This window comes from Salvelinus sp. IW2-2015, linkage group LG11 (assembly GCF_002910315.2).
Source record: "Salvelinus sp. IW2-2015 linkage group LG11, ASM291031v2, whole genome shotgun sequence".
NCBI classification, from domain to species: Eukaryota; Metazoa; Chordata; class Actinopteri; order Salmoniformes; family Salmonidae; genus Salvelinus; species Salvelinus sp. IW2-2015.
Genome location: NC_036851.1, coordinates 9,487,180 through 9,611,006, shown reverse-complemented (window position 1 = coordinate 9,611,006; position 123,827 = coordinate 9,487,180). Strand labels below are relative to the sequence as shown.

Sequence of the window (123,827 nt, the reverse complement as noted above, 5' to 3'; positions counted from 1 at the left end):
TGGCCACGCTGCTTGGTCCTTTGGTGGTGGGATCTTCTGTTACGCTCCTCGTTTGAATGAGGAGACCAAGGTGCAGCGTGGTAGGCGAACATCTTACTTTTATAAAATGAACACCGAAAAACAACAAAATACAAAACGAACGTAAAGTTCTGCAGGCTACACAGCAACTATAGAAAAACAAGATCCCACAAACTAAGGTGGAAAAAAGGCTGCCTAAGTATGATCCTCAATCAGAGACAACGATAGACAGCTGCCTCTGATTGGGAACCATACCAGGCCAACATAGATAATACAACATAGATTTCCCACCCTAGTCACACCCTGACCTAACCAAATAGAGAATAAAAAGGCTCTCTAAGATCAGGGCGTGACACAAATTGACCTTGAATGGTTGAATGTTAAGCCATGCCTTTTTGATCTGTTTTGCCTTGTAATCCCACCCAGTTTGGAAGCTTTTGATTAGGCCTCTAAAATTGCAAGTGATATAAAACACCAAATACTTATAAATATGCTGTAATTATACAAATACCTAGCAGCCAACCTGCTTGCACAGATCTCATATAATTACAGTAAAATACCAACATGATTACAGTAGCATTGACTTTCTTACAGTATAGCAGGCTAATTTTACAGTATTGTAAGGTCATTGCTCTGCATTTTCCAGTAATTTACAGGATGCTGGTGGCAGGTTACTGTGAACATTACATTAATGTAATTTGCACTAGACAGTTTTCTTTTTTTTAGGATTAAAGGAACTCTGACTTTCAACTTACTCTCGAAAGTTGTAATAATAGAATGCACAAGGTGCCATTTCCAAATTGGATAGTGCATCATCAGTTGTCCTCTTAGAGAGCTACAGTGCCTTCGGAAAGTATTCAGACCGCTTGACTTTTTCCACATTTTGTTACGTTACAGCCTTATTCTACAGTGGATTAAATGAGTTTTTCCCCTCATAAATCTACACACAATACACCATAATGACAAAGCAAAATCTGATTTTTAGACATTTTTGCACATTGTATTAAAAATGAAAAAAAAACGATACCTTATTTACACAAGTATCCAGACCCTTTGCTATGAGACTAGAAATTGAGCTCAGGTGCATCCTGTTTCCATTGATCATCGTTGAGATGTTTCTACAACTTCATTGGAGTCCACTTGTGGTAAAWWCTATTGATTGGACATGATTTGGAAAGGTGCACACCTGTCTATATAAGGTTCCACAGTTGACAGTGCATGTCAGAGCAAAAATCAAGCCATGAGGTCGAAGGAATTATCCGTAGAGCTCCGAGACAGGATTGTGTCGAGGCACAGATCTGGGGAAGGGTACCAAAACATTTCTGCAGCATTGAAGGTCCCCAAGAACACAGTGGCATCCATCATTCTTAAACGGAAGAAGTTTGGAACCACCAAGACTCTTCCTAGAGCTGGCCACGTGGCCAAATTGAGCAATAGGTGGAGAAGGTCCTTGGTCAGGGAGGTGACCAACAACCTGATGGTCCCTCTGACAGAGCTCCAGAGTTCTATTGTGGGGATGGGAGAACCTTCCAGAAGGACAACCATCTCTGCAGCACTCCACCAATCAGGCCTTTATGGTAGAGTGGGCAGACAGAAGCACATCCTCAGTAAAAGGCACATGACAGCCCTCTTGGAGTTTGCCAAAAGGCACCTAAATGACTCTGACCATGAGAAACAAGATTCTTTGGTCTGATGAAACCAAGATTGAACTATTTAGCATGAATGCCAAGCGTCATGTCTGGAGGAAACTTGACACCATCCCTGCGGTGATGCATGGTGGTGGCAGCATCATGCTGTGGGGATGTTTTTCAGCGGCAGGGACTGGGAGACTAGTCAGGTTTGAGGGAAAAATGAACGGAGCAAAGTACAGAGATCCTTGATGAAAACCTGCTCCAAAGCGCTCATGACCTCAGACTGGGGCGAAGGTTCACCTTCCAACAGGACTATGATCCTAAGTATACATTCAAGACAACGCAGGACTGGCTTCGGGACAAGTCTCTGAATGTCCTTCAATGGCACAGTCAGAGCCCAGACTTGAACCCGATCAAACATCTCTGGAGAGACCAGAAAATAGCTGTGCAGCGACACTCCCCATCCAACCTGAGAGTCCATTTTTTATTAAGGCTGTAACAAAATGTGGAAAAAGTCAAGGGGTCTGAATAATTTCTGAATGCACTGTTTAACTTGTCAGAAATGTCCAGATCAACTAACCCATGTCAGCTAATGTTTATTTGGATAGGTTTTTTTGGCCCATAGAATTTGTTGTAATGTTTGAGTCAGGTCTCCGGCCGCAAAACCTGAACCTATAGGGGAGGGTCTGGGTGGGCATTTCTCCGTGGTGGCGGCTCTGGCGAGGGACGTAGCGGGCCCCGGGCAGGAGGGAGACTCTGACAGCTCCGGGCAGGAGGGAGACTCTGGCAGCTCCGGGCAGGAGGGAGACTCTGGCAGCTCCGGGCAGGAGGGAGACTCTGGCAGCTCCGGGCAGGNCTCCGGGCAGGAGGGAGACTCTGGCAGCTCCGGGCAGGAGGGAGACTCTGGCAGCTCCGGGCAGGAGGGAGACTCTGGCAGCTCCGGGCAGGAGGCAGGCACAGGACTCACCGGGCTGGGGAGACACACAGGAGACCTGGCTCTGGGAGCAGGCACAGGACTCACCGGGCTTGGGAGACATCCAGGAGGCCTCTTCCTTGGCCGAGGCACCGGATACACTGGGTCGTGGAGGCGCACTGGCGGTCTCGAGCGCAGAGCTGGCCCCACCCATTCTGGCTGGATGCCAGCTTCCACCCGGCAAATGCGGGACGCTGGCACCGAGCACACCGGCCTGTGAATGCTCCGCCTCGACACCGTGAGCGTCACCCCATAGCACGGGGCCTGACCAGTCCCATGCTCGCCACGGTAAGCACGGGGAGTTGGCTCAGGTCTCCAACCTGACTCTGCCACACTCCCCGTGTGCCCCTCCTCAAAAATGTTTTGGAGCTGCCTCTCGGGCTTCAGTGACTGGGTCTTGTCCTCTACCATTCTCTCCTCCCCGGTCCAACTCTTCCTCCAGGTTGGCGCACGCTGCTTGGTCTTCTTGTGGTGGGTAATTCTGTCACGCTCGCTATCGCTATCCTCAAACTCCCGGTCATAAATTGACCAAGGCGCAACGTGCATGAAGTTCCACATCTTTTAATAAAGTGAAACCGAAACAATCAAAAAAACAGGTAAACAGCAAAGAACTTGACGCAACCGAGGTGCACACAAACACACACAGAAAATAATTACCCACAAAACACAGGTGGGAAAAGGCTACCTAAGTATGGTTCTCAATCAGAGACAACGATAGACAGCTGCCTCTGATTGAGAACCACACCCGGCCAAACACATAGAAATAAAAAATCATAGAACATAGAACATAGACTGCCCACCCAAATCACACCCTGACCAAACCAAAATAGAGACATAAAACGCTCTCTACGGTCAGGGCGTGACATATCCAGAGCGACTTACAGTCAGTGTATTAAACATAGGTAAACAAGAATATACCAGTCATAGCAAGTAAAAAATATTGTTACCATTACTGAGAACGTTTTAGTTAAGTGGGCTACTTAAGTATATAATTGTATTAGAAAATACAAAATACATGTATTCTAATTCTGTTACAAAATAGGCCAAGTGAATTGTAGTTCAGGCCAGTGAAATACAAATGACAAAATAGGTATTGAACGTATTGAAGTACATCAAATACATGTAACAGAAATACTGCCTGCCATTGGCACAAGCTACCTGCACTGTAAATCTGCAACAGTTTAACACTGTGCTTCCAGTAATGCACAATAAATCCTACATTTACATTTTAGTCATTTAGCACAGTGGCACAGTGAATGTGCAATTTCGAAATTAGATAGTGCATCATCAGTTCCTCTTGTCATGTTAGTCATTGCTTAACTTAGAAAGCTATTTATTACTTGTCAGAAATGTCCAGATCAACTAGCCCATGTCAGTTAATCTTTTTTAGGTAGTTTCTTTTTAGCCCATAGATAGTTGTCATTTTTTTGTCACTCAAATAAAACATGAATACACATTAGACATGGCGAAATATATAGAATTGCAAGAAAATTTGCTTCAATATGGCTGCAATCCCGCAATCCCGGATCGATATGACAACAGCCAGTGATAGTGCAGGGCGCCAAATTCAAACAACAGAAATCTCATAATTAAAATTCCTCAGACATTCATGTGTCTTATATCATTTTAAAGGTAATCTTGTTGTTAATCCCACCAAAGTGACCGATTTCAAATATGCTTTTCAGCGAAAGCACTACAAACGATTATGTTACATCACCACAAAACCACAATAAGCACAGCCATTTTTCCAGCGAAAGCTTTCACAAAAACCAGAAATAGAGATAAAATGGATCACTAACCTTTGATTATCTTCATCAGATGACACTCATAGGACTTCATGTTACACAATACATGCATGTTTTGTTTGATAAAGGTCATATTTATATAAAGAAATCTGAGTTTACATTGGCGTTAGATTCACTAGTTGCAAAAACATCAAGTGATTTTGCATAGCCACATCGTTTCAACAGAAATACTCATCATAAATGTAGATGATAATACAAGTTATACACATGGAATTATAGAYATACCTCTCCTTAATGCAACCRCTGTGTCAGATTTCAAAAAAACTTTACGGAAAARTAAACCATGCRATAATCTGAGACGGAGCTCAGAACAATAGCCAAATTAGCCGCCATGTTGGACTCAACAGAAACCAGAAAATACATGATAAATGTTTCCTTACCTTTGATRAACTTCATCAGAATGCAGTCCTAGGAATCCCAGGTCCACAATAAATGCTTGATTTGTTCGATAATGTCCGTTATTTATGTCCAATTAGCTACTTTSGWWTKSKYYWYCARWMRMCMWWWCCAAAGTCWSAAAGCGCSTCCACTATAACGTGACGAAATGTCCAAAAGTTCCATTACAGTCAGTAGAAACATGTCAAACGATGTACTGAATCAATCTTTAGAATGTTGTTAACATACATCTTGAATAACGTTCCAACCGGACAATTACATCGACTTCAATTGACCGATGGAACGGAGCTCACTCTCACGTGAACGCGCCAGTTCAATGCGTGGGCACCTCATGGAAGTGATTACTCATTCCTGTCTCCTTCGGCCCCCCTTCACATTAGAGTCATCAGACAAAGTTCTATTGACTGTTGACATCTAGTGGAAGCCGTAGGAAGTGAAAACCCATCCATATCTCTCTGTATTTTCAATGAGAGCTTGGTTGAAAATCTGGCACCCCCAGAAAATATCCAAACAGGAAGTGGAACTTCTCAGGTTTTTGCCTGCCATATGAGTTCTGTTATACTCACAGACATAATTCAAACAGTTTTAGAAACTTCAGAGTGTTTTCTATCCAATACTAATAATAATATGCATATATTGGCAACTATGACATAGGACCAGGCCGTTTACTCTGGGCCCATCTGTGCACCTTTCATCCAACCTACTCAATACTGCCCCTTCAGCCATAAGAAGTTAAAACTGCTCAATTCTATCCACCAACAAAAGGGGTGTGAACAGTTTGTGTCATGAACAGTGCTTGTGTCCATAGAAATAGACATGGTGCGTGTGCGCGCCTGCAGGGGTGGTACGGGATGTTCCCCAATGCTGGAAGGGGGGCCCCCCGAGTGAAAACGTATGGGAACCCCTGCTTTAGCAGATGCTCTTATCCAGAGTGACTTACAGTTAGTGAATTCATCTTAAGACCGCTAGCTGGGACAAGCACATATCACAGTCATAGTAAGTACATTTTTCCTMTATAAAGTAGCTATCAGCAATGTCAGAGCTAGTAAGGGGGGAAAGTAAAGTGTCAGTGTTAGTTCACATAATCTTTTTATGTATTTTTATTTGGGGGGGAGATGTGGTACGGGTGGGGTATTTAAGATTCTCATTGAAGAGGTAGAGTTTCAAATGTTATCGGAAGATGGGCATGGACTCTGCTATCCTAGCTTCAGGGGGAAGCTGGTTCCACCATTGGGGTGCCAAGACAGAGAAGAGCTTGGACTGGGCCGAGCGGGAGCTGCCCTCCCGTAGGAGTGGAAGAGTCAAAAGACCAGAAGGGATTGCTCGGTTTGGGGTGAAGGGTTTGAGCATAGCCTGAAGGTAGGGAGGGGCAGTTCCTCTTGCTGCTCCCTAGGCAAGTAGCATGGTCTTGTAGTGGATGTGAGCTTCAACTGGAAGTCAGTGGAGTGTGCAGAAGAGCATGGTGACATGGGAGAACTTTGGAAGGCTGAACACCAGGCAGTGTTCTRGATAAGTTGCAGGGGTTTGATGGCACAAGTGGGGAGCCCAGCCAAAAGCGAGTTGCAGTAGTCCAGAGTCCAGACGGGAGATGACAAGCGCCTGGAGTACGACCTGCGCAGCTTCCTGTGTCATATTTTACGGATGTTGTAGAGCATATGTCAAACTCATTCCATGGAGGGTTGAGTGTCTGCATGTTCTCTCCTCCCTTGTACTCGATTTGATGAATTAAGGTCACTAGTTAGTAAGGAACTCCCCTCACCTGGTTGTCTAGGTCTTATAACCAGCAGACACAGCCCTCCATGGAATGAGTTTGACACCTCTGTTGTAGAGCATGAACCTGCAGGAGGGAGTCACTGCTTTGATGTATGCAGAGAATGACAGCGTGTTGTCAAGGGTCAAACCAAGGTTCTTTACAATCTAGGAGGGGCACACCGTGGAGTTGTCAACCGTGATGGAAATACAGAATGTTGCTGTAGTCAGGTATTCCAGTAATATGATGTACATTTGTGTTGCAGTAAAGGTTCTGTAAATCTACAGTAATTTACTAGCTTCTGTGCTGCCAGTAATTTACTGTACATTTACAGTAATCTACTGTGCTGCCAGTAATTTACTGTACATTTACAGTGATCTGCTAGGAATTTACTGTAAAAAATTACAGGATTTTTTTTAAACAGTGTGGTCTTTGCTATACATGAGTAATACACTACTGTTAGATGCAGGCCTTTACAACTTTGTTAGAAACCCTTTACAAAAAAAGGCTTTAAGGAATGTCTTCATTCAGTAGAGTCTAAACAACAGCAGTATCCTGTGAAGGAGAGCAAAGCCAATTGAAACAAATGCAGCAGGCATATGCCTGAGGCAGAGGCTAATAGCAAAAGCAGTTAGTACTGGAGAGGGGATATTGTGATAAAATATGAAGCAAATGTGTGACTGCAGATGTGTGACTGGAGAGTGAAGACGCTGTGTGTTATCCCTGTGGTCAGGCTCTCTCCATCCTTATCAACACCAACACTGTAAGAGCTCTGCCTGGACAATTTATTTCACCTTGAGGAGCTCCTTAATATATCCTCAATATCACTGGTCAGGAACCTTCTGCTGTATCACTTGTAAGGTTCCCCATCAGGACCGACCAGGAACTTCTCAAAGTTCCAGGAGATGTCATTCCTGCAGACAAGGCTCCACATGATGAATTTTGAGTCGCCCATGAATACCATGGAGTCATCGCTGGGGAATGGCATCTTCTCCTTGAGCTACACAAACAGGGGGTGGGCCTCTTCCCCATTCACATCAGTRGGGATTTTGGCTCAAAGCCATTTCCTGGACCTATATACTACAGGAACCTGAGGATCTCATCGCTCTTACAATTCTCCTGTTTAGACAGAATCAAAATCATTAAATAGTCAATCAGTTTAAGCAATTATCTTAATTGAAGAATGTTAGCAAGACCAGAAAAACAACATTTTGTGTTTAATGAGTCCCAGAGGTATCACACAGACAGAGTTTAACAATGGTGCGTATCACCATGGAATGCGTAACCAATCTACAATGTTGCAACAACTTGGCCAAACTACCTTTGAACTCTGTCTGATAGTTGACCATGACTTGACCACTACATTTCAAATATGCAAAGAAAGCATGGTCTGCAATGTTTAAATCTAATTTCTTAACGATCATGAACAGACAAAATCATGTTTTTCATGAAATTGAATGATATATGTGTAACGCTCGTCGAAAGGAGTAGACCAAAGCGTGGAAAGTGTTCATGATTTTATTTATCAAAAAACACTCAAACAAAAATAACAAAGCGAAAGCGAACAGTTYKGTCAGGTACAGACACTAAACAGAAAAGAAGACCCCACAAAACCCAAAAGGAAAATGACAACTTATATATGATCCCCAATCAGGGACAACGATAGACAGCTGCCCCTGATTGGGAATCACCCACACCAACATAGAAATAAGGAAACTAGAATGCCCACCTTAGTCACACCCTGACCTAACCAAAAAAGAGAATAAAAACCTCTCTACGGCCAGGGCGTGACAATATGTATGAAACCAGATAAAAGTATGATCACCAAAGTATGAAAAATTACTTTTGCTTCTACATTGATAAAGTTGGATCATAAAGTTACTGGTTGCCTCCCCCATGTCAAATCCTTGGATTGACAAGGCGGGATTATTAAGGGGATAGGGTGACATTACCCTAACTCACTTTTTTAATACACCAATGGTAACATGACATTCTCTTATCTAATTTAAATAARTATYGCCTTGTAACCAACATCGGAGAAGATATGTTTGCGGAGGGGCGGGGTTTACATAACGAAATAGCTACTCTACTGGTGCCAAAATGTAGGGTGTCAGAAAATATAATAAAAAGTTTATACTATTCATCTACGGCAAAGATACTTATGTCTCCCCTTTCATCTGTGTCTGGTGTTAGCTATTTACTGGCTAGCTAGGTCTTCAGCTAGCATGGAACAAAAAGGGGGGGGACAGTGGCGGTTCTAGACCATTTCAACTGGGGGGGCAAGCTGGGGCCAGTTGTACTGTTAGAGGGGCCAGTTACATTAGACGTTATTGTTGTCATATTGTTTTCTTCACTGCATTGCAGGCATTAGCAGGCAAAAGACCATGTTCATAATCATCATCGTTGCCACTGTCTAATAACGGATGTAAAAAAGGAACGATAGCAAAAATTTGATCCGCATATGCCAAACAGGTGATGTATTAAAAAGATTGACATCATTGATGCAATTTCAATGTTACTTGAATTGCTTTCTGTATCACCAAAATAGCTTGATGATTTTACTGCAACACTTCATAGGTGTTTCAAAGAGCTGTCAGTCAAGGTGAGTTTATGAATATAAGCTCCCTGCCCACTCAGCCTGTCTTTTCAAACTTCCCGGTATTTAGCCATGACAGAAAAATGATTTCTATCCTCAAAAAATATTATGTGTGATATTTCAGTCACTCAAAAGGCTATTTTACATGGGAATTACAATGACTGACTGTTCAAGACCTTTTAAAGAAAAATAAAGTGAATGCCTACCTGATGGCCAAACCGGTTCCTGGGCAGCCCCAGAAACAAGAGCCCCTGTTCGGAATACTGCGAATGGAATACATTACATTACATGATGACCAAACGGGATCCTTGTGTCACCACCAGATGCTTTCATGACACATAGGTTATAATACCAAAACCAACTGTGGACCAACTATATTAATTTGGGGAGAGGTCAAAACACGTTAAACATTCATGGACATTTAGCTAGCTTGCCGTTGCTAGGTAATTTGTCCTGGGAGAGAAACATTGGGTTATTTTACCTGAAACGCATATAGTCCTTTTTTTTGGGATCTTTGTAGAATTTATATTGATTTTCAGTCACACAAAATCATGTGTTCTCTACTCTGACAATTAATCCACAGATAAAAAGGGAAACCTAGTTTCTTTTTTCTTTGATTAATCCCTCCTCATTCATTCTTCTTCTTCTGTGGAATTTTTATGGCGTTTGACAACCAACTTCAATGTGCAATAGTGTAGCCGACTGGAGTGTAGACCTCATTCGTCTTTCAATCACCCACGTGGGTATATACTCCTAAAAACCAATGATTAAATGGGAGAGGCGGGACTTGCAACGCATCACGTATCTAAAATAGAACCAAGTTCTATTTTAGCACCTGGCTACACAGAAGCCCGTTGACGGGTGCAAGCMGTTTGGATGAAATGATTGAATAACATGTAGGGTATCTAGCTACGTTTTTAAGAGAGAGCTTTGAAATTGGCACCTCTCCCCCCTGCAGGTTAATAATAATACTTTGAGTCCGGTGGTTTGAAAGAAACTGGCTCGTAAAGAACCCTACGGCAGCACAGAGGAAAGGAGGTGAAAAGCCCAGGCTTCAGCCAAATGGGTGGGGCGCCAGTCTTCTCTTCCACATCTGAAAGTGACCTTGTCAATCCCATTCAACAAATGGAAAGAGCCCTATTTGGCCTAATATCCTTGGATGTGAGAAGACTTRCCTTTGATCTGGCAGAGAGAATGGGAATTAAGCACAGGCTCAACAAAGGAAAGGGTTATGCAGGGGTGGATTGGTTCAGTGGCTTCATGAAGCACAACCCTCAACTGTCAGTAAAAGTATCGCAAGCAACCAGTCTTGTGAGGGCCGTGGGCTTTAATAAGCTTAAGGTTGACCAGTTTTTTTAAGGCCTGCAAGGATGTTTTAAACAGCGTCAGGAACGTCAGGCCAACGAAGATTTGGTACAAGGATGAGATGGGAATACAAAACGTCCAGAAACCGTTGCCTGTGGTGGCCACCAAGGGAGCAAAACAGGTTGCATGGATGAACAGTGCAGAGGGGCTTCATAGTCACAGTAATTTGTGCTATCAGTGCAGAGAGGCAATACGTACCGCCCCTCTTCATCTTCCTCCCGGAAGAGAATCAGCTGCTGGTTGGAGCACCTCCAAGGTCCGTTGGAAGGAGTGACTCAGGCTGGGTCGACAGTACCATCTTTGTCGACTGGCTCCACCACTTMGCCCACAGTGTTGGTTGCACCCCTGAGGAACCCCATATCCTCATCCTTGATGGGCACCACTCCCATAAGACCCTGGAGGCTGTTCTGACACAAGTGTCATCACTCTGCCACCCCACTGCAGCCACAAGATGCATCTGTTAGACCGTACCGTCTTCAACGGTCTGAAGGCCTTTTACAACAGGGCAGCAGATCAATGGATGATGACGCTTCCTGGGAAAAGGATAGGTATATACCAAATGGCTGGCCTCATCACAAAGGCCTATAACAAGGTGGCCAGTGTGGAGAGAGGAGTGGAGAGCTTCTGGGCAAGTGGGCTGTGGCCTTTGGAGAAGTACATCTTCACAGAGGCGGACTTCGTGGCCGCTGAGGTTATATAGGAGCCTGAACCCATTGCTGGGAAGAAAAAGTAATCTAAGGTAGCAGAAGTAGTATGTACGTGGTAGAACATGTTTATTGTACTAACACCGATTGTATTGTTTTTGTCGTTTTATTTTCAATGCAAAGAATCCATTCAACCACAGTGCAATACTGCCACCTCTACCGATGCGGCTACCAGCTCTACCGCCGCCATCTCTAGCTCTACCTCCACCGCCACCAGCTCTAACGCCAGAACCTCTACCTCCACCGCCACCAGCTCTAACGCCAGAACCTCTACCTCCACCACATCTACCTCCGCCACAACCTCCAMCCTGCAGCCTACCCTTGCTCCAAATGTTGGTAATAAAATAATCAGCACCCATTTTAGGGAACATATATTTGCATATAGTGATTAGAAGTGTTTATTGTACCAATACTCATGTGTTTTTGTTTGTTTGTTTGTTTTTGCTTAAACCAACAACCAACAGCTGCAGCAGTTCTATTGGAGTTGTGCCAAGGCTCCACGAGGCGAGGCCGAGGAAGAGGAAGAGGAAGGCAGAGTCTGCGGCTGTGCTGATAGCCTCACCTTACAAAAGGTTGCTGGAGGAAAAGGCTCGACAGAAGCATCAAAAAGAAGAAAGAAAGAGAGAGAGAGTAAGAAAATGAATCAAGTTCTTCAAAGAAAGGTTGCCTTAAAGAAGCTTGTTGCAACACAACAAGCCACATCAGTCACCAAAGGGGATGCAGAGTGTATTTTCTGYGAGGAGCTGTTTTCAGCCACAGGTGGGGACTGGATTAGGTGTGAGCAGTACAGGAGGTGGGCTCATGAGTTGTGCTGCAATTAAATGTTATATTCCAATGTTATTTTATGTTATTAGTGATATTCCATTCCAATATTATATTCCAATGAATATTTTTTTTGAATGAATTAAAAACAACTTTTGAAAACCTTTTGCCCCTGAATGTCATTTTAAAGACTGCAGAGATTTAAATTCTTGCATTATTCCAATAATATTTAGTGCAATTGTACATAATGGATTGTAAGAAAAAGAAACACCATAGAAAGGTTAAAGAAAATGTATGTGCAGGTGAGTTAAAAAGAGGGACATCAAATCTCCACATAGTGCAGATATTAATAGTGACATGTGTAACACCATTTCCCCCCATATTATATTTAAATATTTAAAATAAGACAACTAGACTTAAATGCGAAGTATTACTTACTAAAGAATTTCTAAATAAAACTGATTAAATGGATTTTAACACACCTATGCCATAATCGTCTACCCCCTGGGGGCCAGTTACCCCAAGGGCGGGTTACCACGGTACTTTAAAAAAAAGCCCCTTTTCTAAAAACAACATTTCATAAAATAACTAAAAAAGTTTAAACTGTCGCCATTTATTTCCATTCATAATTTATTAGCCTAAGCATGTCCTTCATCCACACACCAATTATTTTCCAAACATTGATTTTTTTGTGTCAGCAATTAGACATTGTTCTTAGGGGGGCAAGTTACTCCCTAGTACACTGTGTACATTTATTTTTGCAACGCTTGAGCGCGCAACGCCGGCGGTCTGGTCAGCATGTTATGAAGCTGTCTCACACCGAACTAGTCTACATGAGTTAGAATTTGCTGTCATCTAGTGGCAATCTCAGAGAGGTTTCTTTGCCCCCTGGCGCTGGATGAATTCTATCCAATCACAAAGAACCCTAATCAAATTTCTATGGTCCAATCTGTAAAAATCTATACCACACACACACACACACGATACAAACATAGACAGTTAACCGTTAGTGTTAATATAATCCATCTTCGTATATATAGAGAGAGACACTGTTTGTCCCCTTCTCGGAGTAAGATATTAAAATGTTCAGATAGCTAATTGACTGCAATTCTTTGTCTATCTAAAGGCCTATTCTTCTTAATGCTTAAAGTAGTCTGCCGCTGAAAAGATAACTCGGCTAATATATATCTTGTGAGAATGGTTGATTTGAGAATGAAACAGGTGTGCTGAGGTGGGCTATGAATGACGCAGATCACGTGACTCAGACGCGTGGCTTTTCTTCTGCCTCCCCCTGTTGCTCCTACAAATTGTAACAGGAAAGAGGAAGGATGAGGAAGGACTTCGAGAGCAAAATAGGGCAAACCAACAAGCCATCTATAAGCTATACATCACAATAGGAGCACCGGAACTGTGTGCCGGTCCGATTCATATTCGTCAGCTGGGCCTACTGTGAGTGGCTTTTACGTTTTCAGAAAAAAACCTTGAAGTGCGAGAAGTGGACACCTTGGTCATTGCATGGACCCCATGTCCGCTAACGGGATGTGACAATAAACAGCGAGACTGTCATCATAATTATGGGGTTTCCACGCACGGTCAATGTTAGCTAATTGAATTATAAACGTGGCAGCTCGTTATGGGGATGTGTCATAGTTTTAGATCTAGGATTATAGGACCCCACTCATCGATAACCTACAGCGGGCGAGCGGGTGCTAATGCTGGGCTAGATGGCGAGCCTGGGCAGCAGGACAATTGTTCCGACCTGGAGCTTCGGGATCAACGCAGAGTGGAGGAAAAAGCACGGATCAAAGCAGAGATAAAGAGAAGTCGGAACATAGATAAGAGCCTGAAAGCAGAGAAGAGAGAATACAAGCAGACCCATAGGCTTCTGCTATTGGGTAAGTTAACCTAATTTACAGCGTTGTCCTCTGCACTGCAGGCTATATTTGGCCATATATCCATAAGGGTCTCAGCTTGGTGATCATTTGCCAACAGGACAAGTAACCTATCAACTATGACTGCATAAGCTAGTTCTGTTTCAGTGGGGAGGGAGGGGGGTCCTCTGTAATGTAATATCAAGGTAGGCCTAGTCTATATGTTATTTGACCTATATATCAAGACAACTACTTTTTAATTCCCTTGGATATCAAACTGACTGTCTACATTGATACATTTTATTTAACCTTTATTTAACAAGTTGCCTATTCTACACACCACTGTGGGTGACGTTATTGATGTCCAAACAACACATTATTTTGAGGGACAGTGTGTATTAGAAAGTGACATCTACAGCCCTATTCGTCACTTGTTATTACAAACACATTACTTATTGTAGCCTATAGTTTATTTGGTGGATGAATTTAAAAAAAGACATGCTGCCTTGAGGGTAAATGAGAACAGGCTGATTCTCAAATGCTTGCTATTTCAGCAACGAGAACAAAACCACATCAATTTTGACCCACACACACACACACACACACACACACACACACACACACACACACACACACACACACACACACACACACACACACACACACACACAAACTAACAAAACATTTTCCATGACATGGAGGCAAGGGTTCTGCTATTGGGTAAGTTAACCTAATTCACTGTGCAGACCTCCATACTGTATTTGGCTATATCCATAAGAATCCATAAGAACAAGTAATCACTGCTTATGGCTTCTTATAACTGCTTATGTAAGTATTGTGTTTTTCCCCTCCAGGAGAAGCCCGTTTTTCCATCTCCACTTCAGTTTTTTCCTGGGGAAGGGGTTATTTTGCTTTGATCGAGTGAAGGAGAACAGGTTAAAAAAATGTAAACCCTTAAATTGAAAGAGTGTTTGCAAAGTAAGCCCTTGATATAGCCTAGTTATAAACGGTATCACACGGAGGTCCTTAGCTCTGTTGCCTTTATAGAAGCTGCACCTTTTTTCTAAGTTACACAAGGAAAGGAGGGCAGTTTGCAGAAACAAATGGAAGAACTGTGTGGGCTCTGTGACCAAAATACACTAGTCATGCGGGCTGTAGGTTTAAAAACAGACTGGACACGAGCAGAACAAGATGATAAGTATGCTTGTGAACGATGCTCTAGTAATCCAGCCAGGTGTGAGTTAGTTATAGGTTATTCATTGCATTCTCTTCATTGTACTCGTGATATTCTCCATCCTGTTAGCTAAGCCTCTCTTATGTGTCCTTAGGGGACCTCTGTTTGGAGTTTGAAATGTGTTTTTTTTAAAGTACAGGTATGATTGTGTGGAAAAAWTGCTAATTTGTAGAAAACAAAATAGGAATAGGATGATTATTAGGACTGTTCTGGAGCTTTCTCTTTGTATAAGAGTTGTTAGAGCTAAATTACAATTATGTGTTACGTTTAAATCAGTCCTCATGTAACACATCATAATTACAGTGCCTTCAGAAAGTATTCATACCCCTTGACTTCTTCTACATTTTGTTGCGTTACAGCCTGAATTCAAAATTGATTCACAGATTTTTACATTAATAGATCTACACACAATGATACCTCATAATGACAGTGAAAACATGTTTTTAGAAAATGTTGCTAATTTATAGAAAAATATAATACAGAAATAAATAATTTACATAACTATTCACACCCCTGAGTCAATACTTTGTAGAAGCACCTTTGGCGAGTATTACAGCCGTGAGTCTTTCTGGTTAACTTTCTAAAAGCTTTGCACACCTGGATCGTACAATATTTGCACATTTTATWAAAAAAATTATTMTTAAAGCTCTGTCAAGTTGATTGTTGCTCATTGCTTGACAGCCAAGTCTTGCCATAGATTTCAAGCCGTTTTCAGTCAAAACTGTAACTAGGCCAYTCACGAACATTCAATGTCGTCTTGGTAAACAACTTCAGCGTAAATTTGGCCTTKTGTTTTAGGTTATTGTTCTGCTGAAAGGTGAATTTGTCTCCCAGTGTCTGTTGGAAAGCAGACTGAACCAGGTTTTCCTCTAGGATTAAGGCCTGTGCTTATAGCTGTATTCTGTTTATTTTTATCCTAAGAAACTCCATAGTCCTTGCTGATGACAAGCATACCCATAACATGATGCAGCCACCACCATGCTTGGAAATATGAAGAATGGTCCTCAGTGAWGTGTTGTGTTGGATTTGCCCCAAACATAACGCTTTGTATTCAGGACAAAAAGTTCATTTCTTTGCCTGTTTTTGTTGCAGTATTACTTAAGTGCCTTGTTGCAAACAGAATGCATGTTTTGGAATATTTTGATTCTGTACAGGCTTCATTCTTTTCAGTCTGTAATTTAGGTTATTATTGTGAAGTAACTGCAMTGTTGTTGATCCAGCCTCAGTTTTCTCATATTACAACCATTAAACTCTGTAACTGTTTTAAAATCACCATTGGCCTCATGGTCATATCCCTGAACAGTTTCCTTCCTCTCCGGCAACTGAGTTAGGAAGGATGCCTGTATCTTTGTAGTGACTTGGTGTAATGATACACCATCCAATGTGTAATTAATAACTTCACCATGCTGAAAGGGTTATTCAGTGTCTGCTTGTTTTGTTATTACACAACTACCAATCGGTGCCCTTCTGTGCGAGCCATTTGAAAACCTCCCTGGTCTTTGTGGTTAAATCTGTGTTTGAAATTCACTACTTGATTGAGGGGACCTTACAGATAATTGTATGTATGGGGTACAGAAATKGGGTAGTCATTGAAAAATCATGTTAACCACGAATATTATACACATGAGTCTATGCAACTTATTATGCGATTTGTTAAGCACATTTTTACTCATGTTATAGTTATTTWAAAAAATGTCTACAAACAAAATTCCACTTTGACATTATGGGGTATTGTGTTTAGATCAGTGACACAAAATTGAAATTGTGTCAATTTTAAATTCAGGCCGTAACACAACAAAATGTGGAAAAAGTAAAGGGGTGTGAATACCTTCTGAAGGCACTGTACTATAATAAGTATCGTCCATTTTATAGGTCCAGTGACCTATTTAATAACAGAACACTTTTGATGTTATCAGTTCCACATTTTCATCTTTATTTTTAGACAGATTCTTTTTTTGGGGGGGACTCAAATCCAGTATGATTGTAGYTATATTCTGCCCTGTACTGGCAGGAGTTGGGCATTGCATTTGAATCTAGGCTACTGGAAAAAAATGTCATCCATTTAAAAAATATTATTGTACCACTTTCACACTCAGTTCATCCTATTTGACTATTCTATAAGTTCTGCTGCAAAATAATTGTGTACATGTTCAAGGGCTTAGTAATTTTCTTATTGGTGTGACTATTATATGGAGCCAGATACCTGCCAAAAGATTGAACGTACGTATTGTTAGGATCGTAAGAAAATCGATACGTAAATTGTTAGGATCGTAAGAAAAGCCATGTGTGAAACATGAACGTAAATGTGAAATGGCATCTGTGAACATACAAACACCATGTTACGATTACAGACTAACATTTAAGGCTTGAACAAATCTTGTGTTGCAATTCTGACGTACAATAATTCCTTTCAGAGTTTTGGCAGTTTCATCTCACCAACAAACAAAAAAGTACACCAAATGGCCTGTGAGGAGTGCTACCCGAACATGCATAACACAGTATAAAATAAAAACGGAAGTCAGGGAAACTGGAAAGAGGTATCCTGCACGTTTTCAAGTTAAGTCTCCATTWTCTATTACTCCTCAGTTGAGTTTACTTCACATTTAGGAAGCTAATGTAATGGATTTGTTTGCCAGAGCAAGTCTACATAGCACTAGCTGTATTATGCCTGCAACAGTGACGTTTCAGTCCGCACAGCATGGGCATATCTCTGGGTGACGTGGACGTCGCCATGCATGCACCTTATCAAAATATGACTAATTCAATATTGAACCATCCCATTCTCTAAGCTCTGCAATCATGACCAGTTGTATCTACCAGGAATAATGAATCATAACCAGTTGTATCTACCAGGAATAATGAATCATAACCAGTTGTATCTACCAGGAATAATGAAACAGAATAATACTAGATGTTTGGTGAATCTATGAATTATGAATGACCACTGGAGTCTTTGCCACTCAAAATATTTATTTTATAGAATATTTTTATATTTATTTCATCATTCAATCTGAAATGATCAAGGGAGAGGTTAAACGTAGGCTATGTCTGGCATAAGATTATGCCTTCTCTTTACAATAACTCTGTGTCAGTGGTTTTTAGGTAGTCTCCGTATAGGCTACTCCCAACTGCTGCCCAGTTGGAGGGCTTGTGATCTCACAGCAACATGCGCCTTCAGAAAAGCACCCCTCAGCCTCAGAAGATGTCCTTCTGGAGGCATGTAGTCATAAGGTCATTATACCCTAATGTAGGACTATCTGCCTACCAGCCAAATAAAGTGCAGAGCATGCATGATGCATGCAACTCGTCATTCCAACATATTTGAACATTTAATTCATCCTTCATTCAGTTCAGTCAGTTAGTATGTCATCCATTCAGTCATTTGTCTGAGTTGMAATAGGAACTAAATCAAAGAGAATAGAACAGTCGTATCCATTTGTTCATTGAAATCCATGTGTGTATTCAAAATGATGTAAATTCTCCAAAGTTCTTTGGACTATCACTTTAATAATTCAATGTTTTTTTAATTTTGGCCTATCCAAATAAAAAATAGGCCTTCAACTTGTAGGCTATCATGTTGGGTACTGGTGTCTTGTGGAATAATTTTAGAACTCTATTTGTGTTTTATAATTGTTTTTATTATAGGGCTCCCCTTAAAAAAATCCCTAGCTCACAGGCCTCTAAATACATTTTAAACAAAATAGTTGAAGCATGTGCAGTGGCTGATAGGGAAAACAGATCTGGCAATAAACATAGACTATAGATAGTCTTGACTATTTTGGACCCCTTTTCTATTTCCCTCAGGACAGGTTATAGCCAAGACTTAATCAATATTTTGTTTTGTCTCATTTATTGATATGGCTGTAGCTTCTGCGTGATGGGGTTATGCAATGCAAATGGCAATACAAGCCCACGTACAGAGTGGAATTCACTAATACAAGTCAAAATGCCTAATATAAGGCCTACAGTCTGTGCTCCCAAATACTGGAAAAAGTGTGATTCATTAGGTTACATGATCACCACAATAGCCCCACGCAGCTATAAAATAAATTCTGCAATTATATGGCCATTAAATAACACACAACAGCATGGCATATTTAGATAGCGGAATAGGCCTAGCGTAAATCATATTTACTTTCTATTTTGCAGCTCAGGTGGTTATTCTAGACACGGCTCTTCTGTGTCTTTATCATTCTCACACGTCATTTGCTGAAGGCCCAAGCCTATACTATGTCATCTACTGGTATAACGTCATTATTGAATGCACTTCTAAAACAAGCTCTAGACTTTTACTTTGGAAATTAAACCGGACGCTGCAAAGCAATTCTAATGTCTGGGCTAGAGTTGCTTGATTGACTAGCCAACTTCGACTAGCTAAGTTCAGTTCATGTCCTTTGCAGATGCCTCATTACTGACAAAGGTTTGGATGCATAAAAAAGATCTGTAACTGAGTAAAGGAAGACGTGAAGTAAGAATTTAACGTGTAAATGTTAATTCATAGTCATAACATAGTTTACAGATCTATTTAACGTTTACGTTTCATGTTTCACTCATGGCTTTTCTTACGATCCTAATAATTTACTCATGATGTTCTTACGATCCTAACGATACGTACAGTACCAGTCAAAAGTTTGGACACACCTACTCATTCCAGGTTTTTTATTCTTTATTTTACAATTTTCTACATTGTAGATTAATAGTAAAGACATCAAAACTATGAAATAACACATATGGAATCATTTGTTCATTAGACTGTCGTTTGGTCTGAYGAGTCCAAATTTGAGATTTTTGGTTCCAAACGCTGTGTCTTTGTGAGACACAGAGTAGGTGAACAAATTATCTCTGCATGTGTGGTTCCCACCGTCAGGCATGGAGGAGGTGTGATGGTGTGTGGGTGCTTTGCTGGTGACACTGTCAGTGATTTATTTAGAATTCAAGGCACACTTAACCAGCATTTCTACCACAGCATTCTGCAGCGATACGCCATCCAATCTGGTTTGGGTTTAGCGGGACTGTCATTTGTTTTTCAATAGGACAATGACCCAACACACCTCCCGGCTGTGTAAGGGCTATTTACCAAGAAGGAGAGTGATGGAGTGCTGCATCAGATGACATGGCCTCCACAAGCACCCGACCTTAACCCAAGTGAGATGGTTTGGAATCAGTTGGACCGCAAAGTGAAGGAAAAGCAGCCAACAAGTGCTCAGCATATGTGGGAACTCTGTCAAGATGCTTCATGATTAACTACTCATGGTGTGATTCTATTAACATACAGAAACTCAACTCCTTTTGTTCATCCGACCTAGAATACCTCATAATCAAATGCCGACCATATTACCTCCCAAGATAATTATCTTCGGTCATTGTCACAGCTGTGTATATTCCCCCTCAAGCCGATACCATGACAGCCCTCAAGGAACTACACTGGACTTTATGCAAACTGGAAACCACATCCTGAGGCCGCATTTATTGTAGCTGGGGATTTTAACAAGGCAAATTTTAGGAAAACGCTACCGAAGTTCTATCAACACATTGACTGTAGTTTAGGGAAAACACTAGATTAGGGAAAACAGATCATTGCTTTTCGCCTTTTCGAAATGCCTACAAGGCCCTCCCCTGCCATCCCTTCGGGAAATCAGATCATGGCTATTCAACGTTGGTCTGACCAATCGGAATCCATGCTTGAAGATTGTTTTTCATCACGCGGACTGGGATATGATCCGGGTAGCCTCTGAGAATAACATTGACGCTTACACAGACACAGTGACCGAGTTCATCAGGAACTGTTTTGGGGATGATGTTCCCACAGTGACTTTTAAAATCTAACCAAACCAGAAACCGTGGATAGATGGCAGCATTTGTGTACAACTGAAAGTGCGAACCACCGTATTTAACCATACAAACAGGCAAAACATCAGTACAGAGACAAAATGGAGTCGCATTTCAACAGCTCAGACATGAGATGTATGTGGCAGGGTCTACAGACAATCATAGATTACAAAGGGAAAGGGAAAAACCAGCCACGTCGCAGACACCGACGTCTTGCTCCCAGACAAGCTAAACACCTTCCTCGCCTGCTTTGAGGATAACACAGTGCCACCAATGTGGCCCACTCTCAAGGACTGTGGGCTCTCATTTTCCGTGGCCGACGCAAGGCTGCCGGCCCAGACGGCATCCCTAGCCGCGTCCTCCAAACATGCACAGACGAGCTGGCTGGAGTGTTTACGGACATATTAAATCTCTCCCTATCCCATTCCGCTGTCCACACTTGCTTCAAGATGTCCACCATTGTTCCTGTACCCAAGAAACAAAGGTAACTGAACTAAATTACTATCGCCCCGTAGCACTCACTTCTGTCATCATGAAGTGCTTTGAGGCTAGTTACGGATCAAATCACCTTGAGGAATACTTTCGTCAGATTGCTATTCATTGACTATAGCTCAGCCTTCAACACCATAGTAGCCTCCAAGCTCATCATTAAGCTCGGGGCCCTGGGTCTGAACCCTGCCCATGCAACTGGATCCTGGACTTCCTGACGGGCCGCCCCCAGGTGGTGAAGGTAGGAAACAACACCTCCACTTCACTGATCCTCAACACAGGGGGCCCACAAGGGTGCATGCTCAGCCCCCTCCTGTACTCACTGTTTACCCATTACTGCGTGGCCACGCCCTCCTCCAACTCAATCATTAAGTTTGCAGATGACACAACAGTAGTAGGCCTGATTACCAACAATGACGAGACAGCCTACAGGAAGGAGGTGAGGGCCCTGGTGGAGTAGTGCCAGGAAAATAACCTTTCCCTCAACGTCAACAAAACAAAGGAGATGATCGTGAACTTCAGGAAACAGCAGAGGGAGCACACCCCTATCCACATTGACAGGACCCCAGTGGAGGAGGTGGAAAGCTTCATGTTCCTCGGCGTACACATCACTGACAATCTGAATTGGTCCACCCACACAGACAGTGGGGTGAAGAAGGCGCAACAGCGCCTCTTCAACCTCAGGAGGCTGAAGAAATCTGTCTTGGCCCCTAATACCCTCAGAAACTTTTACAGATGCACAATTGAGAGCATTCTAACTGGCGTTATCACCGCCTGGTATGGCAACTGCACCGCCCGCAACCGCAGGGCTCTCCAGAGGGTGGTAAGGTCTGCCCAACGCATTACCAGGGGGCACACTGCCTGCCCTCCAGGACACCTACAGCACCTGATGTCACAGGACGGCCAAAAAGATCATCAAGGACATCAACCACCCGAGCCACGGCCTGTTCACCCCGCTATCATCCAGAAGGCGAGGTCAGTACAGGTGCATCAAAGCTGGGACAGAGAGATAGAAGCTGTTTTTCAATCTTAAGGCCATCAGACTGTTAAATAGCCATCACTAGCCGGCTACCATCCGGCTACTCAACCCTGCACCTTAGAGGCTACTGCCCTATATACATAGACATGGAATCACTGGCCACTTTAATAATGGAACACTAGTCACTTTAATAATGTTTACATACTGCTTTACTTATTTCATATGTATATACTGTATTTAATTCTACTGTATTTAGTCAATGCCACTCGAACATTGATCATCCTAATATTTATATATTTCTTAATTCCATTCTTTACTTTTAGATTTGTGTATTTTTGTGAATCGTTAGATACTACTGCACTGTTGGAGCTTGGAACACAAGCATTTCGCTATACCTGCAATAACATCTTCTAAAAATGTATACGTGACCAATACATTTGATTTGATTTAAAGACTGTTGGAAAAACATTCCAGGTGAAGCTGGTTGAGAGAATGCCAAGAGTGTGCAAAGCTCTCATCAAGGCAAAGGGTGGCTACTTTAAAGAATCTAAAATATATTTGGATTTGTTTAACACTTTTTTGGTCACTACATTAKTCCATATGTGTTATTTCATCATTTTGATGTCTTCACTATTATTATGCAATGTAGAAAATAGTAAAAATAAAGAAAAACCCAACTTTTGACTGGTACTGTACGTTCAACCTTTTGGCAGGTATCTGGCTMCAAACTATCACCATGAACACAAATAATTTGTACACAATACATAAATTGCCCCTTATTATAAGGGAAAATTCCATTAGAGGAACAGGGGGATCAAGGAAGGCACACAGGAATTCCAAACAGCACGGGAATTCTCACTGATGGGTGCAACAAATATAGCCTCTTCAAGGCACACCTCTAAATATGTTAATGAGCCAGAGATTCTTTCTCTGCCCACATCTTCCCACAATGCACCATAATTCACAGTATGCTGCTGTAAATATACAGCAAAAAATACTTTACTGTAAAAATGCTGTAATTTGCCATTGAGACCCCATGATGCATTGCTCTTTACAGTACTGTATTGTAATATAGAGTTACAGTAGCTTACTGTAAAAGTATTGCTGTGAATTTACAGCAATTTGTTACTGTAAAGATGAAATAAGTTATGATGAACTTCACAGGGTCGTGAAAGTGCACAGTGATGAGCTTGATTCTCCTTTCCAATAAATATCAGGGGTCTTATTCTGGTGACATGATGATCGATGCTTGACTGCCGTTTGACAAATACAAATATTCTCGCTCCTATCTAGAATAATCTCATCATGTAGACTAGCCTCCCTGGACTGTATCTGTGAGCTGTTGGCTAGAGTGCATGTGCCAAGACCAGAGTAAGCACATTTGCTATTTAACAAAACCGTTTTTGTGACAAAACTATTGGTAGAGTTGAAAATGTGATGGAAACATTTTGAACTCTCAATTTTTTATTCAGGAGATGAAAACTTAAGCAAAAAAGTACATTTTGGGTGCACTCATTTGCATATTTGCTTTATGTGGATTTGAGAATATTTGCATGAAAATTTGTCGCCAATTGGATGGAAACCTAGCTTGTGTAACAATATTTCCCAAATTTCACCTTCGTGAAATAGCAGAGCATAAGCGACATAAGCAGTCGCTTAGGGACCCCGGCCGCAAAATGTGTAGAATTGTAGAAAATGTGCTTTAAAACCACAACATCTTCTCTTTGCCCCATGGCAAAATGCATCAAATTCCAGTAAATTTACTTTGAAACTGTATTTTTTTTTTCACCGTCAAGACGGGGACCACTAAAATGTTTTACCTGCGAGGTGGGGGGTCCCCAAACCAAATCTGGCTTAGGGCCCCTAAAAAGCTAGGGCCAGCCCTGTGAAATAGAGATGAGGATGGGATGGTTAAAGGAAATATACCAGTCTATATGATGACACGGCTAACCTCTACGGGATCGGTATAATGCATGTTTTTTCTTTGTATTATTTTTACCAGATCTAATGTGTTATATTCTCCTACATTCATTTCACATGTCCACCAACTTCAACGTGTTTCCTTTCAAATGTTATCAAGAATATGCATATCCTTGCTTCAGGTCCTGAGCTATAGGCAGTTAGATTTGAGGATGTCATTTTAGGCACAAATTGAAAAAAGCGTTGGATCCTTAAGGGATTTTAAAGGAAATATATAGGCCTATATGTTTTTATTTACTCTCAAAACAGTGGGATAGTCATCTGACCATATTAGCAGGAGTGCCCAGTTGAAAAAAAAAAGATGTCAGAAACACTTGCGGAAGAATTTGAGCTCTAATATTAGTCTGCCATCATTGTTGACAACACACAGGACAATAGTTTACGCAAATTATAATTGGGCATAAATCAATTCACCGAAGACCAAGTAATTGTTAGGTTAGGCCTTCATGTTAGAGGACTTGCATAGACTTATGGTGATTCAGAAACAGACTCCGTCTTTACACCACATAGGCCTACTCATACAGTCAAGTGTAGATACATCTGTTGTTAAATGCAGTAGGAAATCCACATTTTTGCAAGCACATTAAGGAAGACTGGTATGAGGGCCGGGCTGATAATATTTCACATATTGGGAAAATTGCAAAACCCAGTGAAGCAATAAATTAGTAAGCCTATATCTGGCTAGAAATGCAATGTGTTTAATTTGTGTTTATCACTCATCTACATATTAATCCACAAAATTAATTTATATCAAGATATACATACATTATTTATAAAGGTGTTTATAAGTAGGTTATTATTCATTTATAGCAGGTTTATAATAATTGAATAAACATTTGTAACACTGGTTGAGATTGTGCATGTATTTGGTGCTTGCAGAGTAGTGAGTAGTTTCAACCAGTTTTATAACTGTTTATTACAGATGTATAAACCACTCTTTAAGTTAAAAGTTAAAATAACTCTTTACAAATCCTTTTGTATTTTCAAATAATTTTTATGATAGGTCTATCATAATTCCATAGCCACCAAAATATTCAGATGTTTAGAGAGGGAATAAATAAGTCTAGAGTGAATAGAAAGATCCAGCAAGTATTTATACATTGTATCAATTTTATAATGATTACAATGTATCTGTTGTGCTACAGTAGCCTACTTGCTTGGTATGGTCCATAGACATTAAAACCAGGGTATGGATGATCATTTCTTCAGAGGGCGCCTTTTTCTCTTCGGAATCGCAACTTCATGACGTTTTGGGCAATCATGTGATTACACTCTGGTCGTTCCCAGGGTTCAGTGAGAGCTGTTTGCCCCACCCCATCTCTTCAACGCGATATATCTCAATGTACAATTCTCAGAGAAAATGGAAAAAAATACTACAAAATACTTAAAAGAAACGAATCTATTCACATTTATTCAAGAGCAGATCTGGCCTTTACATATAAAAAAAGAACTGCTATCGTTCTATAAATGATTAGGCTATATATTGCAGTATGTTCATATTATACACATATGGCCAGCCAGCCCATCTACCATACGAATTCAAAAGGGCTATAAAGCTTAGACTGACAGCATGCTCTACCCGCGAGAAACGGGAACATAACGGAGGATTTTYATAAATATACCTGAATCGGGGAAATTGTATTTATTGCATAAAAGAAGCCCTATTGGAGTCATTGTTTGCCCAGAAAAGCTTACCGATGTGAGGAGAAATACAATTTACAGCGGCAAAGAAAAAGACCGAGAGAAAGGCCTTTTTGATCTGGACAAACCCCAAAAGCAACCAACATCTGTGACGAGGAGGGAAAATAAATTAATATCATTGACTAAAACAGGATATAGTTGACACGGTTACGTTTTGTCCTGGATTTAAAATACATTCGGATGAAGAAGGAAGGGTTGGCGTAATGATCCACATACCGTCATTTTAGTGGAAATATTAATTTAGTAATTTTTTTATCCTCCTGTCTGCTCGGCCCGTCTCGCTGGGGTTGAGGACGGATTGCAAAATAAAAAGGGAAATACGCTTTGATGGAACAGCAAATGTTTTGAATGTCAGTAGTCAGAATTCTACCAGTGAAACCGATGATGGGTTCAAGAGGAGACATTTGCTAGAATTCAGTGTGGACTTCAGCTCCACTGCAAGACGTCGTGGGAATCCCGACTCGAGAGACCATTTATGTACATTGTAGCGCTGAAGAATCATATTCACATTGAAATTAATATTGATGTCTTCATTGTGGATTGACAGTAAAAACCTTATAGGAATCAACCGTCTGAGAGGGCGGTCCGGGTATCTTCATTAGCACCACCACTCCGTTCTCCCTGAATGATCTATTGTAGCCTATAGATAATTAACATTAATATGTGATATAGGCTGCGTCTGTGGAGGCCTTGATCATCTACAGGTTACAGTGGTTTTATTCTGCAACTGGCAATATAAATGTCACCCATTTTGAGCAAGGTGCTTTTCTCCTGGGCCAATTTAGGAATCTAGAATTTTTGTATTATTATTAATCCCCCCCTTCCCCCGAACCTTTTTATTGGGTTTTTGGGAAGATGGGTTGTCTGGGCAATAGTAAGACCGAAGACCAACATAATGAGGAGAAAGCACAGAGGGAAGCAAACAAAAAGATAGAGAAACAGCTTCAAAAAGACAAACAGATATACCGAGCAACTCACCGGCTCCTACTATTAGGTATGTTTCTGACATGTTTAAGTTATTGGTAAATTGTTCCCAGCCTTAGTTATTGTGGCATTTGAGGGTGGCAAACGTCTGACATTGTAAATTACCAATTTTTTTATTATTTTTTAAATTTTTATGTAGGCCTATGTTCCTCCTAGGTAGGCCATTGCACAAAGACCATTACATTTGTTTTATTGGAATGGGTTTTACCTTTGGTTGTGCTGACATTTTCAATAGGAGTTTCTGTTCTTGGAACAGGCCTACCACTGTCAACACTTGTGTCCTGTCATTTTAAGCACTCTGCACAGCTGGACACGAAAAGCCAGCAACACCATTGCACCCCTATTTGCAACAGTGTTTATTTTTCCAGAGCAAAATTGTTGCATGCGATTCTACCCGACTAGGGGAATTATTGCTTGTGGTGTCGGCCTAGCAATGTGTGTCTCTAGGACTGATTTCCCGAAGAGATTAGCCTATAAATAATAGGCATCAGGATTGTGCCGTTTTCATCATCACACACTACATTCTCCTTGAATTGCTTTTAATCGTAATTGTTGTGAATACCAGTACTGACTTAGTTGACACAAGGCCTAGGGTGACGCATTGCATCAAGTTGCTCCTACCTATGTAAAAACACTGTAAATACTCAAGTAACACATTGTATTATCATGTTACAGTACACAGTAATTGCTTTATAATTGTATAGTAATGGAGTTGTTCCTATTACACAAGTACAGTATAACTATTGTGTGGGTTATAATGTTTGGAAGTGACAGCTACAATGCTGTGTTCTTTCACATAGACAGATGGTTAGTGTTTTCTTGACTTATAACTCTAGAAAACTTGATCAATCATGTAATACCAAAATATGACCTCCAAACTAACAGTTTTTCTTTAATTGGGTTGATTTGGTAGGGCCCTCATCATCATTGGCATACAGAAAAAATGGAATCATTAGGCCTAATAACAATGCAAACTTTGATTCCTCCAAACATTGATTCCTGTCTGAAGTGACAATGACTAGGAACAACATTTTTTTTCTAAACCCATCAAAAACAACATTATTCACGCACTGCAAGAATTAACTTTTGGATACATGAACTCAACAAAACAATGTTCCCCGTATGAAACAAAAATACAATTTCAAAGCTGCATACTTATTCAAATGCACTTTTATTTGTTGCTGCACAGTAATAGGGACCTAGGTATTTAAGACCCACAAAATCTGTAAAAAGGGGCTCAGGCCCAAGTTAGGATGTGGTCTGTTTTCCTTTCATTTAGCAAGTAGCATGTTGTTAGCACGAAGGAGCAGCGTTTGTTYTCTCTGTTCCATTATGGGTGGCGAATGACTGTTCCGAATATCCCCGAATATTCCCAGCATTCCATGCCCCGTGGTTAGTGGACAGTCATCACTAGGGCCAGGAGTTTCTCCTGACCATGTGGTCTGGCCAGGAACAACTCTGGACCCTTAGTTGTAGGTTGTAACATGGTTGGAGACTGAAGTGATGTGTGATTTACATGCCTAGAATTTACCTCAATAGAATTGATATTGCCCTAAAGAGACCACTGTCAAGTGAGGTGTTTTTTAAACCTACATCTTCCTCTTTTCTCTGTTTGCAGGTGCTGGTGAATCTGGGAAGAGCACGATAGTCAAACAGATGCGAATATTGCATGTGAATGGCTTCAATGCAGAGTAAGTATTGTTTTTCCCAATTTCATAAATCTTTGCAGAACCGTGTCAAGCACATATTATTTAGTCGGAGCCACTTGAAAGCCATAGGGGTCTTACTCCAGTTATATTACACAGATTTGAACTCTAAATTGGTAACCAATGTCCTAGGATTCTCAGGTTGATTATTCGCTCCGGGCTACAAATGCATTTTGTTTTGTGACTAACTTTTTGTTTCGGGTTTACAGGTACAAAAGCAATCAAAGAAATGCATACAAAGATAACCCAAACCCACAATTGCGTCACATCCCAGAAACGATATGATTGTTTGTCGCCAGAGAGACTAGGTGTTAGTTATGCCTACAGGTGAAACTCTGCTTGAGTTAATTGATCATATTTACAACGTTTATTGCTCTAAGAATTGCCAATTTTATAAACCGTTTTTAAACAACAAGTGGTTGGTAAGCTCCAAAAAATACAACAGGTCCTTGAAGTTGTTTTTGAATAGTTTGAAATCACATGCATAGCTTACTCCTGCTCCGTTCGTGCTATTGCGTCTTTTATAGCAAATTATGAAGTTTTTGGTTTCACTCATTTCTTTTCATAGTCACTATAGCATGTGCTATAGTACGCCGACATCAATACTGTAGAACCTTAAGAGAAACTGAACTTTAGACACTGAAAACCTAAGAAAAACTGTAATTTGCCTCAGGCTTTTGTTTCCCCCAACAATATGAGTTCATGCAGGCTTCATTTCTGTGGATTCTCACTGCTCATGTACAAAATGATTCTGATCATTCCAGAACTATAATAATCAACGGTGTTTCCGCTGCAAAAATATGGAACATGAAAAAAATGAAAAAATTGTGACATGAGGTGGTTTCTGTGAGAAATACAGGCAGGGGGTGGGTAGTGCAACCCTAGGTGGTGTTTACCCCAAGTTACCCTAATATTATATTCACTGTGTTTATGCAAGTTTTTTGCTACATAAAATTCATCAATACAATGTTAACTAGTTAAAAGATCACATTTGGTATCTAGCTAATGATTAGCTCAATAAGGTAAATGCAGATAAGCAACCCAATGTTCCAGCCTATTTATTTATAGTCACTATACTGCTATCAGTTGGGCTTAGGGTTGGGCGATGTCAACCTTTGTCCTATCGTGATTATGTACCCATAAAACATTGTGATATACATAGATATCGCACCCTATTGCCCCCCCCCCCCAAAAAAAGAATACAATTAAAATAAAGACAGCTAAAAAGGACCACTAGCATGAGCTCACATGCTATGGGAAGGACGAGAGGAATCATTCTATTTTGGAGTAGCCTATCCCTGATGTCGATTAAGGCAGCCCTCAGCACTTCTCTGATTCAGAGGGGTTGGGTTAAATGCAAAAGACACATTTCAGTTGAATGCACTCAGTTGTACAACTGAGTAGGTATCCCCCTTTCCCCTTCCTTTTTTAGTAGCCGATTGGAGATGTATGTCTGTGTGTGTCTACGCGCAAGACGGCCTCGTTGGCTGTGCGTCGTGTGATGGGTTGTAAATCATCCAGGACCCGGCTGCAGAGCAGGCTACTCTGCTGTCCCCAGAACTGGATAATTATTCAATGATTGTTATTAAGCCTAGGCTTCTATACATTGCTAATAATAGGCTATGGAAATAGGCCTACTCTACACATCGTTTCTCTCATAAGCTTTGCTGTGATAGAGACTCGACTATAGACTCTGACTTTCAGAATTGTTCCAGTTACACACTTTACTAGAGTAGCCTATTTGGAAAATACTATTCATAACTTTAACTTGTCTTAATGCTTTTGATAGGCTATTTTAATGAGTAGGATTTGGCTTTTGTCCGTTTGGTTCTCAACAGYAAGGAGGAGGGACGCATGCATCATTCCTCTTGTAATAGACTAAGCTTTGCTCAACTGTAAGGCTTGTTCAAACTACTCGTTCCATTTTTCTATCTTGCGATTCTTTGTTCTACTTCTCTCATTATTACCTTAGGCCTATCATGTTTTTAGGTTATTCAAAAACAACTTTACTTTCTGAGAACTCTGTTAGATAAATCAATTTTTTGATCATGAAGTAGAGCGGCGGGAGAAAGCCAGCATGTATAAAAACTCGAGTCATATTCTTATCAAATGGAGAGAAAATACTAAATTAGTCTTTTAAAATAATTACACACCGGAGTGTCCGCTCTAAAAAATTCAATAGGCTTCAGCTATATGGCCCATATTATCTGGCAGGACATTTTGTATTTTCTCTTTGGTGAAAATCTTAGCTCTGTCTACATTGTTCTCTTGCATTCTGTTTATTGTTTAGGTGAAATAGGTTATGCAGGCTATAGCAAAGGAATAGGCCCTGCTGTGGGCTGCCTGGTCAGTGCTTTAATGCGGGGTTCCAGTCAAGTTGAAAAACAGCRCCTTCAGAATGTATTAACACCTCTTGACTTTTTCCACATTTTGTTGTGTTACAACCTGAATTGAAAATTGATTAAATTGCGATTTTATGTCACTGGCCTACATACAATACCCCATCATGTCAAAACTGAATTTTTACAAATTTAATTAAAAAAATTAAACTTGAAATGTCTTGAGTCAATAAATATTCAACCCCTTTGTTATGGCAAGCCTAAATAAGTGCAGGAGTAAAAATAAGTTGCATGGACTCACTCTGTGTGCAGTAATAGGGTTTGATTTTTKAATGACTACCTCATCTCTGTACAACACACATACAATTACTGTATCTGTAAGGTCCCTCAGTCGAGCAGTGAGTTTCAAACACAGATTCAACCACAAAGACCAGGGAGGTTTTCTAATGCCTTGCAAAGAAGGGCACCTATTGGGAGTTAAAAGAAAAGTTTAAAAAAACAGACATTGAATATCCATTTCAGCATGGTGAAGTTATAAATTACACTTTGGATGGTGTATCAATACACCCAGTCACTACAAAGATACAGGGGGCCTTCCTAACTCAGTTGCCAGAGAGGAAGAAAACCGCTCAGGGAGTTCACCATAAGGCCAATGGTGACTTCAAAACAGTTACAGAGTTTAATGGCAGTGATAGGAGAAAACTGAGGATGGCTCAACATTGTAATTACTCCACAATAACAACCTAAATGACAGTGAAAAGAAGGAAGACTGTACAGAATACAAATATTCCAAATCATGCATCCTTATTGCAACAAGGCACTTAAGTAATACTGCAAAAAATATGGCAAAGAAATTCACTTTATGTTTGAGGAAAATCCAACATAATACATCACTGAGTACCAGTCTTCATATTTTCAAGCATGGTGGTGGCTGCATCATGTTATGGGTATGCTTGTCATCGGCAAGGACTAGGGATTTTTCTTTGATAAAAAGAAACAGAATAGAGCTAAACATAGGCAAAATCTTAGAGGAAATGCAGTGTGCAACAGACACTGGGAGACAAGTTCACCTTTCAGCAGGAAAATAACCAAATATGTGCTTACCAAGACGACATTGAATGTTCCTAAGTGGCCTAGTTACAATTTTGACTTACATCGGCTTGAAAATCTATGGCAAGACATGAAAATGGCTGTGTAGCAATGGTCAACAACCAACTTGACAGAGCTTGAAGAATTAAAAAATAAATAATGTGCAATAATTATTGTTCAATCCAGGTGTACAAAGCTCTTAGAGACTTACCCAGAAAGACTAAGGGCAGTAATCACTTCCAAAGGTGATTCTAACATGTATTGACACAGGGGTGTGAATACTTATGTAAGTAATATTTCTGTATGTCATTTTCTAAAAACATGTTTTCACTTTGTCCTTATGGGGTATTGGTGTATCGATTTAATCCATTTTGAATTCCATTAATCGATTTTGAATCATCTTCGATATCCAATACTATCGTAATATTGCCCAACCCTAGTTGATAATGCTTATTGCTAATAGCATACCTTAAAGTATGGACCATGCATAGTCTATATGCATGGTCCAATATGTTAGAATCATTTAAACAAATCATTTTACCAGTATGTTATTGGGCTCATTTCTGGAGGTGGAAATTATATTTTAGATGGTGTCAGCGTCATTTTATTTTCATTAATTTTGGAGTAGAATGTCCTTTTAAAAAGTCACCAGAAGTGAGTTTCTCAGTCCTTTCTACACATATACGTCAAAAGGCCTTGGCTCTTACTGATGATGGAAAAAATTATATTATTTTTGACAATATGTCGTATCGTTTTTGACTATCGCAGTATTATTTTTGCATGTTACCTGTACCTGCACCAAAACTCCAGTATTTGTCCTTCATAGCTTGTTCTCCATCTTCTTTTTAAATAGGTAGCCATTTTTTCCCCAGCACTTTTATTTTCACGACTGATCAAAACTTGTTCTCACGGCTCTCTCTTGTCCCTCTGCGGCAGGCATATGATGAGCAATATGTTTGGAATATCAAATCGCAATACAATCACAGTATCTAATCGCAACACATATAGAATCGCGATACATCGTATCGGCACCTAGGATAACATCGTATCTTGAGGCACCTGGGAATTCACAGCCCTATTGGCTTCCACATATGGCTAAATAAGATCAGATCAACTTCATTGTCCAAGGGAGAAATTTGTCTCGTGTATATACACGCACCACTRCTCACACATTAAATGCATATCATATAATACAGATCACCTAATACAAAGCGCAATTTCAAAACATGTACTGTAGTGGGTAAACATTACACACCGACACACTTGCAGACACACATTTGTTCACACACAGATCAGTCAGTCAGTCCATAGCAGGGACCTTTATACAGATTGTCTTGATGGTCAATTCAGGACAGATGTTGTGTGTTTAGTGTTCCACAGCCGTGCACCCCGGTGTAACCTATTGATACATACTTGCTTCGGTTCAGGGTTGTTGCCTCTGCTTGCCCTTCAGACCAGAATGTTGTTCCTACCTACTGAAAGGGGGACAGGCAGTGCCAGTCAGTGCTAGGTGCTGGAGAGCAGGATGAGGAGGACAGAAGGAGATGGAGGTGGGGAGTGACAGAATAATAGGGAGAGGGGATAAGAATGGAGGAGCAGATAGAGGAGAAGAGTGGTATGACAGAGGTGAGAAGAGATTGGTATGGCATTTTTTTTTTTTTTTTACGGTTGTTTTCGGGGTAATCGTGTGAGGAATGTGGTGGAGTCTCCTCTCAGTCATACAGTACACTACTCTTACTTTCCCGCGGCAACTCCTAAATTCTTACAACCCAGCTACACAGAGACTGATGAAATGCACGAAGAATGCGCTATGTATCTGTCTATCTATCCAAATTACGTTGTCTCTCCGTCATCCATCAACGCTTGAGCCCCAAAGCAAAACCGTTGGCTCAATTTTTGATGGATATGAAATCTGTGTGGTTGGGCCCCTTTTTTAGGGTTTGCAGACTTCAGCCATGAGTAAAGATTGCCAATCTGCCATTCTGCTTTTCAGTGTGTTACTACACCTTTATGTTGGTTTTGATTCTATTTGGTCACTGACTTTGTAATTTTCATGCTTCTCAGGGAGAAAAAACAGAAAATTCAAGACATAAAAAATAATATAAAGGAAGCTATTGAGGTAAGTAATTGGTACTGTTTTCTGCTGTTTTCCTCCCTCTTATATGAGTAGTCAGTACTAGTAGCCCAGTAGAGGAAATCCTTCAAATGTTTTGATGTATCGATTTTGAAAATAATATTAACGTTTTTCTCAGTATTTTTTATATTTTTTAAGCAATGTCTTTCTATTTTTCCTTCATTTCAGACTATAGTGACAGCCATGAATACACTCACACCCCCAGTCCAGTTAGCCAACCCAGCACACCAGTTCCGAATCGAATACATCCTGAACCTAGTAAATCAGAAGGATTTTGAGTTTACATCGGTAAGTATTTTTCGATTTTAAAGAAATCACACACTATCCCTGTCATGTTGGCATGTTTCGGAGGGTTTTCTCTGACGGTGCACGTCAGGTAGCCACCCTCTGGAGACTGCAGTAAAAGAGGTGGTCCAATGAACCACACTCACTCGATGAGTAACTTTGACTGAAACCTGTAGATTTGTGTCTTTAGCTCCGTGGGCTAGAACAGTCTGGTTTGAACAAATCGGATACTGTTGTCTTATGCAGAGTTCATGTCCCAAAGGATTATCTCCATCTCAAAGTTTTCAACTGTTGAAACTATGAATATTAGTCAAACTGGCTACCAACTTGATGTAGGTCGACGTTTTTGAAATTCAAAAAGGAAGGACTCTAAGATTAGGCAGGATATAATAGGCCCACAGTCAGTGAATGGAGGAATGGGTAAATATGTGAAAATACTGGATTATAAATTGTGCCTTCCTGTGTTATACTTACGCTAAAATGTTTATTATATTCTACCGAGCCATTTGCTTCATGTTCTTATTCTTATCTTTTGCTATTTCTTATTGTTGTCACATTGTCGAGAGGGAACCTGCAAGTAAGCATTTCGTTGGACAATGTATGCCACGTGTAATTCCGTACATACGATTAATAAAACTTGAAACTTGGGCCAATAACTTCCTAGTGGAACATCACATCAGTCATGGTAGCTACTACAGTATGGTGTCGGTCTGTCTGTCTGTCTGTTTTGTGGTGTCAGTAATTAGCAGGTGTACTCTCCTTGGGATGCTCACAATTGAATGAGGCTCTCACCTGAGAGATGCATGGCCTGTGCCTGTTAACACTGATTGTGTTCAACAACACTAAATGGGTCTGATGGGAGTTCCCCTCTGAAACACCAGGAACCTCAGGGATTCCCTCCAAACTGTATGTTCCCAGGGCAGACAGGCGTGCAGACCGGCAGGGTTGGCAGGCAGACAGGCAGGGTAAGCATGCAGGCAGGCAGGCAGACAGCCAGGCAAGCAAGGCAGGTAAAGATGTTCAATGCAAGTAAGCCAGAAATTCCGAACCAGATTAAATGTAATTTCTAAAGTGATGTATGACCAATATGTAATAAAGTTTTCTGATTCTGAATCAGAAGATACAACTAGGGCTGGCACGATTACCGTATAACCGTGTAACCGATGGTTATGGATGAAGTAAAATAACTGTCATAACCGTTTAAAAAAACATATATACTCAGTGTACAAAACATTAGGAACAGCTGCTCTTTCCATGACATAGACTGACCWAGTGAAAGCTATGATTCCTTATGGATGTCACTTGTTGAATCCACTTCAATCAGTGTAGATGAAGGAGAGGAGACAGGTTAAAGAAGGATTTTTAAGCCTTGAGACAATTGAGACATGGATTGTGTATGTGTGCCATTCAGAGGGTGAATGGGCAAGATAGAAGATTTAAGTGCYTTTGAATGTGGTATGTTAATAGGTGCCAGACGCATCGGTTTGAGTGTGTCAAGAACTGCAACGCTGCTGGGTTTTTAACGCTCAACTTTTCCCCGTGTGTATCAAGAATGGTTCACCACCCAAAGGACATCCAGCCAACTTGACACAACTATGGGAATATATCCCTGTGGAACGCAGGAGAGTCCATGCCCTGATGATATATACGTTATTTTGGGGGGAGAGAACAGCTGACTGAAGATGGGATGGCATGSCATTCATGCGGTTGAGTCCGTTTCCGCGATAACATGGACTCTTAACAACGTGATGAAACATTGTTGCCCCTTGCTGAAATAAGCAAGGTGTTATAGCAAACAATGAATAAAATGGGCTTAGAACATCTAACCCTGGCAATTTGAATGGTCAACTGTTTTGTTTTTAATGGTAAACTCTTAGAAGCGGTAAAGAGGTCAATCGAACTCGACCAAAACAATGGAATTACAATGGAAACACGTGGGGTAGGGCCGTGGGGGAAAGATCATGAGTCTCCTCATTGCCCCCCAGCAAAAATAAGTCTACATTTAGGCTGTTGTTTATATGTGTATRATGYTTGTATGGATGTCAACCCTAACACAAGCAGATGTTCATGTCATCGTTACCAATCAACTGCTTTACACTTTTTAAAAAACGACTTTGGCTGTCATCRCCAATTTCTGTACGCTAGCTATGCTAACCAGCGTATATGAACGAGAGTTAGCGTTTAGCAGTCACTTCTTCTAAACCTGACTACTACATGCCAAATATATCCAAATCAGACTTAAGTAAGGACATTGTTGGCCTGTTACAATAGAAAAATCTTGACGGATTTGACGAATATCCACTTTGTTGGATCAGATTTGTTGAATGTGCGCCATTCTGGGCAATGGAATGTCTGCGTTCCATTGAATCTTTTAACGCATCTGTGGGTTCACTCGCAATGGCTGCCTGGTATTGTGATGCAATCATTTCCACGGTAATATAGAATGTTCATTCAAATGATGTTAACTGATGTGGCTCATGCAATGGAATGTCGTTTTTGTAATGTCAGTTGAGTTGAATCAACAAATCACAGCACATATTGATGGGTGCCATTCCTGCTTTTACTTCCTGCTTTTACTTCCTGCTTTGCTCCTATGGGTAGCCTACATTCGCAATGGCCGCCAGTCCACCCATTAGGCCATCATTGACTTGAACGCCATCATTGATTTCTATGGCAGCACATAGCCAGGAGTGGAGGAAAGGAGAAGGGTTATGACAGAGAGAAGGGTTATGACAGAGACGGTTGGCCAATTACCGTCATCCAAAATTCCATGACCATCACAGCCCTAGGTTAGAGTTTGCCCTGATGCTTTCTATAGGTTTGGAGATATTTTATATGGTCTGTTGCTGTGCCAAGGGAAACTCTGTCAATATGGTGGATTGGAATGTATGTGGCTATTGACTACTTCTCTGAAGCATCGAATGCATTACATTAATGTGGGTTTGTGTGTGTTYTGGGCAGAGAAGACTATCTGATAGGCCTCTGCCTCCTTCCTCTCCCCCTCCCTCCCATCTCCTGGCCCTAGGCTAGGGCCTACCAGGAACCAGTCTGACTGGTTCGCTCTGCTTGGGCTTCTGACAGGGAACAGGGAGACTGACGGGGGGAGGGAACACTGTAGAGAAGGAGAGGGCTGCTGAGCTTAGCTGATATCCTGAATATACTGTATCCTTACCATTGTACAGCCCCCAACCCTTAAAGAGTTTGGCTTATTCTATGTAACGGCCTTGCGTCTCAGTGAAATTCTGTCCGTGTCTCAGTGAACTTTCTGAACCTCTATGTTAATTTTCCTCGTATGTCTCCTCTCCTCGCTGTCTGTCTGTCCTCAGCTATGTAGCTGATGGGATACCTTGTGAATAGGGACAGGAGTTTTAGCCTACCTGGTTAGCCTATGTGGTTAGGTGAAACACCTGGCCCTGCTTCTGAATCACTAGCATTCAAATGCTCGTTGACTTACCACAAAACTGAATGTCAGGATTGCAGTGTGTTCAGAGTGAGACTGACAGATAATAACATTTATGTTTTGTTTGCATGTTGGTAGTTATATCAATTGTCATGTAGGCCTTTGTCTTACTATTGTCAAATCAAATCAAATTGTATTAGTCACATGTGCCGAATACAACAGGTGTAGACCTTACAGTGAAATCCTTACTTACGAGCCCCTAACCAACAATGCAGTTTAAAAAAAAATACGGATAAGAATAAGAAATAAAAGTAACTAAAGAGCAGCAGTAAAATAACAATAGTGAGACTATATATAGGGGGGTACCGGTACAGAGTCAAAGTGCAGGGCACCGGTTAGTTGAGGTAATATGTACATGTAGGTAGAGTTATTAAAGTGACTATGCATAGATGATAACAACAGAGAGTAGCAGCGGTGTAAAAGTGGGGGGAAATGCAAATAGTCTGGGTAGCCATTTGATTAGGTGTTCAGGAGTCTTATGGCTTGGGGGTAGAAGCTGTTTAGAAGCCTTTTGGACCTAGACTTACTTGGTGCTCCGGTACCGCTTGCCGTGCGGTAGCAGAGAAAACAGTCTATGACTAGGGTGGCTGGAGTTCTTGACAATTTTTAGGGCCTTCCTCTGACACCGCCTGGTATAGAGGTCCTGGATGGCAGGAAGCTTGGCCCCAGTGATGTACTGGCCGTTCGCATTACCCTCTGTAGTGCCTTGCGGTCGGAGGCCGAGCAGTTGCCATACCAGGCAGTGATGCAACCTGTCAGGATGCTCTTGATGGTGCAGCTGTAGAACCTTATGAGGAAGCCTAGTTGGGAATTCTTAGAGAATCCTTATCGTTTGAGAAGGGAAAGTTATGTTTGCTGTCCCTCATTGTTCCTGTGTAGGCTCCTTGATTTGAAGAATGTTTGGTTGCCTCTGTATCTCGTGTCCTGCGCCCACTCTGTCCTCCACTCACCAATGTCAACATGGCAGCATCTCCCCGAGGGGATGGGTACAGCTGTAGGTTCAATGAGACCACTAAAAGGAATACACATGCAATACCCTCCCCAAATATGTTATTTTACAGACTAAAAAAAGCATTCTGATTGGTTGAATTAATGTTGAATTCCAAATCGACTCCTAGCCTCCATGTTAGCCCAGGGATGGCCAACCCTCCTGGGCAGCTCCTGTAGGATTTTGTTTCAGTCTAACTTAAACACATATGTTCATACTAATGATCTCGACCTCAGGATTAGCTGGCGAGTTGTGCTATAATAGGACTAGAGCAAAAGCCCGGATAGGTTAGATTTAAGCAATCATTGATGAATCTTTTCTTCTGATAGGCTAGGTGAAATGTTCACCGTATTGCTCAACAATCCAATTTCAGATCTCGATGAGGGTCTAGCGGGCAGGGCCTAGGCGTACACTTTGGCTATTGCCTGAATGAAATGAATACCTGCAATGGAAGCTAAAAAGGGTCTTCTCTAATCTGAGCAACCGGTTCTCTTCTCTAGCCATGGACTGTCCTGATCCAGTTCTCTGTGTTGTGTTGTTCTGCAGGAGTTCTATGAGCATGCAAAGAACCTATGGCAAGACGAGGGGGTGAAGGCCTGCTTCGAGAGATCCAATGAGTACCAGCTGATCGACTGTGCACAGTAGTAAGTACCCAGTCGTTGTCCCTCTGCGTAACGTGCTGTGTAACACATTCTTTGACGCTTACTCGGAATTCATATCATCAATTCAAGACTCGGACTTGAGTACAGGTTTAGTATGCACATTTTTTTTCCGTTTTTTTCTCCATTTGCAAACTTATTTTATTTGTCCAGCTGACAATGGCAACCCCAATGCACAGTATGGCGGTTGTTGAGATTGTGTCTTACAGTAGTGTGGGTATTTATTTGTGTAGCTGTTGATTTGTGCACTTACAGGACAGGTTCATTGTGGCTGTGTTGGGAGAGGTTTTTACAGTAGAGTTTCCCCTTTCCTTCCTCCTCGGCTCCTAGCTTGTCATTTCTGGAATTCTTTGTTATCCGTCCTTTGATCTCTGTCGGGCCTGCCTCTGTTGTAAGTCATGCACTGGTCACACGAACCCAGAGTTCTTGGAAGGCAGATGCTCTTGGCGCTTTGCAGCAGATGTGATTCTGGTTAGGGACGGGTAATATATCGAATTCATTTGAGTCTTTCTAATGTATGTTTCAGCACAATGTTCCAAATGCTTGTATCGCAAGAATCAAGGTTTTACTTTCCCCCCCATTTTTAGTAGTGTTTGTCTTTTTTGGTCTCGTCTCCTTCGCTTCTTCTGTGCTATGTGCACTTGTGCAACTTCCCACTCGCACACAGACCCCAAGCCCCTCCCCCCTGCCACTCACAACAACAAAGAGACTAAATATCACKTCTTCCTCTCTGACAGCAAGCAGTTTCAACTCGCTATTTGCATTTGAGGTTTGGTCCAACATAATCGGTCACATCGACACGAAACACATTGAGACATTATTTCATTAATGGAGGAGAACTTAACCTTTGTAACGATACCCTTTTTATGTCTCAACTCCCAAAATGTAGAACAGCGCAGACCCTAGTAAGACGGGAGTATCAGTGAAAATGATTGTGGAAAATTAATGCTCAGTTTCTGCCGCACGCAGCATTACAGTACCAGGTAGAGCTAGCAGCATTACAGTACCAGGTAGAGCTAGCAGCATTACAGTACCAGGTAGAGCTAGCAGCATTTTTTGCCACATACTGTTATGTGCTAGCTGTCTAGTCTGTGTTTTATAAATGCGCAAATAGCATAAAAATAGGTATTTATATAAGGAGTTGGCAACTCGTTCTCATTCTGAGAAATGAGCATCATCTTATCCAGGTATGCCACTTGATTTCAACATCTAAACAAAGTGAACAGGCTAGGTTGTTCCATCAGTTGGAGACAGTCGAGAGGGTGCATTCCTTAATTAACAGTTYAACTGTTCTACCTTGTCAACCAGCAAATAGCTCCAAGTTGGCTAGACTTTAAATATAAAAGATTAGCCCGGCTACACGCTAGCCTTGGGCTTGTGCTTGAGAGATTCTTTTTGAGGCCTGTGTTCATTTTCTATAATGCCTGCTACCAGAAGTTAGTCATTATTAGTGGATGTGCGTTGTGCACGGTTCTGGTTACATTTGTAACACWATTTTTTATCTTCATGGACAGTCTTGAAAGGCAGATCAGTGATTATTGCAAAAAAAGCAGGTTAAACTATTTTTTTATAATGTAATTATTAGAGGGTCTTATGGTTGAAGGCTTGTATTTAGCCAAGGTGTAATTTTTCAAACTCTGAATTCATTTGATTATTCCCGACTGTTTGAAATGCAGTCTATTGACCTTTTTAATTGTTCAACCAAGCTTATTTAGAAAAACGTAAAACTAAATAGAGATATACAGTGCCTTCGGAAAGTATTCAGACCCCTTGACTTTTTCTACATTTTGTTAGGTTACAGCCTTATTCTAAAATTTTATTCAATTGGTTTTTTTTTCCCCATCATCAATCTACACACAATACCCCATAATGACAAAGCAAAAACTGGTTTGTAGAAATTGTTGCGTTGTCTTGGCTGTGTGCATAGGGTTGTTGTCCTGTTGGAAGGTGAACCTTCATCCCTGTCTGAGGTTCTGAGCACTCTGGAGCAGGTTTTCATAAAGGATCTATCTGTACTTTGCTCCACTCATCTTTGCCTTGATCCTGACTAGTCTCCCAGTCCCTGCCGCTGAAAAACATCCCCACAGCATGATGCTGCCACCATGCTTCACCGTATGGATGGTGCCAGGTTTCCTTCAGACGTGACGCTTGGCATTCAGGCCAGAGAGTTCAATCTTGGTTTCATCAGACCAGATAATCTTGTTTCTCATGGTCTGAGAGTCTTTAGGTGCCTTTTGGCAAACTCCAAGCGGGCTGTCATGTGCCTTTTACTGAGGAGGGCTTCCGTTTGGCCACTCTACCATAAAGGCCTAAATTGTGGAGGGCTGCAGAGATGGTTGTCCTTCTGGAAGGTTCTCCCTTCTCCACAGAGGAACTCTAGAGCTCTGTCAGAGTGACCATCAGGTTTTTGGTCACCACTCTGACCAAGGTCCTTCTCCCCCGATTGCTCAGTTTGGCCAGGCGAGGCGAGCTCTAGGAAGAGTCTTGGTGGTTCCAAACTTATTCCATTTAAGAATGATGGAGGCCACTGTGTTCTTGGGGACCTTCAATGTTGCAGAACATTTTTGGTACCCTTCCCCAGATCTGTGCCTCGACACAATCCTGTCTCGGAGTTCTACAGACAATTCCTTTGACCTTATGGCTTGGTTTTTGCTCTGACATACACTGTCAACTGTGGAACCTTATATAGACAGGTGTGTGCCTGAGCTAAATTTCGAGTCTCATAGCAAAGGGTCTGAATACTTATGTAAATAAGGTATTTCTGTTTTTTATTTAAGACATTTTTCTTAACCTATTTTCGCTTTGTCATTATGGGGAATTGTGTGTAGATTGATGAGGAAATAGTTTTATTTAATCAATTTTAGAATAAGGCTGTATCGTAACAAAATGTAGAAAAAGTCAAAGGTCTGAATACTTTCCGAAGACACTGTATATCRTGAATCGCCCGTAAGTTTGAAAAAAATCGAGATATGATTTTTAGGTCATGTCGCCCAGCCCTAATTCTGGTTTGTTATTCTGTGCACCGGGATGAGACCCGCTCCTGGACCGTCAAACACAGGGAGGCAGACAGTTTCGTGCAGGCTAAATGGAGACGTACAGAGAGAGGTCTTTCCTGAATTGCGGGGTATGTATGTCAGCCCTCTCCTCCAGTCTCCCACACCCAGAAGCTCAGCAGCCCAGCCTGTGTTGTGGATCAGATGCTGGGCTGGGTGGCCAGACCGGAAGTGCTCCCCTCCCCCCGCTGTATGCTTATGTAAACGGAGCAGCCGAGAAAGAGAGAGGGAGAGCTATTTTTAACTCGAGCTAGCTGCAGAAGGAGAAAGAATGAGCGTGTGTGCGTGTGTGTGTGTGTGTGTGTGTTGGGGAAAGAGAGACAACTTTAGCATCATTGATGAAGGTGTTGGCATGAAATGAAAATCTCTGTCTGAGTTGGTGAGGGAATGTCAAGGCTCTCCCGCTGTAGTGTTCCCCGCTCTCTGTGGGTGTGATAAGAACTCGGCTGAGGATGTTGAAATGGCAATGCGGCCAGGCCTCAGTCAGATGGAGGCAGGCGCATGGAACACCTTCTTTTCTGTTATCGCCAGATTGTTCGGTTTTGATGTCTTCTTGGGTCTTTCTGTCACATATGTGGTTGTCTGTGTTGTTTTTAATCACGGATGTTTTGTATCTCAATCATCTTAGCAATACCAGAAAGTGAATTATTCTTAGTTTACAGTGCCACATTTTGATTGTCCAAAAACACTGAAATATACTCCACTCTGTATTTATTTCACAGCACMCATGGGATTGCATCGCGTGCCACATGTATCTGCATCATTTCATTTTATACCACATATATGATCACCCTCCTCTTATGTCAGTCACACGTCTAGAAGTATTGAAATGGCAGTTACAAGTGTTCCTTATTTGTGTTGTCAAAATGGGGTCATAGTGTATTTCTGTAACTGAGCGCCACATTTTAATTCCTCAACAATAGTGATAAAACATGCTACGTTGCAGATTCTGGAGAGAGAACTCTTACCGGATCCCGTTATGAATTGGGGGTCAATTTGGGGCGTGCCTTGAAAAGTTCAAATAGGAACATAAAGACGATACGGTAGTACAGATAGGAAACCAAACAGAGACCCAAAGTAAAATGTCAACCAATTTTGTTCTGTGGTTTAGACCAACTGACCCTAACCCTAACCTGCATAAATCTCAGTCCTACATGAATGTCACAAAAAAAGGGTGTTTGAAATAAATGTCAATTTAAAGAAAGTGGCTCTATCCATTAGGAGTTTTGCAGTCTTGTTTGATAATTAATCTCTCAAAATGCATTTTCAATTGTTCGCTTTGGCCTAATTCTGTGTTCCATACCAAAATTGGTCAACGAGTCCTCGTTTTGCATTTGTAGCTCAGCTTTCCTGATAAGGTTTGCAYCTAAACTCGCTAGATAATTGGGTGAACAAGACTGGGAAGTGAAGTTGCAATGCCGCAGAGGAGAGAGGTTGTTGAGCTGTTCCCCTCAGGCTGCTGTGGAGAGCTTTCTGTGGAAATGCCGAGGAAATGGAGCTGTGTGGAGCAGCCTAGCCGCTGTCGTATGTATCAGCTGAGCTATAGACCATTCAGTCTGGCCTGTCAATGCTCTCCACTTTTGACGCTACTATGATGTGGCGTAGCTTTCCCTCAAAGCCACACTATCTTTACTCTCTAAACACTTCTCTTGGTAAACTCTTCCCTCCCGTTCTCTCCGTCTCCAGTTTGCAGTAGTGTCTTTGCAGGGACAGAAAATGGCTGGGACTGAGTCACTGAGTCATCACATGAGGGTGGGAGGGAAGGAGAGAGGGTGGGAGGGAAGGATTGAGGGAGGGAGGGAGGGAGGGAGGGAGGGAGGGAAGACGAGAGGGAGGGAGGCAGGGAGGGAGGGAAGGAGAGGGAGAAAGGTTTCACTGGAAACAGGGTTTGAGGAGAGTGTAGGAACGCTTTTCAAACTGAAAGCCCTGATTTTGTGTGTTTGTGTGTCCGTGTGGGTGCCCACACTGCACAAAGCATATATCAAATCATCCTTGAGTTATTTATCAAGCGGACTGCATTTCCAGCGTGAGAATAGGTAAACAGTTGTTGGTTCCAGCTGTATGGCTGTAACACTGTAGTGCGTCTCACAACTTCCCTAGTCTGCGTACGTAGCTACATTGTTGAGATCTCAAGCCAGTTGTGATTTCTGGAATGCTCTCCTGTTTAGAGCCTGTGTTGCCCCTTTCCTTCCAGCATTCTGTTCTTCACAGCCCTTTTTGGGGGAGGGCTCGCCCCCTCCCTTTGCTGGCCTCTCTCCACCTTTCCCTCCCCCCTCTTCTCTCCCTGCATTTCTTTCTCTCTCTCTCCTCCTCCTCTTTTCTTTCTATGTCTGTCTCTCCCTCTCTCTGGCCCCACTCCAGTCACAGAAGATTTGGAGCTGATAGTCTATTTATAGCTCTGGTGGTTCTATCACCATGACAACCAAGCTTGAGGCCAGGGCGCCAGGGAGCTATTTTTGGAGCAGCTCTGTAATGTCAGACACAGCCTTCTCTCTCTTTTCTCTCCTTCTATCCCTCTCTATTCTGTGTCAGAGCGACTTCTGGATGTGTAGTGTAGCGTACCCAGTAAGCTAAATTATGTTGAAAAGACTTTTCCAGACGTTGACGTCAGGTGCATTTTAGGTGCTGAATGAAAGATGAAAAGACGTATTTTCCTGGACATCGAAAATACATATTTTCCAGACGTTGAAAATGCGTATTTTCCAAATGTGGAAAAAACATATTTTGGGGGGATTAACGGTACATTCTCAATGAACTAAGCATTAAGTCACAATAATAATTTTGCCAGCCTCAAACCCCTGTAAATCTAAGCCAGCGTTTCCCAAACTAGGTGTTGCTCTGGTTGCCGCTAGATCTAAATAGACTATAAACAGAGTGGTATCTGTTTTATTCCTACAAATTGAACTGTTTAAGCTACAAAACATTATGACCCCATCACTGAAAGATAAGACTCGCAGGAACACATGTGTTTTCTGTTTCCCTCTACAATKTTCACAAGCCTCTTTAGAACAGAGTGGACCAGACCAGGTACCACATCAGAATGAGGGGGGAAAGAACACCATCAATGATGATGGGKTTTTTTCTGCACATAAAATCATCCAACGTGATTGTCTGATGATCTTCTAGACCTCTCAATACCTTTCTGATGCATTTCAGTCACTTCAAACCATACTTCCTTCAGACTGAAGTACTGTCAAACTGATTTGTAACAGACTATCATAAACCTAGTCTAAACTATAAACCAAGTCTCTAAAGCCCTTGGTTTGCGATATCTAGTAAGCTAACATGTGGAAATGTTTTAAGATGGTCATGGATCTTTTAGCTATTTGATTTAGAATTTTTAGTACTTCTGTAGGTCTAACAATTTTTTTTAAAGTATTTGATAATATATTGAATTCGGCGTTTAGTGGCATGCAGCATGTTGGAAGGGCTAGCTGTGACTTGTAGTGCACCATGGCGTGGGCGGTTTGGATGCAGGCCAAAATGAATTGACAACCAGATTGAAATGTGTCATGCGCCGAGGGCATATCAAAGTTCCAGAGTGGGATCTCTGCTAGTTTAAAAGATCTCTGCTAGTTTAAAAGTTAAGACCCATTATATACAGAGAAATTGGCATAGTAGGCAGTGTAACCAATCACAGCCAAACTTTGAAGCCTGATGAACACTACGATCTACAGGCTTCCGGTACATTTTTTTCCAAGTCGTAGGAAATCTGCGCCAACCTGGAGCAAAACGTAACGCCGCAGCCCGTAAAGCGTAAGCACACACTCGATTTACCGTTCATCGCTCCCGGGCATTATCACCAAGTGTGAGCCGTGCTCATAGCAGATACGAGACATGTCCCGCTATCAGCTACTCAGAACTATAAAGGCTGACCCAGTAAAACAACACACTTCACCGCACCTATCTGTGTGACAATAAAAAATAAAWAAATAAAAAATTCAGAAATGTTTAGTTTTCAGTCTTTTTCACCGTCTCCACACACACACAAAACGTAACACAAACATTACATCTGAAGTTTTAACAGATGTGTATTTCCATCTCTGTCATATGAAACTGCTGGCATTAGACCAGTGTCTTCCCGCTACTTCCATTTTGGAATATTTGTGTGTATTACCATTTGCGCATTGCTGCGCTTATAATGTGAAGAAATAATAGTTGATCAACATTTTAAGTTAAACGTTCAGATCTGTTCCATCAGTCTCGTTGTGTTTACAGGCTATTTTTAGACCGCAGGAGGAGTATCCTACGACGCAAGCTAGATCTACTCTGGGTTTTCTAAAGCTAACCAGCTTCAGTTAGMTTCACATTCCAGCTCAGGCTTCGTATGTACTAGGGCGGTGGATATTGCTCGTCCTTCATTGAGACGATCAAAATGAAATCAAAACAAAAGAAAAGTTATCTTGCAAATTCAACAGGCTATGGTGTGAAATAGGCTTTTGGAAGTGCGATCTTTATTTTGTTACTTACTGTTAATGTCGTCTTTGGTGTGCTTATCGAAGCACAACCACAAGCACCTTTTTTCCCACTTTATGAAGTCATACAGAAGTGTTACTGTGTGTGAAATTTAAAATGCATTCTCTCATTAATAAATGTGTAAAGTGATATGTTGTAACCTATTTTTAACACAAGAAAATGTGATTAATCATATATTTAATCAGTCATCTTCCTCAAATAAAAGGGGATGATGACCAATCTTTTCAAGAGGGAGGGAATCTGATTTCATTGGYCCTCAACTTGTAGCTCAGTCATTTCGTTCAGGGTGAGTGGAGGTAGCCGTGAGTTAGCCTGCCCAGGAGCAGGTTCTGAAGGATTCGTTGCCATAGAAATGTACCTGGCTAAAAGGCACACTTTCGTGGTACCGGTTATCCCCCGAAATGAACTCAGAGTTGACCAAATTTACCTCGCTAACGCCTCAAACCCGCTTCGTAGGATACCCCTCATGTCCACAGGGCGTCAGTTCATGTAGACTACGTGCATCGTGACATCACGTCTCGTGTGAATWAAWWTTTTTTACCCCCTTTTTCGTGGTATCCAAATGGTAGTTACAGTCTTGTCTCTTCACTGCAACTCCCGTACGGACTCKGGAGAGGCGAAGGTCGAGAGCCGTGCGTCCTCTGAAACGCAACCCAACCAAGCCGCACTGCTTCTTGACACAATGCCCACTTAACCGGGAAGCCAGCCGCACCAATGTGTCGGAGGAAACACCGTACACCTTGCAATGGTGTCAGCGTGCACTGCGCCCAGCCCGCCACAGGAGTCGCTAGTGTGCGATGGGACAAGGACATCCCTGCCGGCCAAACCCTCTCCTAACCCAGACGACGCTGGGACAATTCTGCGCCGTCCAGTCATGGCCGGCTGGACTCGAACCCAAAATCTCTAGTGGCACAGCTAGCACTGCGATGCAGTGCCTTAGACCACTGCGCCACTCAGGAGGTGTGAATTCTTATGTGGATTATAATAAAGTGACACATCTGTAGGGGGTAGATATTTATCAATTGTTTTATCATATGTTCAAAGCAAGCAATAGACAGAATACATTATTGGTGGTCTCAGTGCCTGTGCGGTTACAGCTGCTGGCCCCGTCACAAACAGAGTTTATATGGGATCAAATCCGGCCCACTGCCCTTTGACTCCCCCTCCCCCACTGTTCGATCTCTTCAATACAAGCTCAAAAATTGGGACTGCCTCACTCCTTAAAAAGTACCTTTAAGAAATAATAATAGGCTTGTATAATATAATGATAATACAGTAAGTATAATGATCTAGGCCTAATAATATGCCATTTAGCAGTGGGAGGATTTTAACATTAACACATGGGTGCAGAAAAGTGCCAGATTCTGGAATGATAATGACCAAATCATTGTCGCATGATTAAAGAGACAGGGTTGGCGCAAATTGCAGGAGAGGGGATGGTGAAATCAGCTGATCAATCAGCTGTCAATCAACTGATGGCCGAAATCAGCTCATCAACTCAGCCAAGGAAACACAAACAGTAGTCTATTATTGGTTTTCGCATCTTTTAGTATGTGACAAGGATAGGCTAACGGGTAGCCTACAGAATGTAGCCTATTGGAATATAATCAAATAACAAGGGGCCTCCATCGATGGCGCTAGATTATCACCAGCTGATGTCTTGTTAAACCATCAATACGCGCTAAATTCACCCGCACGGCTTATCTCAATTGCAACCATTATTGGTCACCTCATTACCACTTCCTTCAAAAGATGATGTCGGTGTTACCTTAGTCCTGCTTGCAACCAAAGTCTTTCAAGATATGTTTGCCCACTTGTTGATATTATCATCGGAACAACTTAGTCCATTTTGAACAGACTAAGGCCTTTTTAAAAATCTATTTGACATACATTCTGTACAATAAAGTATTTCCTTGTTTACCATGGCAATCTATTGTGGCAATTTACTCAACACTTTGTATGAATGGAAACTAATGTTGGTGTAGCCTACTGTTATTATTTGATTTGTTTTCTATTTGTTATCCATTAATTACAACTGTCTTTAAAAGACACGTGTCTAGGCCTCCCGAGTGGCGCAGCGGTCAAAGGCACTACAGACCCGGGTTCGATCCCAGACTGTGTCACAGCTGGCCGTGACTGGGAGACCCGTAAGGCGGCGCACAATTGGCCCAGTGTCGTCTGGGTAAGGGGAGGGTTTGCCCGGCCGGGATTTCCTTGTCCCATCGCACTCTAGTGACTCCTTGTGGTGGGCCGGGCACCTGCAAGCTGACTTCTGTCGCCAGCTGGACGGTGTTTCCTCCGACACATTGGTGCGGCTGGCTTCCTGGTTAAGCGAGCAGTGTGTCAAGAAGCAGTGCGTTTTGGCAGGGTTGTGTTTCAGAGGACGCATGGTTCTCGACCTTCGCCTCTCCCGAGTCCGTAGGGGAGTTGTAGCGATGGGACAAGACCAATTGGATATCACGAAATTGGGGAGAAAAAAAGGGGTAGAAGTACAAAAAAATAAAGTTTCTGGTATGGTMATTTCTTATAAAGATTGGGGGTAAAATATCCCTAGATTGTCCATATTTGTAATGTGTAATGAAATCAAGTAATTGGGTTGGGGGATTGCCTTATTTGTCCCAGAAGGAAATGGGATGGAATCGAACCCACGCCGATACTGAAGGCCTATATGTGCGCGCTGAAGGCAATGGCCCTAACCACTAGACCTCCACAGTCCATAATTGAACTAAATTGACAGTTCATTTGTAACCTTAGGTTTGCTAGAAACYGTCAGATGTCCTCTTTTTTTGATAATATATACTGTAGATCTGAAAATCATGGGCTTTCACATGCCATTGCGTTCCATTTCGTAGGCTACCTCACTATTCTCAATTTCATCTTGTCTTTACATCTTGTCTTTACATTATAGGCCTATTATGTGCAATTGGTTTTGATAGGCTACAGTAGGCTATAGTTTAGGTGTAGTAAAGATCTAACATCTGTAGGGAAAAACTTCAACTTAACCTGACTAACAGGTTGTTACATCAATATAATTTCAACATAATCATCAGAACAATGTGTACGTTGAAATTGCGTTGGAAATTCCACATAGAAACCTAACAAATAGTTTTCATCCTATATTCATCTATTGGGAGGTTGAAGTTAAGTTGAATTTCATATCTGATTTGACATTGTTTCAGTGTTGATCGTAAAATGGTTGTTTTGAATCAACGTCTTTGTTTCGACATCATGCCATCTTGAGAGGTACATTGAAATAAAATGTGAAGCCAAAGTCCAACAATTCCTGCCTGAACAGTGGCTCCTACTGGTTAAGGAGGGGAAATGTACTTCAGTGAGAACAAGTCTACCATCTAGATGCCTACCTCTATGTACCCTAGCAACACGCATGCCCCGCCCACCTGAGGATCTGTCTTTTCCAGCCATCTATTTCCTGTGTTTGAGGGGTGCAGAATCCACCTGTCACTTCAATCTCGCTGGATTGATWGCTTTCTTTTTACTCCTGCGAMYSTTTCATGCTCTTGCTAGTGCCTGTTGTTTTTCCCCGTTAGCGTTAAGACTGCAAACATGTTTGTAATGACCTGTCAAACACACCCCGGTAATGGCTGTGGGAGACATTGGGCTCAATGGGAGACATTGGATTTCTGTTGAATCTATAAGAASGCTAAAGCTTAGTCTGGGTTTTAACACACCGTCTCGACACTTACATCACGAGAAAGAGAAGAAAGATCACTTTATTCTGATGTTTTTTTGGCGGGGGTGGGATTGAAGAAGCAATCATTTAGAACACTTGAAATGTTTACAAATGAGATTTGTAAAATGAACACTTGAATTATAGTGGTATTATGTCTGATCTCGCAAACAATGTACAGTATGTTTAGATAGGTGTAATCTAGAGCCAAGTGTGTTGAAATTTGTATCCTGCTATTGACACACTTATGCAAGAGAACATGACAAAAACTGTGATTAATGAGGCAGTCTAGACAGTGCAGGTGAGTGCTGGTAGGGTAGACGGAGCAGGTGAGTACTGGTAGGGTAGACGGAGCAGGTGAGTGCTGGTAGGGTAGACAGAGAAGGTGAGTGCTGGTAGGGTAGACAGAGCAGGTGAGTGCTGGTAGGGTAGACAGAGCAGGTGAGTGCTGGTAGGGTAGACAGTGCAGGTGAGTACTGGTAGGGTAGACAGTGCAGGTGAGTGCTGGTAGGGTAGACAGAGCAGGTGAGTGCTGGTAGGGTAGACAGAGCAGGTGAGTGCTGGTAGGGTAGACAGAGAAGGTGAGTGCTGGTAGGGTAGACAGAGCAGGTGAGTGCTGGTAGGGTAGACAGAGCAAGTGTTTGGTGGTTGCAGCTCTGGTCCTTCCCTTTATGTTAATTTATTCATATGCAAATCCACCCATTGTATTTATGCAAATTATTGAAAAGAATACCTGATATAGTAAGAAAATATATATTTGAGTGCAATCTAAGAAAGAAAAAAGTGACATTTTACAATAAATTGAATACCTGAATCCCCACCAAAATCTCCCAAATGTTTTGTCCGTGCCAGTAAACTGTTTTATGGGCTATAATTCGGTCAATATCTGTTGTATTATAAAAATTCTAAAMGTTTGGAGAATCTTCATCCATTGTCCAACTGTTGCATTTATAAGAATTGTTTTTAAAAGCTTTTAACAATTTTTGTGACTGTTGCTAATGTACCCTGTTTAGCTTTGGAAACAAGCTGCGTTCGATTCAGCTGAGCTATCATGTCAATACATTTACACATTGATCAGCTTCCATACTTATTTGTGTAGACTACCTAAATAACATTGACATCTGACTTGCCCCAAAGGACACCATCATTTCAATGTGAAGCTAGGTATACCATCATTCGTCCATGGTTGATTGGATCTTTTGAAGTTTAAAAGTAGTTACCAATTAGCCCTATAAGTAGGATACCAAATTCATGATATTAATAATAAACTTTTACGTTTTGATATAGTCCTTTATAAGACAAACCTTTGAATGAGTAGGTGTGTCCAAACTTTTGATTGGTACTATCTATCTATCTATATATATATATATATAATGTATGTACAGTGCCTTCAGACCCATTGACTTTTCCCAAATTTTCTTAGGTTACAGTCGTATTCTAAAATGGATTAAATATACTTTTTTTCATTGCAATCTACACACACTACCCCATAATGACAAAGTGAAAAAAGAGGTTGACATTTTTGCTAATTCATGTAAATAAGTTTTTATTTATTTGCTTTTATTTGAGACTCAAAATTGAACTAAGGTGCATCCTGTTTCCATTGATCATCCTTGATGTTTCTACAACTTGATTGGAGTCCACCTGTGGTAAATTCAATTGATTGGGCATGATTTGGAAAGGCACACACCTGTCTATATAAGGTCCCACAGTTGTCAGTGCATATCAGAGCAAAAACCAAGCCATGAGGTTGAAGGAATTGCCCATAGAGTTCCGAGWCAGGATTGTGTCAAAGGCACAGATCTGGGGAAGGGTTCCAAAACATTTATGCAGCATTGAAGGTCCCCAAGAACACAGTGGCCTCCATCATTCTTAAATGGAAGAAGTTTGGAACCACCAAGACTATTCCTAGAGCTGGCCGCCCAGGCCGGAACTGARCAATCGGGGGGAGAAGGGCCTTGGTCAGGGAGGTGACCAAGAACCCGATGGTCACTCTGACAGAGCTCCAGACTTCCTCTGTGGAGATGGGAGAGCCTTCCAGAAGGACAACCATCTCTGCAGCACTCCACCAATCAGGCCTTTATTGTAGAGTGGCCAGGAGGAAGCCATTCCTCAGTAAAATGTACATGACAGCCCGCTTGGAGTTTGCCAAAAGGCACCTAAAGACTCTCAGACCATGAGAAACAAGATTCTCTGGTCTGGTGATTGAACTCTTTGGCCTGAATGCCAGGCGTCACATCTGGAGGAAACCTGGCACCATCCCTACGGTGAAGCATGGTGGTGGCAGCATCATGCTGTGGGGATGTTTTTCAGCGGCAGGGACTGGGAGACTAGTCAGGATCGAGACGACAAAGATGAACGGAGCAAAGTACAGAGAGATCCTTGATGAAAACCTGCTGCAGAGCACTCAGGACCTCAGACTTAGGCAAAGGTTCACCTTCCAACAGGACAACAAAGCACACAGCCAAGATAATGCAGGAGTGGCTTTGGGACAAGTCTCTGAATGTCATTGAGTTGCCCAGCCAGAGCCCGGACTTGAACCCGATCGAACATCTCTGGAGAGACCTGAAAATAGCTGTGCAGGGACGTTCCCCATCCAACCTGACAGAGCTTGAGATGATCTGCAAAGAAGCATGGGAGAAACTCCCCAAATACATGTGTGCCAAGCTTGTARCGTCATACCCAAGACTCGAGGCTGTAATCGCTGCCAAATGTGCTTCAACAAACTACTGAGAAAATGGTCTAAATACTTATGTAGATGTGATATAAGTTTGTTTTTTAAATATATTTGGGGGAAAAAATTTGAGTTTGCTTTGTCATTATGGGGTGTTGTGTGTAGGTTGGTGAGTAAAAAAATAACAATTTCATCATTTTTAGAATAAGGCTGTAACCTAACAAACTGTGGAAAAAGTCGAGGGGTCTGAATACTTTCCGAATGCACTGTATAAAGACGACATCCTTGAAATACTTTTGAGTTCACCAAACTAGTTATAGAAAATATACAAATAATATTCAGGACAAACGTCCATCTGCCACCAATATAACTACACCAGGTTAGTGTATCTACTTGTAGCAGTGTGGGCTGAACTGTTACTGGGGCAACACTATTATTCAGTCTGACTACTGGGGAGGGTTATTATTGGACGAGCTCTATTAATAGGGAGAAATTCTATAATTGAGATGTGTATTTGGACTGGATCTGTGGACACATCAGAGCAGTTGTGGTATGAGACCAGCCTCACCACTCAGTCCCAAGAGGGAGGTGGTAGCTTGCTGGTTCTGCATGCGTGTGGGGATGTGTGTGTCTGTGTGGAGAGAGTGAGCGTGTGTGTGTGTGTGTGTGTGTGTGTGTGTGTGTGTGTGCCTGCCTGTCTGTCTGTCTGTCTGTCTGCACAACCTCCTCCTTCCTCTCTCTCTCTGTGTGTGACCTGCAGCCCTCCTGTCATATTTCACCCTAGTGTGTCACATTCCTGGTTATCTCAGGGGAGGGGGGGTTACGTACCTCTGGCCTGAGAGGCAGGCAGGCAGAACACTGATTCTCCATGGTGGGGTACTGGACGTGAGGTGGGTTACCAGGCCTCCCTATTCCAAAAACAAGTCTCCCTGGAGATCTTCAATAATGCCCTGAATCATTGCACTTCACTGTGGAAATGAGCTGTTTTCCATTTATTTCACACAGCAATCATTGCGTTTGATTAGGACGACACAACACACAAGGCCGCTCTGATGTATAGCATATGTCCATGGTGTGAGGTTAGGCTTGTCACACCATTCTAGCAAGACCCTTTGCCCAATTGACTGGACCAATGACGACAGTCCACACCAAGGGTCCACATGTAGAAAAAAGGGAGGGCCTCTTCCTCTTAGGATGGAGGGGTGGATCCGATTGGCCTCTGCTGGCTGACGACAAGTCACATCAGTCAGTCGTCTATAGACCATTAGCTCTCTAAATTCAGCATAAACATGTTTCATGGTTGAACTGTGTGAATCTAACATTTAAAGTMTTCCCCTCCCCCTCACTATTACTACTACAGCAGCTCCATTGACTACAGTGTCTGACAGAGCAAACGCCTGGTGACTCACACTGCAAGCCTCTGTGATCTTGCTGTGGAGGAAAAATTGACACTCCCTCTGCTGGTCGTTTGTGGAAGTGTTCTCCATCTTTTTTGCTTTACTGGTTGGGGACTGTAACCTCCCTCGCCTAGTCTTAGTCTGTCTGGTATGGAATTTACCAGAGGTGGAATGCCCACCAATGTCATCTTGAAAATGTGTATGGTCTGGTCAGTTTGACAGGCCTATTTATTGCCTTACCTCCTTACTCTTCTACATTTGCACACACTGTACATTGATTTTTCTATTGTGTTATTGACTGTACGTTTGTTTATCCCACGTGCAACTCTGTGTTGTTGTTTTTGTCGCACTGCTTTGGTTTATCTTGGCCAGGTCGCAGTTGTAAATGAGAACTTGCTCTCAACTGGCCTACCTGGTTCAATAAAGGTGAAATAAAAAAATGTATGGTGAAACATTGTGTGGTTGTGGTTGCCCCTCCATGTCTCCCCTGCAGCTGGCTGAACTCAGCCCTGAGTTCACAGACAGATAACAGGAATGTAATGTCTCAAATACAGCCATAACACGCATTGGGGTTTTGGTATTATACAACAGTTCTGGTTTGACAATTTTTGATGCTTGGTCATTTGGGGTACTGTGTGGAGTTTGGTCATCTGTAGCTCAGGAAAGAGGAATATTGTTATGTCGCGCAAATTAGTAATTTCTGCTCATTTTTATACACATTATACTCTGTCCTTAGCTGTCAAGTGTGTAATCTATTCTGCTTCTGCCTTTTTACAGCTTTTTAGACAAGATTGAAATTGTGAAGCAGAGTGACTACACTCCCACTGATCAGGACCTGTTGAGATGCAGAGTACTGACTTCAGGGATCTTCGAGACAAGATTCCAAGTGGACAAAGTCAATTTTCAGTGAGTTTGATGGTTCGGCCATTTTTCTTTTCAATGCAAGATTATCGTCAGTAAACTGTTGATCCCTTTGTGTTACTTGTTATCAGTTGATCTATTGGGCAGTAAGTAACTCTGTCTTTTCTCCACGTCCAGTATGTTTGATGTTGGAGGTCAGAGGGACGAACGCCGAAAGTGGATYCAGTGTTTTAATGGTAAGGCCTCCGTACTACCCAWTACCGTTGTATTTCTTCCCACCAATAAGTGTATAGCAAATGGCATGTGGATGCAGCCACCTTCACATCCATGAACATGTCCTGTATCATGTCTAACCCAGTGATGATTCTCTCTCCTTGTCTGTCCCTCCAGATGTGACGGCCATTATATTCGTGGTGGCCAGCAGCAGCTACAACATGGTGATCCGGGAAGACAATCAGACCAACCGGCTGCAGGAGGCCCTCAACCTCTTCAAGAACATCTGGAACAACAGGCAAGACCTCTCAATGCTCCCTCCCCCTTTCAGGCCCCTCCCCCTTTTAGGCCTCTCCCCCTTTTAGGCCTCTCCCCCTCTCTTCCCACTCACAAACCCATTCCTGTCCTTGACATGCTGTATTGTTGTGTTAATCCCAGCCACAGCAGTTGCCGATATGGACTTTTTTCCTTTTGCGCTCATTTAAAATGCAATGCGCCACAATAAAATGTAATTTCTGGCCTAGGTCTATGATTTGTAGAACCATGGTGTGCTGTGTAAATGTATTAGTCATTGACTTGAATACGTCTACCTCAACTCACTTTGTTGATGTTTCTCTCCTCAGGTGGCTACGGACCATTTCTGTCATCCTCTTCCTGAACAAACAGGACCTGCTAGCAGAGAAGGTGTTGGCAGGGAAATCTAAAATTGAAGAGTATTTCCCAGAGTTTGCACGCTACACTACGCCAGATGATGGTAAGGGAAATACAGTAATACTCTTGATCAACTCTCTACTGTAACTATTCAAGGCTGTCGAGATCCGTTTTTTGTTGTTGTTGTTAATCTGTAAACGTAACAATTTGTAATAATATAACTTGGAACCCTTTGGAACTTTTTGCGACGTGATGGGCACAACACTTCTCTGGTGAAGAATGAATCTTGTTGGCATGGATTATGTTACTGATCGAAATGAAAATGTCTAGGATACAGTGATCAGACATGATGATTATATCAATGATTTGGTCTATTTGTCCTTCTCAACCAGCAACACCAGAGCCAGGGGAGGATCCTCGTGTCACAAGGGCAAAGTACTTCATACGTGATGAGTTTCTGGTACATGCCTTTAATGTCCATTCACCTTTTTGTTTGCCTTTTTTGTCTGAGACTGTGTGTACCAATGTGCACACAGCCCTATGTTGTTATGAATCCCTTCTCTTCTTTGTGGCCTTTTCAGAGGATCAGCACAGCCAGTGGAGACGGAAGGCACTATTGTTATCCCCATTTCACCTGCGCAGTGGACACTGAAAACATCCGGCGTGTCTTCAACGACTGCCGAGACATCATTCAGAGGATGCACCTACGACAATACGAGCTCTTGTGATGGGAGTGGGAGGAGAGACTCCCGGTGTACTGCCGGTGTTCTGCCTATCCTTGTCCAGTTAGTCCCCTCGTCACTCAACCAACCCTCTCCTTCCATTCTGACAAACAAACACCTTCTCCTTGGGACACTGTGTTTCAAATAAAGAATGTGACAACAGACTCCTAAACACAGTGCCGTAGCAGTAACAAGCCAGAACTGCGGAACTCTTCACTGCACTTTGAACCTGTGCTCAGGACTGCAATCCATGGCTCGTTCTCGATCTCTCTCAAACATACACAACCACACACTCACACGTGCGGAAACCCTCTCTAATTTTCAGTGTCTCCCATTCATTCTTCTACTTGGAAATATCCCCGGCACACACTGGGACAAGAACACACACAGACACACGCTTTTACCTTGTCCCACTGTTTTCAGCCTTGAAAAGCTAAAGTGCAGTGCCTGAGTTACTCTGGCGACATCGCAGTTCTCGAGAGATCCAGTATATGCATACGTGCCGAAGCAGGACCCTGGGAAGGAAACGATGGACAAATTGAAAGGATGGAGGAAAGTAACGAATAAAGAGGCGGGTTGTGAGCATACTATGCCTGGGGATGGATGCATGAGTGTGACTCGGACACAAGACTGTCACATGACTTTTACTTCTGGAATCAATGAGGAGGAAAGGCAAAAACATACAATGCATTAATTCATGCAAACAGTGAACTTGATGCAGTGCAAAAAAATCCAAGCTATATATATATATATATATATATATATATATATATATATATAGAGAGAGAGAGATATTTATATATGTATGTATGTGTGTGAACAAGTCAAAAAAATTGTACACACCTACTCATTCAAGGGTTTAAGGGTAGAATAATAGTGAAGACATCAAAACTATGAAATAACACATATGTAGTAACCAAAAAAGTGTTAAACAAATCAAAATATATTTGATATTTGAGATTCTTCAAAGTAGCCACCCTTTCCCTTGATGACAGCTTTGCACACTCTTAGCATTCTCTCAACCAGCTTCACCTGGAATGCTTTTCCAACAGTCTTGAAGGAGTTCCCACATATGCTGAGCACTTGTTGTGTACTTTTCCTTCACTCTGTGGTCCAACTCATCCCAAACCATCTCAATTGGGTTGAGGTCGGGTGACTGTGGAGGCCAGGTCATCTGATGCAGCATTCCATTACTCTCCTTCTTGGTCAAATATCCCTAACACAGTCTGGAGGTTTGTTTTGGGTCATTGTCCTGTTGAAAAACAAATGATAGTCCCACTTTGCATAAACCAGATGGGATGGCGTGTCGCTGCAGAATGCTGTGGTAGCCATGCTGGTTAAGTGGGCCTTGAATGCRAAATAAATCAGTGTCACCAGCAAAGCACCATCACACCTCCTTCTCCATGCTTCACGGTGGGAACCACACATGCGGAGATCATCCATTCACCTACTCTGTGTCTCACAAAGATGCGACGTTTGGAACCAAAAATCTCTCATTTGGAATCATCAGACCAAAGGACAGATTTCCACCCGTCTAATGTCCATTGCTCATGTTTCTTGGCCCAAGCAAGTCTCTTCTTATTGGTGTACTTTAGTAGTGGTTTCTTTGCAGCAATTCCACCATGAACGCCTGATTCACACAGGCTACTCAGAACAGTTGATGTTGTGATGTGTCTTTACTTGAACTCTCTGAAGCATTTATTTGGGCTGCAATCTGAGGTGCAGTTAAATCTAATGAACTTATCCTCTGCAGCAGAGGTAACTCTGGGTCTTCCTTTCCTGTGGCGGTCCTCATGAGAGCCAGTTTCATCATAGAGCTTGATGGTTTTGCGACTGCACTTGAAGAAACTTTCAAAGTTCTTGAAATGTTCTGTATTGACTGATCATCTCTTAAAGTAATGATGGACTGTCATTTCTCTTCGCTTATTTGAGCTGTTCTTGCCATAATATGGACTTGGTCTTTTACCAAACATGGCTATATTGTGTATACCTCCCCGACCTTGTTACAACACAACTGATTGGCTCAAACGCATTAGGAAGGAAAGAAATTCCACAAATTAACTTTTAACAAGGCACACCTGTTAATTGAAATGCTTTTCAGATGACTACCTCATGAAGCTGGTTTAGAGAGTGCCAAAAGTGTGCAAAGCTGTCATCAACGCAAAGGGTGGCTACTTTGAAGAATCTCATATATAAAATATTTTGATTTGATTAACAGTTTTTTGGTTACTACATGATTCCGATATTCCAAATAGTACAAATAAAGCAAAACCCTTCAATGAGTAGTTGTGTCCAAACTTTTGACTGGTACTGTATATGTATGTATGTATGTGTATATATGTATGTGTGTGTGTATATATGTGTGTGTGTGTGTGTATATATATATATATATATATATATATACATACACATGTATGTATGTGTATATGTATACATACACACACACATGTATGTATATACACACATATACGTATATGTATACATATATGTATACATATACACATACATACGTGTGTATATATATATTTATATATATATATTCCTGTAAAAACACAAGTCAACTTTTAAGTTCATTGGTCCCCCATATTGTGTGTTGGTGTACACTATGTGTGCGATCTGCCTTTGTGCACCATTTAACCCTGATTCTCCTGTTTCCTACCTCCCAAATCACCCCTTCCCTTCTCCCTACCTTCCTGCTGCTACCCAAGTCCAGCACCTTAAACATTAACTATTTTCAACATGTGGGGATTATAGGAGCGGTTTTATTTAATAAGGATAAAATAACAGCAAAAAAACAGAAAGAAAAAGTTGAGGAAGCAAAAGATAGACATGACACACACAGAGTCCGGCCCTCATCACTTACTGTACGCCTTCACATCCCTGTCTTTTTCCCTGCCACCTCTGCTCTCTCCCAGCCTCTGAGCTTTCAGTATGTCTGTCTTTATTTTACTGCTGGACTATTATTCTTGTACAGACTGAAAAATKTATTATTTTGTACAACTTTATTGGAAAAAAATGACTTGTAGAAGATCCCTGTGCCTTGATCACGACTGTACGTGTAAAATGAGCTAAGATGTAAGGTATGTTTCACTGCGCTGTACAGCTAGCAGGCCTCAGCCGCCCCCTGTGATGGTGCACCCTGGGTAGGGGTGGGGTCGGGGGACGAGGCTGCCGTCTGTTGCTTAGTTTCCATTTTCCCACATTTGTTTGTTCATTTATTAATTWGTTTTTCTTTACTTTCCTCTGGTTTATATAAAATAGGATTGAAAGAAGAAAAAGAAGCAGACATGCCACCCTAATGTTGTGTAGTAAAATATTGAACTCTACCACAATTTAATATATATAAAATATATTTCAGATTGTATATTTTATGTACACTGAGTGTACTAAACATTAAGAACACATTCAAAACAACCTCAATTTGTAGGGGCATAGACTCTACAAGGTGTCGAAGGCATTCCACAGGGATGCTGGCCCATGTTGACTCCAATGCTTCCCACAGTTGTGTCAAATTGGCTGGATGTCCTTTGGGTGGTGGTCCATTGTTATACACATGGGAAACTGTTGAGTGTGAAAAACCCAGCAGCATTGCAGTTCTTGACACAAACCAGTGCGCCTGGCTCAAGGCTTAAAAATCTTTCTTTAACCTGTTCCTCCCCTTCATCTACAATGATTGATGTGGATTTAACAAGTGACATAAATAAAGGATCATAGCTTTCACCTGGATTCAACTGGTCAGTCTGTGTCATGGAAAGAGCAGGTGTTCCTAATGTTTTGTACACTCAGTGTATATGCTATCTATAGTATCTCCATTGTGAGCTCTCCCCAGGCTGTCTGCTTTTTGTCACCAACATCGGCCTACATTGTCAGAGGGGGAATCATTTTATTTATTTTTTAAAGCTTTAACTCTTTTAATGGAGAGGCAAATATCCAAATGCAAAACATTGCTTGTTTCTACATAAACCAAACTCTTTGCTTAAAAAATGAAGAAAAAGATTTTGTGCAGACGCTCAGTCCCATTTCTTTTTGTAAGCTGCTATTTTCTGTCATGTCCATATTCTTCAAACTGAGCCTCCTTTATGGCCGCAGCCTTGCCCTACTACCAGATCACAACCACGATGACCCTCTCTGTATTAAGGAAAGTTCCAGTACCCCAACGACCAGACACCTTCAGCCATATGACTATACTCGGTCATGGCTCTGTGTGTTACTTGCGCATAGCAGTATTTATGTATTTATTTGTCAACTTTTGCCAGATTTGGACATGAGAGTACACCAAGCCCCACTCTTGAGGCATAGCCTTGCCCTTTTCAAATAGTGGCACTGTGACAGTGGTGGGAAACCAGATTTCAGCTATTACGTTCATTTAGTATGTTTACCTTGATGTCTCTCCTCTGTTTTCCTAGCCAAACTCGCTGCAGCAGTAAGTGAGTGTAATTTTAGCACCTAAAACCACCTTGCTTTTTCTATTTTTACATTGAGTGTTTTCAATGTATGTTGCTTTTCCATGTGTCTAGCACTTCCTGTACATTTTGTACAAAGACTTAAATTACAGCTGTAAAAGCAGAGTGCTACACTGTCTGAGTAAATGGGATGGGAGGATTTGCGCGTAGATAATGAGTTCACCCCGTCGAAGCCGAATATTCACTTACCATATGTGCTGGTGTTAGGTGAATGAAAAATGAAAGAACAATATAAAAATGGTGACAATGCCCAGTGGGTGGCTATAGAATGGCTTCTTCCAAAAACAACCCCAGGTCCTTAACCTCTTTGGGGTTTTCAGATCTGAAGGGATTGGATAGGTGTAAAACTAGGTTATTATACTGTGATTTTCACCTAGTCTTCCGATTAGTCTAGGGGAGCTTCTGGGTTATGTCGCTTACGCCTATGCACTTATTTCAGAACTGCAAAACTAGAGGGGTGAGGGGTTGTTTTTGGACAGAGTCTCGGAGACAAAGGCTCTCTATAGCTCTATGGTGTCCTGAATTGATGGTGTATAGATGATCATCAATGGTGTGAGGCAGTTATGATCTGTTTGTCCAGTCAACTGTCAGCTTGAAAAACAAGATCAGCAAACCTTCAAAATGGCCTTCATGGTAGATAACAGTCTCTGTTGCATGTTGCCACAGCCACATAAGATGCAACATTTAGGAACTGGTCTGTTCTTCAGTAGCCTGACCTATTATAACTTTAAAACGTAAGTGTGGAGGATGAAACTAGTCTTGTTGCTCTCCTGGTAATTACTTGAACAAAGAACAAAACAGATATTTGATCAGCTGAATAGTATTGTATTACGAGGCCAAGACTGCAACTAAAGAGACTAAATTCCCTGATCACCTTTTCTTCATCTGTACTGATTTCAAAGAATTGGAGCGATCATAGCAAATGTCCAGTAGGCACTAGGCAGGTATCCAACACAATACATTCACCTCTGTTAAGATGAAGTAGATGGAGGATTTAAAAACTATTTACATTCATCCCATGTGATGTGTAAAGAAGCAGGTTCAATTGAGTGAAAGCACAATCACAATAGTCACTATAGGGTCATCATGTGTCTGGGGGTAAGTGTGTCTTCATTATACAACAATCTTCATTATACTCAATCTGGCTATTTTGCCTAACGTTGACTTTCTCAAGTTAAGACCAAAGTTCCTCGGAGCAACAATATTTTGAAGGCAGTGGACACCCGATTTACTTTTTACTGTTGGTTGTATCACATCCTAGCCAAAAGATGGAGCTAATCACAAGCCCAAGCATCATCTTGGAAGAAAAAAAAGTTATTTCGAAGTCCCGCCCACTGGTCCCCAAGACTGGTCGTCACTAGTTAACACAGCCACTATGTCATAATTATGACTAAACACCGCCCTTTTCTAAAATGTATCTAATTAAAATCTGATTTTAAACCTAACCTTCACCCTAACCGCATTGCTAACATCATGCCTAACCCTACATTTAAATTAAGACTAGCGTGTTTCCAATAGACACAGCCACAATCACAAAGTCAAAATTGCCTATATCGTTAAAAAAAATCATTAAAAGAAAATAGCTTTGGGGTGTTATTGTAGTTATAAGGCCGTGTGGTTATGTTAATAAATCTGATTTTAAGAAGATCAATTGTATAAATATGCGGCATTTATGACTTGGTGCCTGTGTTAACTAGTGACGACCGCTGTAGCGGGCTTCAGGCTTTGCGGGTGAAAACATGGCAGGCATGAGTGCGACAGGTCCTCGGTCGGCCTCTGCCGGACCGGTTCAACAAGGACTTAAAGAAGCACTGATTGATACGTTAACGGCTATCCTGTCCCCGGTTCAAGAAGTGCGAGCAGCCGCTGAGGAGCAAATAAAAGTGTTGGAAGTGACAGAGGGTAAGTTAAGCATGGACTCTAGCATTGCTAGACCAGCTGATGTCAAGAGAGTGAATTGACATGATAGCTAAATTCCATGCATATGATGGGTCTGTACGGAAAGATGAATGCTAGCTACTGTACAGCAGACAAAAAAAATACTGTCATGTTGGCTTGTTATGATTAAAAAATATATATTATGTTCGGTTCTCTCCAATTGGCTAGCAAGTGGCGCAAATGAATGTAGTTAGCCTATTCCCAACTACCTACCTAAGTTAGCGGCTAACAAGTTAGTTAGCTCTCTCTCTCTCTCTCTCTCTCTGTGTGTGTGTGTGTGTGTGAGAGAGAGAGAGAGACTGTCTGCCTCCAGCATTCTTGATTGCTAGCTAATTTAAGCAGCAATTTAATTCCACTCTGTGTTGTAACTAGCATCCACACACATGATGGCGGATCAATTCAACCAGGGAGAATCTATTTTAACTGCCTGCAATTAAAATGGCAAGTTAACTAATACGTGCAAATAATAGTTTGCTAGGTGGACTGACTATGTGTGTGTGTGTGTGTGTGAGAGAGAGAGAGAGAGACTGTCTGCCTCCAGCATTCTTGATTGCTAGCTAATTTAAGCAGCAATTTAATTCCACTCTGTGTTGTAACTAGCATCCACACACATGATGGCGGATCAATTCAACCAGGGAGAATCTATTTTAACTGCCTGCAATTAAAATGGCAAGTTAACTAATACGTGCAAATAATAGTTTGCTAGGTGGACTGACTATAAGCAGCAGGTAAGACTTGATAGCTAGCTAGCAATTTACATTCGTGAGATCTTATTTCGAGCCCAGAGCCCTGCTTTCCACTTGGAATTCTAGAAGGGTGACAGGTGATAGGATGAATGATAATCAAGGCTATGAAATCGTTTTAGGGTCGCTATTGTAACCATTCGATCTGGAAAGTTTCCCGCGAATAKGATTACACCGTACTCTACCTTGCAGATTCCAGCCTTTGAAAACTGACGGCATCAGTCGTTTTGACAACTATGCTTTTTTTCATGTTTTAATATCCCAGGAAAAACATTGTTTCGTGTTTAATTTCAATACTGCACACGCCCTTCCCCTACTATCCTATGGGTGTTGAATGAATAGCTACCATATGCTTATTTAGCTATATAGTAAAGTACAGTAGCTACCCTAAACCAGTTTGCCATTAATCCAAAATAGAGTGTGGGGGGGGGGGTGAATATAGGGACAGTGTGTACAGTGCCTTTGTCTGCGGCGTTCCTCTCTGACACGGCTAAAAAGGCTGATTGTGCAGGCTGTCTGTCAGGATCCACTGCAGTGTCACAGCGGCAAGAATGGGCCCAGCAGGCCACGTTCTGAGGGAGCTGCTCTATGTATGGAACATTGTCTCCTGGACTCTGATGTCACTCAGTTAAAGCTGGGGACAGAGTGGTGGTACGTTGCAGGGAAGAGGGGATGAGTCCTACTGAGGAGCATAAAACCCTTTGGAAGAGTTCTCCAGTGCTTGTTGTAAATGTTCAAAGGTACTTAGAATTGTCGATGAGTTGGTCATGAGTCAAATCATATGAACATTTTGGACACTTTGTCCCTGCGTTCCATGCATGCATGCCACCCCCTAAGACATGGCTAGTGTGCTTCCAAGAGTGTCTGTATGCCTGATGATCTCTCCACTGTTGATGTTGCTCAATTTGTCTTGTAGAGTTTGGAGTCCACCTTTCAGAGCTAACTGTGGATCCTCAGGGAGCTCTGGCCATTCGTCAGGTTAGTTAGCAGAARAATTGTAGTTATATGGTGTGTGACTACTTCTCAGCATCTCCTTCACACTGCTATATCTATCATTCAATTAATTCATTACACTGTATGTGTTCAGTTGGCCTCAGTCATCCTGAAGCAGTATGTGGAGACCCACTGGTGTTCCCTGTCTGAGAAGTTCAGGCCCCCAGAGACCACAGACCGGGTAAGCAAAGCGCCATGTCATTCTTTCAACTAGCCTAGTTGAAATGGATCATTGTCAATGGCTAGCTATTTCAAAACATAGAGGAGGATTTAATAAACAGCTAATGATGCCTAAATTACCCCCCCCCCTCTCTCTCCCTCTCTCTCTCCAGGCCAAGGCAGCCATCAGGGAGCTTTTGCCTGGGGGTCTCAGGGAGGCCATCAGTAAGGTGCGGTCCAGCGTGGCCTACGCTGTGTCGGCCATCGCCCACTGGGACTGGCCCGAAGCCTGGCCTCGGCTCTTCACCCTTCTCATGGACATGTTGGTCAGCGGTGACGTCAGCGCAGTGCACGGGGCCATGAGGGTCCTCACAGGTAAGGACACCCACATCCCCAATTCCAAATCGACCTCTTCTTGTGCTCCATYTGTATTTGCTCCGTGTGTTCACTTCATCCCTCTGGCCTTTTCTCAAAGAGTTTACCCGTGAGGTGACAGATACTCAGATGCCTTTGGTGGCCCCAGTAATTCTGCCTGAGATGTACAAGATCTTCACCATGATGGAGATCTACAGCATCCGTACCCGCTCCAGAGCCGTGGAGATCTTCACCACCTGTGCCTATCTTATCTGTGCRATAGAGGAGCTGGAGAAGGGTGCGGCCAAGGCCCTGATCTTCCCCGTAGTGCAGCAGTTCACTGAGGCATTCATTCAGGCCCTGCAGATGCCTGATGGACCCTCCTCAGACAGYGGCCTCAAGATGGAGGTCCTCAAGGTGAGAAGATGACCACAGAAGGATTTATACTCCCATGGATTTAATTTGGGATCCGGAGACCAAATCTTATCAGTTGTCCTGATCCATCCTTCTCTCTACCTTTTTACCTCCTCCAAAGGCTGTGACTGCTCTAGTGAAGAACTTCCCCAAACCCATGGTTTTGTCCATGCAGCAGATCCTGCCCATCGTCTGGAACACCCTGACAGAGAGCGCTGCTTTATATCCTTCACAATGCAACTATGTCCTCTGCTCTTTCATCTTATTGTAGCTCGTTGTCTTCGTTCCCTTTGGTTCACATCTGTCAATAGTGAGCTATTATCTCCACTTTGCCCTTTTTTAAAAAAAAATTATGGGAGCTAGCGAGCCCACCTAGCTGTAGAGAATGGTCGATGTCCTGAGAATGGGGGTTTCCTTAACCGTGTGTGCACTTATGTCAGAACAGAAGTCAACTACACAGAGGAGGTAGACGACCCCGTTGACTCTGACGGTGAGTACGTCCTTATCCTATTCATATCTTTACTGGCTGTATATGTACTTTTTTTCCATTGTCGAATAAATGAAATCAATCTGTGACACGGGCTGATCTAGACATAAGTCGTCTTGGTTGAGATTCGAGGTATTTATTTGTGTGCATTTTTCTCCCAGGTGAGGTTCTGGGCTTTGAGAACCTGGTGTTTAGTATCTTTGAGTTCATCCACACGTTGCTGGAGAACAGCAAGTTCAAGAGCACTGTGAAGAGGTCTCTGCCTGAGCTGATCTACTACATCATTGTCTACATGCAGATCACCGAGGATCAGGTACGAACAACCTCACCCCTGTGTGTGTGTGACATTTTTAAGAGAATCCGTTTTTGTCCCAAAAAAAGACTACATCGGTTGGTATTGTGTATGTGTTCTTCATCCGTAGTAATTTCTCCGCAGATCAAGGTGTGGACGGGCAACCCCCAGCAGTTTGTGGAGGACGAGGATGACGACACCTTCTCCTACTCCGTCAGGATCTCAGCCCAGGACCTGCTGCTGGTGAGAACTTCACGTGGGACACTAACAGTTTGGGCTATTCTGAAATGTTACCTTATTCCCCATAGGGTGCACTCCTTTCTGTGGCTCTATGTGTTCAACCCTCGTGAAAGAATACTCCCACACGCAGACGGCTACCATTCCATGTGTAGGCTCTGGTCAATGTGACCTTTTTGGAGAYGTCACAATACTTATTTTTTTCAATTTAACCGTTCTCCTCTTCCAACAGGCTGTGGCGACAGAGTTCCAGAACGAGAGTGCGGCAGCGTTGGCGGCGGCAGCGACGAGACACCTGCAGGAAGCAGAGCAGGCCAAGAACAGCGGCAACGAACACTGGTGAGGACCACACACCGGCAGCATGACAATAGACAGCGGTTGTCTCTCTGAAGTCATTAGTGGCTTCCTCTTCTTGTCTCCTGTTTGTCCTATGCACTGACCTGAAAACACCGGCTAGGTGAAAGCGAAATGGATGCCTTTCAGGAATTTGCTTTCATCTGTCCAGGTATTTTTATGTCTGTGCAGACTGAGGAAAGGAGACAAGGAGGAGATCACTTGACTATTGAGATTCACACCATAGCTAAACAATCACCATGCAGTCAGACTCTAGGTCTGCGCTCTCCTCACCCCTGTGTTATCCCGTCCTGCAGGTGGAAGGTCCATGAGGCGTGTTTGTTAGCTCTGGGCTCAGTAAAGACCATCATCACAGAGAATGTGAAGAGCGGCCGTGTTCAGTTTGATATGCACGGCTTCCTGGCTAACGTCATCCTGGCTGACCTCAACCTCACAGGTTAGYCAGTCTGGGATCTCTTGCTCAGCTCCTGGGCAGCAGTGTTTGGTTATAGTGCCTTCGGGAAGTTTTCAGACCCCTTTACTTTTTCAACATTTTATTAGATTCTAAAATTGATTAAATTGGTTTTTTTCCCCCTCATCTACATACAATACCCCGTAATGACAAAGCAAAAACAGGTTATCAATTTGATAATTTATTAAAAATAACTTAAATATCACATTTACCTAGGTAATCAGACCCTTTACTCAGTACTTTGATGCACCTTTGGCAGCGACTACAGCATCGAGTCTTCTTGGGTATGACGCTACAAGATTGGCACATGTATTTGGGGAGTTTCTCCAATTCTTCTCAAGCTCTGTCAGGTTGGATGGGGAGCGTTGCTGCACAGCTATTTTCAGGGCTTTCCAGAGATGTTCGATCGGGTTCAAGTCCAGGCTCTGGCTTGGCCACTCAAGGACATTCAGATACTTGTCCCGAAGCCACTCCTGCATTGTCTTGACTGTGTKTWKRGKSKYKKTSYYSTKKKRRRRKGWRMMYYTKRSKSKRKYYKGGGKYCYKRRSMMYYYKGRRSMRGKTTTYMWYMARGRWYCCYYYKKWMYTTKSYCCATTCATTTTTAACATTGTTCTTCTGGAAGGTTCTCCCATCTCCACAAAGGAACTCTAAAGCTCTGTYAGAGTGAGCATCGGGTTCTTGGTCACCTCCCGGACAAAGGCCCTTCTCCCCTGATTGCTCAGTTTGGCTGGGCTGCCAGCTCTAGGTAGAGTCTTGGTGGTTCCAAACTTCTTCCATTTAAGAATGATTGAGGCCACTGTGTTCTTGTGGGCCTTCAATGCTGCAGAAATATTTTGGTACCCTTCCCCAGATCTGTGCCTCGACACAATCCTGTCTCTAAGGACAATTCCTTTGACTTGATGGCTTGGTTTTTGCTCTGACATGCACTGTCAACTGTGGGATCTTATRTAGACARGTGTRTGCCTTTCCATATCATGTCCAATCAATWKAATTTACCACAGGTGGACTCCAAGTTGTAGAAACATCTCAAGGATGGTCTAAAGAAACAGGACGCCCCTGAGGTGAATTTCGAGTCTCATCGCGAAGGGTCTAAATACTTATGTAAATAAGGTATTTCTGTTTTTTCTCGTAAATTTGCAAAAATGTATAAACCTGTTTTGCTTTGTCATTATGGGGTACTGTGTGTAGATGGCCGAGGATTTGTTATTTTTTGAATCAATTTTAGTATAAGGCTGTAATGTAACATTGTGGAAAAAGTCAAGGGGTCTGAGTACTTTTGRGAAGGCACTGTATGTTCTTGTCTGACAGTGATCAAGATGTCAATGAAGTGTAAGGGAGAAGCTATAACCTGCATACACTGCAGCCGTGGACTCTTGAGTTTGAACGTGGCTCACAGTACAGTATGTGCCTACCTAGCTAACTGTAAGTCACTCTGGATAAGAGCTAAATGAATAAAATTGAGATGTAGCTACATAATAACCACCTGTCCCTTAACTCGTTCCCCCCAGCGGCCTCTCCATTCCTGCTGGGCCGTGCCCTTTGGGCAGCCAGCCGCTTCACAGCAGCCATGACCCCTGAGCTCATCCAGCAGTTCCTCCAGGCCACCGTCAGCGGCCTGCACGACAGCCAACCTCCCTCGGTCCGCATCTCAGCTGTACGCGCCATCTGGGGGTGAGTGAGATCAACACTTAAAGGAAAAATCCATCAAAACAATAATAAAATATATATATGGTATATATTTTTTCCCGTTCCGCTATTGATACATTCCCAAAATGTTTTCCATGTCAGCAGTCAAGTTTTCAAGATATTGGACTTTCAAGAAGTAGTGGCACTTGCATCATGATGATGTGGCCAGTGACTGTATCAACAGTGGACTAATGGGGAAAAAATACCAAAGTATTGTTTTTGAGCGGAGTTTAAGAAAGCTTAAACCTCTATACTTCTGACATGCTGTATAGAGCACGGTAGAGGTTTTTTCCCTCCAGTCATAATAACAATAAGCTAGACCAGGTAAAAGCAGTGATGGCATAGATGGATGCATAAATGCCTCTAGTTTGTCACCCAACTAGCCTTACAACAAAAACAATCACAACACCGTCACAGTAWGTGTGTTGGCATACAGGTGGTAAATGTGTGTGTGATCTTCTCAGGTACTGTGACCAGCTGAAGCTGTCCGAGAGTACCCATGTCCTGCAGCCGTTCCTGCCTGCTGTTCTGGACGGGCTGGTGCAGCTGGCAGCCCAGTTCAGCTCCGAGGTTCTCACCCTGGTCATGGAGACCCTGTGTATCGTCTCCACCGTGGACCCAGCCTTCACCACCAGCGCAGAGAACAAGATCTGCCCCCTCACCATCGCCATCTTCCTCAAGTATAGTAACGGTAGGTAACTAACCTTGGCAGTTGGCACTCATTTAGTTCATAGTTGAGTCCGATAGACAGATTGAGGTATTACCATATGGCTTACATCTATCCCAACCTTTCACATAAACTTGTGCCACTGTATTGAACTCTCCTGTCCTCTCCCCAGACTCAGTGGTGGCGTCTCTGTCCCAGGACATCTTTAAGGAGCTGGCCCAAATCGAGGCTTGCCAGGGACCCATGCAGATGCGCCTCATCCCCACCCTGGTCAGCATTATGCAGGCCCCCCCTGACAAGATCCCCTTCGGCATGTGTGCAGTAAGTCCACTTTGTGCAAGACCTTACTTTACATCAGCATTATGCGTCAGACCAACACAGTAGCCTTGTGGATAGTGTCCGCTCTGAGATTGAAAGGTTGGGAGTTCGATCCCTGGCTAAGTCATACCAAAGACTGTAAAAATGGGGCCCGATGCATCTCTGCTTGGCACTCCTTAGAGAACAACCGATATGGATTTTCTAGGGCCTATACCAATTTTTGGGKGTCAAGGAAGGCCRATATTCAATATTATTAAATGTGACATTTTGTGTGACAACATTTCCCAGAGACAGCCATGTATGCAKTAATGCATACATTTTTAAATCAAACAATATATTTCACTTTGGTAAAAACAATCTAACTGCATAACATWATGGTAATAGTTGTATTTGATGAACTGGGTAAGTTTAAGATTGCATAAGCCTACTCACTATCCAGGTGAATGCATATTCAATAGGAGTGTGTCCACGCWTTGAGTTATTGAGCTTGTTTTGGTTGATCAGTGGAGTCTATGGTGCTACCGATGACGATCTGTTTGCCTTCCATTTGAAACTTATATTAAGTCAAAATCACATTTTATTGGTCGCATACACCTATTTAGCGGATGTTACTGTGGGTGTAGTGAAATGCTTGTTACTAGCTCCGACTGTGCAGTAATATCAAACAATACACACACATCTATGAGTAAAAGAATGGAATTAAGAAATATATAAATATTAGGACGAGGTGTGTGTGTGTGTGTGTGTGTGTGTGTGTACCAGTCAAAAGTTTGGACACCTACTCATTCAAGGGTTCTTCTTTATTTCTACTATTTTCTACATTTTTAGAACAATCGCTAAGACATCAAACTATGAAATAACACATGTAATCATGTAGTAACCACAAGTGTTAAACAAATCAAAATGTATTTTAGATAATTCAAAGTAGCAACCCTTTGCCTTGATGACAGCTTTGCACACTGTTGGCATTCTCTCAACCAGCTTCATAAGGTAGTCACCTGGAATGCATTTCAATTAAAAGGTGTGCCTTAAGTTAATTTGTGGAWTTTCTTAACTTAATGTGTTTGTGCCAGTCAGTTGTGTTGTGACAAGGTAGGGGTGGTATACAGAAGATAGCCCTATTTGGTAAAATACCAAGTCCATATTATGGCAAGAACAGCTCAAATAAGCAAAGAGAAATGACAGTCCTTTACATTAAGACATGAAGTTCAGTCAATCTGGACAATATCAACAATTTTGAAAGTTTCTTCAAGTGCAGTCGCAAAAACCATCAAGCGCTATGATGAAACTGGCTCTCATGAGGACCGCCACAGGAAAGGAAGAGCCAGAGTTACCTCTGCTGCAGAGGATAAGTTCATTAGAGTTACCAGCCTCCAGAAATTGCAGCCCAAATAAATGCTTCAGAGTTCAAGTAACACACATCTCAACATTAACTGTTCAGAGGAGACTGAGTGAATCAGGCCTTCATGGTCGAATTGCTGCAAAGAAACCACTACTAAAGGACACCAATAASAGGAAGAGACTTGCTTGGGCCAAGAAACCCAAGCAGTGGACATTAGACCGGTGAAAATCTGTCCTTTTGGTCTGATGAGTCCAAATTGTAGATTTGTTTCCAACTGCCGTGTCTTTGTGAGACGCAGAGTAGGTGAATGGATGATCTCCGCATGTGTTGTTCCCACCGTGAAGCAATGGAGGAATAGGTGTGATGGTATGGGGGTGCTTTGCTGGTGACACTGTCAGTGATTTATTTAGAATTCAAGGCACACTTAACCAGCATGGCTACCACAGCATTCTGCAGCGATACGCCATCCAATCTGGTTTGGGTTTAGCGGGACTTTCATTTGTTTTCAGCAGGACAATGACCCAACACACCTCCAGGCTATGTAAGGGCTATTTACCAAGAAGGAGAGTGATGGAGTGCTTCATCAGATGACCTGGCCGCCACAGTCACCCAAATGAGATGGTTTGGGATGAGTTGGACYGCAGAGTGAAGGAAAAGCAGCTAACAAGTGCTCACCATATGAGGGAACTCCTTCATGACTATTGGGAAAGCATTCCAGGTGACTAACTCATGAAGCTGGTTGAGAGAATGGAAAGCTGTCATCAAGGCAAAGGGTGGCTACTTTGACAAATCTCAAATATAAAATATGTTTTGATTTAACACTTTTTTTGGTTACTACATGATTCCATATGTGTTATTTCATAGTTTTGATGTCTTCACTATTGTTCTACAATGTAGAAAATAGTAAAAATAAAGAAAAACCCTTGAATGAATAAGTGTCCAAACTTTTCAGTGTGTGTCAGTGTCTTCTGAAAGTATTCACACCCCTTGACCTTTTCCACTATTTGTTACAGCCTTATTTTAAAATGTGTGTAAATTTTCACACAATACCCCAAAATGTCTAAGGAAAAACAGAAATASCTTATTTACATAAGTTTTCAGACCCCTTGCTAYGAGACTCGAAATTGAGCTCCGGTGCATCCTGTTTCTATTGATCATCCTTGAGATGTTTCTGCAACTTGATTGGAGTCCACCTGTTGTAAATTCAATTGATTGGACATGATTTGGAAAGGCACACACCTGTCTGTCAAATGTGGGACCATATATAGTGTATGTCAGAGCAAAAACCAAGCCATGAGGTCGAAGGAATTGTCCGTAGAGCTCTGAGACAGGATTGTGTCGAGGCACAGATCTGGGGAAGGGTACTAAACATTTCTGCAGCATTGAAGGTCCCCAAGAACACAGTGGCCTCCAGAAATTTGGAACCACCAAGACTCTTCCTAGAGTTGCCCACCCGCCAAACTGAGCAGTCGGGGGAGAAGGGCCTTGGTCAGGGAGGTGACCAAGAACCTGATGGTCACTCTGACAGAGCTCTAGTGAAAATGGGAGAATCTTCCAGAAGGACAGCCATCTCTGGCAGCAGTCCACCAATCAGGCCTTTATGGTAGAGTGGCCAGACGGAAGCCACTCCTCAGTAAAAGGCACATAACAGCCCGCTTTGAGTTTGCCAAAAGGCACCTAAAGGATTCTCAGACCATGAGAAACAAGAATATGTGGTCTGTTGTAACCAAATTTGAACTCGCGTCTGGAGGAAACCTGGCACCATACTTTCGATGAAGCATGGTGGTGGCGGGATGGGGGGGGATGTTTTTCAGGGACTGGGAGACTAGTCAGGCTCGAGGGAAAGATGAATGGTACAAAGAGATCCTTTATGAAAACCTGCTCCAGAGCGCTCATGACCTCAGACTGGGGAAAAGGTTCACCTTCCAACAGGACAATGACCCTAAGCACACAGCCAAGGCAATGCAGGAGTGGCTTGGGGACAAGAATCGAAATGTCCTTGAGTGGCCCAGCCAGAGCCCAGATTTGATCCCGATCGAACATCTCTGGAGAGACCTGAAAATAGCTGTGCGGCAATACTCCTCATCCAACCTGACAGAGCTTGAGAGTATCTGCAGAGAAGTTTGGGAGAAACTCCCCAAATACAGGTGTGCCAAGCTTGTAATGTCATACCCAAAAAGACTTGAGGCTATAATCACTGCCAAAGGTGCTTCAACAAAGTACTGACTAAATGGTCAGAATATTTATGTAAAGCAAGGAAAAGCCCAGCAGCGTTGCAGTTCCTAACACAAACCAGTGCGCCTGGCACCTACTACCATACCCCATTCAAAGCACTTACATTTTTTGTGTTGCCCATTCATCCTCTGAATGGCGCACACACACAATCGATGTCTCAATTGACTCGAGGCTTAAAAATACTTATTTAACCTGTCTCCTCCTCTGTACTGATTTTGTAGTGGATTTAACAAGTGACATCAATAAGGGATCATGGCATTCACCTTGTCACTCTGTCATGGAAAGAGCAGGTGTTCTTAATGTTTGGTATACTCAGTGTATGTCTATGGGGTATGTATTATATAGGCACCTGGGCTGAGCCTGAGGAGCCATAATGGAGTCATCTACCACCTCACTACCACGATGAGATTTGGGGTGGGGGGGCAATGTAGCCAGTKTTGTTGTTGTCATTACCTGTTTCTGAAATCACCATTACCCACTAATGAACTTGTCATTTTTGCAGATTAATAGTGATGTATTTATCGTTTACAAATTAGCTAATCTATAGCACAAAATTCAATGGTTTTGGAAGTTTTTTTCCGATGTATCTCTTCTTGCTTCAGCCATGCAGTGCGCCTTGCAAAAGTGATTGCTGTCCTTGCTATGAAATTGTTTACGTTACCCTGTATATCTAAAAATGACCATATACATTGATTGTTTTAAAGCAAAACGAAACAATTGAAACGAGTTAGAAGCAAAACTCCTGAAAAATGTAAAGTAAAATCTATTGTAAGTCCTGTTCAGCAGGTATAGCCAGATGCGTTGTCTCAGGTAGCTTACTTTTATTCCGGTACAACACCATTTTCAACATGGATAACAATAACCTAGAAAATGACACAGGTTGTCTCTCAAATAATAAAGCCTAATATCGTGCAAGCMGTTTTTAGCATTTGATTGCTGAAGGTGTGCAAGACCAGGAACAGGCTGCCTACCTTGTGTTGATCAGTGCACGAAGCTGGACAGAGTGCGCAGTTTGTCTAGGCTACTGATATTGCCTGGTGTTGGGCATCCAAAATGATTTATAGATCAATGACTATCAACACAGTTACATGTAGTTCGACACTGAAGGTATTTTCAGAAGGTAGAAAGAATGTAAAAAAATAAATAATAGTTGTGTTCCGGCGATTTTTTTTTTTATTTTTTTTTATATTTTTTTATTTATTTATTTATTTTTTTACGTTTTGAATTGATTTTCTGACCAAAATATGCTACATTTTGATCAGTTTGTTGTCCACGGACCAACTTAGCCTGACAACTCACACAGTTTAGCCTGTCATTCACTACATACATAGTCTGAGACCGCCATCGTTGAAGTCGTTTGTGGTGACAAGGGGCGTTGTACAAGACAAAGTCCTCAGCGATTTGGATATTCTCTAACCATTCAGATAATCACATTTTCTAACCGCCGCTTTACCTATGTATGTTCTGACTCTGGCCCAACCCATCGGTTTCTGGACCAATCAGACGGCCCGAATGTGTTTGCATTGAGTGACTGGTCGGGGTGGTACTCTGATCCATACTCATTGCAGAGAGGATACTAATGTCTGTGTCATGGTGTAGCCTTTTGCCGAAGCAAGGAGTCTGGGTAGCCAGGCCAATGGACCAATAAACTTGTATCTTTAAACCTTTTGAATTGGGGTCTGATTTATTGTGAATCGTAACATCCCTATTATTGACTATCAACTCTTAGGGTCCAAGTCAGTCATATATTGACAGTTGTCTCCTGTGCTCCCTCCCTGACAGACAGCCATAGACATCTTGACCACAGTGGTCAGATGCACCAAAACCCCGCTCTCTGAGATGCTGGTCTGCCAGGCCTTCCCTGTGGTGGCCCAGTGTACCCTCCGCACAGATGACAACACCACCATGCAGGTACACAGACTGAGAAGGGCCCAAAGATGTTCATCCCAACTCTATTTTTTACACCTGTACACCTTTTTTATATAGATTTTTTTTTCTCTCTTGTATATATTAATTGATGGAAATGAACTCAAACCCCATCCTCTTCAGAACGGTGGTGAGTGTCTGCGGGCGTATGTGTCGGTGGCTCTGGAGCAGGTGGGCCAGTGGAGGGACACGGAGGGCCACAGTGGTCTGTGGTACGTGATGCAGGTGGTCAGCCAGCTACTTGACCCTAGGACATCAGAGTTCACTGCTGCCTTCGTGGGCCGCCTGGTGTCTACGCTGATCGCCAGCACCGAGCTGGGAGAGCAGCTGGACCAGATCCTCAGAGCCATCCTCAGCAAGATGCAGCAGGCCGAGACACTCAGTGTCATGCAGGTAGAACGAAAGCCCTCCGTCTGTCACTCTCTGGAACTGACCCCTCAAAATCCATCGGTGGGATTCAGTGGTTTCTGGGATGTTGAGGTGTCAAAATGTAAAACTTCCTGTATTCAATTGATTTTCATCTGTTGTATATCGGCTTGCATCATGGTTATTCAGTGATTGCTCTTTTGCCACCCGTATAGACCCTGCTAACATTGGACTCCTCTCCCCAGTCTCTGATCATCTCTCTCCTCCTCTCCTCAGTCTCTGATCATGGTGTTTGCCCACCTGGTCCACTCTCAGCTGGAGCCTTTGTTGGAGTTCCTGTGCAGTCTGCCGGGCCCCACAGGGAAACCGGCCCTGGAGTTTGTCATGGCCGAATGGATGAGCCGACAGCACCTCTTCTACGGACAGTATGAGGGCAAAGTCAGGTGAGGGCTTAGGGTCGGCCCTGGAGCAGCCACTCTCCCCAAGATAGATGATAAAGTAGAATATGACTGTTGGCCACCCGTTGAAGCAAATGTGTGTTCCTCTCTGTACTCCCCTTTCCACCTTTTATTACTAGGGATTTGAACCGTTAAACGCTAAGAATCTATTTATTATTTTGTTTGTTTATGACGTTTGTGTTTCCCCTTCTCCTGTGTCGTCCCTGTTTAGTACGGTAGCCCTGTGTAAGCTTCTGCAGCACGGCCTCAACACAAACGACAAGCGTCTCCAGGACATCGTTGTCAAGGGTGAGGAGGTCTTCGGCCCTGACGAGGGCATCCGCACACGCTCCAAATCTGCCAAGCGTAAGACCAATACAGATCTCCTCTGTCATCAGCTGTTTTTCTAAGCGTTTAGTCGAAATAATATAAGAATAAACAAGAAAATGCTATACATTTGCCGAAGAAAATTGCGTTGCCTATATGAATGAATGATCCATATAAGCACCCTCTTCCCCCATTCTCTGGCCCTAGTGTATGATAAGGAATGTATTTGCTTCATTGTTAATGTTTTTGTTGGTGGTCTACACTTTGATGGTATGCACATCTTAGTGTTGCTATAAGGTCTCGCTCTCGCTTTCTCCAGATCCAGAGAAGTGGACCAACGTTCCGTTGCTAGTGAAGGTCTTTAAGTTGATTGTCAATGAGCTGTCATCAGTGGTGGAGGCCAACGCAACCAGAGCTGCCGCAGCAGACTGGAGTCCAGGTGATCCGTTACAGCTATGTAACAGCCACGCATGTCAATTTCTCTCTTTGGCCTTGAGGGGACAGTTCAGACAAATTACAAAAGGATATACACTGAACAAAAATATAAACGTAACATATGAAGTGTTGGTACCATGTTTCATGAGCTGAAATAAAAGATCCCAGAAATGTTCCATACGCACAAAAAGCGTATTTCTCTCAAATGTTGTGCACAAATTTGTTTACATCCCTGTTAGGGAGCATTTCTCATTTGCCAAGGTAATCCATCCACCTGACAGTTGTGGCACATCAAGAAGCTGATTTTAAACGGCATGATCATTACGCAGGTGCACCTTGTGCTGGGGGAAAATAAAAAGGCGGCTCTAAAATGTGCCGTTTTGTCACACAGATCTCTCAGATTTTGAGGGAGCGTGCAATTGGCATGCTGACTGCAGGAATGTCTGCCAGAGCTGTTGCCAGAGAATTGAATGTTAATTTCTCTACCTTTTAGAGACGCCTCCAATGTTGTTTTGGAGAATTTGCCAGTACGTCCAACTGGCCTCACAACCGCAGACCACGTGTAACCACGCCAGCCCAGGATCTCCACATCCGGCTTCTTCACTTGCTGGATCGTCTGAGACCAGCCACCCGGACAGCTGATGAAACTGTTGGTTTACACAACTGAAGAATTTCTGCACAAACTGTCAGAAACAGTGTCAGGGAAGCTCATCTGCGTGCGCGTCGWCCTCACCAGTGTCTTGATCTGACTGCAGTTTGGCGTAGTAACCGACTTAAGTGGTGAAATGATCACCTTCGATGGCCACTGGCACGCTGGAGAAGTGTGCACTTCACTGATGAATCCCGTTTTCAACTGTACCGGGCAGATGACAGCATGTATGGCGTCGTGTGGACGAGCTGTTTGCTGATGTCAACGTTGTGAACAGAGTGCCCCATGGTGGCATTGGGGTTATGGTATGGGCAGGCGTAAGCTACGGACAACGATCACAATTGCATTTTAGCGATGGCAATTTGAATGCACAGAGATACTGTGACAAGATCCTGAGGTCCATTGTCGTGCCATTCATCGGCCGCCATCACCTCATGTTTCAGCATGATAATGCATGGCCCCATGTTGCAAGGATCTGTACACAATTCCTGAAAGCTAAAAATGCATATTCACCAGACATGTTGAGCATGTTTGGCAAACTCTGGATCGACGTGTACGACAGCGTGTTCCAGTTCCCGCCAATATCCAGAAACTTCGCACAGCCATTGAAGAGGAGTGGGACAACATTCCACAGGCCACAATCAACAGCCTGATCAACTCTATGTGAAGGAGATGTCACGCTGCATGAGGCAAATGGTRGCCACACCAGATACTGACTGGTTTTCTGATCTACACCCCTACTTATCTATGCCCAACATTAATATCTGTATTCCCAGTCATGTGAATTCCATGGATTAGGGCCTAAATAATTTATTTAATTTTACTGATTTCCTTATGAACTGTAACTCAGTAAAACCTTTGAAATTGTTGCGTTTTAAAATATTTTTGTTCAGTGTATTTATTCCCTTACCTAGAGTTGAAAGCAGTTTTGAAAGTTGTGTCAGACTCATGTCTTTATTTGGCTGGTGAATACCCTCCTGTCTCTTAATCGTATGACCTTGGTGTTGTCTGTTGAAAATGTGGTCTCTGATAACTGTATGTGTGTTATGAAATCAATTGGGCCCCATTGTAGCTAATCCCAAAGTGTTTTGTTGTTACTGCAGATTCAGTACGAATGTGGGAGGAAGAGGAGGAGGAGGAGGAGGATGATGAGGATGAAGGGCTGACCGGGCAGCTTCTCTCTGACCTCATCGCTTCCAACAAATATGGTGAGAACCTCCCTCTCGGGCTCTTCCAGATGTCTACTCAATCAGTGCACTAGGCAGGCAGACGTTTTGGAGCTCTATCTGCCATGTTTCACAGGTATCAAATTGTTTTAGTTTTTTTCATGTTTTTTTTYCCCAGATGAAAACTACTATGAGGAGGATGATGAGGAGGATCCAGATGCCTTGAAGGACCCCATATATCAGATAGACCTCCAGGTAATGCTAATCTGTTCATTTTAGATTTAGTTTACACAAACATGACTAGTCAGGGCAAATGTGGTTGTGCTTTTTTTTTTTTTTTCCTTGAGGAGATTGATCAAGTTAAATTGAACAGATCTCAATGGTCTGACGTTTTGGGTTGTATTTTGATGTCTTACCTTCACTTTTTAAGTGAACGTTCTTGTGCTTTGTGTTTTTAGGCCTACTTGACAGATTTCCTGACTCAGTTTTCCCAGTCTCCGTGCTACAGCATGTTCTCTGGCCACCTCAACGATGCTGAGAGGAGAGTCCTGCAATCTATCAGCATCTAAACCTGCCCCCATCATCCCCTTTCCTACATCAACCCTACCATCACTCTCTCGTTCAATCCCTCTCACCAACCAATTACCAACCCCTGAGTGGGGGAAAGGCTCTGATTGGCCAGGTGGTTGTTGATGCTTTACCTCCATCTCCAACAGAGGAACATGGACGGACGGGGGAGAAGAGACAGACTTGCACTTACCCATGAGAGTCTTCTGACTGAAAGGATGGCCAGGAAAAGACTGCAGATTTGGGAAGGTTGAGGTTAGATTTAGGGGAGTGAGGGACACCCAGGTTTGTTCCGAGATAGGACTGGGAGACCGTTGTGGAGTGACCTCCTTAGTGTCTCCTCGCTCCTCTGCCCTATTGGACTTGTCGGGGAYGTTGGGATGTGAGTTGATGTTTTACAATGGGAGAAGCAGGCAGGGCAACTATGATATATGAACTCTGTCTTTACTGTGTCCCGTTTTTAACTCAACCCACTTATTTTTGTGCGTCTGTAAAAAATAAATTAAAAAAATGTAACCTTCCAAGAGGCAAAAGAGACTTCATGATGACGGAAAGACAAAGATAAACCTCTTTGAGACAAAGAAACATTGGCGGCCTTATTGACTTCTGATTGGGATGAAATTCAAATTAGTAATAGTCAGCTCAGCTGTCACTGAAGCCAATTAGAGGGTTATCATCCTGTGTGCTGAAGACAGCATCCTATCTTCTAAAAATGCCAGTTGGAATAATGTGCAATGTATTATTTCCACCAGGAGGCCGGGGAGGCGCTAAGGAATCTCATTGGTCTCATCTGACCCCTGGGTGAACAGCGTCACAGGCGATGTGTCATTCTACCCAGATCTTGTTGATCACTAACCTCATTCCCTCCCGTCTGTCATGTAATTCCACAACTAGAGCATGATTATAGAGATATTATTATTTGCAGCGGCGTATGGAGCAAAATAGCTGTTAAAGCTGCCAGTGTTTTTGCGCAAAAATCGACTTTTTCGTCATTTTGGACAGTATGTTCACAGTAGGCAAAATGTCCCTTATCGCTATGGCTCTGCCAGTGATGACCGTCCTCCTCTCCTCCTGGCAGGGTAAGTCTTGACGATGGTGCTTGGTTTTTCGAACAGGCCGCGGCACTACGCTACATTTCTGGATACAATTTACACGTGTTGCAAGAATGTATCCATAAATTGTAGCGGTAGACGAATCCACTAGAGACAAGGCTAATGTATCCAGATAATGCCTCAACGTTCTAAAGGGTTTCCAGACATGATGCATTTTTTTCGGCTGTGTCACCTATATGTATTATAGACCTTTATGTATGTTGTGTGTTTTATTTATTCAAGAATTTCCATGGTTGTCTCAAATGAAATGCGAAACGCACGATAGGCAAATAGTCTCACGCCTACATAGACAACAGTTATTCTGGCCTATATTTCGTAATTTTATCTCGAATAGATCTACCGTTCATTAAGTATGCGTAATGTTTATTAATCACAAAATAGTCTAACCCGTATTAGAACCCAGTGGCGTCAAAGCAATAAGTAATTGGCAGAAGTGATCAGGGGAACATCACATTTTAATTTGATTAGATACACGAAATCAAATGCTCAATCCATTGACTGTTACATTATTAATTTAATTATATTTACAGTATATTGCACTAAACGGGGACTGACCTAATTTAAATGAACATACTTTCATATGACATGGGCTCAGATTCCTTTGTAGTTGGTTCTAGTGATGGGCATTCCGAGTATTTTCGGTGAGTCGGCCTATTTGGCTCGCTTCACGTAAAAGAGCCGTCTCATTTGACTCCCGAATGGCTTTTCGTTCAAAATCGATCTAGGACCAAAGAAAAATTGCAGATCTCTAAAGTAAAGCCCAAAAAGTAGGCTACCATTATGTCAGATAGTGAAATGCGCGTTCACGTATTTTTGGGGTCCGGAGAAATGATTAGATCACCTGCATAATTTATTTTTTATTTTTAAGGAACTGCAAAAATKAGCGTGGACCAGAATGGTTCGCTCTCCTCACTATTTACTGTTTATGTAGTGAGGATTCACCCTCTTTTTAGATAATTCTAAGTTATCTGTAAGTAATCGTTGTTTTGAGCTCAAAGCAGTAGTAACTATGTAAAATGAGGGAGCCAAATGAACGGCTCTTTCACCGATGCTATTCGGTTCCCGACGTTCAAAAAAGAGCTGTTAGTTCGCGAACCAACACATCCCTAGTTGATTCATCTGTAGTCCCTTAGACCAGAAGGAAATTACATTAATGAAGCAGAAACTTCCTAGTATGGGTTGGGAGGTAGTGGGGCACCTATGCAAGTGGCATAATTACCTATAACCCTTTTATTTATTTTTATTTCACCTTTATTTAACCAGGTAGGCCAGTTGGGAACAAGTTCTCATTTACAACTGTGACCTGACTGATTACACTTGAGGCTACTCAGTGGACTTAATATATTTAGTGAGACACCAAACAGCCCATTGGCTACATCTCAACACATAATGACTGTGTAATTACACTTGGAGGTTGAAGAATGACACAGTAAAAATGTTCAGTGCTTATATGCATTAGGCTGTCCTGTAGGGCCTGATGCTATACATAGGTCAGGTGCATTCAACTCTGACCCTACGAGATCCCGAGCCTGCTGGGTGTCTGTTCTACCTGATAATTAATTGCACACACCTGGTGTACCAGGTCTAAATCAGTCCCTGATTTGAAGGGAACAAATAAAAACTGAAGAACTGGCTTCAAGGTCCAGAGTTGAGTTTGAGGGTAGAACAGAAACCGAGCAGGCTCCGGATCTCGTAGGGTCAGAGTTGAATGCACCTGACGGACATATAGCATCAGGCCCTACAGGACAGCCTAATGCATATAACCACTGAACATTCTTCAACCTCCAAGTGTAATTACAGAGTAATTATGTGTTGAGATGTAGCCAATGGGCTGTTTGGTGTCTTACTAAATATATTAAGTCCACTGAGTAGCCTCAAGTGTAATCAGCTTTCTTTTGCCTCTGTAAGTCCACCCTTCTGAATCTGGCTCTGGCTCTGTCTGTTTATGCTTGTCTGTATCTGCAGTGGGTGCCACTGATGACTGCTTGTGGTACGTGGATAAGAATGGCACGTGGCACAACGGTATCCCCTGTCCCCTGATGACCTTCTGTTGTGGGAATTGCCACAAGCGCTACTGTTGCCTGGACGGCCTCAAAAGGATCACTGAGAGGGAGCAGAAGCGCTGCGTGCTCTTCCAGTTCAGGTGTGTGTGTTTGTGTGACTGGCTCACTAAACGTCAGAGTACACATTGGTCATATTTTGCTAATTGATTACATTGCTACCCTCAGCACTATATTTCTCTCTGAGAAACCGCCCAGAAGCGGCCCTCTTCCGGGGGGGCGGAACTGATTGAATCGGCCCGGAATCGTGTGTCGGACTCGGCCCGGAATCAAAATGAATGACTGCCCAGAATCGGCCCACGTACATCGTTTCCGTCTACCTGAATTCAGCAGATTTTGCCAGCATTTTACCAGAATCCCCCCAGAAGTGGCCAGATGCTAATTTAAATTAATGTATGCAAAATTACCCGATTTTAGTCATTTTAAATATTACTACTATACATTTTATACATACAAATAAATACCCATCCACAAAAAAAAACAGTTTGTGCCAGAGGGAACACCATACACCTGGTGACCGTGTCAGCGTGCATGCATCTAGCTCACCACAGGAGTCTCTACAGCGTGATTGGACAAGGACATCCCGGCTGGCCAAACCCTCCACTAACTCGGACGACGCTGGGCCAATTGTGCGTCGCCTCATGGGTCTCCCGGGCGCAGCCGGCACGGATCTCAAACGAGCATCTGTAGRAACGCTGTTTGTACTGCGATGCAGTGTCTTAGACCGCTGCGCCACTCGGGGGGTTCCATCCACAAAGTTTTTAATGCTTATCAATTGCCTTGCACAAAATACTACACAGGACTCTTAAAGAATTTCTTTAAAATATTAATTGTATTTTCTGATCACAGAAACAATGAGGAAAATATGGAGAGAAAAAAATTATGAAATGTTAATTAGATAAAGCAACCCGTGTATTCATCTGCCAGAGAGTAGCCCCAATCGGCCCGAGCCCCAAGTAATACATTTTGGCCAGATAACTCACTCCGGAATCGGCCCAAGCTCAATCCCCGCATCCTAGCCATAAGTAATACCGCCGAAGGCGGCCCAGACCTGGGCCACATGACGTCGGCCGAGTCTGAAGCTCAGTCGAGTGCCCCGACTCTCAGCCGGAATCGGCCCACATCCAGTGTGCGAGCTGGGCATGTATCAATACAGTTTAGTGGTCACTCTGTATTCCCTCTCGGGGATTGGTGTAATGTTGAGGTAAGTGACCTTGCATCTGAGAGGACACAACACTGCAGATTTTTTTCACACCATAAAAAGCTTTCATCACTTAACACCACTGAGCACGCTGGGAGCAGTAACACCCAAATGGAGATTAGGGAGAAAATGTTGTGATTTTTCAAATGTATTTCACCATGGAGTGAAAGGAGGTACAATGGAGGTACTTCTTTTTACATTTACCCCTTTTTCTCCCCAATTTCGTGATATCCAAATGGTAGTTACAGTCTTGTCTCATCACAGCAACTCCCGTACAGACTCAGGAGAGGCGAAGGTCGAGAGCCATGCGTCCTCCGAAACATGGCCCAAACAAGCCGCACTGCTTCTTGACACAATGCCAGCTTAACCTGGAAGCCAGACACACCGATGTGTCGGAGGAAACACTGTACACCTGGCGACCGTGTCAGCATGCATGCACCCGGCCCACCACAGGAGTCGCTAGAGCGCGATGGGACAAGGACATCCCTGCCGGCCAAACCTAACCCGGATGACGCTGGGCCAGTTGTGGGCCGCCCCATGGGTCTCCCGGTCGCAGCCGGCTGTGACAGAGCCTGGACTCGAACCAGGATCTCTAGTGGCACAGCTAGCAACTGTGATGCAGTGCCTTAGACCACTGCGCCACTCGGGAGGCCTTTAACTTGTCTTTGACTCATTGTTTTTGCTTTCCGTTTGTCCTACTGAGCATGACCCAGTTTGAAAACACCGTTAAGGTGAAACAGAAGAATCCTCTGCACCTACAACTACACTGAACATAAATATAAACGCAACATGCAACAATTTCTACGATTTTGCTGAGTTACAGTTCATATAAGGAATTCAGTCAATTGAAAAAATTTATGAGGCCCTATTCTATGGATTTCGCATGACTGGGAATACAGATATGCATCTGTTGATCACAGATACAGATAGACAAGGGCATGGATCAGAAAACCAGTCAGTATCTGGTGTGACCACTATTTGCCTCATGCGGTGCGACACATCTCCTTCGCATAGAGTTGATCAGGCTGTTGGTTGTGGCTTGTGGAATGTTGTCCCAGTCCACTTCAATGGCTGTACGAAGATGCTAGATATTGGCGGGAAATGGAACACGCTGTCGTACATGTCTATCCAGAGCATCCCAAACATGCTCAATGGGTGACGTGTAGTGAGTATGCAGGCCATAGAATAACTAGCTTCCAGGAATTGTGTACAGATCCTTGCGACATGAGGCTGTGCATTATCATGCTGAAGCATGAGGTGGTGGATGAATGGCACAACAATGGGCATCAGGATCTTGTCAAGGTATTCAAATTGCCACTGAAAAATGCAATTGTGTTCATTGTCCGTAGCTTATGCCTGCCCATACCATAACCCCACCGCCACAATGGGGCACTCTCTTCACAACGATGACATCAGCAAACCGCTCGCCCACACGATGCCATACACGTGGTGTGCGGTTGTGAGGCCGGTTGGACGTACTGCCAAATTCAGTAAAACAATGTCGGAGGCGGTTTATGGTAGAGCAATTAACATCCAATTGGTCGACATTCCCTCAGAGCTGCACATTTTAGAGTGGCCTTTTAGTGTCCCCAGCACAAGGTGCAGCTGTGTAATGATCATGCTGTTTTAATCAGCTTCTTTACATGCCATACCTGTCAGGTGGATGTATTATCTTGGCAAAGGAGAAATGCTCACTAACAGGGATGTAAACAAATTTGTGTGCACAATTTGAGAGAAGTAAGCTTTTTGTGCGTATGGAACATTTCTGGGATATTTTATTTTAGCTCATGAAGCATATGACCAACATTTTACATGTTGCATTTATATTTTTGTTCAGTGTATGTTACGGGAGGTCAGGGATCTGGCAGTGTGGTGCCAGTACAACAACTTCTCCCTCAACATCATCAAGACAAAGGAACTGATCATGGACTACAGGAAAGGGAGGGCCGAGCATTCCCCCATTCACATCGGCAGGGCTGTAGTGCAGCAGATCGAGAGCTTGAAGTTCCTCGGTGTCCACATCACTAAGGATCTACCATGGTCCAAACACACCAACACAGTCGTGATGAGGGCATGACAACGCCTCTTCCCCCTCAGCATGTTAAAATGATTTGGCATGGGCCCTCAGATCCTCAAATTATACAGCTGCACATTTGAGAGCATCTTGACTGGCTGCATCAACGCTTGGCATGGACTCTGCTTGGCATCCGACCRCAAGGCGCTACAGAGGGTGCAAAAAGTCTGAACCAAGAGAACCCTGTACACCCTCCCCTCCCCCCAGCGATGAGACTAAATAGTTAGTCTGGATAGCAATTTGGTTAACTATTTTACTATTTGCATTGACCCTTTTTGCACTAACTTTTTTGACTCATCACATATGCTGCTGCTACTGTTAATTATCAATCCTGTTACCTAGTCACTCTATTCCTAGTTATATGTACAGTTGAAGTCGGAAGTTTACATACACTTAGGATGGAGTCATTAAAACTCGTTTTTCAACCACTCCACAAATTTCTTGTTAACAAACTATAATTTTGGCAAGTCGGTTAGGACATCTACTTTGTGCATGACACAAGTAATTTTTCCAACAATTGTTTAGAGACAGATTATTTCACTGTATCACAATTCCAGTGGGCCAGAAGTTTACATACACTAAGTTGACTGTGCCTTTAAACAGATTGGAAAATTCCAGAAAACGATGACATGGCTTTAGAAGCTTCTGATAGGCTAATTGACATAATTTGAGTCAATTGGAGGTGTACCTGTGGATGTATTTCAAGGCCTACCTTCAAACGCAGTGCCTCTTGGCTTGACATCATGGGAAAATCAAAAGAAATCAGCCAAAGACCTCAGAAAAACAATGTAGACCTCCACAAGGGAGCAGTTTCAAACGCCTGAAGGTACAACGTTCATCTGTACAAACAATAGTACGCAAGTATAAACACCATGGGACCACGCAGCCGTCATATCGCTCAGGAAGCTGACACGTTCTGTCTCCTAGAAATTAACGTACTTTGGTGTGAAAAGTGCAAATCAATCCCAGAACAACAGCAAAGGACCTTGTGAAGATGCTGGAGGAAACTGGTACAAAAGTATCTATATCCACAGTAAAAACGAGTCCTATATCGACATAACCTGAAAGGCCGCTCAGTAAGGAAGAAGCCACTGCTCCAAACCGCCATAAAAAAAACAGACTACGGTTTGCAACTGCACATGGGGACAAAGATCGTACTTTTTGGAGAAATGTCCTCTGGTCTGATGAAACAAAAATATAACTGTTTGGCCATAATGATCATTGTTATCTTTAGAGGAAATAGGGGGAAGCTTGCAAGCCGAAGAACATCATCCCAACCGTGAAGCACGTGGGTGGCAGCATCATGTTGTGAGGGTGCTTTGCTGCAGGAGGGACTGGTGCACTTCACAAAATAGATGGCATCATGAAGAAGGAAGATTATGTGGATATATTGAAGCAACATCTCAAGACATCAGTCAGGAAGTTAAAGCTTGGTCGCAAATGGGTCTTCCAAATGAACAATGACCCCAAGCATACTTCCAAAGTTGTGGCAAAATGGCTTAAGGACAACAATGTCAAGGTATTGAAGTGGCCATCACAAAGCCCTGACCTCAATCCTATAGAAAATTTGTGGGCAGAACTGAAAAAGCGTGTGCGAGCAAGGAGGCCTACAAACCTGACTCAGTTAGACCATCTCTGTCAGGAGGAATGGGCCAAAATTCACCCAACTTATTGTGGGAAGCTTGTGGAAGGCTACCTGAAACGTTTGACCCAAGTTAAACAATTTAAAGGCAATGCTACCAAATAGTAATTGAGTGTATGTAAACTTCTGACCCACTGGGAATGTGATGAAAGAAATAAAAGCTGAAATAAATCATTCTCTACTTTTATTCTGACATTTCACATTCTTAAAATAAACTGGTGATCCTGACTGACCTAAGACAGGGAATTTTTACTAGGATTAAATGTCAGGAATTGTGAAAAGCTGAGTTTAAATGTATTTGGCTAAGGTGTATGTAAACTTCCGACTTCAACTGTACATATCTACCTTAATTACATCATACCCCTGCACATCGACTCGATACTGGTACCCCGTACCAAGTTATCGTTACTCATTGTGTTTTATTAATTGTATTATTACCTGTTATTACTTTTCTATTATTTCTCTATTTTCTTTCTCCATTGTTGGAACGGGCCCTTAAGTAAGCATTTCACTGTTAGCCTACACCTGTTTACGAATCATGTGACAAATACAATTCATAACGCTTCTCATCTTAAGAGTGCTGATCTAGGATCAGTCACCTCTGACCACATGTCATCGTATTCATTATGATCTAAAAGGTCAAACTGATACTAGAACAGCACCCCTATACTATGAGACGCTTTGTGAATAGCTGAGCTGAGGCAGAGATGGGACTGGACAGCTGTTTATGAACCCTGGAACTGTGGGCTCGCAGGGTAACTCTGTGGATGAAACAGTTGGTAATTGCTATATTGATACTTTTGCACTTAATGTTAGAGTGAAGTAGATCATGTGTTGATATTACTCTGTGGAAGCTTTTAGATAGAGTCTGAGGTGTCTTCCTCTCCCGTCCTCTCCTAGCCCTACCACCATCGCTGGTATTGCTTCGTCCATCTTGCTCTTCGTGGCTATCATTGCTACCATGGTGTGCTGCTTCATGTGTTCCTGCTGTTACCTTTACCAGCAACGGCAGCAGCGTGGCAGGACTCCCTATGACGGTACCATGATGGATTTTTGTTAACAGAATGTGTTAATATGATAGATGATGTGCGTATATAATGTGGTGTTTTTTGGCAAAAGTGTCATTTTGGAATTGCAGTTGGGAAGGGTTTTAAGTCTGCCTGCTTTTGAATGTAATAATGTCAGACGAAGTTATAATGTGAAAAGAATTTGGGACTTTTTAAAACGGCGAAAATTGAGGTGGCGATTCATTGAATTAGTGCGATCATCACAGTATACTGTATTTCCGTATTGACTCAATGATAAGGAAGCTCTGTATGCTTCAACCTCAGCCCAGCACATCCCAATGGCCAGCTACCCTGTGGAGCCCATGTATGACGCTTACGGCAAGCCGCTGGTGATGGGACATCCTGATTATCAGCACCCTGGTTACCCAATGGCACCTCAGTATTCTGGCATGCCCCAGCCATACCCCATGATGCAACCTGGGCCGTTCCCCCCGTACCCCATGGCAGACCCTGGCTACCCTCAGGGAGGTAAGAGGACAACCTGAAACACCTTTATTATCACCACTGAGTGATGTGATTTGTAGACTAATGTAATATCAATGTCTGAAGAGTAAACAAAATCATGTAGCACATTTTTAGAAAAAGCCAGATATTGTAATCCAAGCTTTTACTGTTGTGTGTTTCAGCACCCCCTCCTTACTCCCCGCCACAGTACACTCCCCACCCCGGTCACTGATGGGATGAAAGCAAGTACTGTACATGGAGAGGAGAAACAAAGTATGGACTGCGTCAAGAAGAGAAGGCGACCACAAGAAGGCAACCATGGCTCCGGCTCTCCTAGCGGTTGCCCAGTGAAAGATAACCAGAGGCACTTTATTGTCCTTTATTTTCTACATCCTTTAAAGGAACAGAGCAATGCTGAGTTGGGTTCTCCTGTCTGTCCTGACACTGAACTTGATTCCCACTGACAGTCTAATGTGGAAAATGTCACACCATTCCGAGTGAGGTAACCAACCTGCATCCTTCATCCATGCACTTACTCTGACATCTATATCCCTCGCAATTAGTGTAACCCAAAACCACATTCTTCAAGGTCACATGCTTTGTTTGACATTAATTCTCTGCTTAAGACATTTGACTTGAGGAATGGTGAACATCTGTTTTCACATGTTTGCTTGGCTTTAATCCGGTAGTGGACAGAGCGAGGGTCATACCTGCAGATAACAGGGTGTGTGTGAGAGCTGGTTGACTCTTATCTGTTGTATAAAAGTCAGAATGCTCAGAAGAGTTGACGGCTCCTCTCGCTCTGTCGGACCCCTTTAGTCAGCTCTCCATGGGGATTTATTTGTTATCTCATGCTCAGCTTGTCTTCTGTAATCGATTAACATTTACTTTATGTATATTAGAATGTCAGTTAGACAGTACATGTTCTGCTACATCCCAATGTGTCATGGTACTCAGTTGTCAGAAATGCGTTGATTTATTAGTGGAATCAGTGTAAATGTTAATTTTCAGTAAAATATCCAGCCAATATTTAACTTAAATAACAAATCTGAGCCTTGTGTCATCGTGAATTCAAGAAACTATTTCAAGACATATTTTGTAAACAATATTTTAACATGTCTTATTATTGTTGTAACAGACACACCTTTTTAGAAATGTTTGACCATGAAATGCTTCGAGCATTTCCTTACATTGTTTTATTTATGGCTATGATCTTTTTCTCTGAGCCATTGTTGTGCACCTTGTAGGATGTTTGAACTGTACAGTAGAGCCTGACGTGTTGAGCATGTTGTACAGTTTACTATGAGTGACCACTGAAAGGCTCGTCCCAGGTCAAATGTGTTGGATAAGGTGACATTCTATTTTACCCACCCTGAGATTCTTAATAGATTTTTCTATTGAATAATATTGAGAATTTTAGCATATTTGTTCAGAGAGGAATGATGAAGCAATCATGCAATAGATATACAGATTCTTCTTGGCCAGCCAGTGTTTAAAAGTGTCAATGTAAAACAGTGACATACTCTTATTTATAAACCCTATTGATATTTTATTATTTGAATTGGATTACTGTAATATTTATTGTCAACATGTAAAGTGTACATACCTTGGTGAGAGAACGTTTGAACTGTTTAGAATTTCTGCCTACATTTGACCTAGAATGTGATGAGATCTTCACCTAAGTCCTACTAATAGATCAAGTTGACCCTGATTTTAAACAAATAACACAAAAACAGTTGTACCCTTTCATTTCTTTATTGAGAAAATTKATCCAACATTACATTTCTTTGTTGGAAAAAGTACGTGAACCTCTAGATGAATCATCTTAATTAAGTGTATTAAAGTAGTCTAARGTTGAGTGTTTGGTCCCATATTCCTAGCATGCAATGACTACATCAAGTTTGTGACTTTATAAACTCCTGGGATGCATTTGCAGTTTGTTTTGAAAGTGTTTGGGGTTTTGTTTTGCCCAACAGAAACGGAATGGCTTGCCGTTTTGGAATCACTTTTATTTGAGGTAAGAATAGAGCATGTTTTTGAACATTTCCACATTCATGTGGATGCTACCATGATGATGGATAATCATGAATAGATCATGAGTGATGTTAAGTGAGAAGGTTACAAACATCTTATCTACTCAATTAAAAATACCATTACTCCAGTCATCATTCCCCATTCGGTTACTATTGGGAAGAACATCATCCAAAACCCGACAAAAACAAACTGCAAATGCATCCAGAGTTTTTGTAGAGTCACAAGCTTGATGTAGTCATTACATGCTAGGAATCTGGGACCAAATACWATACTTTTGACTACTTTAATACAATAAATACAGATGATTAATCTCGAGGTTCACATACGTTTTCGAACAAAGAAATTGAATGTTGGATCAATTGTCTCAATAAAGAAATGTAAAAGTACAATTGTTTTTGTATTTGTTTAAACATGTTCACATCTATTATGATATTTTAGGTAAAAATGTATGCAGAAATACAGAAAATCCTAAAGGGTTCACAAGCACATAATTGAAAAACGTTCTAAATTTTGAATGCAATTATTTTTTGGTGTACATTTTACCAGAGCGTAAATCACATCTGTTACTAGTTTGAACAGTTCCCAGTTCTTACTTGTTGGTTGTCTGTTGTTTAATGGATGGTAAGACATTGTAATACAATAAGTGCTATGTTTTTTTTCTTTCGAATAACATAAATTATAACTTTGAAATGTAAAATGCAGCAGACTACTGTCGTGTATTGCATGGTACGCTTTCAAATAGTTAACAGACAAACAACCCTTTTGATTTGTCGCCTTGGAATCAATGATATCATTACCGTGAGTGTGTGAAACTTTAGTTTATTAGGAGACGTTTGGGTGATGACGCCCTCTTAGAGGTGGATTCTGAATCTAGTTGGAAGGCAGAAAAGTAAGTATTGGCTTTCAATCATTCAATCACCCAGTCAATTTATAATTGAATGAATCAAATTGCGGAGGCTATGATAGTAATGCAATTTTACTACAGCATTTTGACCACTAGATGTCCTTAAAATTGATACTTTGCAGCCAAGTGAAAAATCTGTTCTACATTCAAAAATATAATTGTAAACTATGTGCTATGAACACAATGTTGCCACAATTTTCTCACATATTTTGTAGTCCTTAGCTTGTTATTAGTTATTAGCTCATTCAACTATGTCATAAAACACCTCWATAGAATAGACACATCTTCAAAGACTACAAATTCAACTTTCATTGTTTTTTGATTTTTTTCATTGTGTTCATTGAACACCAAACCCTCTTGAACTAATGCTGTAATCATGAAAGAGGAAGTAGCACTGTGTTATACCATGCTTTGGCATTTCTGGTAAACTCAGCCCTTCCCATTGCCTTTAAAGGACTATGTACCCTGCACTAAATATGGACATGCAGTTTCAAAGGATTTCAAAGAATGTCCCAGCCTTTCAGACCAACTTTCATGATAGACTAACACACTCCATACTGGTACCCCGACTGCAAGACCAGTCTCAAGTCCTCCCTCTTAGCACCAGGATTGAGGCCTCTGGTGGCTTCTCAGTGAGAGGGACACCACCTTCGGCCCATGGGGAGATTCTGCAGGCTCCTACACTAGGAAAGCACACTTTTCTAAAGGAGATACCATACAACTTGTAGGCTACAAACCGTTTTCATCTGTTCCGCTGTGAGGGTGTTTTCTTCTCCAGCCAGAGGCGACCATGTCCAGGAGGAAGGTGAGGGGACTGACGCGGACAGGGCGGCAGGTGAGCGAGGACCCTGACCTGGATGTCCTTTTGTCCAACCTKTCCCCTGAGCAGATTGAGGAGCTGGAGAAGGAGGTATTGGTGGCCCCCAACCTGGATCCCAATGAGGAAAGAGCCATAGAGCAGCCTGCCACTAATACTGTCCGGGACCGGGATGCTAAGCTGGACAGCCGGGAGCGTCCGGGGAAGCTCAGCCAAAAGGAACAGTCTATTGAGGTATGATTACTAAACATCGAGTCATACAGTGGAACTCCCCCACAGTTCATGTTTATTATGTGTGAGACAGAGTTGGTCTGAAGTCCACCTTGTGAGATGTTTTACTGACACAATCTGCCACCTTAATTGTTTATCCTATGTTTTTCTACCCGGTTTATCACTTACCCGCCTCTTTTGTTAGGGTATGTTTAATCTCAGGGATACTGACAAAAGTGATAGTGGTGGAAGTTAATCACGTCCTCTCAGACAGACATCAGCTCCACCCGTTTCACTTATTTACTCTTATACGGTAATAAGCCTCATTTTGGTCAATAGGACTGGCTGTTGGAAACCAAATAAACAAATTACAATTCAAAAATGTCTAAAAGATAGTTCATTTACGTTAGTGTTCCTTAAACAGGTATTTTAATGGTACTTCTGAAATGTATTCCCCTGCCAACTGGATGTCAGAAAAGGTTCCAGTAGTTCATAAACTGTGCTCCGCTGCTGTTAGTTCTTATGGCAGGGAAAACACTATTGTATACCTTTCACATTCTTCGCACAAGTCCCCTTTGGTAAACAGAGAAAATGCTTAAAGATACAGTCATCAAAACAATATTGTGCACAGTGTCACCTGATTTTTGTATAGCTTTGTAGTTTATAGGTCAAAGCTGAGTTTTAGTTTGTTTTTAGTTGACAGCTTTTTGACGTAGGGCCCACCAGGTAGGGTAAAACAGAGCCAGGAGATAGCTTTTGGATGTGTATAAAGAAGAGCACTTCAAATGATGGATCCGGGGCCCTGTGGAGCTTCTTAATCCCGGCATGATGGAATTCCTTGGTTGATTGCTCCTATGCTGCTCAATGCCTTTTAAGGAAACATCTGCCAGGGCCGCAGCCTCGAGCAAACAAAACAGATGGAGCAAGGCTCACAAATCAAACACTTAGAGTAGCTGCTCCGCAAATGTATTTCTGCACTATTAACAGACTCCCCCATGCACACTGTAAACACACGCTATCTAACGTCAAGTTTACATTACACACTGTGGTCTTATATCATAGCGTATGTCGTACTGTGCTCTCCGTGCCAACAAGTTACGCTTCGTACATAGACAAGTTGAGTACAAACAAAGACTATGATTAGTCATGTTGATAGGGCTGTTGGTGGTCATGCAGTGATGACCATAACAGGCAAGGCACATTACGACTGAGAACACATCATTCTAATTGGATTTGACAGTAGAAAACTATTACTGTTTAGATTCTTGCGTAGATTATTGAAAGTCATGTAAGTGTATGCTTTTCAGATTCACTTAATGTGGAAATGTCCCTATGTAATGTTTCTTCTCCTGCAGGGGGAACCCAAGAAGGAGAGCCGGAAACAAGAGTACCTGAGGACGATGGGCCTGAGTCAGGAGGGGAAAGAAGGAAGGGGTATCAGAAGGCAATCAAGTATCACAACAGAACGAGAGAACAAGATGGAGGAGAGAAATAACAAAAGACCAAACAGCACGAAAGAGGACAGAGTCAGCCTGTCCAATAGATATAGGAGAGAGGAGAGCAAAGACAAAGAAGTAAAAGAGACCTCTAGAGAAAGATTCAGGAGAGAAGAGAGTAAAGACGCTGAAGTGAAAGATACAACTAGAGACAGATCCAGGAGAGAGGAAAGTAAAGACAGTGATGTAAAGGATACAACTCGAGAAAAATACAGGAGAGGGGAGAAAAGGGACAGTGATGTTAAAGAAACGGCCAGAGACAGATTCAGGAGACAGGAGAGTAGAGACAGTTTAGAGAAAGAGGACGCCAAAGAAAGAGAGAGAAATGAGGATAACAAGCTTATGGAGAAAAGAGACAAGAGGTTGAGCACCAGTAATAAGACAAAGGAAATGATCTCCAAGTTACAAGAGAAAAATGAAAAAGAGGAGATCAAGGAGAAAGAAAGAAAAGAGGATATGAAAAAAAGAGACGAGAACAAGACAAGGGGACTTGTGTCAAGGTTTGTGGAGAAGCAAAGTCGGGTTGAAGAGAGTAAAACAGACGATAAAAAAAACAGAGTGGAAGAGAAGGACAAGCCAGGGAAGGACAAGTCTGACTTGAAACTTGAGAGACAAAAGTCGCCAACAGAGAAGGAGAGCGGAAGTGAGAAGCAAGAGGAGAAGGAAGATCCTAAGGAGAAAGCGAAAGAAGATGGTAAGGAGAATAAGAAAGATGTGGGGTTAAAACGCAAGGAAAGTATAAAAGAGAAAGATAGGAGGAGTATTAGAGACAAGGAAAGAGAAGAGAAAGGGGAAACAGAGGAGAAAACGGGAAAAGATGCAAACGAAGGACTAAAACCCAGCAAGGGTGAGGAACAACGTGGGAACTGTGTGACGAACAAGAGCACACCTAGCAAGACCAAAGTAGAGGAGGAAGAAGACGAGGACTCCAGCATGTTCAGCGACCTCATAGAGCAAGTTTGCAGCAACAACCCCACCATGACAGAGCTCAACGTAAACAACTCGGAGGTCATCAAGGCTAAAACACTCATCCAGTTTGCAGAGGCCTTGAATAAAAACACACACATTAAGACTTTTGCCCTGGCCAACTGCCGTGCTGATGACCACGTGGCCTACGCCATTGCGGGCACCTTACGCACCAATACATCTATCACAAGCATCAACCTGGATTCCAACCTTCTCACCCCCAAGGGTATTATGGCCCTGATCCAGGCCTTGCAGAAAAACACCACACTCACCGAACTGCGCTTCCACAACCAGAGACACATCTGCGGAGGCAAGACAGAGATGGAGATGACCAAGATACTGAAAGACAACACCACCCTCCTGAAGCTGGGCTACGGCTTTGAGCTGGCCGGCCCACGCATGACCATGACCAACATCCTGAGCCGCAACATGGACAAGCAGCGACAGCGACGCCTACAGGAGCAGAAGCTGGCCCAGGCCAATGGTGAGAAGAAAGGGATGCTGGAGGTGCCCAAGACTGCTGGGGGATTCCTCAGGGTTTCCCCCAAGGCTTCCCCTAAACCCTCCCCACACCCCTCACCAATGCCCTCCCCGAAGTTGACTCAAAAAAGAGGACCAGGAGGGGGACCTCCTCCACCCCCTCCTCCTGGGGGCCCACCTCCACCTCCACCTCCACCCCCCATGCTGGACATAGACTCCCTGCGAAACTCCCTGACGCCCGCATCACAGAGGAAGATGGATGATAAGGCCAACAAAACAGGTGGTACGAACTCTAGGGACCAACTGCTGGACTCCATTAGGAATGCCAATATGAAGATACTGAAGAAGGTAAGATGGGGCAAAGATCAATTGCTGATAGACATTGAAAGAGTTAGGGTTGGCAGGGAGGCTCAGTCACAGATTGTAACACATTTATACGTAACTTCAGAAAGTATTCACACACCTCTTGACTTTTTCCACATTTTGTTGTGTTACAGCCTGAATTTAAAATGGATTACATTTAGATTTTGTGGCACTGATCTACACACAATACCCCATAATGCCAAAGTGGAATTTTGTTTGTAGAAATGTTTTAGAAATGAATAAAAAATATAAAGCTGAAATGTCTTGAGTCAATAAGTGTCCAACCCCTTTGTTATGGCATGCCTAAATACGTTTAAGAGTAAAGATGTGCTTAACAAATTCCATAATAAGTTGCATGGACTCATTCCGTGTTCAATAATAGTGTTTAACATGATTTTTGAATAACTACCCATCTCTGTATCCCACACATATCTGTAAGGTCCCTCAATCGAGTAGTGATTTTCAAGCACAGATTTAACCACAAAGACTAGGGAGGTTTTTCAATGCCTCACGAAGAAGGGCGCTGATTGGTAGATGTGTAAATAATTCTATAGCAGATGCTGAATATCTCTTTGAGCATGATGAAGTTATTCATTAGGATTTGGATGGTGTATCAATACATCCAGTCACTACAAAGATACAGGCATCCTTCCTAACTCAGTTGCCGGAGAGGAAGATGACTTCTCAGGGATTTCACCATGAGGCCAATGGTGATTTTAAAACAGTTTCAGAGTTTAATGGTTGTGTTATGAGAAAACTGAGGATGGATCAACAACAACATAGTTACTCCACAATACTAACCTAAATAACAGGGTGAAAAGAAGGCAGCCTGTACAGAATAAAATTATTCCAAAACATGCATTCTGTTTGCAACAAAGCACTTAGGTAATTCTGCAAAGAATATGGCAAAGAAATTACTTTTTTTTTCTCCTGATTACAAAGCATTATGTTTGGGGCAAATCCAACACAACACATCACTGAGTACGACTCTTAATATTGTCAAGCATGGTGGTGGCTGCATCATGTTATGGGTATGCTTGCCATCGGCAAGGACTCGGGAGTTGTGGGGGAAAATAAACAGAATACAGCTATAAGCACAGGCAAAATCTTAGAGGAAAACCTGGTTCAGTCGGCTTTCCAACAGACACTGGGAGAATAATTCATATTTCAGCAGGACAATAACCTAAAACACAAGGCCAAAGCTACACTGGCGTTGCTTACCAAGACGACATTGAATGTTCTTGAGTGGCCTAGTTACAGTTTTGACTTAAATCTGCTTTGAAAATCTATGGCAAGACTTGACAATGGCTGTCTAGCAATGATCAACAATCAATTTGACAGAGCTAGAAGATTTTTTTAAAGAATAATGTTCAAATATTGTACAATCCAGGTGTGCAAAGCTCTTAGAGACTTACCGAAAAAGACTCACTGATGTAATCACCGACAAAGGTGTTTCTACTAACTATTGACTCAGAGGTGTAAATACTTATGTAAATTAGTTCCATTTTCAATTAATCTGCTAAAATATCTAAAAACATGTTTTCCCTTTGTCAGTATGGGATATTGTGTGTAGATCGGTGAGAAAAAAATCTGTTTAATCCATTTTGAATTCGGTCTGTAACACAACAAAATGTGGAATAAGTCAAGGGGTACGAATACTTTCTGAAGGCACTGTATATGCATACAGTATCCATACACTCTCCCCTCTCTTCCTACAGGTTGCGGTACCAAAGCTGTTGCAGTAATCCCCTGGCATGGAGAGTGAAAGCCAAGGAAGAGGAAGGACATAGATCTCACAGGGGATCGAAACTCCAACACATCCCACGCACAGACTGACACCCAGTCTTACCACTGTGCTGCGGGATGGATAAGGCAGGCAAGCAGAGAGTGAAAATTGAGATTTCTATTGGATGTACAGCCTTCACTGTGCCACGAGTTCTCTCCTCAAACTTAACACTGGACCGCAGGGACCCCGTGGAGGGAGAAGAGGGCAGAGTTTTGCAGGAGGATGTGCCCTGAGGTCCTAGTTGTCTGCCTTTGTCTGTGTTGATGCTTTGCCTGTCATTTGCACTAGATTATGAAGCAGTTCATACGGTATGTTGACAAAAGCATATGATGTGTATGATGTGGTGGCGTGTAAAATTCTATAAAAAAAAGATATATACAAAACTACTTTAACATTCATTGAAATATTGGATGGTAATTTGACATTTTATTTATTTGTGGAGGGAATCACTTGGAATTTTGCCCAAACTGCTGATTCTCCATGGCATATTATCAGGGAATTAAAATGGGGTTAGATTTCAGCAATTCACAGGGGGAGAAAGGGTGGTTTGTAATGTGTGTCATTGCCAAATCTCAAGACTGACATCTCAGGCAAAGTTTTACACATAAAAAGCAACCTAGAATCCCAGTCTTCTTAGAAAGACTCAGGAAGGAAGTTAAGTTTTGGGGGGATTTAAGTATGGTCAACCTTTAAGTACTAACAAAGTTATGCAACAACGTTTAGTAATAGCAATGTTATTTATAAATATATGTTCATACATTTTGCTCAAAGTGCAAAAAATAATGATTCTAACATAGAAAAAAATTAGAATGTCAAAAGCAAAGAAAACAAATCACAGAATACTATTTCCAGTGACAACAATGCAAACATATTCCAGGCTAGATGTCTTACTACTAGTCAAGTCTTACTACTAAAGATTTTAAAACAGTTTATTTTATTACCATGGCAGAGCAAAATGAATGTCTCTTTCAGTGTGATGACATTGTACAGAGCGGTTTGCCACTCTAAAAGTGACTATTGACTATTGTATGCATAATGTGGTTTCTGTTTCATTTAATACTTCATTAAGTTACAGAGCCTATAAAAAAGTACTGGTATGTTTGCAATTAAAAGTGTAATATAATACACTTTATTATAATAACTTCATAATCAAGTACATCTTTTAAAAAAAATAACACGTAGATACAGGATGGAGACATATCTGTCCATTATTTGATGGTAGGCTAATACAGTACAGTAGGTAACTGATACATTTACTGTATTTTGTTGTGTTGTTTAACCTGTACTGTAATGTTTAACCTGTACATACAATATTTTCCTTTCAGGTGGACATTTCCCCAGTTTTCAATGTAATATATCTTAATAATACAATTTCTACTGCTTGAGAAATATTAAGTTGTCTATGTCAGTCTGTCTATTGATTGGTTGACGGAATCAGAAATCAGAAATCATTTCCAATATCTATATAAGGTATGTTGTCTCAGTAGAGCCCTGTAAGGACATTTTGTGACCAAATGGACAATTCTGTGTGCCACGCCAAGTATAAGATGTCAAATAGATCATAATAAAAGGTTTGTGTGTACACACACAGAGCAATGAAGTGTACCTTAGCAAAGCTAATGATCTAATGCACTGTTGTGTCTGTATTTCAATCTGATTTCCATTTCTGCACACGTCTGGCCGACAACACTAAATGGAATGTGACCTTTAGTGAGAAGAGTGAGTATACACGGTTTCCAACAGATTCACACCTACAAGATCATATCCTTCACACAACCGACAAAAGAGAGTGGACTTAACTGTCTACTTCTAGTGGTGAATATGTGTTATCATGTTTTGACAACATCTGACACTGGGGGTTGAGAGGGATAGCGACAGGCCAGTTTACGTCTCGACTGCTCGGCCTAAACCTCTGCATCCACAAAATGCCTATATTTGGTCATTTCTCAATGAAGACTTGCACAGTGATTCATTCCTTTCTTGTTCCTAATAATGGGAAGTGGGCCAGCGGTCTGTCTGGCTCTCCCCATGAACACTGGTCTGATGGGGAGAGGGAATGGACGAGGGGAGGGGAGTAGGAAAACATCTGAAAAGATGTAGATTATTGGATTAAATGCAAACAGTGGGTTATTTCTGAATCTCCTAAGAAATTATCGCCTTTTGTAATTACATTTCATAAGAGGTTTTCCTAACCATGTGACCAGAGAGGTGGAAAATCAAACCTGTAGAGTCTGATCATTTTTTCTGGTAAAATCACGTGGTCAGGAAAAACTCTGGCCTGAATAATTGAAATGAGAGAATAAAGAAAGAGTTTGGTCTTTGGAGAGCATTTAACCAAAAAGTATTTGGAGAGCTAGCTGGCAAACTAGAATATCAATTCAAATCAAAAAGGGACACAAGTTTTTTTCTGGCCATAGGGCACAGAGTTTTTCCTTGGTTTATTTCTATTTTAGTGACAAGTTATCGATGAAGATAAAACAATAGAAATAAAAATATAGCTGCGAGCAGAAATGAACGGGGTTCACAGGATGACAGAAAGGACACAAGATCAACTGAATAACAAAGCAAGCACTCTTTAATGTAAGAACTATCTTCCTTTATGTGCAATCCAGAGTCTAAATACAAAATCTGGAGTGAAGCTGATGTATGGTTCATGAGGAGAAGACGAATGCAGATGATTTTGAGCATTATCGTAATATATGCAAAGAATTAGTTAATAGTAATAGTTTCCTTGTTTTTTGAGATATAAATACCAAATTCAGTGTGGTTTGCCTTAGGGACGTCCATGACAGCGATGACAAGTTTCAAGTGGAGTGGATTTACAGTGGTTTAAATGGACATTTGTCAATAACTCAGTCATAATTTGACCAACCCCTTAGCTTTTTTCAAACAAAGTTTAGTGTAATTTGATCCTATGGTTTATGAGAATATTTTTTTTTGCATATTAGCATATGTGCTAATATGCGTCTACTGGTGTACTGTGGCCATCTTTGAATAAGTCCAAAGACCAAATTTGGAGTGAATCTGACTTTTAGTCCATGAGAAGATTTTTAGGGTTATTTTAAGCATTAGCGTTACATAGTCAAAAAAGTGAATTGTTAATAGTTTCCTTATTCTTTCAAACAAAATATTGTTCATGGTAATGTCTTTGATTACCCTAAAAAGTTGAAAGTTGATAAGCCATTGTTAAGTGGAATTATAAAAGGATTTAACTAACCTAAGTCTTTGCTGTAAAGCCCTAGTTAAGATAAATTAATGCACAAATAAAATACGTTTTTATTTATTTTGTGATATTTGGGTGGCAGGTAGCCTAGTGGTTAGAGTGTTGGGCCAGCAACTGAAAAGTTGCTAGATCAAATCCCCGAGCTGACAAGGTTAAATCTGTCATTCTGCCCATGAACAAGGCAGTTAACCCACTGTTCCTAGGCCATCACTGTAAATAACAATGTGTTCCTAACTGACTTGCCTAGTTAAATAAGAAATGTCCTCTTCCTCCGGTTGTTTGGCGCTTTCAAGATAACTGGGAACTCTCTAAAAAAACGAGGTAAAATAATGACGTCATTGATCTTCAGGTTGGAAAGTCAGAGCTCTAGAAAGAGGCCCGAGCTCTTGACTTGGAATTCCCAATTGTMTTGAACGCACTGAAGTCGGAGATTTCCCAGTTCCCATTTGTTTCGAATGCGGCATTGAACGCACTGAAGTCAGAGATTACCGAGTTCCCAGTTGTTTTGAACGCGCCAGTTACGTCAGAAGGGAACAGTGAAAGAACAAAATGGAGGAATACGCACGGGAGCCATGGTGAGTGAAAGCATCTAGTGAACTAAATTGCAACACAGTGTTGCTGGTGTCGTAACAGCACAGCGATATAATCTGTTCAAATATACATGAAATATATCTTTAATCCAAACGAATATTTGAAACCCCTAAACCGTCCGACTCCGAAGATGCTAGCTAGCTGAGTTGGTAGCCCACTTCAGTGACCTTGTTGAGCGTTTAGGCGCTGTTGTTTGATACGTCAAACGCTTATCTGTGATTTCACGTGTACGTCGCGTGATACACATTATTCACCACAAATTAATCTGAATAATTCCCACATTTGCTTTGTAACTACCTACTGCCCATGTAGTTAGCCCTGCTGCTAGTTCAATCAATTTACAATGTATGATGTAACGACACGTCTGCATGCTCCCTCATAAGCCTCCCTCATAAGCCTATATATATATATATATATATATATATATATATATTAAGTAATTATCAGACACCGATAGTAAGTTAATGATAACTGTTAGTCCACTCGCTAATGTGATATGCTAGGTATAGTTGGTAAGATAATGTGCTGTGTTACTAGCTACCTTTCAAGATGCTACAGTAACTAGGTAATTAGCCTAGTAGCACAACTTTGCTACTAGTCTTGTCACGATACCAGGCCAAGTATCGCGATACAATGGGGGAGGGGGGCATATTTCAGACATGCAACGCAATGTGCTTTACAGGAAAAAAGGAAAATAAAAGCTGAAATATTTACTACAAGAAATAACAAAAATAATGACACAAACTGAACAACTAAAAAGGCACCTAAAGCAAAGCAAAAAATAAGATTTAAGATATCGTTTAAATATGTCCACAGTTTCAGCCCCCCTCAGGTTCTGTGGCAGGCTATTCCAGAGGCTGGGGACATAATAACTAAAGGCTGCCTCCATGCCTCTTGGGCGTTGGGATAGTTCAAAGGCCAGTGCCAGAGGACCTGAGGGACCTACTGGGTACATAACTTAAAAGCATGTCTGACATGTATTGGGGAAGGAATATACATGCATAATTAATTGTATGTCCTTGTGGCAGTAAGGGGAACACACTGCAAGAAACCTTCTTTACTCTTCAGTTAACACACACACACACTCCCTCACACACTTGGTGGTACGTGTCTGAAGTCATTGTGGGGGACTTCCAGAGAGTGGTTGAGGAGATCAATAAACCCATCAACTTCGGGACACACTCGTGACTTGAGTGATGTAATTCATATTCTCCATTTCAATAATAAAAAGAGCAAGAAATTCAAATGAACAAATCCTCCCTGTCGTTTTACGAAATATAAACCTCAGTAACAGCTAAATATTTAATTTGTTAAACGTGTCAAGTCTCGACATCATACATAAACAAATGCACGTATCAAATAAATAGGCACGCCGCTCCATTATTTGTGTGAAATTGTGCAAACAAAAAAATACCGCCGTGCCTTATGGGATTCCACTTCGCTATGAAGCCGGCAGCGTTGCAGGCTCAGTCGAAGTGCCTACCGGAGGGGCTAATTAGCCCCTACACCCTCGATAATTTTCACTCCCTCAGCTTTGGGACACTTGTGCAAATGAAAGAGGCGCTTGCAAATGGAGGGCAGAGGGGAAAGAAAGAGGGTGATTTGGGATTTATCCACTCTGTCTCCCTCTCTCATAAGCACACACACCACTCTCTCTCCCACAAACATACACACACTACTCCCAACTTAAAAATCTATCTACAAACGATACCCCATAATGACAAAGCAAAAACATGTTTTTAGAAATGTTTACAAAAAAAACGAGATACCTTTACATAAGTATTTTAGACCCTTTGCTATGAGACTTGGAATTGAGCTCAGGTGCATCCTTTTGCCATTGTTTATCCTTGAGATGTTTCTTCAACTTGATTGGAGTCCACCTGTGGTAAATTCAATTGATTGGACATGATTTGGAAAAGCAGACACCTGTCTATATAAGGTCCCACAGTTGACAGTGCATGTCAGAGCAAAAACCAAGCCATGAGGTCGAAGGAATTGTCCGTAGAGCTCCGAGACAGGATTGTGTCGAGTCACAGATCTGGGGAAGGGTACCAAAACATTTCTGCAGCATTGAAGGTCCCCAAGAACACAGTGGCCTCCATCATTCTTAAATGGAAGAAGTTTGGAACCACCAAGACTCTTCCTAGAGCTGTATACCCGGCCAAACTGAGCAATCGGGGGAGAATGTCGTTGGTCAGGGAGGTGACCAAGAACCCAATGGTCACTCTGACAGAGCTCTAGAGTTCTTTTGGGGAAATGGGAGAACCTTCCAGAAGGACAACCATCTCTGCAGCACTCCACCAATCAGGGCTTTGTGTTAGTGGCCAGATGGAAGCCACTCCTCAGTAAAAGGCACATGACAGCCCGCTTGGAGTTTGCCAAAAGGCACCTAAAGGACTCTGACCATGAGAAACAAGATTCTCTGGTCTGATGAAACCAAGATTGAACTCTTTGAACTGAATGCCAAGCGTCACGTCTGGAGGAAACCTGGCACCATCCCTACGGTGAAGCATGGTGGTGGCAGCATCATGCTGTGGGGATGTTTTTCAGTGTCAGGGACTGGGAGACTAGTCAGGATCGAGGGGAAAAATACAGAGAGATCCTTGATGAAAACCTGCTCCAGAGCGCTCAGGACCTCAAACTGGGGCAAAGGTTCACCTTCTAACAGGACAATGACCCTAAGCACACAGCCAAGACAACGCAGGAGTGGCTTCGGGACAAGTCTCTGAATGTCCTTGAGTGGCCCAGCCAGAGCCTGGACTTGAACCTGATCGAACATCTCTGGAGAGATGTGAAAATAGCTGTGCAATGACGCTCCCCATCCAACCTGACAAAGCCTGAGATGATCTGCAGAGGAGAATGGGAGAAACTCCYCAAATACATTTGTGCCAAGCTTGTAGCGTCATACAGAAGAAGACTCGAGGCTGTAATGGCTGCTAAAGGTGCTTCAACAAAGTACTGAGTAGGGCCTCCCGAGTGGCGCAGTGGTGCAACACTGCAACACTACCGTTATCTAACATTACTAGGTGGTAATCACACACTTTTAATAGCCAGTTGACACAAGCCTTCAGGCTACTTTACACTAGCTAGCTATGTATCATGCATTTTAAATGCAACTATGACCCTGAAGCAAACTGGTAAAGACCTGTGTGTTTATCTGCCTGTGTGTGTTCATTGACCATACTGTGTTTTTTTCAGTCCGTGGAGAATCGTGGACGACTGTGGGGGTGCTTTCACCATGGGGGCCATTGGAGGAGGGATCTTCCAGGCTGTCAAGGGCTTTAGAAATTCACCTGCAGTAAGTTCAGCCATGCCAATAAATTCCCCCTTGTGCAAAATGACACTGAACAAAAATATAAACGCAATATAAAGTGTTGGTCCCATGTTTCGTGAGCTGAAATAAAAGATCCCAGAAATGTTCCGTACGCACAAAAAGATTTACTCTTAAATTTTGTGCACAAATTTGTTAACATTCCTGTTAGTGAGCATTTCCCAAGATAATCCATTCTCCTGACAGGTGTGGCATATCAACAAACTGATTAAACAGCATGATCATTACACATGTGCACCTTGTGCTGGGCACAATAAAAGGCCACTCTAAAAGGTGCAGCTTTGTCGCACAACACAATGCCACAGATGTCTCAAGTTTTAAGGGAGCATGCAATTGGCATGTTGATTGCAGGAATGTACACCAGAGCTGGTGCCAGAGAATTGAATGTTAATTTCTCCACTATAAGCCCAACTTCGTTTTGGAGAATTTGGCAGTACGTACAACTGGCCTCACAACCACATGTAACCACGCCAGCCCAGGACCTCCACATCCGGCTTCTTCACCTTGTGGTCGTCTTAGACCAGCCACCCGGATGGCTGATGAAACTGCTGTGGGTTTGCACACTCAAAGAATTATTGAATCAACTGTCAGAAACCGTCTCGGGGAAGCTCATCTGTGTGCTCGTCGTCCTCAYTAGTGTCTTGACCTGATTGCAGTTCGGTGTCATAACCGACTTCAGTGCGTAAATGCTTACCTTCGGTGGCCACTGGGACGCTGTAGAAGTGTGCTCTTAACGGATGAATCCCGGTTTCAACTGTACCGGGCAGGTGGCAGACAGCTTGGATGGCGTTTTGTGGGCGAGCGGATTGCTGATGTCAACGTTGGGAACAGAGTGCCCCATGGTGGGGTTATGGGTTGGGCAGGCATAAGCTACGGACAACGAACACAATTGCTTTTTACTGTTGGTATCTCGTGTGCATTCAAATTGCCTCAATTTGAATCCTCAACTCATCYGCCACCATCCCCTCATGTCTCAACATGATTATGCATGGGCCCCATGTCACAAGGATCTGTACATAATTCCTGGGAGCTGGAAATGTCCCAGTTATTCCATGGCCTGTGTCATGTAAAAATCTAGACAGTGTGAAAATGTTTCCAGTCAATAATTGAACGCGTCTGTGGATTACTGAGCTCATGGAGATGTTTCTCTCACACCCCCTCACCCTTGATTTGGCTARGTAACAAGCATAATTAGCTGGTTGGCTTGTTCTTAGAGGTGTGCAGTTTTAACTTGTTTGCATAGCTAGCTAACTAAGAAATGTATGCACTGTCAATCGAAAACGTAGTCGCCCAAGTCTTTGCAAGAAATCTCTCCTCACATCAACCCTCAGCACTTTGACATGCGATTCCGTGTATTTACATGCTGACCTCACGCCTCAACAAGCTTGTGATTGGTCAAAGTCAATACTCCTGGCCACCATGGAAACATCTGCACGAGCTCAGCCATCCACATAGAGATGGCGTGCATTTATTGAACTGGGATCTTTTTCATACTGGGAGAAATTTCACAGCATGATGTCACAATCAGAACGGTTGGAAACTATTTCACGCTAGGAAGATGTTTACATGACAGCATGTATACTCACCAGAAATGTCACCCATTGAGCATGTTTGGGATGCTCTGGATCGACGTGTACAACAGTGTGTTCCAGTTCCTGCCAATATCCAACAACATCGCACAGCCATTGAAGCGGAGTGGGACAACATTCTACAGGYCACAAGGAGATGTCGCCCTGCATGAGGCAAATGGGGGTCACACCAGATACTGACTGATTTTCTGACCCACGCCCCTACCTTTTTTRAGGTATCTGTGAGCAACAGATGCATATCTGTATTCCCAGTCATGTGAAATCCATACATTAGGGCCTAATGAATTTATTTCAATTGACTGATTTCCTTGTTGAAATTGTTGCATGTTGTGTTTTATATTTTTGTGAAATGTAAGTTGACAGCTATGTTTGATATAGTGAGCCTATGGGATATGAAGGAACAGTTAAGTCAATTAGAGACTGAATTTTGCACTGTGCTGAATGGGTTGGGCATAGTGAGGTGTGAAGAATGAGGAGTTTTGATGCCATCTTCTTTTTGTTCTCAGGGGATGAGCCACAGATTGAAAGGTAGCATGACAGCCATCAAGACCAGAGCCCCACAGTTGGGGGGTAAGTGCACGTTAAGCTTATTTGGCTCTTTAGTTCTCAGACTGCTGGTCATTGTTGCCTGCTTTTGTCTGAAACCGTGCGAATGATGTTATGTTGTATTGTAGGTAGCTTTGCAGTATGGGGAGGCCTCTTCTCCATGATTGACTGTGGGTTGGTAAAGGTTCGGGGGAAAGAGGACCCCTGGAACTCCATCACAAGCGGGGCCATGACTGGAGCCATCCTCGCAGCAAGAAGTGAGTGATTTAGTTGAATAATTCACATTTTAAGACAGGCATTGCTGTGAAGGGGCCCTCGCGCTGTTTTTCTGTCACACTTTCACACACATACTCATACAAACAAAATTGCCCTTATACAGCTATCTTACAATAACTTTTGCACAAAGTTCACCATTGGTTCCTTGTTGAACACACTTATGTATTTCCACGTGCTTAACATACAACATGGTCTTGTAAATTCGGAGCGTTCACGTGTTTGTTCAATGTAAATGTTGTTTTTTGTTTGTTTGTTGGTGTACTGTAAAGACTAATTGCTGTGTTGTACTGATTCCTTTATTGTTTGTCCTCAGATGGACCAGTGGCCATGGTAGGCTCTGCTGCAATGGGAGGTATACTACTGGCATTGATAGAGGGAGCTGGAATCCTGCTCACTAGATTTGCTTCGTCACAGTTCCCAACTGGTCAGTGTGCCCCTCTGAGGAATGCTGTCTTATGCTGTAGTTGATTTACAAGGCTACAATATAGGGAGTGCAAATGTTTTATTTAATTTATTTAACCTTTTATTTAACCAGGTAAAACCCATTTGAGGTTAAAAACCTATTTTGCGAGGACGACCTGGCAAGTACGCAAAACAGGGAAATAGTAGCGTGTCCAAAAAACATTACAGAATACATACAAAAGACAAAGTGTCACAAGTTAAAGATACAATTGAAGATTAGAAACAACTGCAGTTATCACAAACGGTGTTGTCGATCAGAGTCTTAAAAACAGGCAAGGACACTAACTCCCCTAACTTTAAGATCTTCTGAAGCATGTTCCAGGATGACAGGGCATTATGGGAAAAAGATTGTCCCATCTCAGTTCTAGCCTTAGGAACAGACGAGGACAACAGCGACTGTGAACGAAGACTATATTGAGTGACTGATCTGGTCAGTAAAGAACAGAGACACAAAGGGAGTTGTCCCATCAATGCTTTGTACACATTAAAGTGTACCAGTGCTTTAGCCTCCTAGTGGAGAGAGAGGTCCATTGCACCATAGCATACAAATCACAGTGATGGGTAAGTGATCTAGCATTTGTAATAAATCTTAAAGCACCATGATTAACCGTGTATAGAGTTTAAGGTACTTGCTGAGGCCTGCATATAGACAATATCACCATAATCCAGCACTGATTTAAAAAAGTGCTTTGAACAAGATCTTTTCTGACTAACATTGAAAGGCAAGATTTGTTCATGAAATAGAAACTCAATTTCAACTTCAGTTTCGTAGTCAAGTTATCAATGTGCTGTTTAAAATTCAACTTTTCATCTAACCAAATCCCAAGATACTTATAGGAGGAGACCCAATCAATTTGCTGGCCTGTTATAGTTCAAATCTGCAAGTGACTCCATCTGTTTACTTTCAGGAAAGAGAACCATAAATGTTGTTTTCCTTTCATTGAGCACAAGTTTCAATTGGAAAAGCTGCCATTGAAACTCAGATTTCATACCCTCCTGAGCTACACACTGTGTTCTGTCAGAAAGGTCGTTCAGGAACCAATCCAATGCATCAACACTTAAACCAACCTTTTTTAGTCTTTTCAACAGCTGGACATGGCAACAGTGTCGAAGGCCTTCAATAAGTCAATAAAAAGTGAAACACAGTGATTTTTCTTGTCCTGAGCATCTAGAATATCACCTACAACCTTACTTACAGCAGTAATTGTACTATGCTTGGCTCTCAACATTCAAAAGGCACTCGCACATCTGAGCAAACTTTTTGCAGGTGCATGGCAACAGTTGAACAAGATGAATGAGAAAGGAAACCGCACACTGATCTTGATAGTATCACTGATCTTTAATAAGCTTACGCATCGGCCCGGGATTTTTTTTAAATTAGCACCCTTATGTAGACCTAGGCCCACCAACATCCGTTCCACTCATGGAAAGGGGTTTGAGGCAAAGGAAATGCTTGGCTCTAAAACCCGACTGGAATTGAGATAAAACTGAGTTATTATAAAGAAAGTCTTTCAACTGTGAGTTCACACACTTTTCTAAAATGTTTGCCAAAGCAGACAGTTTAGATATGGGACGGTAGTTATCCAACTGGGACGGATCTCTACCTTTATGTAAAGGCGTGACATAGGCTGCTTTCCAGACTTTTGGAATGGTATTACTCGCCAATAAAATATTTAAAATATGAGTGAGAGGCGCAGCAATGATCTCTGCACCAACTTTGAGAAAATGCGGGTTTAATTCATCCGGGCTGCTTTCTTAATATTAATAGATTTTGAGTTCCTTTACAACTTCTGAAAGCTCATTCCCAGTAAAATGAAATAGATGAACCATAGGCCGACATGTGGCAGTTTCATTCACCGCCTCATTTGAGATGTTAGGAAGGAGTTCATTATCAAGTAAATGCCCAGCTTTAGCAAAATGCTCATTAAACATGTCAAGTTTATTCTTGTCAGTCACATCCATTGAATTTGAGGTCAACTTCAGCGCAAGACCAGAGGAGTTTGTGTTAGCATTCATGGGTTTAACGGTTTTCCATAATTTCGGATTATTGAGGTTTGCCTTGGTAGATTCGTAGTAGAAGCTAGATTTGCATTTACGTATTAGCAAGGTGCACTTATTTCTCAGTGGCCTGAATAACTGCCATTCAGTCTGGGAATTACCCTTTCTGGCTTTGGCCCATTTGTGTATTTAGTTTTTGGATCAAATCAGATAATTCCCCTGTAAACCAGGGATTGTCTCTACCTCTTACCCGGTACTTTTTGAGAGGGGTGTGTTTATAGAATGAAAATAGGAGAATACCTCTTCGATATCTGGAATAAGCACAATCCTATCCCAGTTGCATGCATAAAGTTCATGCAGGAATCCTGCTCACCGAACTGCCTAAAATTTCGTGTGACTATGAACCGAGAGTGCACTTTGGGGATTTTGGTGTCTCTAATGCAAGCAACTGCACAATGATCACTTAAATCGTTAGCGAAAATACCAACAGCTGAGTATTTATGTGGATTGTTTGTTAGAATTAACGTCAATAAGTGTTGACTTAGATGTCTTTGGGATTGAGTCTTGTGACTGCATTTATAATTTGAGTAAAAGTTTATGTATTGCACAGTCGTCTTATGGCCTCGGAGTTTGGAGATAACCAATCCCAGTTTAAATCGGCCATAAGGACCATTTAATTTCCCCCCAACCACGCATCAGTTCAGCCAGAGAATCCAGGGATTCTACTTTAGCAGATGGAGGTCAATAACATCCTTTCAAATCTAAGTTCACAGCTTTTGATAACTGCAGTTTCAATGCTAAAAACTCAAACTGTTTTGGTTTAGATAAAGACCTTAGTTCAGTAACCACATCTGTCTTTAATATAGATGGCTATTTTTATTTCACCTTTATTTGACCAGGTAGGCCAGTTGAGAACAAGTTCTCATTTACAACTGCGACCTGGAAAAGATAAAGCAAAGCAGTGCGACACAAACAACAGAGTTACACATGGAATAAACAAACGTACAGTCAATAACACAATAGAAAAGTCGATCTACAGTGTGTGCAAATTAAGTAAGATTAGGGAGGTAAGGCAATAAATAGACCATAGTGGCGAAATAATTACAATTTAGCAATTACACACTGGAGGAGTAGATGAACAGAAGATGAATGTGCAAGTAGAGATACTGGGGTGCAAAGGAGCAACAAAAAAAATAACAATATGGGGATGAGGTAGTTGGGTGGGCTATTTACAGATGGGCTATGTACAGGTGCAATGATCTGTAAACTGCTCTGACAGCTGATGCTTAAAGTTAGTGAGGGAGATATGAGTCTCCAGCTTCAGTGATTTTTGCAATTCGATCCAGTAATTGGCAGCAGAGAACTGGAAGGAAAGGCGGCCAAATGAGGAGTTGGCTTTGGGGTTGACCAGTGAAATATACCTGCTGGAGCGCGTGCTACGCGTGAGTGCTGCTATCGTGACCAGTGAGCTGAGATAAGGCGGGGCTTTACCTAGCAAAGACTTATAGATGACCTGAAGCCAGTGGGTTTGGCGATGAATATGAAGCGAGGGCCAGCCAACGAGAGCATACAGGTCGCAGTGGTGGGTAGTATATGGGGCTTTGGTGACAAAACGGATGGCACTGTGATAGACTGCATCCAATTTGCTGAGTAGAGTGTTGGAGGCTATTTTGTAAATGACATAGCCGAAGTTAAGGATCGGTAGGATAGTCAGTTTTACGAGGGTATGTTTGGCAGCATGAGTGAAGGATGCTTTGTTGTGAAATAGGACGCCGATTCTAGATTTAATTTTGGATTGGAGATGCTTGATGTGAGTCTGGAAGGAGAGTTTACAGTCTAACCAGACACCTAGATATTTGTAGTTGTTGATATATTCTAAGTCAGTACCGTCCAGAGTAATGATGCTAGACGGGCGGGCAGGTGCGGGCAGCGATCGGTTGAAGAGCATGCATTAAGTTTTACTTGCATTTAAGAGCAGTTGGAGGCCACAGAAGGAGAGTTGTATGGCATTGAAGCTCGTCTGGAGGTTAGTTAACACAGTGTCCAAAGAGGGGCCAGAAGTATACAGAATGGTGTCGTCTGCGTAGAGGTGGATCAGAGAATCACCAGCAGCAAGAGTGACATCATTGATGTATACAGAGAAAAGAGTCGGCCTGAGAATTGAACCCTTTGGCGCCCCCATAGACTGCCAGAGGTCTGGACAACAGGCCCTCCGATTTGACACACTGAACTCTATCAGAGAAGTAGTTGGTGAACCAGGCGAGGCAGTCATTTGAGAAACCAAGGCTGTTGAGTCTGCCGATAAGAATGAGGTGATTGACAGAGTCGAAAGCCTTGGTCAGGTCGATCAATACGGCTGCACAGTATTGTCTTTTATCGATGGCGGTTATATCGTTTAGGACCTTGAGCGTGGCTGAGGTGCACCCATGACCAGATTGCATAGCGGAGAAGGTACGGTGGGATTCAAAATGGTTGGTGATCTGTTTGTTAACTTGGCTTTCGAAGACTTTCGAAAGGCAGGGTAGGATAGATATATAGGTCTGTAACCGTTTGGGTCTAGGGTGTCTCCCCCTTTGAAGAGGGGGATGACCGCGGCAGCTTTCCAATATTTAGGGATCTCAGACGATACGAAAGAGAGGTTGAACAGGCTAGTAATAGGTGTTGCAAACAATTGCGGCGGATCATTTTAGAAAGAGAGAGTCCAGATTGTCTAGCCCAGCTGATTTGTAGGGGTCCAGATTCTGCCGCTCTTTCAGAACATCAGCTATCTGGATTTGGGTGAAGGAGAAATGGGGGAGGCTTGGGCAAGTTGCTGTGGGGGGTGCAAAGCTGTTGACCGGGGTAGGGGTAGCCAGGTGGAAAGCATGGCCAGCCGTAGAAAAATGCTTATCTACGAGAATTCTCGATTATCGTAGATTTATCGGTGGTGACAGTGTTTCCTAGCCTCAGTGCATTGGGCAGCTGAGAGGAGGTGTTCTGATTCTCCATGGACTTTACAGTGTCCGAGAACTTTTGGGAGTTTATGCTACAGGATGCTATCATTTGCTTTCCTAACTGCCTGTGTATATTGATTCCTAACTTCCCTGAAAAGTTGCATATCGCGGGGGCTATTCGATGCTAATGCAGTACGCCACAGGATGTTTTTGAGTGAACCAAGGGCTATATCTGTTCTTAGTTTTTTTTTAAATTGAATGGGGCATGCTTATTTAAGATGGAGAGGAAAGCACTTTTAAAGAATAACCAGGCATCCTCTACTGACGGAATGAGGTCAATATCCTTCCAGGATACCCGGGCCAGATTGATTAGAAAGGCCTGCTCTCTGAAGTGTTTTAGGGAGCGTTTGACAGGGATGAGGGGTGGTCGTTTGACCGCGGACCCATTACGGACGCAGGCAATGAGGCAGTGATCTCTGAGATCCTGGTTGAAGACAGCAGAGGTATATTTAGAGGGCAGGTTGGTAAGGATGATATCTATGAGGGTGCCCATGTGTTTCGGATTTAGGGTTGTACCTGGTGGGATCCATGATAATTTGTGTGAGATTGATGGCATCTAGCTTAGATTGTAGGACGGCCGGGGTGTTAAGCATATTCCAGTTTAGGTCACCTAACAGTGCAAACTCTGAAGGTAAATGGGGGGCGATTATTTCACAAATGGTGTCCATGGCACAGCTGGTGGCTGGGGGGGGGGTCTACAACAAGCAACAGTGAGAGACATTTCTTTTCTTTTAAAAGTAGAAGCTCGAACTGTTTGGGCACAGACCTGGATAGATGACAGAACTCTGCAGGCTGTCTCTGCAGTAGATTGCAACTCCAGTAGATTGCTATACCTCCCCCTTTACTTTGTCGGTCACATCGATAAACATTATAACCATCCAAGCCTATAGACTGATTTAGAACAGATTTCTTAAGCCAGGTCTCGGACAGTACTAAGACATCTGGATCAGCAGTGTGAACCCAGACTTTTATCATGTCCAATTTTGGCATCAAACTCCTTACCATAATATGCATCAGTCCCAACCCTGATCTAGTTTTAAAATTAATTTGGAGTGGGAAGTTCATCCATAGCCAATGGGCCTGGGTTTAGGTGAATGTTTCCTGACACCAAAAGCAGAAGAAGAATAATACACCTTGATTTGTTTCTTCCTAAAATCTCTCTGCAGATTTAAAATAATCCAACCTACAGTCATCTGACACAACAAACACAGATTTTAGACAGACCAAACCCTGTAGATGAGAAAGTTTTATGAGCATGTCACAGTAGAAGTCAAATGGTAACACAATCGGATCCCTCTGAAAGATAAAAGCTGCTATACCATCAGTCAAAGTATGGTGTAGCGGTATCTCTGGGTTAGGGAGATTGTTTTTGATAATTTAGACTATGCAATGAGCCATAACCCATGTAGGCAGCAATTAAAACCATTGTACAAAAATACACATTTTTACCACTGAATCCAACAATTCACTAAAACAAAAATAAGAAATATATACTGAGTCAATCTTTTGAAACCTTAAATTCCCTAAAAATGTTCRGCTGTATCCTACAGGTCTAGTAGAGTTAGAAAGCAAGTGTGTGCCCGAGCGTTGTTGCCTTAAAACTGTCAGCACGTTCAACAGCAGCTGCAGGAATGTACTGACATGTATTTCGCCCAGTGTGTGGGTCTGGTCAATGCACCCAGTCGCCTTGCAGTAGGCTACAGCGCAATGAGGCAGAGCGGGCACAGTAGACCGGTGGCTAGTCCACCCAGCAGGGGTATCCTGGGCTAGGAAGCCCAGCGCATCTAGACGTTATGTCACAGCGCAGATACCGACCTCCGGCTTCCACCGCACAGCAAGGCAGGAGTGGAGTCAGAAGATTCCGGTAGAATGGCGAAACACAGATTTTTTAAAAACCTGACCGTCGAGGAGTATCCAAGGCTAGTCGGCCCAACGTGTCTGGACCGTCAGTCACAGCACAGATGTATCCTCTCTCGACTTTCAGGAAGGGCACCACACCTGCTTGATCTCCTGTAGAAACCAGCAGATGTCAATTTAACGCTTTGATCTTGTAGGATTTTGTCTGTTGTTTAATGACAAGTCTCGCAGCCTATAACGGTTTTGCTAAGTAATAAAAACTTGTAACACTTGAAAGAAACAGTGTGACACATCACGCTCAGCAAAACTGCCCTGCCGCCATCTTGAATTGGATAGTGTTATTTATATTGAACATGGACGAATGACTGCTTACTGCCCAGTCGTCTTATTAATGTATTATCCCTGATGTCATCTCTCACCTATTCCCTTTCTATAGGTCCCCAGTTTGCTGAGGAGCCAGCACCCATGCCTGCCCCCTCCTATGGAGGAGACTACAGACAGTACCAGTGAGAGGTCCCTCTCACCCTCTAGGCCTTTTTGAAGTTACACTTAGGAAATGGAGGACATTTTTAAGCAATTACAATTGTACCTAACATTATGGACTGGGTCATAGAACTGAAGGGCAAATCCACACTTTTTTTTCCAGAGCCGATGTACAGATTTGCCTTTTACCATCCTCAGCCTGGTCAGTTGTGTTTAGTTCACCCTAAATTGGTTAAAATATCTGAACGAGGGAAAAGCTTGTGGGTTTGTGCAATCATACATGCATGTATACTCTGCAAGTGTGACAGATAAACTAGAGCTGATGTTGAGTCAAGCTCAGTGCCATGGCTGTCAATGTCCAGTCAAAGATTGATTCTATCAAACTGTCTTTCATGTCTTTCATGTGTATATAAAGACTTTCCTGCATGTATTTGGCATKTATTGCTTATTTGCCTTATTGTTAATCGTATCCTGTGCTTGTGCGTGCTGTTTTGTAAATGAAATCACTAGGCTGGTATTTTATTGAATGGTATAAAAGGCAAATATTCATTATGCTCTCCCTGAAATCTTAGGTTATATAATGACTTATTTATTTTTTTGGTAGTTGATAATTAAGTGCTTTATAGTTTAACACCAAGAGAGGAGCAAATTACTACTGGCAAAGGATGACCTCAAACCTCACCAATTGCTCAATGGTCCTCATGAAAGGGGTTGATACAACTTGTCTGAATGACAGAAGAATAAAAGTTGTCAAATAAAATGTTATTTTGTAGCTTTTGTTTAACTTTCAAATTATCACAAAGTGCAACTTTATTTCCCCTTAACTTTTTTGACACTGAAAAGGTTTGAAATGATCTTTGTTGGTGTATGGTTTTTGAGAATGCTCTTAAACATATTTTAGGATTGTGTTTCTGCAGGGCTGGAGCAAAGCCTGCACACTCAGCACATCTCCTGGATGAGGGATAGCCACCCCTGCCATACATCATGCCACTTGATTAATATAACATCGCATCTTTTCACACCATTTGCTTTGGTGTTGAGTGGCTTACGTTATTCAGAAGCTACTGGCATCTCGACCTGGAGAGCTCTGTCTCAAGGACTAAAACCAGAAAACCCAAAAGTGTCACCAATAGAGGGCAGTATACACTAGATATCCTGAAAGATTTGTCCATGTCAGTTTTCTTTTCAGTAAAGAGCATGAGGTGGCGCACACCCAGAGATATTTTTTTAGTGTAGAGGTGCTGACTAACGGCGAATAAACTGTAAGCTATAAAAAATATATTTAAAAAAAGAAAAGAAATACTATATATAAACTCCCAGTAATTTATTGGGTAAACCACCAACGTTTCGGCACCACTATGCCTTCCTCGGGGTAATGTCATGAATGCTGGAACCAGGTTATGTAGACAAACAGTGCAATTAGTGCAACCAATGACAATAGTGAGGGGTGTGTCAATTATTAGGTTGATTAGAATGAATTGAGTGAAACTGTTGAAAGGCAATAGTTTATAGCATAGAGAATATATTAGGCTATTGTTATCAGAGAATATATTAGGCTATTGTTATCATATGGAACATAATTAGATATTGTACATAATATTAGCAACAACATACATTATTGTTTAATTTCACATATATTTAATTGTTTCCAATKAAATKTTTGTTACATGTAATCTTTTGGTTCAACCATAATGCATAGTAAGCATCATCAACAGGGGGAACATATTGGGTGTATGCTGATAAGCTGTAGAAAGAATATATTCATTTATAAGACCATAAAAAAAGAGAGAATAAAGAAGAATTGTTCATAATAAGGACCTGAGATCAAAGTCAATATTCAGACCACTAGGGGTCAATGTTTTTAGACAGGATATCCAGTAGGCCTCCCTCTGTAGTAGTAGGATCTCGATGTTAACCTCCTCTCCTTGGTAGAGTAACATGCTCAATGAGTGTGTATTTGAGGGAGGAGATGGGATGGTTAGCTTCAACAAAGTGAGCTGCTACTGGATAGTCAGTGTCCTTACACCTGATTGAGCTGCGGTGTTCAGCTATGCGTTGTTTTAATTGTCTTTTAATTTGTCCTATGTGGGCTTTCCCACATGAACAGGTGATGAGATAGATTACTCCCTTTGTCTTGCATGAGATGATACCCCTAACAGGGATTTTTCAACCTGTATGTGGATGTCTGAAGAAGGATGTTTTTGTAGTGCTATTGCACTGTGTGCATGAGCCATATTTGTAGTTCCCTTTTGGAATGGGTGTCAAGAGTGTCTGAGTGGGCTCAGGGGGCATGTCAGACCTCACCAAGCTATCCCCAATATTGCGACCACGCTTATAGACCACCACTGAGGGTTCCTTGAAGAAGTGTGCAATTTTTTGGTCTGATTGCAGAGTATGCCAGTGCTTTTTCAGGATTGCTTTCATTTTCTCTGAACACTTGGTGTACTTAGTGCAAAAGATTGTTGCATTGTTTTCAGTGTAGGAAAAAGTACTAAATTGTATACTTGAGTAAAAGTAAAAATACCTTAATAGAAAATGACTGAAGTAAAAGTAAAAGTCACCCAGCAAAATATTACTTGAGTAAAAGTCAAAGTATTTGTTTTTTAAAGTACTTAAGGATCAAAAGTAAATGGAATTGCTAAAATGTACTTAAGTATCAACATTTACATTTAAGTCATTTAGCAGATGCTCTTATCCAGAGATCAAAAGTCAAAGTATAAATAATTTCAAATTCCTTATATTAAGCAAACCAGACGGCACACTCAGGGGCACACTCAGACATAATTTATGTCAGATGCAGTAGGAATGACCAGGGATGTTCTCTTGATAAGTGTGAATTGGACAATTTTCCTGTCAAAATGTAACGAGTACTTTTGGGTGTCAGGGAAAATGTATGGAGTAAAAAGTACATTATTTTCTTTCGGAATGTAAGTGAAGTAAAAGTAAAAGTTGCCAAAAATATAAATAGTAAAGTAAAGTACAGATACCCCCCGAAAATACTTAAGTAGTACTTTCAAGTATTTTTACTTAAGTACTTTACACCACTGGATGTTTTTCTTCTTTGGTTTAGTTTTGAGCAATTCCTCTCTTGGTTTTTGAGATATTTTCATAATTGCAGCATCAAGAGTTTTGTCCTTTTTTGCCTCTCATTTTCATTTATCTGTCATTTTCTTAGCATTGCTGTCAAAATATGATTGGTGGCTACAGATTTGTTTAACCATGCATAACTGGCTATATGGTAGACCATTCTTGGGGGGAAGGGGATGCATACTATCTGCATGTAGCAGGGTATTGCAGTCTGTGGGCTTTGTGTATAAGTCTGTATGTAATGCACTATTCTCTTTGATGATCCATAGTTTATTTTTCTCTCACCAGTCTGCATGGTGAATTTGAGATATTTTATAGCTTACAGTTTTCTTTTCAGTGAAATGGACTGCCAGGGGTTGTTCGCGGTTAATGGGCTACCACCACTTTTCAACCTTATAATCCTTATCTCCAGCACCTAACTGGTGTCTACATATGTGAAAATGGCACATTTCTATGATTTGTCGTTAAAAAGATAAGATCCTAAAAAATGCTTCTCTGTGACATCACAGTGTAGGGTAGAACTTTTTAACACTATATTTCTGTAGAAATGCACCATTTTCACATATGTCGACGCTTGTTTGGTGCTGAAGATAATGCATATGAGGTTGAAAAGTGGTGGAGTTACCCTATAACTTGTGAGAATTTTTATTTATTTATTTACCTGAAACACACCTGTCCTCAGCTACAGGCAATTTGAAATGTAGTTGGATAAAACAAATGATCTGTTTGTAGAGGAGCATGATAAAAAGTTGCCAGTCACCGCGGTCACACACCATCTTCATTCTCTTTAGGCAATCTGAACATCCATCCATCAATGTGCTGTTGTGCCTCTAACTCTTTCTGCAGCAATTTGACTCTATTGTCAATGTTCAAAACCAGCCAGTTTCACACAGTCGGTCACATTGGTGCCATGACTCAGATGAGTCTCTGTGAGGAGGTCATAAGAGGGTGAAACATAACAGATGGTTTGGCAAACTACCTTCATTTCATGTAATGAGTAACTAAGTTGTCTGGGACTTGAAGACTTGTTACTATACTACTATGACTATGGATAATGCTGAATTAATTGTGAATAATAATGAGTGAGAAAGTTACAGAGGCATAAGTATCATATCCCCCCAAAAATGCTAACCACCCCTGTCATTGTAATGGTGAGAGGTTAGTCTTGGGGATATTTGTGCGTCTGTAACTTTCTCACGGACTATGTACACCCGATATGGATGAAAATACCCTCAATTTAAAGCTCAGTCTGCACTTTAACCTCATAGTCATTGTATCATTTCAAATCCAAAGTGCTGGAGTACAGGGGCCAAAACACAACACTGCAAACCTATGCTTTACCTCCTGTATGCCACATCCTCATTTCTATTAATTTGCTGGGTGCTTATATTAGTCCTATTTCAACACATGTACAAGTGTGTATGAATATGCATGTGAATTGGAAATATATATTTAGCATATCCCAACTTTCCATGAGATAATATCGGAGAGTGGGGCCACGGCCAAGGTCTGCCATTACCGACGGCGACCCTGTAGCAATAAGGGTTGCTCAAGGGCACATCGACAGATTTTTCACCTCGTCTGCTCGGGGATTTGAACTATAGCAACCCAACACTAACCGCTAGGCAAGGCTACCTGAATTTGATAATAAGATTGACATATTTGCTTAAATGCTTTGGCTGAGTTAACTGATTGGGTTTGTCAGGGGTTATAGGTCCATGATGTTGATTAAAAATAAATCCTGCATGGAACATATATCCATAAATAAGTGAATTATAAAGCATTGCAATTATGAGCTGTGAATTACCCAATGTATTTTTTGTTGTACTGTCCTCTACCACCACAAAAGGAACCAGTGCAAAATTTGACATTGCCCTTTTAAGAAAACCGAGAAATAGTTTGGAATGACGTCTACTGCGCACTGAGGCCGTGGAGATAGACACAGTCAGTGGCGGAGTGGAGCGAGCGAGAAACGGTGAGTGTAGAAAGGCTAACTTTATTTTGCCAACAAGGCTGTCAAGAAGCCACCTGCGGTAACATGTTTGGCAAAACATTTTGAGATATATTAGAAAGGAAAGCATGGCACAGTGAATATGCTGCATTTAGCGACTGAGATTAGGAATTTGCACTCTCACTAAAAGCTGTGTGCACTCCCATTTTAAGTCAAGGCCAGGCGGAAGGGCAGGTAACGTTAGCTAGCAAAAGGGTTGCGAAAAACATTCTACATTTTGTTAGATAAGGTAGATGACAAACTTGGAATGTATTTTAACATGATAACTATAGCTATCCAAAGATGTGCATGCTGGTTTATGTTTTGTATTGTGTGCGGAGGCGCAGGAATGCGTGCAGTTACAGCTAGCTAGCTACGTTAGTTCGTGAAGTCGACCAATCAGTCGCGTGCTAGTTTGCTAACTATTAGCGTGGTACCTAACAAGCTAGCTAGTGAACTGGCATTGGCATTTTGAATTAGTTTTAAACCTACTTGAATGTGCTACTACACAAGTAGTTGCTCTATTTAGAAATAACGTTAGATATGTAACGTTATTCAGTTGAGCTAATCAAGTTCGGTTGTTAGCTAGTTGACCTGGGTCAACTGATAGTTAGCTAGAGAAATTAGCTAGCTGTCGATTGTTAGCGGTGAGGATTTAGCTAGCCGTGTTTGTAGGCTCAGGGTTTGTTAGCTAGCTGGCCAGGGTGCAAGACGTAACGTTAGCTAGTTAACAGTAGTGCGCCAAATCATTAGTCTGGGACTGGATACCAGTCTCTTTAGCTAACATGCCACTCATGTCATTTGGCAACCAGGCTACCAAATCATAGTACCATCACAATAATATTTAGGTTGACGTGGTGGATGTCTGTTGTTCTTCTGATGAATACTGAACAAAAATRTAAACGCAGCATGCCACAATTTCAAAGATTTTACTGAGTTACGGTTCACAGAAGGAAATCAGTCAATTGAAATAAATTAATTAGGCCCTAATCTATCGATTTCACATGACTGGGAATACAGATACACATCTGTTGGTCACAGATACCTTAAAAACTAGGGGCGTGGATCAGAAAACCTGTCAGTATCTGGTGTGACCMCTGTTTGCCTCATGGGGCGTGACACATCTTCACAGAGTTGATCAGGCTGTTGATTGTGGCCTGTGGAATGTTGTCCCACTCCTCTTCAATGGCTGTGCTAAATTGCTGGATATCAAATGTTATTTGTCACGTGCGTGGAATACAACAGGTGTAAGACCTTACCGTGAAGTGCTTACGTACAAGCCCTTAACCAACAATGCAGTTCAATAAATAGTTAAGAAAATGTAACTAAATAAACGAAAGTAAAAAGTAACACAAGGAAGGGTTAGTCGAGGTAATTTGTACATTTAGGAAGGGGTAAGGTGACTATGCATAGATAATAAACAGCGAGTAGCAGCAGTGTAAAAACAAAGGTGGGGTGTCAATGTAAATAGTCCGGGTGGCCATTTGATTACTTGTACAGCAGTCTTATGGCTTGGGGGTAGAAGCTTTAAGGAGCCTTTTGGACCTAGACTTGGCGCTCCAGTATCGCTTGCCGTACRGTAGCAGAGAGAACAGGCTATGACTTGGGTGACTGGAGTCTAACTACTTTTTGGGGCCTTCCTCTGACACGCCTAGTGCAGTGGTTCTCAAACTTTTTATATTCCCGTACCCCTTCAAACATTCAACCTCCAGCTGCTTACCCCCTCTAGCACCAGGGTCAGCGCACTCTCAAATGTTGTTTTTTGCCATCATTGTAAGCCTACCACACACACRATATACGATACTTTTATTAAACATAAGAATGTTGTCRTCACAACCCAGCTYGTGGGAAGAGACAAAGAGCTCTTATAGGACCAGGGCACAAATAATAATAATAATACATTTTGCTCTTTATTTAGTCATCTTACATATAAAACCTTATTTGTTCATCAAAAATTGTGAATAACTCTCCACAGGTTAATGAGAAGGGTGTGCTTGAAAGGAAGCGCTTAACTCTGCAATGTTGTATTGGAGAGAGTCCGTTTTAAATAATTTTCCACACAGTCTGTGCCTGTATTTAGTTTTCATGCTAGTGTGGGCCGAGAATCCACTCTCACATAGGTACGTGGTTGCAAAGAGCATCAGTGTCTTAACCACGCAATTTGCCAAGGCAGGATACTCTGACCGCAGCCCAATCCAGAAATCTGGCAGTGGCTTCTGATTAAATTAAATTTTCACAGAACTGTTCATTTCAATTTCGATGAGGCTCTCTTGTTC

General features: G+C 42.2%; 5 protein-coding genes and 1 pseudogene across 6 annotated transcripts in view; all 6 read left to right on the top strand.

The window, feature by feature from the left end:
• The first annotated feature begins 13,298 nt into the window (after nucleotides 1-13,298).
• On the top strand, nucleotides 13,299-61,467 carry LOC111969759 (guanine nucleotide-binding protein G(s) subunit alpha-like; annotated as a pseudogene).
• Nucleotides 61,468-62,478: 1,011 nt separating this feature from the next.
• On the top strand, nucleotides 62,479-81,095 carry LOC111969757 (importin-9-like). 2 transcript variants are annotated; one of them, XM_023996002.2, is made up of 22 exons: nucleotides 62,479-63,827; nucleotides 65,523-65,584; nucleotides 65,694-65,780; nucleotides 65,932-66,133; nucleotides 66,234-66,529; nucleotides 66,648-66,748; nucleotides 66,958-67,016; nucleotides 67,175-67,326; nucleotides 67,450-67,548; nucleotides 67,775-67,881; nucleotides 68,193-68,332; nucleotides 69,857-70,019; nucleotides 70,499-70,725; nucleotides 70,874-71,022; nucleotides 76,379-76,507; nucleotides 76,646-76,915; nucleotides 77,165-77,331; nucleotides 77,558-77,691; nucleotides 77,972-78,091; nucleotides 79,840-79,944; nucleotides 80,081-80,157; nucleotides 80,361-81,095. In XM_023996002.2, exons 1-22 carry the CDS (start codon nucleotides 63,665-63,667, stop codon nucleotides 80,469-80,471), a joined length of 3,120 nt encoding a protein of 1,039 aa, XP_023851770.1. In that variant the 5' UTR covers nucleotides 62,479-63,664; the 3' UTR covers nucleotides 80,472-81,095. The 2 variants fall into 2 exon arrangements, with proteins under 2 accessions (XP_023851770.1, XP_023851771.1); XM_023996003.2 differs by lacking the exon at nucleotides 62,479-63,827 and adding an exon at nucleotides 65,046-65,346.
• A 136-nt stretch (nucleotides 81,096-81,231) lies between these two features.
• On the top strand, nucleotides 81,232-91,927 carry LOC111969758 (protein shisa-4). The gene is made up of 5 exons (XM_023996005.2): nucleotides 81,232-81,548; nucleotides 83,547-83,724; nucleotides 89,459-89,595; nucleotides 89,890-90,093; nucleotides 90,252-91,927. The coding sequence occupies exons 1-5, from the start codon at nucleotides 81,473-81,475 to the stop codon at nucleotides 90,299-90,301; spliced, it is 645 nt and encodes a 214-aa protein (XP_023851773.1). The 5' UTR covers nucleotides 81,232-81,472; the 3' UTR covers nucleotides 90,302-91,927.
• A 1,612-nt stretch (nucleotides 91,928-93,539) lies between these two features.
• Nucleotides 93,540-100,713, top strand: LOC111969756 (leiomodin-1). Its single transcript, XM_023996001.2, has 3 exons — nucleotides 93,540-94,058; nucleotides 95,390-97,324; nucleotides 99,058-100,713. Exons 1-3 carry the CDS (start codon nucleotides 93,798-93,800, stop codon nucleotides 99,082-99,084), a joined length of 2,223 nt encoding a protein of 740 aa, XP_023851769.1. The 5' UTR covers nucleotides 93,540-93,797; the 3' UTR covers nucleotides 99,085-100,713.
• Nucleotides 100,714-102,818: 2,105 nt separating this feature from the next.
• On the top strand, nucleotides 102,819-116,904 carry LOC111969754 (mitochondrial import inner membrane translocase subunit Tim17-A). Its single transcript, XM_023996000.2, has 6 exons — nucleotides 102,819-102,923; nucleotides 106,138-106,237; nucleotides 108,366-108,429; nucleotides 108,534-108,662; nucleotides 108,995-109,105; nucleotides 116,428-116,904. Exons 1-6 carry the CDS (start codon nucleotides 102,898-102,900, stop codon nucleotides 116,499-116,501), a joined length of 504 nt encoding a protein of 167 aa, XP_023851768.1. The 5' UTR covers nucleotides 102,819-102,897; the 3' UTR covers nucleotides 116,502-116,904.
• A 4,544-nt stretch (nucleotides 116,905-121,448) lies between these two features.
• LOC111969753 (ras-related protein Rap-1A) overlaps nucleotides 121,449-123,827 on the top strand; it is a 13,819-nt gene continuing 11,440 nt past the window's right edge. The window contains exon 1 of the mRNA XM_023995999.2: nucleotides 121,449-121,536. The gene's annotated coding sequence lies outside the window, so the exon portion shown is untranslated. The remainder of the gene's footprint in view (nucleotides 121,537-123,827) is intronic.

Excerpts from the sequence above, each read along its gene's own strand:
- LOC111969758 (XM_023996005.2), top strand. The coding sequence starts at position 81,473 with ATGTTCACAGTAGGCAAAATGTCCCTTATCGCTATGGCTCTGCCAGTG. Across the intron at positions 83,725-89,458 it reads TGCGTGCTCTTCCAGTTCAG|CCCTACCACCATCGCTGGTA; the intron begins GTGTGTGTGTTT and ends GTCCTCTCCTAG. Across the intron at positions 90,094-90,251 it reads CCCTGGCTACCCTCAGGGAG|CACCCCCTCCTTACTCCCCG; the intron begins GTAAGAGGACAA and ends TGTGTGTTTCAG.
- LOC111969754 (XM_023996000.2), top strand. The coding sequence starts at position 102,898 with ATGGAGGAATACGCACGGGAGCCATG. Across the intron at positions 108,430-108,533 it reads CAGAGCCCCACAGTTGGGGG|GTAGCTTTGCAGTATGGGGA; the intron begins GTAAGTGCACGT and ends GTTGTATTGTAG. Across the intron at positions 109,106-116,427 it reads TTCGTCACAGTTCCCAACTG|GTCCCCAGTTTGCTGAGGAG; the intron begins GTCAGTGTGCCC and ends CCCTTTCTATAG.